The sequence below is a fragment of the Lathamus discolor genome, chromosome 20 (assembly GCF_037157495.1).
Source record: "Lathamus discolor isolate bLatDis1 chromosome 20, bLatDis1.hap1, whole genome shotgun sequence".
NCBI lineage: Eukaryota > Metazoa > Chordata > Aves > Psittaciformes > Psittacidae > Lathamus > Lathamus discolor.
The window spans coordinates 102,402-235,612 of record NC_088903.1 but is presented as its reverse complement, the minus strand read 5'-3'; the positions used below and the strand labels follow the sequence as shown (position 1 = coordinate 235,612).

At 55.3% G+C, this 133,211-nt stretch overlaps 15 protein-coding genes and 3 long non-coding RNA genes across 18 annotated transcripts; 7 read left to right on the top strand and 11 right to left on the bottom strand.

Annotated features, from left to right (window-relative positions):
• Positions 1 to 2,333: 2,333 nt before the first annotated feature.
• LOC136024256 (kinesin-like protein KIF18B) lies at positions 2,334 to 5,816 on the bottom strand. Its single transcript, XM_065699468.1, has 6 exons — positions 5,778 to 5,816; positions 5,509 to 5,609; positions 4,480 to 4,694; positions 3,501 to 4,029; positions 3,323 to 3,400; positions 2,334 to 2,707 (listed from the first exon to the last, which is right to left on the bottom strand). The coding sequence occupies exons 1-6, from the start codon at positions 5,814 to 5,816 to the stop codon at positions 2,371 to 2,373; spliced, it is 1,299 nt and encodes a 432-aa protein (XP_065555540.1). The 3' UTR covers positions 2,334 to 2,370.
• Positions 5,817 to 5,872: 56 nt separating this feature from the next.
• On the top strand, positions 5,873 to 8,300 carry LOC136024255 (acrosin-like). The gene is made up of 5 exons (XM_065699466.1): positions 5,873 to 6,051; positions 6,592 to 6,857; positions 7,249 to 7,397; positions 7,443 to 7,520; positions 7,941 to 8,300. The coding sequence occupies exons 1-5, from the start codon at positions 5,873 to 5,875 to the stop codon at positions 8,298 to 8,300; spliced, it is 1,032 nt and encodes a 343-aa protein (XP_065555538.1).
• A 4,883-nt stretch (positions 8,301 to 13,183) lies between these two features.
• Positions 13,184 to 15,661, bottom strand: LOC136024254 (kinesin-like protein KIF18B). Its single transcript, XM_065699465.1, has 5 exons — positions 15,627 to 15,661; positions 15,330 to 15,544; positions 14,351 to 14,879; positions 14,173 to 14,250; positions 13,184 to 13,557 (listed from the first exon to the last, which is right to left on the bottom strand). The coding sequence occupies exons 1-5, from the start codon at positions 15,659 to 15,661 to the stop codon at positions 13,221 to 13,223; spliced, it is 1,194 nt and encodes a 397-aa protein (XP_065555537.1). The 3' UTR covers positions 13,184 to 13,220.
• A 733-nt stretch (positions 15,662 to 16,394) lies between these two features.
• On the top strand, positions 16,395 to 19,150 carry LOC136024253 (acrosin-like). Its single transcript, XM_065699464.1, has 6 exons — positions 16,395 to 16,465; positions 16,701 to 16,901; positions 17,442 to 17,707; positions 18,099 to 18,247; positions 18,293 to 18,370; positions 18,791 to 19,150. The coding sequence occupies exons 1-6, from the start codon at positions 16,395 to 16,397 to the stop codon at positions 19,148 to 19,150; spliced, it is 1,125 nt and encodes a 374-aa protein (XP_065555536.1).
• A 4,883-nt stretch (positions 19,151 to 24,033) lies between these two features.
• On the bottom strand, positions 24,034 to 25,298 carry LOC136024022 (uncharacterized). The gene is made up of 3 exons (XR_010616731.1): positions 25,201 to 25,298; positions 25,023 to 25,100; positions 24,034 to 24,407 (listed from the first exon to the last, which is right to left on the bottom strand). It is a non-coding gene; the product is annotated as an uncharacterized LOC136024022 (long non-coding RNA).
• A 2,052-nt stretch (positions 25,299 to 27,350) lies between these two features.
• Positions 27,351 to 30,000, top strand: LOC136024252 (acrosin-like). Its single transcript, XM_065699463.1, has 4 exons — positions 27,351 to 27,751; positions 28,292 to 28,557; positions 28,949 to 29,097; positions 29,641 to 30,000. Exons 1-4 carry the CDS (start codon positions 27,450 to 27,452, stop codon positions 29,998 to 30,000), a joined length of 1,077 nt encoding a protein of 358 aa, XP_065555535.1. The 5' UTR covers positions 27,351 to 27,449.
• A 4,882-nt stretch (positions 30,001 to 34,882) lies between these two features.
• Positions 34,883 to 37,340, bottom strand: LOC136024155 (uncharacterized). The gene is made up of 4 exons (XM_065699301.1): positions 37,029 to 37,340; positions 36,050 to 36,578; positions 35,872 to 35,949; positions 34,883 to 35,256 (listed from the first exon to the last, which is right to left on the bottom strand). The coding sequence occupies exons 2-4, from the start codon at positions 36,484 to 36,486 to the stop codon at positions 34,920 to 34,922; spliced, it is 852 nt and encodes a 283-aa protein (XP_065555373.1). The 5' UTR covers positions 36,487 to 36,578; positions 37,029 to 37,340; the 3' UTR covers positions 34,883 to 34,919.
• A 754-nt stretch (positions 37,341 to 38,094) lies between these two features.
• LOC136024251 (acrosin-like) lies at positions 38,095 to 40,864 on the top strand. Its single transcript, XM_065699462.1, has 6 exons — positions 38,095 to 38,165; positions 38,401 to 38,601; positions 39,152 to 39,417; positions 39,813 to 39,961; positions 40,007 to 40,084; positions 40,505 to 40,864. The coding sequence occupies exons 1-6, from the start codon at positions 38,095 to 38,097 to the stop codon at positions 40,862 to 40,864; spliced, it is 1,125 nt and encodes a 374-aa protein (XP_065555534.1).
• Positions 40,865 to 45,743: 4,879 nt separating this feature from the next.
• Positions 45,744 to 48,976, bottom strand: LOC136024250 (kinesin-like protein KIF18B). The gene is made up of 5 exons (XM_065699461.1): positions 48,828 to 48,976; positions 47,889 to 48,103; positions 46,910 to 47,438; positions 46,732 to 46,809; positions 45,744 to 46,117 (listed from the first exon to the last, which is right to left on the bottom strand). The coding sequence occupies exons 1-5, from the start codon at positions 48,974 to 48,976 to the stop codon at positions 45,781 to 45,783; spliced, it is 1,308 nt and encodes a 435-aa protein (XP_065555533.1). The 3' UTR covers positions 45,744 to 45,780.
• An 86-nt stretch (positions 48,977 to 49,062) lies between these two features.
• Positions 49,063 to 51,719, top strand: LOC136024249 (acrosin-like). The gene is made up of 4 exons (XM_065699459.1): positions 49,063 to 49,460; positions 50,011 to 50,426; positions 50,668 to 50,816; positions 51,360 to 51,719. Exons 1-4 carry the CDS (start codon positions 49,159 to 49,161, stop codon positions 51,717 to 51,719), a joined length of 1,227 nt encoding a protein of 408 aa, XP_065555531.1. The 5' UTR covers positions 49,063 to 49,158.
• Positions 51,720 to 65,401: 13,682 nt separating this feature from the next.
• Positions 65,402 to 78,263, bottom strand: LOC136024248 (proline-rich protein 36-like). The gene is made up of 10 exons (XM_065699458.1): positions 78,225 to 78,263; positions 77,912 to 78,056; positions 76,927 to 77,223; positions 75,948 to 76,476; positions 75,770 to 75,847; positions 75,463 to 75,581; positions 67,548 to 67,889; positions 66,569 to 67,097; positions 66,391 to 66,468; positions 65,402 to 65,775 (listed from the first exon to the last, which is right to left on the bottom strand). Exons 1-10 carry the CDS (start codon positions 78,261 to 78,263, stop codon positions 65,439 to 65,441), a joined length of 2,493 nt encoding a protein of 830 aa, XP_065555530.1. The 3' UTR covers positions 65,402 to 65,438.
• A 56-nt stretch (positions 78,264 to 78,319) lies between these two features.
• Positions 78,320 to 80,748, top strand: LOC136024247 (acrosin-like). Its single transcript, XM_065699457.1, has 5 exons — positions 78,320 to 78,498; positions 79,039 to 79,304; positions 79,697 to 79,845; positions 79,891 to 79,968; positions 80,389 to 80,748. The coding sequence occupies exons 1-5, from the start codon at positions 78,320 to 78,322 to the stop codon at positions 80,746 to 80,748; spliced, it is 1,032 nt and encodes a 343-aa protein (XP_065555529.1).
• Positions 80,749 to 85,511: 4,763 nt separating this feature from the next.
• LOC136024186 (uncharacterized) lies at positions 85,512 to 93,051 on the bottom strand. Its single transcript, XR_010616781.1, has 2 exons — positions 92,789 to 93,051; positions 85,512 to 86,021 (listed from the first exon to the last, which is right to left on the bottom strand). It is a non-coding gene; the product is annotated as an uncharacterized LOC136024186 (long non-coding RNA).
• Positions 93,052 to 93,079: 28 nt separating this feature from the next.
• On the bottom strand, positions 93,080 to 96,599 carry LOC136024245 (kinesin-like protein KIF18B). Its single transcript, XM_065699455.1, has 7 exons — positions 96,561 to 96,599; positions 96,248 to 96,392; positions 95,263 to 95,559; positions 94,284 to 94,812; positions 94,106 to 94,183; positions 93,798 to 93,916; positions 93,080 to 93,090 (listed from the first exon to the last, which is right to left on the bottom strand). The coding sequence occupies exons 1-7, from the start codon at positions 96,597 to 96,599 to the stop codon at positions 93,080 to 93,082; spliced, it is 1,218 nt and encodes a 405-aa protein (XP_065555527.1).
• A 56-nt stretch (positions 96,600 to 96,655) lies between these two features.
• Positions 96,656 to 99,133, top strand: LOC136024242 (acrosin-like). The gene is made up of 5 exons (XM_065699450.1): positions 96,656 to 96,834; positions 97,053 to 97,119; positions 97,223 to 97,790; positions 98,033 to 98,181; positions 98,725 to 99,133. The coding sequence occupies exons 1-5, from the start codon at positions 96,656 to 96,658 to the stop codon at positions 99,082 to 99,084; spliced, it is 1,323 nt and encodes a 440-aa protein (XP_065555522.1). The 3' UTR covers positions 99,085 to 99,133.
• A 4,716-nt stretch (positions 99,134 to 103,849) lies between these two features.
• Positions 103,850 to 111,733, bottom strand: LOC136024185 (uncharacterized). Its single transcript, XR_010616780.1, has 2 exons — positions 111,127 to 111,733; positions 103,850 to 104,359 (listed from the first exon to the last, which is right to left on the bottom strand). It is a non-coding gene; the product is annotated as an uncharacterized LOC136024185 (long non-coding RNA).
• A 7,340-nt stretch (positions 111,734 to 119,073) lies between these two features.
• LOC136024182 (kinesin-like protein KIF18B) lies at positions 119,074 to 127,819 on the bottom strand. Its single transcript, XM_065699366.1, has 13 exons — positions 127,254 to 127,819; positions 125,800 to 125,957; positions 125,246 to 125,350; positions 124,867 to 124,977; positions 123,275 to 123,472; positions 122,912 to 123,088; positions 122,435 to 122,509; positions 122,203 to 122,315; positions 121,761 to 121,881; positions 121,366 to 121,493; positions 120,424 to 120,638; positions 119,445 to 119,973; positions 119,074 to 119,344 (listed from the first exon to the last, which is right to left on the bottom strand). The coding sequence occupies exons 1-13, from the start codon at positions 127,555 to 127,557 to the stop codon at positions 119,263 to 119,265; spliced, it is 2,316 nt and encodes a 771-aa protein (XP_065555438.1). The 5' UTR covers positions 127,558 to 127,819; the 3' UTR covers positions 119,074 to 119,262.
• Positions 127,820 to 129,340: 1,521 nt separating this feature from the next.
• Positions 129,341 to 129,799, bottom strand: LOC136024241 (glial fibrillary acidic protein-like). The gene has a single exon (XM_065699449.1). It carries the CDS (start codon positions 129,797 to 129,799, stop codon positions 129,341 to 129,343), a length of 459 nt encoding a protein of 152 aa, XP_065555521.1.
• Positions 129,800 to 133,211: the final 3,412 nt, after the last annotated feature.

The window sequence follows — 133,211 nt, the reverse complement described above, 5'->3', positions numbered from 1 at the left end:
CACCCTTCCATGGGTGCACCAGGCACAGGCACAGCCACCCTGCTCTGCAGACGCGGGCACCCATGGCCACAGCCCCCGGACAGCCCCAGCATGAGCATGGACAAAGTGGGGTCTGGAGGCACAGGGCTGTAAGGGACATGGGGGTCCACACGGATGCCACCACAAGAGGCAGCCAGGATGAAGCTGGGGGCAGGGGGTCACTGTAGGGATGCTGAGGACAGGGATGGGGACAGCTCGCACAGGCTGGCAGTGAGGTGGCATCTGATGGCTGGGAAAGGCTCCCTGAGTGCTGCAGCACAGGGACAGCAGCCAGGCCCTGCTGGACCACAGCCACCAGCACCGGGACACTGACAGCATCCGGACAGGGACGGTTGTGGCAACAGTCATGGATGCGACCTGTGGGCACCCAGAGGCATTGGTTGCAGTGGGGCACAGTGGTGGCACTGGGGCAGCGCTGAGTTTACACCCATTGCCCCTTGTCCTAGCACTGGATATCACTGAGAAAAGCCTAGCTCCATCACCCTGACACCCACCCTTTACATATTTGTAAACTCTGATGAGGTCACCCCTCAGTCTCCTCTTCTCCAAGCTAAAGAGACCCAGCTCCCTCAGCCTCTCCTCATAAGGGAGGTGTTCCACCCCCTTCATCATCTCTGTGGCTCTGCGCTGGGCTCTTTCAAGCAATTCCCTGTCCTTCTTGAACAGAGGGGCCCAGAACTGGACGCAATATTGCAGATGCGGCCTCACCAAGGCTGAGTGGAGGGGGAGGAGAACCTCTCTTGACCTACTATCCACACCCTTTCTAATGCACCCTAAGTTGCCATTTGCCTTCTTGGCCACAAGAGCACATTGCTGGCTCATGGACATCCTCCTGTCCACCAGGACCCCCAGGTCCCTTTCCCCTTCGCTGCTTTCCAGCAGGTCAGCCCCCAACCTGTGCTGGTCCATGGGGTTGTTCTTCCCCAGGTGCAAGACTCTACACTTGCCCTTGTTGAATTTCATCAAGTTTCTCCCCGCCCAACTCTCCAGCCTGTCCAGGCCTCGCTGAATGGCAGCACAGCCTTCGGGTGTGTCAGCCACTCCTCCGAGTTTTGTGTCCTCAGCGAACTTGCTGAGGGTGCACTCAGTTCCCTCATCCAGGTCCTGGATGAAAATATTAAACAGCACCGGTCCCAGCCCCGACCCCCGAGGGACTCCACTAGTCACAGACCTCCAGCTAGATTCTGCGCCATTGACCACAACTCTCTGCCTTCTTCCTTTCAACCAGTTCTTGATCCACCTCACTACTTGATCGTCAAGCCCACACTTCCTTTGCTTATCTATGAGGATGCTGTGAGAGACAGTATCAAATGCCTTACTGAAATCAAGAAAAACCACATCTACCGCTCTGCCTTCATCCCTCCACCTAGTCACTTCCTCATAGAAGGCTATAAGGTTGGTCAGACGTGACTTCCCCTCATAAAACCATGTTGGCTGTTCTTAATGACCCCCTCATCCTTGATATGGCTAGAGATGGAGTCAAGAATAAGTTGTTCCATCCCCTTTCCAGGGATGGAGGTAAGGCTGACCGGTCTATAACTACCCGGGTCCTCCTTCTTGCCCTTCTTATAGACTGGTGTGACATTTGCCATCCGCCAATCCTCAGGCACGTCTCCCAGCACAGCCCCCTCTTAATGAGGCAAAGGAACCAGGAGCAGGCTGGAAGGTTTAAGGGGAGGCTTCCCGGCTGGGAGCAGGCAAAGGCGAAGGCGCCGCTGCCAGGCAGGAAAGGGCAGGAGGAGCCGGTGCCCCCGGTCCCCACGGGACTGCAGCACACCCGGAGCCACGGCCCCTCCGTCCTGCTCCCACCACACTTGCCCATCTTGGAGGGTGGCTACGAGGAGCTGGTGCAGGCAGCCAGATGTGTGCCAGTGCCCACGTGTGCCAGAGCCCACATGTGCCTTGGCAAGGCAGCAAAGGGGGTCAGGGGGTGCAAGGGACAAGTGCGGTCCCAGGGTAGGGATGCTCAGAGCTCTCTGCCCCAGGCCTGGGGCTTTGCAAGCAGCCGGAGCAAGGGGGACACAGAGAGCAGGGCGGCAGCAGCAGGGTTTTAGCAAGGGGGGAAAAGCACCGAAGCACCCAAAGCAGCAGGGGCTGGGCCTGCACTCCAGGACACGGCCCAGGCTGGACGCCCCCAGCACAGCAAAGGGGCAGAAGGCACCCGCAGGAACCCCTGCATGAGCGGGGAAGCCACGATGGAGCTCAGCCCCAGGAGCAAGGGCCTTTGCCAGGCCCAAACCCAGCTCCCCCCAGGAGGGGGGCAAGAAGAAGCAGCCGATGTCTCTGCTCAGCCCTCTGCTTTGAACCAAACTATTTATGAACGACAATAAATCATCTGCTGCAAAACACATCCAGGGCTGGGCTGGGAATGGGGGACAGGGAAAGGGGGACAGGGAATGAGGACAAGGAATGGGGGACAGGGAATGGGGACAGGGCAGGGACTTGGGGGTGACTGTGAGGAGAAGAAACACTTAAGGGGAGCGCTGTGGGGCTGCAAGGAGGACGCAGAGGAAGGAAGAAATCTGGTAACTGGGTTAGGGACACGGGGAGGGATCCGGGAGCCGTCAGCGCAAGAGCTTCATTGGCTGGGGGCGGGCGCAAGGGGTTGGGGACAGTTCCTTGGGTCTCCTCCTGCTGCCCTTCCGGGTGCTGTTCCCCCAGCGAGGCTCTGAGGAAGACAAGAGCAGAGAAACAGATGAGGCAGCTCCTGGGCAACAGCAGCAAACCCAGAGCCCCTCCTGAGGAGGATCCAAGCCTCCTCCTTCCCACCCCTCTCCAAGGACCCTTCCCAAGGCTGTGGCTGCAGCCAGGAACAGCAAACCCCAAACGGCCTCTTCCAGCAGCACCAAACATCCCATTCCCAGGTGTTTGCTCCCCCAGACTAGAACGGGGCTGGCACAGCAGCAGCTCGCCGAGGCAGGGAGCACTCCCAGCGCCCATCACGCTGCAGGGAAAGGGCTTCCCTGGGTGCCTGCCTGGGTGCGGAGGAGCACAGGGCTCACCTGGGATGCGGGAGGGCTGCACACAGCTCTTGCTGCTGCGCTGCAGTTGGGCAGTGCAGCTCTGCAGCTCCCCCGGGCAGGGCAGGGAGCCGCTGGCAAAGAGAAAGGGACCATTTCAAACCCGCAGGGCTCAGGGCAGAGGCCCCCCCTCATCCCCAGCTGGCACAGGGGAGGTGGCACAGACACAGGCAAGGATGGGGGCTCGAGCCCCAGCGGGGAGCAGAGGCAGGAGCTGCCTGCACGGAGCACTGAGGGGCACAGGGGGCTGGTGCCTGTCTCACCTCTCCACTCGCCTCCGCTTCAGCGCAGGTGCTTTGGGGATGGAGGAGCTCTTCATGGCCAGCGCTGGGATGGGGGCTCTGTAGCCAAGGAAAAGAGGGTCAGCGCCAGGGGATTCCCCCAGGCTGCAGGGCCGCAGATCCCCAAACGCACACTGAGCCCATCCAGGGCAGCACTTACCTAGGCATGAAGGGGCCCTCCTGCTTTGCTTGCTGGCACTGACTCTTCTCCCTGTCCAAGCACTCTGAGTGGCGGACGGGAAGGGGCCCGATGGCGCTGGGGGATCTGCTGTCCGGGCAGACCTCAAAGGTCACATTGAGCTCATGGGCAGGCGGGGAGCACAGGTTCTGGGCAGCTGACACTGCCGGGGGCACACGGCTTTGGGGGACTGGTGCTGGGCAGGATTTGGGGGTGTAACCCAGTGGCACCGGGGAGCCAGGGGATGCTGGAGCTCCTGCTTCAAGCCAGGAAGTGCCAGGGCTCTCCGGACTGGGAATCTCCGCTGCCTTCCCACATCCCTGCTGCCGTTTCAATTGCCTCTTGACGCTGCGGCGAGGTCCTGATGGGGAGGCACCGCCCAGCCCAGACTTCCTGCTCTCAATCGGGCTGGAAGCCATGAGCACACGGCCGGAGAACGGAGCAGGCTGCTGCAGGCACTGCGGGGTGGGACTCAGCACCGGGGCACCGCACACGGTGACAGATGCCTCATCTAAAGCAGCAGGAAAGAAGCAGTCACCCCTCTGCCTGCAGCTCCCAGGAATGCCCGGAGCTCAGGGCATCCCCCTCTCCTCCAGCACCGCTCACTGGACTCTGCCCAACAAGCCCCACGGCAGTCATTTCCCAGCGGGGGTTTCCACCAAACCACATTAAACCCAGAGGAAAAGAGCCAGCACAAGGAATCCTGCCCCTGGCAGCCCAAAGGCACCAGCCTGCTCCCAGAGCAACTGCCTGTGGCAATGCCTGAGCTCTCCCAGGAACATGGGGTCTGCGCAGCCCACAGCTCGGCTGCTGGGTCCATGTGTTCGCAAGGAGGATGAGGAGGAAGAGCTCAGGCCTGGGCACACGTAGGCCGAGGACACAGCCAGGGTGACTTGGGCAAACGAACCACGGAGACAAAGGAGAGGGGCCAGCACCGACTGTCCCAGATCCAAATCCTCACCATCACAGCTCCACTTTGTCCTCTTGGCTGGGGGGGCCTCGCTGAGCTCTGCAGACCTGCTCAGAGGCCCGGCTTGCTCAGGGCTCCCACCAGTGTCCTGAGGGACCAGCTGGGCCAGTTCCTCAAGCACGAGGACCAAGTCAGGGGTGAGGAGGTTGGCAGCCTTCAGGACGGAACAGAGCTTCCGGATGCCACTCAGGCCAGAGGCCACAGGCCTGGGGACAGAGACAGGAACCAGTGAGCAGGAGACTTGAGCCAGTGTCACCAGGAACAGAGGCTCAGCACCACCAGCATCACCTCCGAGACACCAGCTCAGGTGGGGCAGGGCCCATTAGCAGAGCTCTGGGGGAAGAGAAGCCAATGGAAGCTGCGAGGTGCCCAAATGTCAATCTCTTGCTGGAGAAGAGCTGGCACAAGGGAGCTCCAAGGCATCCCACAAGCAGAGCATCCCAGAGGTACTCAGAGCATCTCATAGGGCTCCAGAGCATCCCACAGGGATTCAGAGCATCCCATAGGGCTCCAGAGCATCCCACAGGGATTCAGACCATCCAACAAGCAGAGCATCCTACAGGGACTCAGAGCATTCCACAAGCAGAGCAGCCCATACAGATTCAGAGCATCCCACAAACAGAGAATCCTATAGGGATTCATAGCATCCCACAAGCAGAGAATCAATCCCATAGGGATTCAAAGCATCCAATAGGGCTCCAGAGCATCCCACAGAGTTCCGGAGCATCCCAAAGGGATTCAGTGCATCCCACAAACAGAGCATCCCACAGGGCTCCAGAGCATCCCACAGAGCTCCAGAGCATCCCATAGGGATTCAAATCACCCCAAGCCCATCAGAACACCCCCGTCTCAGCATGCCCCCACACACCATGGAACCCCTCATGGTCACGCCCCATTCGCCCCCCACTGAACCCCCCCCATGGAACCTGCCTCTCTATGACATCAGCACCAGCTCCAAGGGACCTGCATCCAGCACCCGTGTCCCTGGGGCAGTTGTGCTTTGGGTGCAGTGGTGCTTGCAGCTCCTTGTTGTCACCCTTAGCGGTGCTGGCAGCGATGGCTTTGCTCCGTGCCGTCATCCTGCTGGCCTCGGCCTGGCTGGTGCGAGGCTCCTGGGACAGCTGTGGGTGAGTGGCCCCGGGGCTCCTGGTATTCCACAGGGAGATGCTGCTGCTCCCAGCCAGGGGCACACCAGTGGGATGGTGGGATTGGGGGAGCCCCACTTCCTTGCCATCACCCCATGTGGTAGCACAGCGCAGCTATGGGGCACCCCATAGGGTCCCTTGTACCTGCAGCACCAACGGGGTGGGACCATGCTCGCCCTTCATCGCTAACCATCAAGTGTTGGGCTTCTGCTTCCAGAGGCACTTGCGGTACCCGTCCCATGGCTGATTACTATGGGACATCACGCATCGTCGGAGGCGTGGATGCGCAGCAGGGCGCCTGGCCATGGATCGTCAGCATCCAGTTCCCCAGGGGCACCGGCTCCTCGCACATCTGCGGGGGGTCCCTCATCACCCCCCAGTGGGTCCTCACGGCTGCTCACTGCTTCGTCGGGCAAAAGTAAGGCAGAGGAGGGATTCCAGCCTTAGGGAATAGCCCAGGAGCAGCTCCCATCCTGTCCGATTCCCCATCCTGGATGCACTGGGAAGAGCGCTCAAGAGAAGGCTGCTTCCAGCTTGACAGCCCTTGAGCCTAAGGCACCCTGGGGCAGTGCTTTCCTTTGGGAAACACCAGGAGTGTGGCTCCTTCCCACCCCTCTTCTCCTTAGAATGGATTAGAATGGCATGGAATGAGATGGAATGGAATGGCACGGGATCAAATGGATCATGGAATCGGCTGGGTTGGGTTGGAAAGGAGCTTGGGATCACCCACTTCCAACCCCTTGCCATGGGCAGGGATGCCTTCCGTAAAGCAGCTTGCTCCAAGCCGGCCTTGAGCACTGCCAGGCATGGAGCATCCAAACCTTCTCCGTCCATGCCATCCCAGTGCCCCAGCACCCTCCCAGGGAATCCCTTCCTTATCTCCAACCTGCGAGTCCCTGTCGGAACCCATCAGCCCTTGTCCTACGGCTCCAACCCCTGCTCTTCCACTCCCTCCCAGCTTCACCACGGATTGGTTCGTGATGGTCGGAATCACGGACCTGGCTTGGGCCAATGCCGAGACCCAGAAGCGTCGGATACGGCAGGTCGTGGTCCATGAATATTACACCGGCATCTCCGGCGGCTTCGACATCGCCTTGGTGGAGCTGGACCAGCCGGTGCAGTGCGGGTACCACGTGCAGCTGGCCTGCGTGCCCGATGCGACGCTCAGGCTATCCCAGCTCTCCGAGTGCTTCATCAGCGGATGGGGCGCGAGGGAGGCCAGAAGTGAGTGCCCGACGGCCCCGTTGGCCTTGGAATGCTGGGTCATGGGTTCATGGAATGGGATGGAAGGGAGGGTAAAGCTCATCCAGGCCTATTGGAGGTTGCTCCAACTGGGGAAGGAGCAAACCAGCCTTCTCCATCCAACCCATCCCAGTGTCCCACCACTTCATTCTGTTCAACCTGAGCATTTCTGGTTGAGCTGGAAAACATCAGCCCTTGTCCCATCGCTGAAGGTCCCTTCACGTCCTCCTTATGTTGAGGATACTGAGCAGAGAGGATGCAGCCCAGGCCGTGGGGGGGGGGGTGTTGATGGATCCCATTGAGCTTCTCAGCCCCCAATACCCCAAAGCCATGCCTTGTACCCCCAGCCCTGACCCCCTTTGTGTCCCCACAGCGGGGGCATCGTCCCCATCAGCCCTGCAGGAGGCCAAGGTCCGCCTCATTGATGTCAAGCTCTGCAACAGCACCAATTGGTACCGAGGGGCCATCAAGAGACACAACCTCTGTGCTGGGTACCCGCAGGGAGGCATCGACACCTGCCAGGTAGGGATGTGCCATCGGGGCTCCCTTCTCCTCTCCCATCCGCAGGGCCTTGCTCTGCATCCCCCCTTATCCCAGCTGCGGAAGCGCATCCGCCTCCTGGGCCGTCATCCCTGCGCACAGACCGTAGAGGCTGGAGCTTTTAGAGCATCAAGATTCCACCACTAAACCGTGTCATGAGCACGGGTTCATGGAATGGGTTAGGTTGGGAAGGAGCTTAAAGCATCCAGGTGGAAGCAAGGGGCAGGGACGCCTTCCATTAGACCAGGTTGCTCCAAGCCCCATCCATCCTTCTCCATCCAACCCATGCCAGTGTCCCACCACCCTCATATGGAACAACTTCTCCTTATCTCAAGCCACACTCCCCTGTTCCAGTTGGAACCCATCACTCCTCATCCTACGGCTCCAATCCATGTGGAAGGTCCCTCTTCACGCCCAAATGATGAAGGAGAACCCTTCCATCCCCACAGGGGAGAGTGGCGGTCCCCTCTGGCGTTGCCATGGCCACCCATCCCCATCCTCATCCTCTCTCCTTCTCCTCCGTAGGGTGACAGCGGCGGTCCCCTCATGTGCCGGGACAAGCGCGCCAACTTCTTCTGGGTTGTGGGGCTGACGAGCTGGGGCCGCGGCTGCGCCAGGGCCAACCATCCGGGGGTCTACACCTCAACGCAGCACTTCCATGAGTGGATCCTCTACCAGCTGGGGATGTTCCGCTCCGCGGGAGCCTCCGCCACGCCCCCGACATGGAGCCACCAGCACGTCTCCCACACTCCCACCCAGGAGACGATGCCGGCGCCCACGGCCTCCAGCATCAGTGGCTTCTGCTCGTTCCCGGTTCGGGTGCTGGTGGAATTCGCCACTCGGGTGCGGGAGTTGCTGCAGGGTCTAGGGGGGAAGAAGACTTGAGGAGCGGCATCGCCTGCAGTTGGCTTGAACTGCAGTAAAGTTGCCTCGTTTTCCCGTAGAGGGGACGCTTTGCATGCCCACCTCTTCTTCTGGTGCATGGGGAGGGATGGGGATGAGGGATGGAGGGCACAGTGGGAAGCGGGAGCTGGGAATCAGGGAATCAGCCAGGTTGGGAAAGACCTTCAGGAGCATCAAGTCCAATCATTGCCCTACTATTAAGCCGTGACATGAAGAAGGAGGGGGGACAGCTTCCATTAGACCAGGTTGCTCCATGCCCCATCCCTCCTTCTCCATTCAACCCATCCCAGTGTCCCAGCACCCTCACTTCCTTATCTCCAACCTGAACTTCCGTGTTCCAGTTGGAACCCTTCACCCTCCTCTCTACACCCAAATGATGAAGAAGAACCCAGCCTTCCATGGTTCTGTTTCATCCCTGCATCCAGCTGGAGCATCCCGCTTCCAGACTTGGGATCTTCCCTTGGGACCTCACACGCTTCAATGCTGTATCCATCCCACCACAAGCACCCATCCCAGCTTGCAACACCCATCCCAGCGCACTTTGGACCTCTCCCAGATCCCAGCACTGGTGTCCCCAGTGCCAGGAAAAGGGACTGGGGTCAGCGCTCACCCTTGTCCATGTTCCTGGGTCCCCATTCACCCCTCATCCCACTAAGATCCCAGGAAGATCCTGTTAAGATCCCATTAAGATCCCATTAGGATCCCTTTAGGACCCCATTAACATCCCAGTAAGACCCCGTCAGGATCCCATTAGGACCCCACTAGGATACATTAAGAATCCATGAAGATCCTTTAAGATCTAAGGAGGATCCCTTTAGGACTCCATTAATACCCCATTAATATCCCTTTAGGATCCAATTAATATCCCATTAATATCCTATTAGGATGATATTAGGGCCCCTTTAGGACCCCATTAAGATCCATTTAGACCCCATTAAGATCCCATCAGGATGCCATTATGACCCCGTTAATATCCCATTAGGATCCCTCTAGGGCCCCATTAAGATCCCATTGGGACCCCATTAATATCTCACAAGACCACCCCCCCCCCCCATAGCGGCCCCCCCGAATAGGGACACTGTGACCGGGGGGGGGGGGTGGGGGGGCGCAGCCCCTGAGGTAGTCAGTGAGATGGAGGGGGGGTCAGTGGCAGGCTCAGTTTGGCACCGGGGGGGAGGGGATGGGGGGGTCCTGTCTCAGTGGGGCACCACAGAGCGGCTCCTGTCCCCCCCCCCACCATAGCAATGCTCAGTGGGGGGGACGACCCTCATCCATCACCCTGGTGGGGGGGGCCATTAATGTCATGGGGGCGTCAATAAGGGTTGGGGTTTAAGCTTCAAGCCCCAGGGTGATTTGTGGGGTGGCACCCTTAGGCCCATAGAGACCCCCCCCACAATGGGGTGGGTGGTCCTGGATGGGGGAGGGGGTGGTCCCAGTCTGGGGGGAGGCCATAGTTGGAAGCATCCATTGGGAAGGTGCTAAAGTCGGGGGGGTGGGGACGGTCATGGGGGGGCACCCATCTCCAGCAGTTTTGGGGGGGGGATGTCCACCTTTTGGGGGGGGCCCAATTACGGGGCGGACGGGGGTTTTGTAGTGGTCTTGATGGGTGTCCCTCCACTGGGACCAGTGGCTTTTTACAGCCACAAGAGGTTGAGTTGTTACCCCTGTCAAAGTGGATCTGGATCTGCAGTCTCATTCTAGAGCTCAAACCCAGCTGTCAGGGCAGAAAGCGAACTGTTCTTTACCTGTTTATCTGCTAGGGTAGGAGCACGAGGGAAGAACTTGCATTAAGAGTGTTTGTTTTGTTCGGTTCCATTGGCTCAGACAGTTTCTTATTGATGGAGCCCTTAAGCAGGGGCTGAGCGTGGAGATCCAGAAGAAAGAAGGGGGAGATGTGGGCAGTGGCGGCCATGAGACTGGCGTGGAAAATGAGCTCAGGAATGAGCCCTGAGGCCTTGGTGCTGTGACCAGCCCTGGCCCGAGGAGCTGGGGCCTTGGAGGGCAGAGGATGTGGGGGCTGTGCGAGGTCTGCAGCATGGAGATTGGACTGTTTACCTGGAGAGTTTCACAGGGGCCAGTGAGACGGAGCGTTGTATGGATGTGCAGGTTGGGAAAGCACCGGACAAGGGGATAGAGAGGGCTGGGTTGTAACAAAGGTGGATTTGAGTCTCCTCATCAGCTCGAGTCTGTGCCGTGCTGCGCCCCAGTGCGTGCTGCTGGGATGGATCCCTGCTCACACGGCTCCCACGCACGTATCCGCAGGCAGGCGTGCACATCCATGCGAGTGCACATCTCACACACACACGTGCACATCCATGCGTGTGCACATCTCACACACACACGTGCACATCCATGTGTACCCATGCGCCCAGGGAAGCTCACACGTGCGCTTCCATCCCTCCACAGCCATGTGCAGCACACATGTGCCTGCCCTCGCACGTGTGTGCCCTGGGCAGATGCACACCCGCGCTGCGGTCCCTGCCCATGGCCGCAGCCCTAGAGCTGCACACGCTCATCCACCCTTCCATGGGTGCACCAGGCACAGGCACAGCCACCCTGCTCTGCAGACGCGGGCACCCATGGCCAGGGCACCCATGGCCACAGCCCCCGGACAGCCCCAGCATGAGCATGGACAAAGTGGGGTCTGGAGGCACAGGGCTGTAAGGGACATGGGGGTCCACACGGATGCCACCACAAGAGGCAGCCAGGATGAAGCTGGGGGCAGGGGGTCACTGTAGGGATGCTGAGGACAGGGATGGGGACAGCTCGCACAGGCTGGCAGTGAGGTGGCATCTGATGGCTGGGAAAGGCTCCCTGAGTGCTGCAGCACAGGGACAGCAGCCAGGCCCTGCTGGACCACAGCCACCAGCACCGGGACACTGACAGCATCCGGACAGGGACGGTTGTGGCAACAGTCATGGATGCGACCTGTGGGCACCCAGAGGCATTGGTTGCAGTGGGGCACAGTGGTGGCACTGGGGCAGCGCTGAGTTTACACCCATTGCCCCTTGTCCTAGCACTGGATATCACTGAGAAAAGCCTAGCTCCATCACCCTGACACCCACCCTTTACATATTTGTAAACTCTGATGAGGTCACCCCTCAGTCTCCTCTTCTCCAAGCTAAAGAGACCCAGCTCCCTCAGCCTCTCCTCATAAGGGAGGTGTTCCACCCCCTTCATCATCTCTGTGGCTCTGCGCTGGGCTCTTTCAAGCAATTCCCTGTCCTTCTTGAACAGAGGGGCCCAGAACTGGACGCAATATTGCAGATGCGGCCTCACCAAGGCTGAGTGGAGGGGGAGGAGAACCTCTCTTGACCTACTATCCACACCCTTTCTAATGCACCCTAAGTTGCCATTTGCCTTCTTGGCCACAAGAGCACATTGCTGGCTCATGGACATCCTCCTGTCCACCAGGACCCCCAGGTCCCTTTCCCCTTCGCTGCTTTCCAGCAGGTCAGCCCCCAACCTGTGCTGGTCCATGGGGTTGTTCTTCCCCAGGTGCAAGACTCTACACTTGCCCTTGTTGAATTTCATCAAGTTTCTCCCCGCCCAACTCTCCAGCCTGTCCAGGTCTGGCTGAATGGCAGCACAGCCTTCGGGTGTGTCAGCCACTCCTCCCAGTTTTGTGTCCTCAGCGAACTTGCTGAGGGTGCACTCAGTTCCCTCATCCAGGTCCTGGATGAAAATATTAAACAGCACCGGTCCCAGCCCCGACCCCCGAGGGACTCCACTAGTCACAGACCTCCAGCTAGATTCTGCGCCATTGACCACAACTCTCTGCCTTCTTCCTTTCAACCAGTTCTTGATCCACCTCACTACTTGATCGTCAAGCCCACACTTCCTTTGCTTATCTATGAGGATGCTGTGAGAGACAGTATCAAATGCCTTACTGAAATCAAGAAAAACCACATCTACCGCTCTGCCTTCATCCCTCCACCTAGTCACTTCCTCATAGAAGGCTATAAGGTTGGTCAGACGTGACTTCCCCTCATAAAACCATGTTGGCTGTTCTTAATGACCCCCTCATCCTTGATATGGCTAGAGATGGAGTCAAGAATAAGTTGTTCCATCCCCTTTCCAGGGATGGAGGTAAGGCTGACCGGTCTATAACTACCCGGGTCCTCCTTCTTGCCCTTCTTATAGACTGGTGTGACATTTGCCATCCGCCAATCCTCAGGCACGTCTCCCAGCACAGCCCCCTCTTAATGAGGCAAAGGAACCAGGAGCAGGCTGGAAGGTTTAAGGGGAGGCTTCCCGGCTGGGAGCAGGCAAAGGCGAAGGCGCCGCTGCCAGGCAGGAAAGGGCAGGAGGAGCCGGTGCCCCCGGTCCCCACGGGACTGCAGCACACCCGGAGCCACGGCCCCTCCGTCCTGCTCCCACCACACTTGCCCATCTTGGAGGGTGGCTACGAGGAGCTGGTGCAGGCAGCCAGATGTGTGCCAGTGCCCACGTGTGCCAGAGCCCACATGTGCCTTGGCAAGGCAGCAAAGGGGGTCAGGGGGTGCAAGGGACAAGTGCGGTCCCAGGGTAGGGATGCTCAGAGCTCTCTGCCCCAGGCCTGGGGCTTTGCAAGCAGCCGGAGCAAGGGGGACACAGAGAGCAGGGCGGCAGCAGCAGGGTTTTAGCAAGGGGGGAAAAGCACCGAAGCACCCAAAGCAGCAGGGGCTGGGCCTGCACTCCAGGACACGGCCCAGGCTGGACGCCCCCAGCACAGCAAAGGGGCAGAAGGCACCCGCAGGAACCCCTGCATGAGCGGGGAAGCCACGATGGAGCTCAGCCCCAGGAGCAAGGGCCTTTGCCAGGCCCAAACCCAGCTCCCCCCAGGAGGGGGGCAAGAAGAAGCAGCCGATGTCTCTGCTCAGCCCTCTGCTTTGAACCAAACTATTTATGAACGACAATAAATCATCTGCTGCAAAACACATCCAGGGCTGGGCTGGGAATGGGGGACAGGGAAAGGGGGACAGGGAATGAGGACAAGGAATGGGGGACAGGGAATGGGGACAGGGCAGGGACTTGGGGGTGACTGTGAGGAGAAGAAACACTTAAGGGGAGCGCTGTGGGGCTGCAAGGAGGACGCAGAGGAAGGAAGAAATCTGGTAACTGGGTTAGGGACACGGGGAGGGATCCGGGAGCCGTCAGCGCAAGAGCTTCATTGGCTGGGGGCGGGCGCAAGGGGTTGGGGACAGTTCCTTGGGTCTCCTCCTGCTGCCCTTCCGGGTGCTGTTCCCCCAGCGAGGCTCTGAGGAAGACAAGAGCAGAGAAACAGATGAGGCAGCTCCTGGGCAACAGCAGCAAACCCAGAGCCCCTCCTGAGGAGGATCCAAGCCTCCTCCTTCCCACCCCTCTCCAAGGACCCTTCCCAAGGCTGTGGCTGCAGCCAGGAACAGCAAACCCCAAACGGCCTCTTCCAGCAGCACCAAACATCCCATTCCCAGGTGTTTGCTCCCCCAGACTAGAACGGGGCTGGCACAGCAGCAGCTCGCCGAGGCAGGGAGCACTCCCAGCGCCCATCACGCTGCAGGGAAAGGGCTTCCCTGGGTGCCTGCCTGGGTGCGGAGGAGCACAGGGCTCACCTGGGATGCGGGAGGGCTGCACACAGCTCTTGCTGCTGCGCTGCAGTTGGGCAGTGCAGCTCTGCAGCTCCCCCGGGCAGGGCAGGGAGCCGCTGGCAAAGAGAAAGGGACCATTTCAAACCCGCAGGGCTCAGGGCAGAGGCCCCCCCTCATCCCCAGCTGGCACAGGGGAGGTGGCACAGACACAGGCAAGGATGGGGGCTCGAGCCCCAGCGGGGAGCAGAGGCAGGAGCTGCCTGCACGGAGCACTGAGGGGCACAGGGGGCTGGTGCCTGTCTCACCTCTCCACTCGCCTCCGCTTCAGCGCAGGTGCTTTGGGGATGGAGGAGCTCTTCATGGCCAGCGCTGGGATGGGGGCTCTGTAGCCAAGGAAAAGAGGGTCAGCGCCAGGGGATTCCCCCAGGCTGCAGGGCCGCAGATCCCCAAACGCACACTGAGCCCATCCAGGGCAGCACTTACCTAGGCATGAAGGGGCCCTCCTGCTTTGCTTGCTGGCACTGACTCTTCTCCCTGTCCAAGCACTCTGAGTGGCGGACGGGAAGGGGCCCGATGGCGCTGGGGGATCTGCTGTCCGGGCAGACCTCAAAGGTCACATTGAGCTCATGGGCAGGCGGGGAGCACAGGTTCTGGGCAGCTGACACTGCCGGGGGCACACGGCTTTGGGGGACTGGTGCTGGGCAGGATTTGGGGGTGTAACCCAGTGGCACCGGGGAGCCAGGGGATGCTGGAGCTCCTGCTTCAAGCCAGGAAGTGCCAGGGCTCTCCGGACTGGGAATCTCCGCTGCCTTCCCACATCCCTGCTGCCGTTTCAATTGCCTCTTGACGCTGCGGCGAGGTCCTGATGGGGAGGCACCGCCCAGCCCAGACTTCCTGCTCTCAATCGGGCTGGAAGCCATGAGCACACGGCCGGAGAACGGAGCAGGCTGCTGCAGGCACTGCGGGGTGGGACTCAGCACCGGGGCACCGCACACGGTGACAGATGCCTCATCTAAAGCAGCAGGAAAGAAGCAGTCACCCCTCTGCCTGCAGCTCCCAGGAATGCCCGGAGCTCAGGGCATCCCCCTCTCCTCCAGCACCGCTCACTGGACTCTGCCCAACAAGCCCCACGGCAGTCATTTCCCAGCGGGGGTTTCCACCAAACCACATTAAACCCAGAGGAAAAGAGCCAGCACAAGGAATCCTGCCCCTGGCAGCCCAAAGGCACCAGCCTGCTCCCAGAGCAACTGCCTGTGGCAATGCCTGAGCTCTCCCAGGAACATGGGGTCTGCGCAGCCCACAGCTCGGCTGCTGGGTCCATGTGTTCGCAAGGAGGATGAGGAGGAAGAGCTCAGGCCTGGGCACACGTAGGCCGAGGACACAGCCAGGGTGACTTGGGCAAACGAACCACGGAGACAAAGGAGAGGGGCCAGCACCGACTGTCCCAGATCCAAATCCTCACCATCACAGCTCCACTTTGTCCTCTTGGCTGGGGGGGCCTCGCTGAGCTCTGCAGACCTGCTCAGAGGCCCGGCTTGCTCAGGGCTCCCACCAGTGTCCTGAGGGACCAGCTGGGCCAGTTCCTCAAGCACGAGGACCAAGTCAGGGGTGAGGAGGTTGGCAGCCTTCAGGACGGAACAGAGCTTCCGGATGCCACTCAGGCCAGAGGCCACAGGCCTGGGGACAGAGACAGGAACCAGTGAGCAGGAGACTTGAGCCAGTGTCACCAGGAACAGAGGCTCAGCACCACCAGCATCACCTCCGAGACACCAGCTCAGGTGGGGCAGGGCCCATTAGCAGAGCTCTGGGGGAAGAGAAGCCAATGGAAGCTGCGAGGTGCCCAAATGTCAATCTCTTGCTGGAGAAGAGCTGGCACAAGGGAGCTCCAAGGCATCCCACAAGCAGAGCATCCCAGAGGTACTCAGAGCATCTCATAGGGCTCCAGAGCATCCCACAGGGATTCAGAGCATCCCATAGGGCTCCAGAGCATCCCACAGGGATTCAGACCATCCAACAAGCAGAGCATCCTACAGGGACTCAGAGCATTCCACAAGCAGAGCAGCCCATACAGATTCAGAGCATCCCACAAACAGAGAATCCTATAGGGATTCATAGCATCCCACAAGCAGAGAATCAATCCCATAGGGATTCAAAGCATCCAATAGGGCTCCAGAGCATCCCACAGAGTTCCGGAGCATCCCAAAGGGATTCAGTGCATCCCACAAACAGAGCATCCCACAGGGCTCCAGAGCATCCCACAGAGCTCCAGAGCATCCCATAGGGATTCAAATCACCCCAAGCCCATCAGAACACCCCCGTCTCAGCATGCCCCCACACACCATGGAACCCCTCATGGTCACGCCCCATTCGCCCCCCACTGAACCCCCCCCATGGAACCTGCCTCTCTATGACATCAGCACCAGCTCCAAGGGACCTGCATCCAGCACCCGTGTCCCTGGGGCAGTTGTGCTTTGGGTGCAGTGGTGCTTGCAGCTCCTTGTTGTCACCCTTAGCGGTGCTGGCAGCGATGGCTTTGCTCCGTGCCGTCATCCTGCTGGCCTCGGCCTGGCTGGTGCGAGGCTCCTGGGACAGCTGTGGGTGAGTGGCCCCGGGGCTCCTGGTATTCCACAGGGAGATGCTGCTGCTCCCAGCCAGGGGCACACCAGTGGGATGGTGGGATTGGGGGAGCCCCACTTCCTTGCCATCACCCCATGTGGTAGCACAGCGCAGCTATGGGGCACCCCATAGGGTCCCTTGTACCTGCAGCACCAATGGGGTGGGACCATGCTCGCCCTTCATCGCTAACCATCAAGTGTTGGGCTTCTGCTTCCAGAGGCACTTGCGGTACCCGTCCCATGGCTGATTACTATGGGACATCACGCATCGTCGGAGGCGTGGATGCGCAGCAGGGCGCCTGGCCATGGATCGTCAGCATCCAGTTCCCCAGGGGCACCGGCTCCTCGCACATCTGCGGGGGGTCCCTCATCACCCCCCAGTGGGTCCTCACGGCTGCTCACTGCTTCGTCGGGCAAAAGTAAGGCAGAGGAGGGATTCCAGCCTTAGGGAATAGCCCAGGAGCAGCTCCCATCCTGTCCGATTCCCCATCCTGGATGCACTGGGAAGAGCGCTCAAGAGAAGGCTGCTTCCAGCTTGACAGCCCTTGAGCCTAAGGCACCCTGGGGCAGTGCTTTCCTTTGGGAAACACCAGGAGTGTGGCTCCTTCCCACCCCTCTTCTCCTTAGAATGGATTAGAATGGCATGGAATGAGATGGAATGGAATGGCACGGGATCAAATGGATCATGGAATCGGCTGGGTTGGGTTGGAAAGGAGCTTGGGATCACCCACTTCCAACCCCTTGCCATGGGCAGGGATGCCTTCCGTAAAGCAGCTTGCTCCAAGCCGGCCTTGAGCACTGCCAGGCATGGAGCATCCAAACCTTCTCCGTCCATGCCATCCCAGTGCCCCAGCACCCTCCCAGGGAATCCCTTCCTTATCTCCAACCTGCGAGTCCCTGTCGGAACCCATCAGCCCTTGTCCTACGGCTCCAACCCCTGCTCTTCCACTCCCTCCCAGCTTCACCACGGATTGGTTCGTGATGGTCGGAATCACGGACCTGGCTTGGGCCAATGCCGAGACCCAGAAGCGTCGGATACGGCAGGTCGTGGTCCATGAATATTACACCGGCATCTCCGGCGGCTTCGACATCGCCTTGGTGGAGCTGGACCAGCCGGTGCAGTGCGGGTACCACGTGCAGCTGGCCTGCGTGCCCGATGCGACGCTCAGGCTATCCCAGCTCTCCGAGTGCTTCATCAGCGGATGGGGCGCGAGGGAGGCCAGAAGTGAGTGCCCGACGGCCCCGTTGGCCTTGGAATGCTGGGTCATGGGTTCATGGAATGGGATGGAAGGGAGGGTAAAGCTCATCCAGGCCTATTGGAGGTTGCTCCAACTGGGGAAGGAGCAAACCAGCCTTCTCCATCCAACCCATCCCAGTGTCCCACCACTTCATTCTGTTCAACCTGAGCATTTCTGGTTGAGCTGGAAAACATCAGCCCTTGTCCCATCGCTGAAGGTCCCTTCACGTCCTCCTTATGTTGAGGATACTGAGCAGAGAGGATGCAGCCCAGGCCGTGGGGGGGGGGGTGTTGATGGATCCCATTGAGCTTCTCAGCCCCCAATACCCCAAAGCCATGCCTTGTACCCCCAGCCCTGACCCCCTTTGTGTCCCCACAGCGGGGGCATCGTCCCCATCAGCCCTGCAGGAGGCCAAGGTCCGCCTCATTGATGTCAAGCTCTGCAACAGCACCAATTGGTACCGAGGGGCCATCAAGAGACACAACCTCTGTGCTGGGTACCCGCAGGGAGGCATCGACACCTGCCAGGTAGGGATGTGCCATCGGGGCTCCCTTCTCCTCTCCCATCCGCAGGGCCTTGCTCTGCATCCCCCCTTATCCCAGCTGCGGAAGCGCATCCGCCTCCTGGGCCGTCATCCCTGCGCACAGACCGTAGAGGCTGGAGCTTTTAGAGCATCAAGATTCCACCACTAAACCGTGTCATGAGCACGGGTTCATGGAATGGGTTAGGTTGGGAAGGAGCTTAAAGCATCCAGGTGGAAGCAAGGGGCAGGGACGCCTTCCATTAGACCAGGTTGCTCCAAGCCCCATCCATCCTTCTCCATCCAACCCATGCCAGTGTCCCACCACCCTCATATGGAACAACTTCTCCTTATCTCAAGCCACACTCCCCTGTTCCAGTTGGAACCCATCACTCCTCATCCTACGGCTCCAATCCATGTGGAAGGTCCCTCTTCACGCCCAAATGATGAAGGAGAACCCTTCCATCCCCACAGGGGAGAGTGGCGGTCCCCTCTGGCGTTGCCATGGCCACCCATCCCCATCCTCATCCTCTCTCCTTCTCCTCCGTAGGGTGACAGCGGCGGTCCCCTCATGTGCCGGGACAAGCGCGCCAACTTCTTCTGGGTTGTGGGGCTGACGAGCTGGGGCCGCGGCTGCGCCAGGGCCAACCATCCGGGGGTCTACACCTCAACGCAGCACTTCCATGAGTGGATCCTCTACCAGCTGGGGATGTTCCGCTCCGCGGGAGCCTCCGCCACGCCCCCGACATGGAGCCACCAGCACGTCTCCCACACTCCCACCCAGGAGACGATGCCGGCGCCCACGGCCTCCAGCATCAGTGGCTTCTGCTCGTTCCCGGTTCGGGTGCTGGTGGAATTCGCCACTCGGGTGCGGGAGTTGCTGCAGGGTCTAGGGGGGAAGAAGACTTGAGGAGCGGCATCGCCTGCAGTTGGCTTGAACTGCAGTAAAGTTGCCTCGTTTTCCCGTAGAGGGGACGCTTTGCATGCCCACCTCTTCTTCTGGTGCATGGGGAGGGATGGGGATGAGGGATGGAGGGCACAGTGGGAAGCGGGAGCTGGGAATCAGGGAATCAGCCAGGTTGGGAAAGACCTTCAGGAGCATCAAGTCCAATCATTGCCCTACTATTAAGCCGTGACATGAAGAAGGAGGGGGGACAGCTTCCATTAGACCAGGTTGCTCCATGCCCCATCCCTCCTTCTCCATTCAACCCATCCCAGTGTCCCAGCACCCTCACTTCCTTATCTCCAACCTGAACTTCCCTGTTCCAGTTGGAACCCTTCACCCTCCTCTCTACACCCAAATGATGAAGAAGAACCCAGCCTTCCATGGTTCTGTTTCATCCCTGCATCCAGCTGGAGCATCCCGCTTCCAGACTTGGGATCTTCCCTTGGGACCTCACACGCTTCAATGCTGTATCCATCCCACCACAAGCACCCATCCCAGCTTGCAACACCCATCCCAGCGCACTTTGGACCTCTCCCAGATCCCAGCACTGGTGTCCCCAGTGCCAGGAAAAGGGACTGGGGTCAGCGCTCACCCTTGTCCATGTTCCTGGGTCCCCATTCACCCCTCATCCCACTAAGATCCCAGGAAGATCCTGTTAAGATCCCATTAAGATCCCATTAGGATCCCTTTAGGACCCCATTAACATCCCAGTAAGACCCCGTCAGGATCCCATTAGGACCCCACTAGGATACATTAAGAATCCATGAAGATCCTTTAAGATCTAAGGAGGATCCCTTTAGGACTCCATTAATACCCCATTAATATCCCTTTAGGATCCAATTAATATCCCATTAATATCCTATTAGGATGATATTAGGGCCCCTTTAGGACCCCATTAAGATCCATTTAGACCCCATTAAGATCCCATCAGGATGCCATTATGACCCCGTTAATATCCCATTAGGATCCCTCTAGGGCCCCATTAAGATCCCATTGGGACCCCATTAATATCTCACAAGACCACCCCCCCCCCCCATAGCGGCCCCCCCGAATAGGGACACTGTGACCGGGGGGGGGGGGTGGGGGGGCGCAGCCCCTGAGGTAGTCAGTGAGATGGAGGGGGGGTCAGTGGCAGGCTCAGTTTGGCACCGGGGGGGAGGGGATGGGGGGGTCCTGTCTCAGTGGGGCACCACAGAGCGGCTCCTGTCCCCCCCCCCACCATAGCAATGCTCAGTGGGGGGGACGACCCTCATCCATCACCCTGGTGGGGGGGGGCATTAATGTCATGGGGGCGTCAATAAGGGTTGGGGTTTAAGCTTCAAGCCCCAGGGTGATTTGTGGGGTGGCACCCTTAGGCCCATAGAGACCCCCCCCACAATGGGGTGGGTGGTCCTGGATGGGGGAGGGGGTGGTCCCAGTCTGGGGGGAGGCCATAGTTGGAAGCATCCATTGGGAAGGTGCTAAAGTCGGGGGGGTGGGGACGGTCATGGGGGGGCACCCATCTCCAGCAGTTTTGGGGGGGGGATGTCCACCTTTTGGGGGGGGCCCAATTACGGGGCGGACGGGGGTTTTGTAGTGGTCTTGATGGGTGTCCCTCCACTGGGACCAGTGGCTTTTTACAGCCACAAGAGGTTGAGTTGTTACCCCTGTCAAAGTGGATCTGGATCTGCAGTCTCATTCTAGAGCTCAAACCCAGCTGTCAGGGCAGAAAGCGAACTGTTCTTTACCTGTTTATCTGCTAGGGTAGGAGCACGAGGGAAGAACTTGCATTAAGAGTGTTTGTTTTGTTCGGTTCCATTGGCTCAGACAGTTTCTTATTGATGGAGCCCTTAAGCAGGGGCTGAGCGTGGAGATCCAGAAGAAAGAAGGGGGAGATGTGGGCAGTGGCGGCCATGAGACTGGCGTGGAAAATGAGCTCAGGAATGAGCCCTGAGGCCTTGGTGCTGTGACCAGCCCTGGCCCGAGGAGCTGGGGCCTTGGAGGGCAGAGGATGTGGGGGCTGTGCGAGGTCTGCAGCATGGAGATTGGACTGTTTACCTGGAGAGTTTCACAGGGGCCAGTGAGACGGAGCGTTGTATGGATGTGCAGGTTGGGAAAGCACCGGACAAGGGGATAGAGAGGGCTGGGTTGTAACAAAGGTGGATTTGAGTCTCCTCATCAGCTCGAGTCTGTGCCGTGCTGCGCCCCAGTGCGTGCTGCTGGGATGGATCCCTGCTCACACGGCTCCCACGCACGTATCCGCAGGCAGGCGTGCACATCCATGCGAGTGCACATCTCACACACACACGTGCACATCCATGCGTGTGCACATCTCACACACACACGTGCACATCCATGTGTACCCATGCGCCCAGGGAAGCTCACACGTGCGCTTCCATCCCTCCACAGCCATGTGCAGCACACATGTGCCTGCCCTCGCACGTGTGTGCCCTGGGCAGATGCACACCCGCGCTGCGGTCCCTGCCCATGGCCGCAGCCCTAGAGCTGCACACGCTCATCCACCCTTCCATGGGTGCACCAGGCACAGGCACAGCCACCCTGCTCTGCAGACGCGGGCACCCATGGCCAGGGCACCCATGGCCACAGCCCCCGGACAGCCCCAGCATGAGCATGGACAAAGTGGGGTCTGGAGGCACAGGGCTGTAAGGGACATGGGGGTCCACACGGATGCCACCACAAGAGGCAGCCAGGATGAAGCTGGGGGCAGGGGGTCACTGTAGGGATGCTGAGGACAGGGATGGGGACAGCTCGCACAGGCTGGCAGTGAGGTGGCATCTGATGGCTGGGAAAGGCTCCCTGAGTGCTGCAGCACAGGGACAGCAGCCAGGCCCTGCTGGACCACAGCCACCAGCACCGGGACACTGACAGCATCCGGACAGGGACGGTTGTGGCAACAGTCATGGATGCGACCTGTGGGCACCCAGAGGCATTGGTTGCAGTGGGGCACAGTGGTGGCACTGGGGCAGCGCTGAGTTTACACCCATTGCCCCTTGTCCTAGCACTGGATATCACTGAGAAAAGCCTAGCTCCATCACCCTGACACCCACCCTTTACATATTTGTAAACTCTGATGAGGTCACCCCTCAGTCTCCTCTTCTCCAAGCTAAAGAGACCCAGCTCCCTCAGCCTCTCCTCATAAGGGAGGTGTTCCACCCCCTTCATCATCTCTGTGGCTCTGCGCTGGGCTCTTTCAAGCAATTCCCTGTCCTTCTTGAACAGAGGGGCCCAGAACTGGACGCAATATTGCAGATGCGGCCTCACCAAGGCTGAGTGGAGGGGGAGGAGAACCTCTCTTGACCTACTATCCACACCCTTTCTAATGCACCCTAAGTTGCCATTTGCCTTCTTGGCCACAAGAGCACATTGCTGGCTCATGGACATCCTCCTGTCCACCAGGACCCCCAGGTCCCTTTCCCCTTCGCTGCTTTCCAGCAGGTCAGCCCCCAACCTGTGCTGGTCCATGGGGTTGTTCTTCCCCAGGTGCAAGACTCTACACTTGCCCTTGTTGAATTTCATCAAGTTTCTCCCCGCCCAACTCTCCAGCCTGTCCAGGTCTGGCTGAATGGCAGCACAGCCTTCGGGTGTGTCAGCCACTCCTCCCAGTTTTGTGTCCTCAGCGAACTTGCTGAGGGTGCACTCAGTTCCCTCATCCAGGTCCTGGATGAAAATATTAAACAGCACCGGTCCCAGCCCCGACCCCCGAGGGACTCCACTAGTCACAGACCTCCAGCTAGATTCTGCGCCATTGACCACAACTCTCTGCCTTCTTCCTTTCAACCAGTTCTTGATCCACCTCACTACTTGATCGTCAAGCCCACACTTCCTTTGCTTATCTATGAGGATGCTGTGAGAGACAGTATCAAATGCCTTACTGAAATCAAGAAAAACCACATCTACCGCTCTGCCTTCATCCCTCCACCTAGTCACTTCCTCATAGAAGGCTATAAGGTTGGTCAGACGTGACTTCCCCTCATAAAACCATGTTGGCTGTTCTTAATGACCCCCTCATCCTTGATATGGCTAGAGATGGAGTCAAGAATAAGTTGTTCCATCCCCTTTCCAGGGATGGAGGTAAGGCTGACCGGTCTATAACTACCCGGGTCCTCCTTCTTGCCCTTCTTATAGACTGGTGTGACATTTGCCATCCGCCAATCCTCAGGCACGTCTCCCAGCACAGCCCCCTCTTAATGAGGCAAAGGAACCAGGAGCAGGCTGGAAGGTTTAAGGGGAGGCTTCCCGGCTGGGAGCAGGCAAAGGCGAAGGCGCCGCTGCCAGGCAGGAAAGGGCAGGAGGAGCCGGTGCCCCCGGTCCCCATGGGACTGCAGCACACCCGGAGCCACGGCCCCTCCGTCCTGCTCCCACCACACTTGCCCATCTTGGAGGGTGGCTACGAGGAGCTGGTGCAGGCAGCCAGATGTGTGCCAGTGCCCACGTGTGCCAGAGCCCACATGTGCCTTGGCAAGGCAGCAAAGGGGGTCAGGGGGTGCAAGGGACAAGTGCGGTCCCAGGGTAGGGATGCTCAGAGCTCTCTGCCCCAGGCCTGGGGCTTTGCAAGCAGCCGGAGCAAGGGGGACACAGAGAGCAGGGCGGCAGCAGCAGGGTTTTAGCAAGGGGGGAACAGCACCGAAGCACCCAAAGCAGCAGGGGCTGGGCCTGCACTCCAGGACACGGCCCAGGCTGGACGCCCCCAGCACAGCAAAGGGGCAGAAGGCACCCGCAGGAACCCCTGCATGAGCGGGGAAGCCACGATGGAGCTCAGCCCCAGGAGCAAGGGCCTTTGCCAGGCCCAAACCCAGCTCCCCCCAGGAGGGGGGCAAGAAGAAGCAGCCGATGTCTCTGCTCAGCCCTCTGCTTTGAACCAAACTATTTATGAACGACAATAAATCATCTGCTGCAAAACACATCCAGGGCTGGGCTGGGAATGGGGGACAGGGAAAGGGGGACAGGGAATGAGGACAAGGAATGGGGGACAGGGAATGGGGACAGGGCAGGGACTTGGGGGTGACTGTGAGGAGAAGAAACACTTAAGGGGAGCGCTGTGGGGCTGCAAGGAGGACGCAGAGGAAGGAAGAAATCTGGTAACTGGGTTAGGGACACGGGGAGGGATCCGGGAGCCGTCAGCGCAAGAGCTTCATTGGCTGGGGGCGGGCGCAAGGGGTTGGGGACAGTTCCTTGGGTCTCCTCCTGCTGCCCTTCCGGGTGCTGTTCCCCCAGCGAGGCTCTGAGGAAGACAAGAGCAGAGAAACAGATGAGGCAGCTCCTGGGCAACAGCAGCAAACCCAGAGCCCCTCCTGAGGAGGATCCAAGCCTCCTCCTTCCCACCCCTCTCCAAGGACCCTTCCCAAGGCTGTGGCTGCAGCCAGGAACAGCAAACCCCAAACGGCCTCTTCCAGCAGCACCAAACATCCCATTCCCAGGTGTTTGCTCCCCCAGACTAGAACGGGGCTGGCACAGCAGCAGCTCGCCGAGGCAGGGAGCACTCCCAGCGCCCATCACGCTGCAGGGAAAGGGCTTCCCTGGGTGCCTGCCTGGGTGCGGAGGAGCACAGGGCTCACCTGGGATGCGGGAGGGCTGCACACAGCTCTTGCTGCTGCGCTGCAGTTGGGCAGTGCAGCTCTGCAGCCCCCCCGGGCAGGGCAGGGAGCCGCTGGCAAAGAGAAAGGGACCATTTCAAACCCGCAGGGCTCAGGGCAGAGGCCCCCCCTCATCCCCAGCTGGCACAGGGGAGGTGGCACAGACACAGGCAAGGATGGGGGCTCGAGCCCCAGCGGGGAGCAGAGGCAGGAGCTGCCTGCACGGAGCACTGAGGGGCACAGGGGGCTGGTGCCTGTCTCACCTCTCCACTCGCCTCCGCTTCAGCGCAGGTGCTTTGGGGATGGAGGAGCTCTTCATGGCCAGCGCTGGGATGGGGGCTCTGTAGCCAAGGAAAAGAGGGTCAGCGCCAGGGGATTCCCCCAGGCTGCAGGGCCGCAGATCCCCAAACGCACACTGAGCCCATCCAGGGCAGCACTTACCTAGGCATGAAGGGGCCCTCCTGCTTTGCTTGCTGGCACTGACTCTTCTCCCTGTCCAAGCACTCTGAGTGGCGGACGGGAAGGGGCCCGATGGCGCTGGGGGAATCTGCTGTCCGGGCAGACCTCAAAGGTCACATTGAGCTCATGGGCAGGCGGGGAGCACAGGTTCTGGGCAGCTGACACTGCCGGGGGCACACGGCTTTGGGGGACTGGTGCTGGGCAGGATTTGGGGGTGTAACCCAGTGGCACCGGGGAGCCAGGGGATGCTGGAGCTCCTGCTTCAAGCCAGGAAGTGCCAGGGCTCTCCGGACTGGGAATCTCCGCTGCCTTCCCACATCCCTGCTGCCGTTTCAATTGCCTCTTGACGCTGCGGCGAGGTCCTGATGGGGAGGCACCGCCCAGCCCAGACTTCCTGCTCTCAATCGGGCTGGAAGCCATGAGCACACGGCCGGAGAACGGAGCAGGCTGCTGCAGGCACTGCGGGGTGGGACTCAGCACCGGGGCACCGCACACGGTGACAGATGCCTCATCTAAAGCAGCAGGAAAGAAGCAGTCACCCCTCTGCCTGCAGCTCCCAGGAATGCCCGGAGCTCAGGGCATCCCCCTCTCCTCCAGCACCGCTCACTGGACTCTGCCCAACAAGCCCCACGGCAGTCATTTCCCAGCGGGGGTTTCCACCAAACCACATTAAACCCAGAGGAAAAGAGCCAGCACAAGGAATCCTGCCCCTGGCAGCCCAAAGGCACCAGCCTGCTCCCAGAGCAACTGCCTGTGGCAATGCCTGAGCTCTCCCAGGAACATGGGGTCTGCGCAGCCCACAGCTCGGCTGATGGGTCCATGTGTTCGCAAGGAGGATGAGGAGGAAGAGCTCAGGCCTGGGCACACGTAGGCCGAGGACACAGCCAGGGTGACTTGGGCAAACGAACCACGGAGACAAAGGAGAGGGGCCAGCACCGACTGTCCCAGATCCAAATCCTCACCATCACAGCTCCACTTCGTCCTCTTGGCTGGGGGGGCCTCGCTGAGCTCTGCAGACCTGCTCAGAGGCCCGGCTTGCTCAGGGCTCCCACCAGTGTCCTGAGGGACCAGCTGGGCCAGTTCCTCAAGCACGAGGACCAAGTCAGGGGTGAGGAGGTTGGCAGCCTTCAGGACGGAACAGAGCTTCCGGATGCCACTCAGGCCAGAGGCCACAGGCCTGGGGACAGAGACAGGAACCAGTGAGCAGGAGACTTGAGCCAGTGTCACCAGGAACAGAGGCTCAGCACCACCAGCATCACCTCCGAGACACCAGCTCAGGTGGGGCAGGGCCCATTAGCAGAGCTCTGGGGGAAGAGAAGCCAATGGAAGCTGCGAGGTGCCCAAATGTCAATCTCTTGCTGGAGAAGAGCTGGCACAAGGGAGCTCCAAGGCATCCCACAAGCAGAGCATCCCAGAGGTACTCAGAGCATCTCATAGGGCTCCAGAGCATCCCACAGGGATTCAGAGCATCCCATAGGGCTCCAGAGCATCCCACAGGGATTCAGACCATCCAACAAGCAGAGCATCCTACAGGGACTCAGAGCATTCCACAAGCAGAGCAGCCCATACAGATACAGAGCATCCCACAAGCAGAGAATCCTATAGGGATTCATAGCATCCCACAAGCAGAGAATCAATCCCATAGGGATTCAAAGCATCCAATAGGGCTCCAGAGCATCCCACAGAGTTCCGGAGCATCCCAAAGGGATTCAGTGCATCCCACAAACAGAGCATCCCACAGGGCTCCAGAGCATCCCACAGAGCTCCAGAGCATCCCATAGGGATTCAAATCACCCCAAGCCCATCAGAACACCCCCGTCTCAGCATGCCCCCACACACCATGGAACCCCTCATGGTCACGCCCCATTCCCCCCCCACTGAACCCCCCCATGGAACCTGCCTCTCTATGACATCAGCACCAGCTCCAAGGGACCTGCATCCAGCACCCGTGTCCCTGGGGCAGTTGTGCTTTGGGTGCAGTGGTGCTTGCAGCTCCTTGTTGTCACCCTTAGCGGTGCTGGCAGCGATGGCTTTGCTCCGTGCCGTCATCCTGCTGGCCTCGGCCTGGCTGGTGCGAGGCTCCTGGGACAGCTGTGGGTGAGTGGCCCCGGGGCTCCTGGTATTCCATAGGGAGATGCTGCTGCTCCCAGCCAGGGGCACACCAGTGGGATGGTGGGATTGGGGGAGCCCCACTTCCTTGCCATCACCCCATGTGGTAGCACAGCGCAGCTATGGGGCACCCCATAGGGTCCCTTGTACCTGCAGCACCAATGGGGTGGGACCATGCTCGCCCTTCATCGCTAACCATCAAGTGTTGGGCTTCTGCTTCCAGAGGCACTTGCGGTACCCGTCCCATGGCTGATTACTATGGGACATCACGCATCGTCGGAGGCGTGGATGCGCAGCAGGGCGCCTGGCCATGGATCGTCAGCATCCAGTTCCCCAGGGGCACCGGCTCCTCGCACATCTGCGGGGGGTCCCTCATCACCCCCCAGTGGGTCCTCACGGCTGCTCACTGCTTCGTCGGGCAAAAGTAAGGCAGAGGAGGGATTCCAGCCTTAGGGAATAGCCCAGGAGCAGCTCCCATCCTGTCCGATTCCCCATCCTGGATGCACTGGGAAGAGCGCTCAAGAGAAGGCTGCTTCCAGCTTGACAGCCCTTGAGCCTAAGGCACCCTGGGGCAGTGCTTTCCTTTGGGAAACACCAGGAGTGTGGCTCCTTCCCACCCCTCTTCTCCTTAGAATGGCACAGAATGGCATGGAATGAGATGGAATGGAATGGCACGTGATCAAATGGATCATGGAATCGGCTGGGTTGGGTTGGAAAGGAGCTTGGGATCACCCACTTCCAACCCCTTGCCATGGGCAGGGATGCCTTCCGTAAAGCAGCTTGCTCCAAGCCGGCCTTGAGCACTGCCAGGCATGGAGCATCCAAACCTTCTCTGTCCATGCCATCCCAGTGCCCCAGCACCCTCCCAGGGAATCCCTTCCTTATCTCCAACCTGCGAGTCCCTGTCGGAACCCATCAGCCCTTGTCCTACGGCTCCAACCCCTGCTCTTCCACTCCCTCCCAGCTTCACCACGGATTGGTTCGTGATGGTCGGAATCACGGACCTGGCTTGGGCCAATGCCGAGACCCAGAAGCGTCGGATACGGCAGGTCGTGGTCCATGAATATTACACCGGCATCTCCGGCGGCTTCGACATCGCCTTGGTGGAGCTGGACCAGCCGGTGCAGTGCGGGTACCACGTGCAGCTGGCCTGCGTGCCTGATGCGACGCTCAGGCTATCCCAGCTCTCCGAGTGCTTCATCAGCGGATGGGGCGCGAGGGAGGCCAGAAGTGAGTGCCCGACGGCCCCGTTGGCCTTGGAATGCTGGGTCATGGGTTCATGGAATGGGATGGAAGGGAGGGTAAAGCTCATCCAGGCCTATTGGAGGTTGCTCCAACTGGGGAAGGAGCAAACCAGCCTTCTCCATCCAACCCATCCCAGTGTCCCACCACTTCATTCTGTTCAACCTGAGCATTTCTAGTTGAGCTGGAAAACATCAGCCCTTGTCCCATCGCTGAAGGTCCCTTCACGTCCTCCTTATGTTGAGGATACTGAGCAGAGAGGATGCAGCCCAGGCCGTGGGGGGGGGGGTGTTGATGGATCCCATTGAGCTTCTCAGCCCCCAATACCCCAAAGCCATGCCTTGTACCCCCAGCCCTGACCCCCTTTGTGTCCCCACAGCGGGGGCATCGTCCCCATCAGCCCTGCAGGAGGCCAAGGTCCGCCTCATTGATGTCAAGCTCTGCAACAGCACCAATTGGTACCGAGGGGCCATCAAGAGACACAACCTCTGTGCTGGGTACCCGCAGGGAGGCATCGACACCTGCCAGGTAGGGATGTGCCATCGGGGCTCCCTTCTCCTCTCCCATCCGCAGGGCCTTGCTCTGCATCCCCCCTTATCCCAGCTGCGGAAGCGCATCCGCCTCCTGGGCCGTCATCCCTGCGCACAGACCGTAGAGGCTGGAGCTTTAAGAGCATCAAGATTCCACCACTAAACCGTGTCATGAGCACGGGTTCATGGAATGGGTTAGGTTGGGAAGGAGCTTAAAGCATCCAGGTGGAAGCAAGGGCCAGGGACGCCTTCCATTAGACCAGGTTGCTCCAAGCCCCATCCATCCTTCTCCATCCAACCCATGCCAGTGTCCCACCACCCTCATATGGAACAACTTCTCCTTATCTCAAGCCACACTCCCCTGTTCCAGTTGGAACCCATCACTCCTCATCCTACGGCTCCAATCCATGTGGAAGGTCCCTCTTCACGCCCAAATGATGAAGGAGATCCCTTCCATCCCCACAGGGGAGAGTGGCGGTCCCCTCCGGCGTTGCCATGGCCACCCATCCCCATCCTCATCCTCTCTCCTTCTCCTCCATAGGGTGACAGCGGCGGTCCCCTCATGTGCCGGGACAAGCGCGCCAACTTCTTCTGGGTTGTGGGGCTGACGAGCTGGGGCCGCGGCTGCGCCAGGGCCAACCATCCGGGGGTCTACACCTCAACGCAGCACTTCCATGAGTGGATCCTCTACCAGCTGGGGATGTTCCGCTCCGCGGGAGCCTCCGCCACGCCCCCGACATGGAGCCACCAGCACGTCTCCCACACTCCCACCCAGGAGACAATGCCGGCGCCCACGGCCTCCAGCATCAGTGGCTTCTGCTCGTTCCCGGTTCGGGTGCTGGTGGAATTCGCCACTCGGGTGCGGGTGTTGCTGCAGGGTCTAGGGGGGAAGAAGACTTGAGGAGCGGCATCGCCTGCAGTTGGCTTGAACTGCAGTAAAGTTGCCTCGTTTTCCCGTAGAGGGGACGCTTTGCACGCCCACCTCTTCTTCTGGTGCATGGGGAGGGATGGGGATGAGGGATGGAGGGCACAGTGGGAAGCGGGAGCTGGGAATCAGGGAATCAGCCAGGTTGGGAAAGACCTTCAGGAGCATCAAGTCCAATCATTGCCCTACTATTAAGCCGTGACATGAAGAAGGAGGGGGGACAGCTTCCATTAGACCAGGTTGCTCCATGCCCCATCCCTCCTTCTCCATTCAACCCATCCCAGTGTCCCAGCACCCTCACTTCCTTATCTCCAACCTGAACTTCCCTGTTCCAGTTGGAACCCTTCACCCTCCTCTCTACACCCAAATGATGAAGAAGAACCCAGCCTTCCATGGTTCTGTTTCATCCCTGCATCCAGCTGGAGCATCCCGCTTCCAGACTTGGGATCTTCCCTTGGGACCTCACACGCTTCAATGCTGTATCCATCCCACCACAAGCACCCATCCCAGCTTGCAACACCCATCCCAGCGCACTTTGGACCTCTCCCAGATCCCAGCACTGGTGTCCCCAGTGCCAGGAAAAGGGACTGGGGTCAGCGCTCACCCTTGTCCATGTTCCTGGGTCCCCATTCACCCCTCATCCCACTAAGATCCCAGGAAGATCCTGTTAAGATCCCATTAAGATCCCATTAGGATCCCTTTAGGACCCCATTAACATCCCAGTAAGACCCCGTCAGGATCCCATTAGGACCCCACTAGGATACATTAAGAATCCATGAAGATCCTTTAAGATCTAAGGAGGATCCCTTTAGGACTCCATTAATACCCCATTAATATCCCTTTAGGATCCAATTAATATCCCATTAATATCCTATTAGGATGATATTAGGGCCCCTTTAGGACCCCATTAAGATCCATTTAGACCCCATTAAGATCCCATCAGGATGCCATTATGACCCCGTTAATATCCCATTAGGATCCCTCTAGGGCCCCATTAAGATCCCATTGGGACCCCATTAATATCTCACAAGACCACCCCCCCCCCCCATAGCGGCCCCCCCGAATAGGGACACTGTGACCGGGGGGGGGGGGTGGGGGGGCGCAGCCCCTGAGGTAGTCAGTGAGATGGAGGGGGGGTCAGTGGCAGGCTCAGTTTGGCACCGGGGGGGAGGGGATGGGGGGGTCCTGTCTCAGTGGGGCACCACAGAGCGGCTCCTGTCCCCCCCCCACCATAGCAATGCTCAGTGGGGGGGACGACCCTCATCCATCACCCTGGTGGGGGGGGGCATTAATGTCATGGGGGCGTCAATAAGGGTTGGGGTTTAAGCTTCAAGCCCCAGGGTGATTTGTGGGGTGGCACCCTTAGGCCCATAGAGACCCCCCCCACAATGGGGTGGGTGGTCCTGGATGGGGGAGGGGGTGGTCCCAGTCTGGGGGGAGGCCATAGTTGGAAGCATCCATTGGGAAGGTGCTAAAGTCGGGGGGGTGGGGACGGTCATGGGGGGGCACCCATCTCCAGCAGTTTTGGGGGGGGGATGTCCACCTTTTGGGGGGGGCCCAATTACGGGGCGGACGGGGGTTTTGTAGTGGTCTTGATGGGTGTCCCTCCACTGGGACCAGTGGCTTTTTACAGCCACAAGAGGTTGAGTTGTTACCCCTGTCAAAGTGGATCTGGATCTGCAGTCTCATTCTAGAGCTCAAACCCAGCTGTCAGGGCAGAAAGCGAACTGTTCTTTACCTGTTTATCTGCTAGGGTAGGAGCACGAGGGAAGAACTTGCATTAAGAGTGTTTGTTTTGTTCGGTTCCATTGGCTCAGACAGTTTCTTATTGATGGAGCCCTTAAGCAGGGGCTGAGCGTGGAGATCCAGAAGAAAGAAGGGGGAGATGTGGGCAGTGGCGGCCATGAGACTGGCGTGGAAAATGAGCTCAGGAATGAGCCCTGAGGCCTTGGTGCTGTGACCAGCCCTGGCCCGAGGAGCTGGGGCCTTGGAGGGCAGAGGATGTGGGGGCTGTGCGAGGTCTGCAGCATGGAGATTGGACTGTTTACCTGGAGAGTTTCACAGGGGCCAGTGAGACGGAGCGTTGTATGGATGTGCAGGTTGGGAAAGCACCGGACAAGGGGATAGAGAGGGCTGGGTTGTAACAAAGGTGGATTTGAGTCTCCTCATCAGCTCGAGTCTGTGCCGTGCTGCGCCCCAGTGCGTGCTGCTGGGATGGATCCCTGCTCACACGGCTCCCACGCACGTATCCGCAGGCAGGCGTGCACATCCATGCGAGTGCACATCTCACACACACACGTGCACATCCATGCGTGTGCACATCTCACACACACACGTGCACATCCATGTGTACCCATGCGCCCAGGGAAGCTCACACGTGCGCTTCCATCCCTCCACAGCCATGTGCAGCACACATGTGCCTGCCCTCGCACGTGTGTGCCCTGGGCAGATGCACACCCGCGCTGCGGTCCCTGCCCATGGCCGCAGCCCTAGAGCTGCACACGCTCATCCACCCTTCCATGGGTGCACCAGGCACAGGCACAGCCACCCTGCTCTGCAGACGCGGGCACCCATGGCCAGGGCACCCATGGCCACAGCCCCCGGACAGCCCCAGCATGAGCATGGACAAAGTGGGGTCTGGAGGCACAGGGCTGTAAGGGACATGGGGGTCCACACGGATGCCACCACAAGAGACAGCCAGGATGAAGCTGGTGGCAGGGGGTCACTGTAGGGATGCTGAGGACAGGGATGGGGACAGCTCGCACAGGCTGGCAGTGAGGTGGCATCTGATGGCTGGGAAAGGCTCCCTGAGTGCTGCAGCACAGGGACAGCAGCCAGGCCCTGCTGGACCACAGCCACCAGCACCGGGACACTGACAGCATCCGGACAGGGACGGTTGTGGCAACAGTCATGGATGCGACCTGTGGGCACCCAGAGGCATTGGTTGCAGTGGGGCACAGTGGTGGCACTGGGGCAGCGCTGAGTTTACACCCATTGCCCCTTGTCCTAGCACTGGATATCACTGAGAAAAGCCTAGCTCCATCACCCTGACACCCACCCTTTACATATTTGTAAACTCTGATGAGGTCACCCCTCAGTCTCCTCTTCTCCAAGCTAAAGAGACCCAGCTCCCTCAGCCTCTCCTCATAAGGGAGGTGTTCCACCCCCTTCATCATCTCTGTGGCTCTGCGCTGGGCTCTTTCAAGCAATTCCCTGTCCTTCTTGAACAGAGGGGCCCAGAACTGGACGCAATATTGCAGATGCGGCCTCACCAAGGCTGAGTGGAGGGGGAGGAGAACCTCTCTTGACCTACTATCCACACCCTTTCTAATGCACCCTAAGTTGCCATTTGCCTTCTTGGCCACAAGAGCACATTGCTGGCTCATGGACATCCTCCTGTCCACCAGGACCCCCAGGTCCCTTTCCCCTTCGCTGCTTTCCAGCAGGTCAGCCCCCAACCTGTGCTGGTCCATGGGGTTGTTCTTCCCCAGGTGCAAGACTCTACACTTGCCCTTGTTGAATTTCATCAAGTTTCTCCCCGCCCAACTCTCCAGCCTGTCCAGGCCTCGCTGAATGGCAGCACAGCCTTCGGGTGTGTCAGCCACTCCTCCGAGTTTTGTGTCCTCAGCGAACTTGCTGAGGGTGCACTCAGTTCCCTCATCCAGGTCCTGGATGAAAATATTAAACAGCACCGGTCCCAGCCCCGACCCCCGAGGGACTCCACTAGTCACAGACCTCCAGCTAGATTCTGCGCCATTGACCACAACTCTCTGCCTTCTTCCTTTCAACCAGTTCTTGATCCACCTCACTACTTGATCGTCAAGCCCACACTTCCTTTGCTTATCTATGAGGATGCTGTGAGAGACAGTATCAAATGCCTTACTGAAATCAAGAAAAACCACATCTACCGCTCTGCCTTCATCCCTCCACCTAGTCACTTCCTCATAGAAGGCTATAAGGTTGGTCAGACGTGACTTCCCCTCATAAAACCATGTTGGCTGTTCTTAATGACCCCCTCATCCTTGATATGGCTAGAGATGGAGTCAAGAATAAGTTGTTCCATCCCCTTTCCAGGGATGGAGGTAAGGCTGACCGGTCTATAACTACCCGGGTCCTCCTTCTTGCCCTTCTTATAGACTGGTGTGACATTTGCCATCCGCCAATCCTCAGGCACGTCTCCCAGCACAGCCCCCTCTTAATGAGGCAAAGGAACCAGGAGCAGGCTGGAAGGTTTAAGGGGAGGCTTCCCGGCTGGGAGCAGGCAAAGGCGAAGGCGCCGCTGCCAGGCAGGAAAGGGCAGGAGGAGCCGGTGCCCCCGGTCCCCACGGGACTGCAGCACACCCGGAGCCACGGCCCCTCCGTCCTGCTCCCACCACACTTGCCCATCTTGGAGGGTGGCTACGAGGAGCTGGTGCAGGCAGCCAGATGTGTGCCAGTGCCCACGTGTGCCAGAGCCCACATGTGCCTTGGCAAGGCAGCAAAGGGGGTCAGGGGGTGCAAGGGACAAGTGCGGTCCCAGGGTAGGGATGCTCAGAGCTCTCTGCCCCAGGCCTGGGGCTTTGCAAGCAGCCGGAGCAAGGGGGACACAGAGAGCAGGGCGGCAGCAGCAGGGTTTTAGCAAGGGGGGAACAGCACCGAAGCACCCAAAGCAGCAGGGGCTGGGCCTGCACTCCAGGACACGGCCCAGGCTGGACGCCCCCAGCACAGCAAAGGGGCAGAAGGCACCCGCAGGAACCCCTGCATGAGCGGGGAAGCCACGATATAGCTCAGCCCCAGGAGCAAGGGCCTTTGCCAGGCCCAAACCCAGCTCCCCCCAGGAGGGGGGCAAGAAGAAGCAGCCGATGTCTCTGCTCAGCCCTCTGCTTTGAACCAAACTATTTATGAACGACAATAAATCATCTGCTGCAAAACACATCCAGGGCTGGGCTGGGAATGGGGGACAGGGAAAGGGGGACAGGGAATGAGGACAAGGAATGGGGGACAGGGAATGGGGACAGGGCAGGGACTTGGGGGTGACTGTGAGGAGAAGAAACACTTAAGGGGAGCGCTGTGGGGCTGCAAGGAGGACGCAGAGGAAGGAAGAAATCTGGTAACTGGGTTAGGGACACGGGGAGGGATCCGGGAGCCGTCAGCGCAAGAGCTTCATTGGCTGGGGGCGGGCGCAAGGGGTTGGGGACAGTTCCTTGGGTCTCCTCCTGCTGCCCTTCCGGGTGCTGTTCCCCCAGCGAGGCTCTGAGGAAGACAAGAGCAGAGAAACAGATGAGGCAGCTCCTGGGCAACAGCAGCAAACCCAGAGCCCCTCCTGAGGAGGATCCAAGCCTCCTCCTTCCCACCCCTCTCCAAGGACCCTTCCCAAGGCTGTGGCTGCAGCCAGGAACAGCAAACCCCAAACGGCCTCTTCCAGCAGCACCAAACATCCCATTCCCAGGTGTTTGCTCCCCCAGACTAGAACGGGGCTGGCACAGCAGCAGCTCGCCGAGGCAGGGAGCACTCCCAGCGCCCATCACGCTGCAGGGAAAGGGCTTCCCTGGGTGCCTGCCTGGGTGCGGAGGAGCACAGGGCTCACCTGGGATGCGGGAGGGCTGCACACAGCTCTTGCTGCTGCGCTGCAGTTGGGCAGTGCAGCTCTGCAGCCCCCCCGGGCAGGGCAGGGAGCCGCTGGCAAAGAGAAAGGGACCATTTCAAACCCGCAGGGCTCAGGGCAGAGGCCCCCCCTCATCCCCAGCTGGCACAGGGGAGGTGGCACAGACACAGGCAAGGATGGGGGCTCGAGCCCCAGCGGGGAGCAGAGGCAGGAGCTGCCTGCACGGAGCACTGAGGGGCACAGGGGGCTGGTGCCTGTCTCACCTCTCCACTCGCCTCCGCTTCAGCGCAGGTGCTTTGGGGATGGAGGAGCTCTTCATGGCCAGCGCTGGGATGGGGGCTCTGTAGCCAAGGAAAAGAGGGTCAGCGCCAGGGGATTCCCCCAGGCTGCAGGGCCGCAGATCCCCAAACGCACACTGAGCCCATCCAGGGCAGCACTTACCTAGGCATGAAGGGGCCCTCCTGCTTTGCTTGCTGGCACTGACTCTTCTCCCTGTCCAAGCACTCTGAGTGGCGGACGGGAAGGGGCCCGATGGCGCTGGGGGATCTGCTGTCCGGGCAGACCTCAAAGGTCACATTGAGCTCATGGGCAGGCGGGGAGCACAGGTTCTGGGCAGCTGACACTGCCGGGGGCACACGGCTTTGGGGGACTGGTGCTGGGCAGGATTTGGGGGTGTAACCCAGTGGCACCGGGGAGCCAGGGGATGCTGGAGCTCCTGCTTCAAGCCAGGAAGTGCCAGGGCTCTCCGGACTGGGAATCTCCGCTGCCTTCCCACATCCCTGCTGCCGTTTCAATTGCCTCTTGACGCTGCGGCGAGGTCCTGATGGGGAGGCACCGCCCAGCCCAGACTTCCTGCTCTCAATCGGGCTGGAAGCCATGAGCACACGGCCGGAGAACGGAGCAGGCTGCTGCAGGCACTGCGGGGTGGGACTCAGCACCGGGGCACCGCACACGGTGACAGATGCCTCATCTAAAGCAGCAGGAAAGAAGCAGTCACCCCTCTGCCTGCAGCTCCCAGGAATGCCCGGAGCTCAGGGCATCCCCCTCTCCTCCAGCACCGCTCACTGGACTCTGCCCAACAAGCCCCACGGCAGTCATTTCCCAGCGGGGGTTTCCACCAAACCACATTAAACCCAGAGGAAAAGAGCCAGCACAAGGAATCCTGCCCCTGGCAGCCCAAAGGCACCAGCCTGCTCCCAGAGCAACTGCCTGTGGCAATGCCTGAGCTCTCCCAGGAACATGGGGTCTGCGCAGCCCACAGCTCGGCTGCTGGGTCCATGTGTTCGCAAGGAGGATGAGGAGGAAGAGCTCAGGCCTGGGCACACGTAGGCCGAGGACACAGCCAGGGTGACTTGGGCAAACGAACCACGGAGACAAAGGAGAGGGGCCAGCACCGACTGTCCCAGATCCAAATCCTCACCATCACAGCTCCACTTCGTCCTCTTGGCTGGGGGGGCCTCGCTGAGCTCTGCAGACCTGCTCAGAGGCCCGGCTTGCTCAGGGCTCCCACCAGTGTCCTGAGGGACCAGCTGGGCCAGTTCCTCAAGCACGAGGACCAAGTCAGGGGTGAGGAGGTTGGCAGCCTTCAGGACGGAACAGAGCTTCCGGATGCCACTCAGGCCAGAGGCCACAGGCCTGGGGACAGAGACAGGAACCAGTGAGCAGGAGACTTGAGCCAGTGTCACCAGGAACAGAGGCTCAGCACCACCAGCATCACCTCCGAGACACCAGCTCAGGTGGGGCAGGGCCCATTAGCAGAGCTCTGGGGGAAGAGAAGCCAATGGAAGCTGCGAGGTGCCCAAATGTCAATCTCTTGCTGGAGAAGAGCTGGCACAAGGGAGCTCCAAGGCATCCCACAAGCAGAGCATCCCAGAGGTACTCAGAGCATCTCATAGGGCTCCAGAGCATCCCACAGGGATTCAGAGCATCCCATAGGGCTCCAGAGCATCCCACAGGGATTCAGACCATCCAACAAGCAGAGCATCCTACAGGGACTCAGAGCATTCCACAAGCAGAGCAGCCCATACAGATTCAGAGCATCCCACAAACAGAGAATCCTATAGGGATTCATAGCATCCCACAAGCAGAGAATCAATCCCATAGGGATTCAAAGCATCCAATAGGGCTCCAGAGCATCCCACAGAGTTCCGGAGCATCCCAAAGGGATTCAGTGCATCCCACAAACAGAGCATCCCACAGGGCTCCAGAGCATCCCACAGAGCTCCAGAGCATCCCATAGGGATTCAAATCACCCCAAGCCCATCAGAACACCCCCGTCTCAGCATGCCCCCACACACCATGGAACCCCTCATGGTCACGCCCCATTCCCCCCCCACTGAACCCCCCCCATGGAACCTGCCTCTCTATGACATCAGCACCAGGCTCCAAGGGACCTGCATCCAGCACCCGTGTCCCTGGGGCAGTTGTGCTTTGGGTGCAGTGGTGCTTGCAGCTCCTTGTTGTCACCCTTAGCGGTGCTGGCAGCGATGGCTTTGCTCCGTGCCGTCATCCTGCTGGCCTCGGCCTGGCTGGTGCGAGGCTCCTGGGACAGCTGTGGGTGAGTGGCCCCGGGGCTCCTGGTATTCCACAGGGAGATGCTGCTGCTCCCAGCCAGGGGCACACCAGTGGGATGGTGGGATTGGGGGAGCCCCACTTCCTTGCCATCACCCCATGTGGTAGCACAGCGCAGCTATGGGGCACCCCATAGGGTCCCTTGTACCTGCAGCACCAATGGGGTGGGACCATGCTCGCCCTTCATCGCTAACCATCAAGTGTTGGGCTTCTGCTTCCAGAGGCACTTGCGGTACCCGTCCCATGGCTGATTACTATGGGACATCACGCATCGTCGGAGGCGTGGATGCGCAGCAGGGCGCCTGGCCATGGATCGTCAGCATCCAGTTCCCCAGGGGCACCGGCTCCTCGCACATCTGCGGGGGGTCCCTCATCACCCCCCAGTGGGTCCTCACGGCTGCTCACTGCTTCGTCGGGCAAAAGTAAGGCAGAGGAGGGATTCCAGCCTTAGGGAATAGCCCAGGAGCAGCTCCCATCCTGTCCGATTCCCCATCCTGGATGCACTGGGAAGAGCGCTCAAGAGAAGGCTGCTTCCAGCTTGACAGCCCTTGAGCCTAAGGCACCCTGGGGCAGTGCTTTCCTTTGGGAAACACCAGGAGTGTGGCTCCTTCCCACCCCTCTTCTCCATAGAATGGATTAGAATGGCACAGAATGGCATGGAATGAGATGGAATGGAATGGCACGGGATCAAATGGATCATGGAATCGGCTGGGTTGGGTTGGAAAGGAGCTTGGGATCACCCACTTCCAACCCCTTGCCATGGGCAGGGATGCCTTCCGTAAAGCAGCTTGCTCCAAGCCGGCCTTGAGCACTGCCAGGCATGGAGCATCCAAACCTTCTCCGTCCATGCCATCCCAGTGCCCCAGCACCCTCCCAGGGAATCCCTTCCTTATCTCCAACCTGCAAGTCCCTGTCGGAACCCATCAGCCCTTGTCCTACGGCTCCAACCCCTGCTCTTCCACTCCCTCCCAGCTTCACCACGGATTGGTTCGTGATGGTCGGAATCACGGACCTGGCTTGGGCCAATGCCGAGACCCAGAAGCGTCGGATACGGCAGGTCGTGGTCCATGAATATTACACCGGCATCTCCGGCGGCTTCGACATCGCCTTGGTGGAGCTGGACCAGCCGGTGCAGTGCGGGTACCACGTGCAGCTGGCCTGCGTGCCCGATGCGACGCTCAGGCTATCCCAGCTCTCCGAGTGCTTCATCAGCGGATGGGGCGCGAGGGAGGCCAGAAGTGAGTGCCCGACGGCCCCGTTGGCCTTGGAATGCTGGGTCATGGGTTCATGGAATGGGATGGAAGGGAGGGTAAAGCTCATCCAGGCCTATTGGAGGTTGCTCCAACTGGGGAAGGAGCAAACCAGCCTTCTCCATCCAACCCATCCCAGTGTCCCACCACTTCATTCTGTTCAACCTGAGCATTTCTGGTTGAGCTGGAAAACATCAGCCCTTGTCCCATCGCTGAAGGTCCCTTCACGTCCTCCTTATGTTGAGGATACTGAGCAGAGAGGATGCAGCCCAGGCCGTGGGGGGGGGGGGGGGTGTTGATGGATCCCATTGAGCTTCTCAGCCCCCAATACCCCAAAGCCATCCCTTGTACCCCCAGCCCTGACCCCCTTTGTGTCCCCACAGCGGGGGCATCGTCCCCATCAGCCCTGCAGGAGGCCAAGGTCCGCCTCATTGATGTCAAGCTCTGCAACAGCACCAATTGGTACCGAGGGGCCATCAAGAGACACAACCTCTGTGCTGGGTACCCGCAGGGAGGCATCGACACCTGCCAGGTAGGGATGTGCCATCGGGGCTCCCTTCTCCTCTCCCATCCGCAGGGCCTTGCTCTGCATCCCCCCTTATCCCAGCTGCGGAAGCGCATCCGCCTCCTGGGCCGTCATCCCTGCGCACAGACCGTAGAGGCTGGAGCTTTAAGAGCATCAAGATTCCACCACTAAACCGTGTCATGAGCACGGGTTCATGGAATGGGTTAGGTTGGGAAGGAGCTTAAAGCATCCAGGTGGAAGCAAGGGCCAGGGACGCCTTCCATTAGACCAGGTTGCTCCAAGCCCCATCCATCCTTCTCCATCCAACCCATGCCAGTGTCCCACCACCCTCATATGGAACAACTTCTCCTTATCTCAAGCCACACTCCCCTGTTCCAGTTGGAACCCATCACTCCTCATCCTACGGCTCCAATCCATGTGGAAGGTCCCTCTTCACGCCCAAATGATGAAGGAGAACCCTTCCATCCCCACAGGGGAGAGTGGCGGTCCCCTCCGGCGTTGCCATGGCCACCCATCCCCATCCTCATCCTCTCTCCTTCTCCTCCGTAGGGTGACAGCGGCGGTCCCCTCATGTGCCGGGACAAGCGCGCCAACTTCTTCTGGGTTGTGGGGCTGACGAGCTGGGGCCGCGGCTGCGCCAGGGCCAACCATCCGGGGGTCTACACCTCAACGCAGCACTTCCATGAGTGGATCCTCTACCAGCTGGGGATGTTCCGCTCCGCGGGAGCCTCCGCCACGCCCCCGACATGGAGCCACCAGCACGTCTCCCACACTCCCACCCAGGAGACGATGCCGGCGCCCACGGCCTCCAGCATCAGTGGCTTCTGCTCGTTCCCGGTTCGGGTGCTGGTGGAATTCGCCACTCGGGTGCGGGTGTTGCTGCAGGGTCTAGGGGGGAAGAAGACTTGAGGAGCGGCATCGCCTGCAGTTGGCTTGAATTGCAGTAAAGTTGCCTCGTTTTCCCGTAGAGGGGACGCTTTGCACGCCCACCTCTTCTTCTGGTGCATGGGGAGGGATGGGGATGAGGGATGGAGGGCACAGTGGGAAGCGGGAGCTGGGAATCAGGGAATCAGCCAGGTTGGGAAAGACCTTCAGGAGCATCAAGTCCAATCATTGCCCTACTATTAAGCCGTGACATGAAGAAGGAGGGGGGACAGCTTCCATTAGACCAGGTTGCTCCATGCCCCATCCCTCCTTCTCCATTCAACCCATCCCAGTGTCCCAGCACCCTCACTTCCTTATCTCCAACCTGAACTTCCCTGTTCCAGTTGGAACCCTTCACCCTCCTCTCTACACTCAAATGATGAAGAAGAACCCAGCCTTCCATGGTTCTGTTTCATCCCTGCATCCAGCTGGAGCATCCCGCTTCCAGACTTGGGATCTTCCCTTGGGACCTCACACGCTTCAATGCTGTATCCATCCCACCACAAGCACCCATCCCAGCTTGCAACACCCATCCCAGCGCACTTTGGACCTCTCCCAGATCCCAGCACTGGTGTCCCCAGTGCCAGGAAAAGGGACTGTGGTCAGCGCTCACCCTTGTCCATGTTCCTGGGTCCCCATTCACCCCTCATCCCACTAAGATCCCAGGAAGATCCTGTTAAGATCCCATTAAGATCCCATTAGGATCCCTTTAGGACCCCATTAACATCCCAGTAAGACCCCGTCAGGATCCCATTAGGACCCCACTAGGATACATTAAGAATCCATGAAGATCCTTTAAGATCTAAGGAGGATCCCTTTAGGACTCCATTAATGCCCCATTAATATCCCTTTAGGATCCAATTAATATCCCATTAATATCCTATTAGGATGATATTAGGGCCCCTTTAGGACCCCATTAAGATCCATTTAGACCCCATTAAGATCCCATCAGGATGCCATTATGACCCCGTTAATATCCCATTAGGATCCTTCTAGGGCCCCATTAAGATCCCATTGGGACCCCATTAATATCTCACAAGACCACCCCCCCCCCCCATAGCGGCCCCCCCGAATAGGGACACTGTGACCGGGGGGGGGGGGTGGGGGGGCGCAGCCCCTGAGGTAGTCAGTGAGATGGAGGGGGGGTCAGTGGCAGGCTCAGTTTGGCACCGGGGGGGAGGGGATGGGGGGGTCCTGTCTCAGTGGGGCACCACAGAGCGGCTCCTGTCCCCCCCCCACCATAGCAATGCTCAGTGGGGGGGACGACCCTCATCCATCACCCTGGTGGGGGGGGGCATTAATGTCATGGGGGCGTCAATAAGGGTTGGGGTTTAAGCTTCAAGCCCCAGGGTGATTTGTGGGGTGGCACCCTTAGGCCCATAGAGACCCCCCCCACAATGGGGTGGGTGGTCCTGGATGGGGGAGGGGGTGGTCCCAGTCTGGGGGGAGGCCATAGTTGGAAGCATCCATTGGGAAGGTGCTAAAGTCGGGGGGGTGGGGACGGTCATGGGGGGGCACCCATCTCCAGCAGTTTTGGGGGGGGGATGTCCACCTTTTGGGGGGGGCCCAATTACGGGGCGGACGGGGGTTTTGTAGTGGTCTTGATGGGTGTCCCTCCACTGGGACCAGTGGCTTTTTACAGCCACAAGAGGTTGAGCTGTTACCCCTGTCAAAGTGGATCTGGATCTGCAGTCTCATTCTAGAGCTCAAACCCAGCTGTCAGGGCAGAAAGCGAACTGTTCTTTACCTGTTTATCTGCTAGGGTAGGAGCACGAGGGAAGAACTTGCATTAAGAGTGTTTGTTTTGTTCGGTTCCATTGGCTCAGACAGTTTCTTATTGATGGAGCCCTTAAGCAGGGGCTGAGCGTGGAGATCCAGAAGAAAGAAGGGGGAGATGTGGGCAGTGGCGGCCATGAGACTGGCGTGGAAAATGAGCTCAGGAATGAGCCCTGAGGCCTTGGTGCTGTGACCAGCCCTGGCCCGAGGAGCTGGGGCCTTGGAGGGCAGAGGATGTGGGGGCTGTGCGAGGTCTGCAGCATGGAGATTGGACTGTTTACCTGGAGAGTTTCACAGGGGCCAGTGAGACGGAGCGTTGTATGGATGTGCAGGTTGGGAAAGCACCGGACAAGGGGATAGAGAGGGCTGGGTTGTAACAAAGGTGGATTTGAGTCTCCTCATCAGCTCGAGTCTGTGCCGTGCTGCGCCCCAGTGCGTGCTGCTGGGATGGATCCCTGCTCACACGGCTCCCACGCACGTATCCGCAGGCAGGCGTGCACATCCATGCGAGTGCACATCTCACACACACACGTGCACATCCATGCGTGTGCACATCTCACACACACACGTGCACATCCATGTGTACCCATGCGCCCAGGGAAGCTCACACGTGCGCTTCCATCCCTCCACAGCCATGTGCAGCACACATGTGCCTGCCCTCGCACGTGTGTGCCCTGGGCAGATGCACACCCGCGCTGCGGTCCCTGCCCATGGCCGCAGCCCTAGAGCTGCACACGCTCATCCACCCTTCCATGGGTGCACCAGGCACAGGCACAGCCACCCTGCTCTGCAGACGCGGGCACCCATGGCCAGGGCACCCATGGCCACAGCCCCCGGACAGCCCCAGCATGAGCATGGACAAAGTGGGGTCTGGAGGCACAGGGCTGTAAGGGACATGGGGGTCCACACGGATGCCACCACAAGAGGCAGCCAGGATGAAGCTGGGGGCAGGGGGTCACTGTAGGGATGCTGAGGACAGGGATGGGGACAGCTCGCATAGGCTGGCAGTGAGGTGGCATCTGATGGCTGGGAAAGGCTCCCTGAGTGCTGCAGCACAGGGACAGCAGCCAGGCCCTGCTGGACCACAGCCACCAGCACCGGGACACTGACAGCATCCGGACAGGGACGGTTGTGGCAACAGTCATGGATGCGACCTGTGGGCACCCAGAGGCATTGGTTGCAGTGGGGCACAGTGGTGGCACTGGGGCAGCGCTGAGTTTACACCCATTGCCCCTTGTCCTAGCACTGGATATCACTGAGAAAAGCCTAGCTCCATCACCCTGACACCCACCCTTTACATATTTGTAAACTCTGATGAGGTCACCCCTCAGTCTCCTCTTCTCCAAGCTAAAGAGACCCAGCTCCCTCAGCCTCTCCTCATAAGGGAGGTGTTCCACCCCCTTCATCATCTCTGTGGCTCTGCGCTGGGCTCTTTCAAGCAATTCCCTGTCCTTGAACAGAGGGGCCCAGAACTGGACGCAATATTGCAGATGCGGCCTCACCAAGGCTGAGTGGAGGGGGAGGAGAACCTCTCTTGACCTACTATCCACACCCTTTCTAATGCACCCTAAGTTGCCATTTGCCTTCTTGGCCACAAGAGCACATTGCTGGCTCATGGTCATCCTCCTGTCCACCAGGACCCCCAGGTCCCTTTCCCCTTCGCTGCTTTCCAGCAGGTCAGCCCCCAACCTGTGCTGGTCCATGGGGTTGTTCTTCCCCAGGTGCAAGACTCTACACTTGCCCTTGTTGAATTTCATCAAGTTTCTCCCCGCCCAACTCTCCAGCCTGTCCAGGCCTCGCTGAATGGCAGCACAGCCTTCGGGTGTGTCAGCCACTCCTCCGAGTTTTGTGTCCTCAGCGAACTTGCTGAGGGTGCACTCAGTTCCCTCATCCAGGTCCTGGATGAAAATATTAAACAGCACCGGTCCCAGCCCCGACCCCCGAGGGACTCCACTAGTCACAGACCTCCAGCTAGATTCTGCGCCATTGACCACAACTCTCTGCCTTCTTCCTTTCAACCAGTTCTTGATCCACCTCACTACTTGATCGTCAAGCCCACACTTCCTTTGCTTATCTATGAGGATGCTGTGAGAGACAGTATCAAATGCCTTACTGAAATCAAGAAAAACCACATCTACCGCTCTGCCTTCATCCCTCCACCTAGTCACTTCCTCATAGAAGGCTATAAGGTTGGTCAGACGTGACTTCCCCTCATAAAACCATGTTGGCTGTTCTTAATGACCCCCTCATCCTTGATATGGCTAGAGATGGAGTCAAGAATAAGTTGTTCCATCCCCTTTCCAGGGATGGAGGTAAGGCTGACCGGTCTATAACTACCCGGGTCCTCCTTCTTGCCCTTCTTATAGACTGGTGTGACATTTGCCATCCGCCAATCCTCAGGCACGTCTCCCAGCACAGCCCCCTCTTAATGAGGCAAAGGAACCAGGAGCAGGCTGGAAGGTTTAAGGGGAGGCTTCTAGGCTGGGAGCAGGCAAAGGCGAAGGCGCCGCTGCCAGGCAGGAAAGGGCAGGAGGAGCCGGTGCCCCCAGTCCCCACGGAACTGCAGCACACCCGGAGCCACGGCCCCTCCGTCCTGCTCCCACCACACTTGCCCATCTTGGAGGGTGGCTACGAGGAGCTGGTGCAGGCAGCCAGATGTGTGCCAGTGCCCACGTGTGCCAGAGCCCACATGTGCCTTGGCAAGGCAGCAAAGGGGGTCAGGGGGTGCAAGGGACAAGTGCGGTCCCAGGGTAGGGATGCTCAGAGCTCTCTGCCCCAGGCCTGGGGCTTTGCAAGCAGCCGGAGCAAGGGGGACAGAGAGAGCAGGGCGGCAGCAGCAGGGTTTTAGCAAGGGGGGAACAGCACCGAAGCACCCAAAGCAGCAGGGGCTGGGCCTGCACTCCAGGACACGGCCCAGGCTGGACGCCCCCAGCACAGCAAAGGGGCAGAAGGCACCCGCAGGAACCCCTGCATGAGCGGGGAAGCCACGATGGAGCTCAGCCCCAGGAGCAAGGGCCTTTGCCAGGCCCAAACCCAGCTCCCCCCAGGAGGGGGGCAAGAAGAAGCAGCCGATGTCTCTGCTCAGCCCTCTGCTTTGAACCAAACTATTTATGAACGACAATAAATCATCTGCTGCAAAACACATCCAGGGCTGGGCTGGGAATGGGGGACAGGGAAAGGGGGACAGGGAATGAGGACAAGGAATGGGGGACAGGGAATGGGGACAGGGCAGGGACTTGGGGGTGACTGTGAGGAGAAGAAACACTTAAGGGGAGCGCTGTGGGGCTGCAAGGAGGACGCAGAGGAAGGAAGAAATCTGGTAACTGGGTTAGGGACACGGGGAGGGATCCGGGAGCCGTCAGCGCAAGAGCTTCATTGGCTGGGGGCGGGCGCAAGGGGTTGGGGACAGTTCCTTGGGTCTCCTCCTGCTGCCCTTCCGGGTGCTGTTCCCCCAGCGAGGCTCTGAGGAGGACAAGAGCAGAGAAACAGATGAGGCAGCTCCTGGGCAACAGCAGCAAACCCAGAGCCCCTCCTGAGGAGGATCCAAGCCTCCTCCTTCCCACCCCTCTCCAAGGACCCTTCCCAAGGCTGTGGCTGCAGCCAGGAACAGCAAACCCCAAACGGCCTCTTCCAGCAGCACCAAACATCCCATTCCCAGGTGTTTGCTCCCCCAGACTAGAACGGGGCTGGCACAGCAGCAGCTCGCCGAGGCAGGGAGCACTCCCAGCGCCCATCACGCTGCAGGGAAAGGGCTTCCCTGGGTGCCTGCCTGGGTGCGGAGGAGCACAGGGCTCACCTGGGATGCGGGAGGGCTGCACACAGCTCTTGCTGCTGCGCTGCAGTTGGGCAGTGCAGCTCTGCAGCCCCCCCGGGCAGGGCAGGGAGCCGCTGGCAAAGAGAAAGGGACCATTTCAAACCCGCAGGGCTCAGGGCAGAGGCCCCCCTCATCCCCAGCTGGCACAGGGGAGGTGGCACAGACACAGGCAAGGATGGGGGCTCGAGCCCCAGCGGGGAGCAGAGGCAGGAGCTGCCTGCACGGAGCACTGAGGGGCACAGGGGGCTGGTGCCTGTCTCACCTCTCCACTCGCCTCCGCTTCAGCGCAGGTGCTTTGGGGATGGAGGAGCTCTTCATGGCCAGCGCTGGGATGGGGGCTCTGTAGCCAAGGAAAAGAGGGTCAGCGCCAGGGGATTCCCCCAGGCTGCAGGGCCACAGATCCCCAAACGCACACTGAGCCCATCCAGGGCAGCACTTACCTAGGCATGAAGGGGCCCTCCTGCTTTGCTTGCTGGCACTGACTCTTCTCCCTGTCCAAGCACTCTGAGTGGCGGACGGGAAGGGGCCCGATGGCGCTGGGGGATCTGCTGTCCGGGCAGACCTCAAAGGTCACATTGAGCTCATGGGCAGGCGGGGAGCACAGGTTCTGGGCAGCTGACACTGCCGGGGGCACACGGCTTTGGGGGACTGGTGCTGGGCAGGATTTGGGGGTGTAACCCAGTGGCACCGGGGAGCCAGGGGATGCTGGAGCTCCTGCTTCAAGCCAGGAAGTGCCAGGGCTCTCCGGACTGGGAATCTCCGCTGCCTTCCCACATCCCTGCTGCCGTTTCAATTGCCTCTTGACGCTGCGGCGAGGTCCTGATGGGGAGGCACCGCCCAGCCCAGACTTCCTGCTCTCAATCGGGCTGGAAGCCATGAGCACACGGCCGGAGAACGGAGCAGGCTGCTGCAGGCACTGCGGGGTGGGACTCAGCACCGGGGCACCGCACACGGTGACAGATGCCTCATCTAAAGCAGCAGGAAAGAAGCAGTCACCCCTCTGCCTGCAGCTCCCAGGAATGCCCGGAGCTCAGGGCATCCCCCTCTCCTCCAGCACCGCTCACTGGACTCTGCCCAACAAGCCCCACGGCAGTCATTTCCCAGCGGGGGTTTCCACCAAACCACATTAAACCCAGAGGAAAAGAGCCAGCACAAGGAATCCTGCCCCTGGCAGCCCAAAGGCACCAGCCTGCTCCCAGAGCAACTGCCTGTGGCAATGCCTGAGCTCTCCCAGGAACATGGGGTCTGCGCAGCCCACAGCTCGGCTGCTGGGTCCATGTGTTCGCAAGGAGGATGAGGAGGAAGAGCTCAGGCCTGGGCACACGTAGGCCGAGGACACAGCCAGGGTGACTTGGGCAAACGAACCACGGAGACAAAGGAGAGGGGCCAGCACCGACTGTCCCAGATCCAAATCCTCACCATCACAGCTCCACTTTGTCCTCTTGGCTGGGGGGGCCTCGCTGAGCTCTGCAGACCTGCTCAGAGGCCCGGCTTGCTCAGGGCTCCCACCAGTGTCCTGAGGGACCAGCTGGGCCAGTTCCTCAAGCACGAGGACCAAGTCAGGGGTGAGGAGGTTGGCAGCCTTCAGGACGGAACAGAGCTTCCGGATGCCACTCAGGCCAGAGGCCACAGGCCTGGGGACAGAGACAGGAACCAGTGAGCAGGAGACTTGAGCCAGTGTCACCAGGAACAGAGGCTCAGCACCACCAGCATCACCTCCGAGACACCAGCTCAGGTGGGGCAGGGCCCATTAGCAGAGCTCTGGGGGAAGAGAAGCCAATGGAAGCTGCGAGGTGCCCAAATGTCAATCTCTTGCTGGAGAAGAGCTGGCACAAGGGAGCTCCAAGGCATCCCACAAGCAGAGCATCCCAGAGGTACTCAGAGCATCTCATAGGGCTCCAGAGCATCCCACAGGGATTCAGAGCATCCCATAGGGCTCCAGAGCATCCCACAGGGATTCAGACCATCCAACAAGCAGAGCATCCTACAGGGACTCAGAGCATTCCACAAGCAGAGCAGCCCATACAGATTCAGAGCATCCCACAAACAGAGAATCCTATAGGGATTCATAGCATCCCACAAGCAGAGAATCAATCCCATAGGGATTCAAAGCATCCAATAGGGCTCCAGAGCATCCCACAGAGTTCCGGAGCATCCCAAAGGGATTCAGTGCATCCCACAAACAGAGCATCCCACAGGGCTCCAGAGCATCCCACAGAGCTCCAGAGCATCCCATAGGGATTCAAATCACCCCAAGCCCATCAGAACACCCCCGTCTCAGCATGCCCCCACACACCATGGAACCCCTCATGGTCACGCCCCATTCCCCCCCCACTGAACCCCCCCCATGGAACCTGCCTCTCTATGACATCAGCACCAGCTCCAAGGGACCTGCATCCAGCACCCGTGTCCCTGGGGCAGTTGTGCTTTGGGTGCAGTGGTGCTTGCAGCTCCTTGTTGTCACCCTTAGCGGTGCTGGCAGCGATGGCTTTGCTCCGTGCCGTCATCCTGCTGGCCTCGGCCTGGCTGGTGCGAGGCTCCTGGGACAGCTGTGGGTGAGTGGCCCCGGGGCTCCTGGTATTCCACAGGGAGATGCTGCTGCTCCCAGCCAGGGGCACACCAGTGGGATGGTGGGATTGGGGGAGCCCCACTTCCTTGCCATCACCCCATGTGGTAGCACAGCGCAGCTATGGGGCACCCCATAGGGTCCCTTGTACCTGCAGCACCAATGGGGTGGGACCATGCTCGCCCTTCATCGCTAACCATCAAGTGTTGGGCTTCTGCTTCCAGAGGCACTTGCGGTACCCGTCCCATGGCTGATTACTATGGGACATCACGCATCGTCGGAGGCGTGGATGCGCAGCAGGGCGCCTGGCCATGGATCGTCAGCATCCAGTTCCCCAGGGGCACCGGCTCCTCGCACATCTGCGGGGGGTCCCTCATCACCCCCCAGTGGGTCCTCACGGCTGCTCACTGCTTCGTCGGGCAAAAGTAAGGCAGAGGAGGGATTCCAGCCTTAGGGAATAGCCCAGGAGCAGCTCCCATCCTGTCCGATTCCCCATCCTGGATGCACTGGGAAGAGCGCTCAAGAGAAAGCTGCTTCCAGCTTGACAGCCCTTGAGCCTAAGGCACCCTGGGGCAGTGCTTTCCTTTGGGAAACACCAGGAGTGTGGCTCCTTCCCACCCCTCTTCTCCATAGAATGGATTAGAATGGCACAGAATGGCATGGAATGAGATGGAATGGAATGGCACGTGATCAAATGGATCATGGAATCGGCTGGGTTGGGTTGGAAAGGAGCTTGGGATCACCCACTTCCAACCCCTTGCCATGGGCAGGGATGCCTTCCGTAAAGCAGCTTGCTCCAAGCCGGCCTTGAGCACTGCCAGGCATGGAGCATCCAAACCTTCTCCGTCCATGCCATCCCAGTGCCCCAGCACCCTCCCAGGGAATCCCTTCCTTATCTCCAACCTGCGAGTCCCTGTCGGAACCCATCAGCCCTTGTCCTACGGCTCCAACCCCTGCTCTTCCACTTCCTCCCAGCTTCACCACGGATTGGTTCGTGATGGTCGGAATCACGGACCTGGCTTGGGCCAATGCCGAGACCCAGAAGCGTCGGATACGGCAGGTCGTGGTCCATGAATATTACACCGGCATCTCCGGCGGCTTCGACATCGCCTTGGTGGAGCTGGACCAGCCGGTGCAGTGCGGGTACCACGTGCAGCTGGCCTGCGTGCCCGATGCGACGCTCAGGCTATCCCAGCTCTCCGAGTGCTTCATCAGCGGATGGGGCGCGAGGGAGGCCAGAAGTGAGTGCCCGACGGCCCCGTTGGCCTTGGAATGCTGGGTCATGGGTTCATGGAATGGGATGGAAGGGAGGGTAAAGCTCATCCAGGCCTATTGGAGGTTGCTCCAACTGGGGAAGGAGCAAACCAGCCTTCTCCATCCAACCCATCCCAGTGTCCCACCACTTCATTCTGTTCAACCTGAGCATTTCTGGTTGAGCTGGAAAACATCAGCCCTTGTCCCATCGCTGAAGGTCCCTTCACGTCCTCCTTATGTTGAGGATACTGAGCAGAGAGGATGCAGCCCAGGCCGTGGGGGGGAGGGTGTTGATGGATCCCATTGAGCTTCTCAGCCCCCAATACCCCAAAGCCATGCCTTGTACCCCCAGCCCTGACCCCCTTTGTGTCCCCACAGCGGGGGCATCGTCCCCATCAGCCCTGCAGGAGGCCAAGGTCCGCCTCATTGATGTCAAGCTCTGCAACAGCACCAATTGGTACCGAGGGGCCATCAAGAGACACAACCTCTGTGCTGGGTACCCGCAGGGAGGCATCGACACCTGCCAGGTAGGGATGTGCCATCGGGGCTCCCTTCTCCTCTCCCATCCGCAGGGCCTTGCTCTGCATCCCCCCTTATCCCAGCTGCGGAAGCGCATCCGCCTCCTGGGCCGTCATCCCTGCGCACAGACCGTAGAGGCTGGAGCTTTAAGAGCATCAAGATTCCACCACTAAACCGTGTCATGAGCACGGGTTCATGGAATGGGTTAGGTTGGGAAGGAGCTTAAAGCATCCAGGTGGAAGCAAGGGGCAGGGACGCCTTCCATTAGACCAGGTTGCTCCAAGCCCCATCCATCCTTCTCCATCCAACCCATGCCAGTGTCCCACCACCCTCATATGGAACAACTTCTCCTTATCTCAAGCCACACTCCCCTGTTCCAGTTGGAACCCATCACTCCTCATCCTACGGCTCCAATCCATGTGGAAGGTCCCTCTTCACGCCCAAATGATGAAGGAGAACCCTTCCATCCCCACAGGGGAGAGTGGCGGTCCCCTCTGGCGTTGCCATGGCCACCCATCCCCATCCTCATCCTCTCTCCTTCTCCTCCGTAGGGTGACAGCGGCGGTCCCCTCATGTGCCGGGACAAGCGCGCCAACTTCTTCTGGGTTGTGGGGCTGACGAGCTGGGGCCGCGGCTGCGCCAGGGCCAACCATCCGGGGGTCTACACCTCAACGCAGCACTTCCATGAGTGGATCCTCTACCAGCTGGGGATGTTCCGCTCCGCGGGAGCCTCCGCCACGCCCCCGACATGGAGCCACCAGCACGTCTCCCACACTCCCACCCAGGAGACAATGCCGGCGCCCACGGCCTCCAGCATCAGTGGCTTCTGCTCGTTCCCGGTTCGGGTGCTGGTGGAATTCGCCACTCGGGTGCGGGTGTTGCTGCAGGGTCTAGGGGGGAAGAAGACTTGAGGAGCGGCATCGCCTGCAGTTGGCTTGAACTGCAGTAAAGTTGCCTCGTTTTCCCGTAGAGGGGATGCTTTGCACGCCCACCTCTTCTTCTGGTGCATGGGGAGGGATGGGGATGAGGGATGGAGGGCACAGTGGGAAGCGGGAGCTGGGAATCAGGGAATCAGCCAGGTTGGGAAAGACCTTCAGGAGCATCAAGTCCAATCATTGCCCTACTATTAAGCCGTGACATGAAGAAGGAGGGGGGACAGCTTCCATTAGACCAGGTTGCTCCATGCCCCATCCCTCCTTCTCCATTCAACCCATCCCAGTGTCCCAGCACCCTCACTTCCTTATCTCCAACCTGAACTTCCCTGTTCCAGTTGGAACCCTTCACCCTCCTCTCTACACCCAAATGATGAAGAAGAACCCAGCCTTCCATGGTTCTGTTTCATCCCTGCATCCAGCTGGAGCATCCCGCTTCCAGACTTGGGATCTTCCCTTGGGACCTCACACGCTTCAATGCTGTATCCATCCCACCACAAGCACCCATCCCAGCTTGCAACACCCATCCCAGCGCACTTTGGACCTCTCCCAGATCCCAGCACTGGTGTCCCCAGTGCCAGGAAAAGGGACTGGGGTCAGCGCTCACCCTTGTCCATGTTCCTGGGTCCCCATTCACCCCTCATCCCACTAAGATCCCAGGAAGATCCTGTTAAGATCCCATTAAGATCCCATTAGGATCCCTTTAGGACCCCATTAACATCCCAGTAAGACCCCGTCAGGATCCCATTAGGACCCCACTAGGATACATTAAGAATCCATGAAGATCCTTTAAGATCTAAGGAGGATCCCTTTAGGACTCCATTAATATCCCTTTAGGATCCAATTAATATTCCATTAATATGCCTTTAGTATCCCATTAATATCCTATTAGGATGATATTAGGGCCCCTTTAGGACCCCATTAAGATCCATTTAGACCCCATTAAGATCCCATCAGGATGCCATTATGACCCCGTTAATATCCCATTAGGATCCCTCTAGGGCCCCATTAAGATCCCATTGGGACCCCATTAATATCTCACAAGACCACCCCCCCCCCCCATAGCGGCCCCCCCGAATAGGGACACTGTGACCGGGGGGGGGGGGGGGGGGCGCAGCCCCTGAGGTAGTCAGTGAGATGGAGGGGGTGTCAGTGGCAGGCTCAGTTTGGCACCGGGGGGGAGGGGATGGGGGGGGTCCTGTCTCAGTGGGGCACCACAGAGCGGCTCCTGTCCCCCCCCCACCATAGCAATGCTCAGTGGGGGGGACGACCCTCATCCATCACCCTGGGGGGGGGGCATTAATGTCATGGGGGCGTCAATAAGGGTTGGGGTTTAAGCTTCAAGCCCCTGGGTGATTTGTGGGGTGGCACCCTTAGGCCCATAGAAACCCCCCCCCACAATGGGGTGGGTGGTCCTGGATGGGGGAGGGGGTGGTCCCAGTCTGGGGGGAGGCCATGGTTGGAAGCATCCATTGGGAAGGTGCTAAAGTCGGGGGGGTGGGGACGGTCATGGGGGGGCACCCATCTCCAGCAGTTTTGGGGGGGGGATGTCCACCTTTTGGGGGGGGCCCAATTACGGGGCGGACGGGGGTTTTGTAGTGGTCTTGATGGGTGTCCCTCCACTGGGACCAGTGGCTTTTTACAGCCACAAGAGGTTGAGCTGTTACCCCTGTCAAAGTGGATCTGGATCTGCAGTCTCATTCTAGAGCTCAAACCCAGCTGTCAGGGCAGAAAGCGAACTGTTCTTTACCTGTTTATCTGCTAGGGTAGGAGCACGAGGGAAGAACTTGCATTAAGAGTGTTTGTTTTGTTCGGTTCCATTGGCTCAGACAGTTTCTTATTGATGGAGCCCTTAAGCAGGGGCTGAGCGTGGAGATCCAGAAGAAAGAAGGGGGAGATGTGGGCAGTGGCGGCCATGAGACTGGCGTGAAAAAGAGCTCAGGAATGAGCCCTGAGGCCTTGGTGCTGTGACCAGCCCTGGCCCGAGGAGCTGGGGCCTTGGAGGGCAGAGGATGTGGGGGCTGTGCGAGGTCTGCAGCATGGAGATTGGTCTGTTTACCTGGAGAGTTTCACAGGGGCCAGTGAGACGGAGCGTTGTATGGATGTGCAGGTTGGGAAAGCACCGGACAAGGGGATAGAGAGGGCTGGGTTGTAACAAAGGTGGATTTGAGTCTCCTCATCAGCTCGAGTCCGTGCCGTGCTGCGCCCCAGTGCGTGCTGCCGGGATGGATCACTGCTGACACGGCTCCCACGCACATATCCGCAGGCAGGCGTGCACATCCATGCGAGTGCACATCTCACACACACACGTGCACATCCATGCGAGTGCACATCTCACACACACACGTGCACATCCATGTGTACCCATGCGCCCATGGAAGCTCACACGTGCGCTTCCATCCCTCCACAGCCATGTGCAGCAGACATGTGCATGCCCTCGCACATGTGTGCCCTGGGCAGATGCACACCCGCGCTGTGGTCCCTGCCCATGGCCGCAGCCCTAGAGCTGCACACGCTCATCCACCCTTCCATGGGCGCACCAGGCACAGGCACAGCCACCCTGCTCTGCAGACGCGGGCACCCATGGCCAGGGCACCCATGGCCACAGCCCCCGGACAGCCCCAGCATGAGCATGGACAAAGTGGGGTCTGGAGGCACAGGGCTGTAAGGGACATGGGGGTCCACACGGATGCCACCACAAGAGGCAGCCAGGATGAAGCTGGGGGCAGGGGGTCACTGTAGGGATGCTGAGGACAGGGATGGGGACAGCTCGCACAGGCTGGCAGTGAGGTGGCATCTGATGGCTGGGAAAGGCTCCTGAGTGCTGCAGCACAGGGACAGCAGCCAGGCCCTGCTGGACCACAGCCACCAGCACCGGGACACCGACAGCATCCAGACAGGGACGGTTGTGGCAACAGTCATGGGTGCGACCTGTGGGCACCCAGAGGCACTGGTTGCAGTGGGGCACAGTGGTGGCACTGGGGCAGCGCTGAGTTTACACCCATTGCCCCTTGTCCTAGCACTGGATATCACTGAGAAAAGCCTAGCTCCATCACCCTGACACCCACCCTTTACATATTTGTAAACTCTGATGAGGTCACCCCTCAGTCTCCTCTTCTCCAAGCTAAAGAGACCCAGCTCCCTCAGCCTCTCCTCATAAGGGAGGTGTTCCACCCCCTTCATCATCTCTGTGGCTCTGCGCTGGGCTCTTTCAAGCAATTCCCTGTCCTTCTTGAACAGAGGGGCCCAGAACTGGACGCAATATTGCAGATGCGGCCTCACCAAGGCTGAGTGGAGGGGGAGGAGAACCTCTCTTGACCTACTATCCACACCCTTTCTAATGCACCCTAAGTTGCCATTTGCCTTCTTGGCCACAAGAGCACATTGCTGGCTCATGGTCATCCTCCTGTCCACCAGGACCCCCAGGTCCCTTTCCCCTTCGCTGCTTTCCAGCAGGTCAACCCCCAACCTGTGCTGGTCCATGGGGTTGTTCTTCCCCAGGTGCAAGACTCTACACTTGCCCTTGTTGAATTTCATCAAGTTTCTCCCCGCCCAACTCTCCAGCCTGTCCAGGTCTGGCTGAATGGCAGCACAGCCTTCGGGTGTGTCAGCCACTCCTCCCAGTTTTGTGTCCTCAGCGAACTTGCTGAGGGTGCACTCAGTTCCCTCATCCAGGTCCTGGATGAAAATATTAAACAGCACCGGTCCCAGCCCCGACCCCCGAGGGACTCCACTAGTCACAGACCTCCAGCTAGATTCTGCGCCATTGACCACAACTCTCTGCCTTCTTCCTTTCAACCAGTTCTTGATCCACCTCACTACTTGATCGTCAAGCCCACACTTCCTTTGCTTATCTATGAGGATGCTGTGAGAGACAGTATCAAATGCCTTACTGAAATCAAGAAAAACCACATCTACCGCTCTGCCTTCATCCCTCCACCTAGTCACTTCCTCATAGAAGGCTATAAGGTTGGTCAGACGTGACTTCCCCTCATAAAACCATGTTGGCTGTTCTTAATGACCCCCTCATCCTTGATATGGCTAGAGATGGAGTCAAGAATAAGTTGTTCCATCCCCTTTCCAGGGATGGAGGTAAGGCTGACCGGTCTATAACTACCCGGGTCCTCCTTCTTGCCCTTCTTATAGACTGGTGTGACATTTGCCATCCGCCAATCCTCAGGCACGTCTCCCAGCACAGCCCCCTCTTAATGAGGCAAAGGAACCAGGAGCAGGCTGGAAGGTTTAAGGGGAGGCTTCCCGGCTGGGAGCAGGCAAAGGCGAAGGCGCCGCTGCCAGGCAGGAAAGGGCAGGAGGAGCCGGTGCCCCCGGTCCCCACGGGACTGCAGCACACCCGGAGCCACGGCCCCTCCGTCCTGCTCCCACCACACTTGCCCATCTTGGAGGGTGGCTACGAGGAGCTGGTGCAGGCAGCCAGATGTGTGCCAGTGCCCACGTGTGCCAGAGCCCACATGTGCCTTGGCAAGGCAGCAAAGGGGGTCAGGGGGTGCAAGGGACAAGTGCGGTCCCAGGGTAGGGATGCTCAGAGCTCTCTGCCCCAGGCCTGGGGCTTTGCAAGCAGCCGGAGCAAGGGGGACACAGAGAGCAGGGCGGCAGCAGCAGGGTTTTAGCAAGGGGGGAACAGCACCGAAGCACCCAAAGCAGCAGGGGCTGGGCCTGCACTCCAGGACACGGCCCAGGCTGGACGCCCCCAGCACAGCAAAGGGGCAGAAGGCACCCGCAGGAACCCCTGCATGAGCGGGGAAGCCACGATGGAGCTCAGCCCCAGGAGCAAGGGCCTTTGCCAGGCCCAAACCCAGCTCCCCCCAGGAGGGGGGCAAGAAGAAGCAGCCGATGTCTCTGCTCAGCCCTCTGCTTTGAACCAAACTATTTATGAACGACAATAAATCATCTGCAGCAAAACACATCCAGGGCTGGGCTGGGAATGGGGGACAGGGAAAGGGGGACAGGGAATGAGGACAAGGAATGGGGGACAGGGAATGGGGACAGGGCAGGGACTTGGGGGTGACTGTGAGGAGAAGAAACACTTAAGGGGAGCGCTGTGGGGCTGCAAGGAGGACGCAGAGGAAGGAAGAAATCTGGTAACTGGGTTAGGGACACGGGGAGGGATCCGGGAGCCGTCAGCGCAAGAGCTTCATTGGCTGGGGGCGGGCGCAAGGGGTTGGGGACAGTTCCTTGGGTCTCCTCCTGCTGCCCTTCCGGGTGCTGTTCCCCCAGCGAGGCTCTGAGGAGGACAAGAGCAGAGAAACAGATGAGGCAGCTCCTGGGCAACAGCAGCAAACCCAGAGCCCCTCCTGAGGAGGATCCAAGCCTCCTCCTGATTGGGAGAAAACTCCAGGAACAAACTTGCCAGCAAAGATTTCAAGCTGACAAGCAGGTATTCTTTATTGCCGCGCCGGGAGACACGGGGGAGAGCTCCTCCTAACGTGTGTCTCTCTGTTGCTCCACAGGCTGTCCTTATCTAGTCCCTGGGCACACATACATTACGTCATTTTCCAGAAAGTTCCCCGCATGCGTACAGAATTGTGGTGGTGGTCTCTGAGGGTCGTTTACTTCTTCCAACAATCTTCATCACTTCTGGCAGCCTTTGGAGCATGCGCAGTAGATGCTCATACCAGTTTAATTGGTTCGTTAGCACAGGAGACATAATAATCCTCCTACTTATCAGTTAGTTTAACAGTATCCCATCCTGGACACCTGCCATTCCCAGATACTCCTTATCCCTGTGTCCTGTTCTTCTAGCCTGTTTTTCTTAAAACTCTGTCAACTATAACAATTTATCTTGCACAAGAATGCTCAGTGTGTTCTCTAGCTGCACTCTATTTTTTTTCTATGTACCATGCACTTCAGTAATTTTCCATTGCTACTGTTACAAAGCCATCAAACTTAGCATTACTTAAAACTGATTCTAAAGGTTTTTATATTCCATTTTGTGATTTTCTGTCCCCCTTGTTTCAATTCCCCCCTTTTTCTGTCCTTTTGCAAATTCTTCTGCAACATTTTATATATTACCATTACCATCAAAAGTCTTTTGAAATAATTTCCCGTTTCTACTTGGCGCTTAATTTCACTCCTTTTCCAGTCTTCATAATTTATCATAGCATTTACAACACCAGAGAGAACCTTGTATCATACCACAAGTAATCAATATTAAAATAATTAACACCAATATACCTGCAACCAGTTGCTTCAACCAGGAGAGATCAGGTAATCATGAAGTTAACCCTTTCCATATTTTTTTTTCAAAATCCCAGGAGGTGTCATCCATGGCCATTTCATGAAATATCTTAGTTTGTTTCCAAATTTCCTCCAGATCTGTTTCAATTCTGCCACTTTGGTCTATATAGGAGCAACAACTTTCACTGATTATGGAACAAACCCCTCCTTGTGATGTCAATAACATGTCTAGAGCCATTCGGTTTTGTAATACCACCTTAGATAGGCTAGTTATCTCTCGTTCTGCCTGGATTATATCAATGTTTTTACTTTCCATTTCCTCTATGGTTGCTGAGATATTTATAATTCACTTATTCCCAAAGATAGAATTAGCCCTCTTACAAAACTATGAAATGCAGTGTGCTGTTCAATAATAGGGTTAAACCCTTGCTTAATCTGTTTAGCAAAATTGGGTATTACAGCACCTAAGGTGCATGCCCCCTTCTAGTTGAGGGCTAGAGTCTTATAAGCATTTTCTCCACATAACCAATACCATCCTTTCCCTTTAGGAATGGGCCACCACTGAATTACGATACCATCTATATTAATAGCGTGATTGCAATTTGAATGGTGACCTACATCTGTGGCATTTAAACAAGCATGATCTCCTACCCTGGTTCCCAGTGTAATACATCTTTGTGCACAGGTGTAATATTTATTACCTGCATTAAGATTAACTATTCCAAATTTTAACTTTTCCTTCGAATACAGATTGCTAGTGTTCACCCACAAATTTGTCCATGAGACAGTGTTAGGAATTGGAACTCCAATTAATGGGAGATCCAGGCTTTCTCCTGATTTAGGCAACTGTGCACACACCCAACAGTCAGTACGATTGAAAACCTTAGTGATATTCTGCACTAATTTCAGGTATAAGTTCTGGTCCCAAGCTTGTGCTCCGGTTATCATATGAGTCCTAATTGTGACCGACGCAATTTCACACGCAAGGGTCCTGAAGGTTTGACCTGCCATGTCTTCTCTGGCTCTGGTGCTTTCTTTATTCTTGAGTAATGCATTCAAGCAGGTTGTTCCTTTATCTTCACTGCTGTAAAGGTGGTCAGTAATCTCTGGTACGGTCTGCTCCACTTCTCCTGTAGAGGATCTCCAGAAAAATTCTTAACATAAACCCAGTCTCCAGATCTGAAAGGGTGGATCGGATAATCCAAACCTCTTGCTCTTGTCCCTACTATTCTCTTATTTATCTCTTCCAATTGTTTTCCTAAATTAATCAAAAACTGTCGTAGACAGCCTTCTCTCACTTCCTGAAGACTTTCCCCTGTAAACTGGGACTGATATGGTCTTCCATACAAAATCTCAAATGGGCTAACCTCTTCTTTCGACCGAGGTTTAGTTTGAATTCTTAATAGAGCCAGTGGTAACGCCTGGTACCAATATAAATTTGTTTCCTGACATATTTTACTAATCTGTTTAATCAGATGGTTCATCTTTTCTACTTACCCACTGGCCTGAGGCCTGTATGGAACACGTAGTTGCCAATCAATTTCAAATTTTTTTGCTAATTTCTTGTGACAATTTTGCACTAAAGTGTTAACCTCAGTCTGAAGAAATTGCCTCTGGTACTCCAAAATGAGGTATGATCTCGTTAAATAATATTTTAATCGCTTGTCTTGCATTATTTATCCTACAAGGGAATGCTTCTGGCCAGCCTGAAAAAGTATCCTTTAACACCAACAAATATTGATAACCTCCTTTTCTTGATAATTCAGAAAAATCTGTTTGCCACTGCTGTCCCAGATAACTTCCTCTCACAATTGTCCTAATTTGATTTCTATTTTCACTTTTAGGATTATTCTTAAGACATAGCTAACATTGTTTTGTCACTTACTGAACTATAGTATATAGATTTCTTCCTACAATTTGTTTGTTTAAGTGTTTATACAAAGAGTTACTATCACAATGAGTTTTATTATGTTCCTCCTGAACTAACTTCCAGAGTTGGTTATAGGGGGTTACAATTCTCCCATCAGGTATCTGAACCCCACCCTCTTTATTTTCCTGTCCTTTTAGATCTTGAATCAATTTTCTATCCTCTTTTGAATATCTAGGTTTAGATTTCTCAATTGTTAGTTTGCCATCAGGGATTAAGGACATGATTTTAGATTGTTCAGCTGCTCGTTTGGCTTCAAAATCGGCCAAATTATTTCCAATTTCCTGATCAGAGTCACCTTGATGTCCTTTACAGTACATAATAGCTACTTGTTCAGGTAGCTGAACAGCTTCTAGTAATTGTAGAATTTCTGTAGCATGTTTAATCTGTTTCCCTTGTGTATTCAAAAGTCCTTGCTCTTTCCAGATAGCACCACGTGCATGGACCACACCAAATGCGTATTTAGAATCAGTCCAAATATTTATCCTTTTATCTTCAGGCAGTTCCAGGGCTCTCGTTAATGTTATTATTTCTGCCTTCTGGGCAGAGGTGTTTGCTGGTAAAGGTTTAGCTTCTATTACCTGTGAAGTGGTGGTAACGGCATATCCTGCCTTTCGTTCACCTGCTTTCGTTCATGAAGCTACTACCTCAGTAAACCAAGAATCAGACTTGAGGAGCGGCATCGCCTGCAGTTGGCTTGAATTGCAGTAAAGCTGCCTCGTTTTCCCGTAGAGGGGACGCTTTGCACGCCCACCTCTTCTTCTGGTGCATGGGGAGGGATGGGGATGAGGGATGGAGGGCACAGTGGGAAGCGGGAGCTGGGAATCAGGGAATCAGCCAGGTTGGGAAAGACCTTCAGGAGCATCAAGTCCAATCATTGCCCTACTATTAAGCCGTGACATGAAGAAGGATGGGGGACAGCTTCCATTAGACCAGGTTGCTCCATGCCCCATCCCTCCTTCTCCATTCAACCCATCCCAGTGTCCCAGCACCCTCACTTCCTTATCTCCAACCTGAACTTCCCTGTTCCAGTTGGAACCCTTCACCCTCCTCTCTACACTCAAATGATGAAGAAGAACCCAGCCTTCCATGGTTCTGTTTCATCCCTGCATCCAGCTGGAGCATCCCGCTTCCAGACTTGGGATCTTCCCTTGGGACCTCACACGCTTCAATGCTGTATCCATCCCACCACAAGCACCCATCCCAGCTTGCAACACCCATCCCAGCGCACTTTGGACCTCTCCCAGATCCCAGCACTGGTGTCCCCAGTGCCAGGAAAAGGGACTGGGGTCAGCGCTCACCCTTGTCCATGTTCCTGGGTCCCCATTCACCCCTCATCCCACTAAGATCCCAGGAAGATCCTGTTAAGATCCCATTAAGATCCCATTAGGATCCCTTTAGGACCCCATTAACATCCCAGTAAGACCCCGTCAGGATCCCATTAGGACCCCACTAGGATACATTAAGAATCCATGAAGATCCTTTAAGATCTAAGGAGGATCCCTTTAGGACTCCATTAATACCCCATTAATATCCCTTTAGGATCCAATTAATATCCCATTAATATCCTATTAGGATGATATTAGGGCCCCTTTAGGACCCCATTAAGATCCATTTAGACCCCATTAAGATCCCATCAGGATGCCATTATGACCCCGTTAATATCCCATTAGGATCCCTCTAGGGCCCCATTAAGATCCCATTGGGACCCCATTAATATCTCACAAGACCACCCCCCCCCCCCATAGCGGCCCCCCCGAATAGGGACACTGTGACCGGGGGGGGGGGTGGGGGGGCGCAGCCCCTGAGGTAGTCAGTGAGATGGAGGGGGGGTCAGTGGCAGGCTCAGTTTGGCACCGGGGGGGAGGGGATGGGGGGGTCCTGTCTCAGTGGGGCACCACAGAGCGGCTCCTGTCCCCCCCCCACCATAGCAATGCTCAGTGGGGGGGACGACCCTCATCCATCACCCTGGTGGGGGGGGGCATTAATGTCATGGGGGCGTCAATAAGGGTTGGGGTTTAAGCTTCAAGCCCCAGGGTGATTTGTGGGGTGGCACCCTTAGGCCCATAGAGACCCCCCCCACAATGGGGTGGGTGGTCCTGGATGGGGGAGGGGGTGGTCCCAGTCTGGGGGGAGGCCATGGTTGGAAGCATCCATTGGGAAGGTGCTAAAGTCGGGGGGGTGGGGACGGTCATGGGGGGGCACCCATCTCCAGCAGTTTTGGGGGGGGGATGTCCACCTTTTGGGGGGGGCCCAATTACGGGGCGGACGGGGGTTTTGTAGTGGTCTTGATGGGTGTCCCTCCACTGGGACCAGTGGCTTTTTACAGCCACAAGAGGTTGAGCTGTTACCCCTGTCAAAGTGGATCTGGATCTGCAGTCTCATTCTAGAGCTCAAACCCAGCTGTCAGGGCAGAAAGCGAACTGTTCTTTACCTGTTTATCTGCTAGGGTAGGAGCACGAGGGAAGAACTTGCATTAAGAGTGTTTGTTTTGTTCGGTTCCATTGGCTCAGACAGTTTCTTATTGATGGAGCCCTTAAGCAGGGGCTGAGCGTGGAGATCCAGAAGAAAGAAGGGGGAGATGTGGGCAGTGGCGGCCATGAGACTGGCGTGGAAAATGAGCTCAGGAATGAGCCCTGAGGCCTTGGTGCTGTGACCAGCCCTGGCCCGAGGAGCTGGGGCCTTGGAGGGCAGAGGATGTGGGGGCTGTGCGAGGTCTGCAGCATGGAGATTGGACTGTTTACCTGGAGAGTTTCACAGGGGCCAGTGAGACGGAGCGTTGTATGGATGTGCAGGTTGGGAAAGCACCGGACAAGGGGATAGAGAGGGCTGGGTTGTAACAAAGGTGGATTTGAGTCTCCTCATCAGCTCGAGTCTGTGCCGTGCTGCGCCCCAGTGCTTGCTGCTGGGATGGATCCCTGCTCACACGGCTCCCACGCACGTATCCGCAGGCAGGCGTGCACATCCATGCGAGTGCACATCTCACACACACACGTGCACATCCATGCGTGTGCACATCTCACACACACACGTGCACATCCATGTGTACCCATGCGCCCAGGGAAGCTCACACGTGCGCTTCCATCCCTCCACAGCCATGTGCAGCACACATGTGCCTGCCCTCGCACGTGTGTGCCCTGGGCAGATGCACACCCGCGCTGCGGTCCCTGCCCATGGCCGCAGCCCTAGAGCTGCACACGCTCATCCACCCTTCCATGGGTGCACCAGGCACAGGCACAGCCACCCTGCTCTGCAGACGCGGGCACCCATGGCCACAGCCCCCGGACAGCCCCAGCATGAGCATGGACAAAGTGGGGTCTGGAGGCACAGGGCTGTAAGGGACATGGGGGTCCACACGGATGCCACCACAAGAGGCAGCCAGGATGAAGCTGGGGGCAGGGGGTCACTGTAGGGATGCTGAGGACAGGGATGGGGACAGCTCGCATAGGCTGGCAGTGAGGTGGCATCTGATGGCTGGGAAAGGCTCCCTGAGTGCTGCAGCACAGGGACAGCAGCCAGGCCCTGCTGGACCACAGCCACCAGCACCGGGACACCGACAGCATCCGGACAGGGACGGTTGTGGCAACAGTCATGGATGCGACCTGTGGGCACCCAGAGGCATTGGTTGCAGTGGGGCACAGTGGTGGCACTGGGGCAGCGCTGAGTTTACACCCATTGCCCCTTGTCCTAGCACTGGATATCACTGAGAAAAGCCTAGCTCCATCACCCTGACACCCACCCTTTACATATTTGTTAACTCTGATGAGGTCACCCCTCAGTCTCCTCTTCTCCAAGCTAAAGAGACCCAGCTCCCTCAGCCTCTCCTCATAAGGGAGGTGTTCCACCCCCTTCATCATCTCTGTGGCTCTGCGCTGGGCTCTTTCAAGCAATTCCCTGTCCTTCTTGAACAGAGGGGCCCAGAACTGGACGCAATATTGCAGATGCGGCCTCACCAAGGCTGAGTGGAGGGGGAGGAGAACCTCTCTTGACCTACTATCCACACCCTTTCTAATGCACCCTAAGTTGCCATTTGCCTTCTTGGCCACAAGAGCACATTGCTGGCTCATGGTCATCCTCCTGTCCATCAGGACCCCCAGGTCCCTTTCCCCTTCGCTGCTTTCCAGCAGGTCAGCCCCCAACCTGTGCTGGTCCATGGGGTTGTTCTTCCCCAGGTGCAAGACTCTACACTTGCCCTTGTTGAATTTCATCAAGTTTCTCCCCGCCCAACTCTCCAGCCTGTCCAGGTCTGGCTGAATGGCAGCACAGCCTTCGGGTGTGTCAGCCACTCCTCCGAGTTTTGTGTCCTCAGCGAACTTGCTGAGGGTGCACTCAGTTCCCTCATCCAGGTCCTGGATGAAAATATTAAACAGCACCGGTCCCAGCCCCGACCCCCGAGGGACTCCACTAGTCACAGACCTCCAGCTAGATTCTGCGCCATTGACCACAACTCTCTGCCTTCTTCCTTTCAACCAGTTCTTGATCCACCTCACTACTTGATCGTCAAGCCCACACTTCCTTTGCTTATCTATGAGGATGCTGTGAGAGACAGTATCAAATGCCTTACTGAAATCAAGAAAAACCACATCTACCGCTCTGCCTTCATCCCTCCACCTAGTCACTTCCTCATAGAAGGCTATAAGGTTGGTCAGACGTGACTTCCCCTCATAAAACCATGTTGGCTGTTCTTAATGACCCCCTTATCCTTGATATGGCTAGAGATGGAGTCAAGAATAAGTTGTTCCATCCCCTTTCCAGGGATGGAGGTAAGGCTGACCGGTCTATAACTACCCGGGTCCTCCTTCTTGCCCTTCTTATAGACTGGTGTGACATTTGCCATCCGCCAATCCTCAGGCACGTCTCCCAGCACAGCCCCCTCTTAATGAGGCAAAGGAACCAGGAGCAGGCTGGAAGGTTTAAGGGGAGGCTTCTAGGCTGGGAGCAGGCAAAGGCGAAGGCGCCGCTGCCAGGCAGGAAAGGGCAGGAGGAGCCGGTGCCCCCGGTCCCCACGGGACTGCAGCACACCCGGAGCCACGGCCCCTCCGTCCTGCTCCCACCACACTTGCCCATCTTGGAGGGTGGCTACGAGGAGCTGGTGCAGGCAGCCAGATGTGTGCCAGTGCCCACGTGTGCCAGAGCCCACATGTGCCTTGGCAAGGCAGCAAAGGGGGTCAGGGGGTGCAAGGGACAAGTGCGGTCCCAGGGTAGGGATGCTCAGAGCTCTCTGCCCCAGGCCTGGGGCTTTGCAAGCAGCCGGAGCAAGGGGGACACAGAGAGCAGGGCGGCAGCAGCAGGGTTTTAGCAAGGGGGGAACAGCACCGAAGCACCCAAAGCAGCAGGGGCTGGGCCTGCACTCCAGGACACGGCCCAGGCTGGACGCCCCCAGCACAGCAAAGGGGCAGAAGGCACCCGCAGGAACCCCTGCATGAGCGGGGAAGCCACGATGGAGCTCAGCCCCAGGAGCAAGGGCCTTTGCCAGGCCCAAACCCAGCTCCCCCCAGGAGGGGGGCAAGAAGAAGCAGCCGATGTCTCTGCTCAGCCCTCTGCTTTGAACCAAACTATTTATGAACGACAATAAATCATCTGCTGCAAAACACATCCAGGGCTGGGCTGGGAATGGGGGACAGGGAAAGGGGGACAGGGAATGAGGACAAGGAATGGGGGACAGGGAATGGGGACAGGGCAGGGACTTGGGGGTGACTGTGAGGAGAAGAAACACTTAAGGGGAGCGCTGTGGGGCTGCAAGGAGGACGCAGAGGAAGGAAGAAATCTGGTAACTGGGTTAGGGACACGGGGAGGGATCCGGGAGCCGTCAGCGCAAGAGCTTCATTGGCTGGGGGCGGGCGCAAGGGGTTGGGGACAGTTCCTTGGGTCTCCTCCTGCTGCCCTTCCGGGTGCTGTTCCCCCAGCGAGGCTCTGAGGAAGACAAGAGCAGAGAAACAGATGAGGCAGCTCCTGGGCAACAGCAGCAAACCCAGAGCCCCTCCTGAGGAGGATCCAAGCCTCCTCCTTCCCACCCCTCTCCAAGGACCCTTCCCAAGGCTGTGGCTGCAGCCAGGAACAGCAAACCCCAAACGGCCTCTTCCAGCAGCACCAAACATCCCATTCCCAGGTGTTTGCTCCCCCAGACTAGAACGGGGCTGGCACAGCAGCAGTTCGCCGAGGCAGGGAGCACTCCCAGCGCCCATCACGCTGCAGGGAAAGGGCTTCCCTGGGTGCCTGCCTGGGTGCGGAGGAGCACAGGGCTCACCTGGGATGCGGGAGGGATGCACACAGCTCTTGCTGCTGCGCTGCAGTTGGGCAGTGCAGCTCTGCAGCCCCCCCGGGCAGGGCAGGGAGCCGCTGGCAAAGAGAAAGGGACCATTTCAAACCCGCAGGGCTCAGGGCAGAGGCCCCCCCTCATCCCCAGCTGGCACAGGGGAGGTGGCACAGACACAGGCAAGGATGGGGGCTCGAGCCCCAGCGGGGAGCAGAGGCAGGAGCTGCCTGCACGGAGCACTGAGGGGCACAGGGGGCTGGTGCCTGTCTCACCTCTCCACTCGCCTCCGCTTCAGCGCAGGTGCTTTGGGGATGGAGGAGCTCTTCATGGCCAGCGCTGGGATGGGGGCTCTGTAGCCAAGGAAAAGAGGGTCAGCGCCAGGGGATTCCCCCAGGCTGCAGGGCCGCAGATCCCCAAACGCACACTGAGCCCATCCAGGGCAGCACTTACCTAGGCATGAAGGGGCCCTCCTGCTTTGCTTGCTGGCACTGACTCTTCTCCCTGTCCAAGCACTCTGAGTGGCGGACGGGAAGGGGCCCGATGGCGCTGGGGGATCTGCTGTCCGGGCAGACCTCAAAGGTCACATTGAGCTCATGGGCAGGCGGGGAGCACAGGTTCTGGGCAGCTGACACTGCCGGGGGCACACGGCTTTGGGGGACTGGTGCTGGGCAGGATTTGGGGGTGTAACCCAGTGGCACCGGGGAGCCAGGGGATGCTGGAGCTCCTGCTTCAAGCCAGGAAGTGCCAGGGCTCTCCGGACTGGGAATCTCCGCTGCCTTCCCACATCCCTGCTGCCGTTTCAATTGCCTCTTGACGCTGCGGCGAGGTCCTGATGGGGAGGCACCGCCCAGCCCAGACTTCCTGCTCTCAATCGGGCTGGAAGCCATGAGCACACGGCCGGAGAACGGAGCAGGCTGCTGCAGGCACTGCGGGGTGGGACTCAGCACCGGGGCACCGCACACGGTGACAGATGCCTCATCTAAAGCAGCAGGAAAGAAGCAGTCACCCCTCTGCCTGCAGCTCCCAGGAATGCCCGGAGCTCAGGGCATCCCCCTCTCCTCCAGCACCGCTCACTGGACTCTGCCCAACAAGCCCCACGGCAGTCATTTCCCAGCGGGGGTTTCCACCAAACCACATTAAACCCAGAGGAAAAGAGCCAGCACAAGGAATCCTGCCCCTGGCAGCCCAAAGGCACCAGCCTGCTCCCAGAGCAACTGCCTGTGGCAATGCCTGAGCTCTCCCAGGAACATGGGGTCTGCGCAGCCCACAGCTCGGCTGCTGGGTCCATGTGTTCGCAAGGAGGATGAGGAGGAAGAGCTCAGGCCTGGGCACACGTAGGCCGAGGACACAGCCAGGGTGACTTGGGCAAACGAACCACGGAGACAAAGGAGAGGGGCCAGCACCGACTGTCCCAGATCCAAATCCTCACCATCACAGCTCCACTTCGTCCTCTTGGCTGGGGGGGCCTCGCTGAGCTCTGCAGACCTGCTCAGAGGCCCGGCTTGCTCAGGGCTCCCACCAGTGTCCTGAGGGACCAGCTGGGCCAGTTCCTCAAGCACGAGGACCAAGTCAGGGGTGAGGAGGTTGGCAGCCTTCAGGACGGAACAGAGCTTCCGGATGCCACTCAGGCCAGAGGCCACAGGCCTGGGGACAGAGACAGGAACCAGTGAGCAGGAGACTTGAGCCAGTGTCACCAGGAACAGAGGCTCAGCACCACCAGCATCACCTCCGAGACACCAGCTCAGGTGGGGCAGGGCCCATTTGCAGAGCTCTGCGGGAAGAGAAGCCAATGGAAGCTGCGAGGTGCCCAAATGTCAATCTCTTGCTGGAGAAAAGCTGGCACAAGGGAGCTCCAAGGCATCCCACAAGCAGAGCATCCCAGAGGTACTCAGAGCATCTCATAGGGCTCCAGAGCATCCCACAGGGATTCAGAGCATCCCATAGGGCTCCAGAGCATCCCACAGGGATTCAGACCATCCAACAAGCAGAGCATCCTACAGGGACTCAGAGCATTCCACAAGCAGAGCAGCCCATACAGATTCAGAGCATCCCACAAACAGAGAATCCTATAGGGATTCATAGCATCCCACAAGCAGAGAATCAATCCCATAGGGATTCAAAGCATCCAATAGGGCTCCAGAGCATCCCACAGAGTTCCGGAGCATCCCAAAGGGATTCAGTGCATCCCACAAACAGAGCATCCCACAGGGCTCCAGAGCATCCCACAGAGCTCCAGAGCATCCCATAGGGATTCAAATCACCCCAAGCCCATCAGAACACCCCCGTCTCAGCATGCCCCCACACACCATGGAACCCCTCATGGTCACGCCCCATTCCCCCCCCACTGAACCCCCCCCATGGAACCTGCCTCTCTATGACATCAGCACCAGCTCCAAGGGACCTGCATCCAGCACCCGTGTCCCTGGGGCAGTTGTGCTTTGGGTGCAGTGGTGCTTGCAGCTCCTTGTTGTCACCCTTAGCGGTGCTGGCAGCGATGGCTTTGCTCCGTGCCGTCATCCTGCTGGCCTCGGCCTGGCTGGTGCGAGGCTCCTGGGACAGCTGTGGGTGAGTGGCCCCGGGGCTCCTGGTATTCCACAGGGAGATGCTGCTGCTCCCAGCCAGGGGCACACCAGTGGGATGGTGGGATTGGGGGAGCCCCACTTCCTTGCCATCACCCCATGTGATATATAGGAGCAACAACTTTCACTGATTATGGAACAAACCCCTCCTTGTGATGTCAATAACATGTCTAGAGCCATTCGGTTTTGTAATACCACCTTAGATAGGCTAGTTATCTCTCGTTCTGCCTGGATTATATCAATGTTTTTACTTTCCATTTCCTCTATGGTTGCTGAGATATTTATAATTCACTTATTCCCAAAGATAGAATTAGCCCTCTTACAAAACTATGAAATGCAGTGTGCTGTTCAATAATAGGGTTAAACCCTTGCTTAATCTGTTTAGCAAAATTGGGTATTACAGCACCTAAGGTGCATGCCCCCTTCTAGTTGAGGGCTAGAGTCTTATAAGCATTTTCTCCACATAACCAATACCATCCTTTCCCTTTAGGAATGGGCCACCACTGAATTACGATACCATCTATATTAATAGCGTGATTGCAATTTGAATGGTGACCTACATCTGTGGCATTTAAACAAGCATGATCTCCTACCCTGGTTCCCAGTGTAATACATCTTTGTGCACAGGTGTAATATTTATTACCTGCATTAAGATTAACTATTCCAAATTTTAACTTTTCCTTCGAATACAGATTGCTAGTGTTCACCCACAAATTTGTCCATGAGACAGTGTTAGGAATTGGAACTCCAATTAATGGGAGATCCAGGCTTTCTCCTGATTTAGGCAACTGTGCACACACCCAACAGTCAGTACGATTGAAAACCTTAGTGATATTCTGCACTAATTTCAGGTATAAGTTCTGGTCCCAAGCTTGTGCTCCGGTTATCATATGAGTCCTAATTGTGACCGGCGCAATTTCATACGCAAGGGTCCTGAAGGTTTGACCTACCATGTCTTCTCTGGCTCTGGTGCTTTCTTTATTCTTGAGTAATGCATTCAAGCAGGTTGTTCCTTTATCTTCACTGCTGTAAAGGTGGTCAGTAATCTCTGGTACGGTCTGCTCCACTTCTCCTGTAGAGGATCTCCAGAAAAATTCTTAACATAAACCCAGTCTCCAGATCTGAAAGGGTGGATCGGATAATCCAAACCTCTTGCTCTTGTCCCTGCTATTCTCTTATTTATCTCTTCCAATTGTTTTCCTAAATTAATCAAAAACTGTCGTAGACAGCCTTCTCTCACTTCCTGAAGACTTTCCCCTGTAAACTGGGACTGATATGGTCTTCCATACAAAATCTCAAATGGGCTAACCTCTTCTTTCGACCGAGGTTTAGTTTGAATTCTTAATAGAGCCAGTGGTAACGCCTGGTACCAATATAAATTTGTTTCCTGACATATTTTACTAATCTGTTTAATCAGATGGTTCATCTTTTCTACTTACCCACTGGCCTGAGGCCTGTATGGAACACGTAGTTGCCAATCAATTTCAAATTTTTTTGCTAATTTCTTGTGACAATTTTGCACTAAAGTGTTAACCTCAGTCTGAAGAAATTGCCTCTGGTACTCCAAAATGAGGTATGATCTCGTTAAATAATATTTTAATCGCTTGTCTTGCATTATTTATCCTACAAGGGAATGCTTCTGGCCAGCCTGAAAAAGTATCCTTTAACACCAACAAATATTGATAACCTCCTTTTCTTGATAATTCAGAAAAATCTGTTTGCCACTGCTGTCCCAGATAACTTCCTCTCACAATTGTCCTAATTTGATTTCTATTTTCACTTTTAGGATTATTCTTAAGACATAGCTAACATTGTTTTGTCACTTACTGAACTATAGTATATAGATTTCTTCCTACAATTTGTTTGTTTAAGTGTTTATACAAAGAGTTACTATCACAATGAGTTTTATTATGTTCCTCCTGAACTAACTTCCAGAGTTGGTTATAGGGGGTTACAATTCTCCCATCAGGTATCTGAACCCCACCCTCTTTATTTTCCTGTCCTTTTAGATCTTGAATCAATTTTCTATCCTCTTTTGAATATCTAGGTTTAGATTTCTCAATTGTTAGTTTGCCATCAGGGATTAAGGACATGATTTTAGATTGTTCAGCTGCTCGTTTGGCTTCAAAATCGGCCAAATTATTTCCAATTTCCTGATCAGAGTCACCTTGATGTCCTTTACAGTACATAATAGCTACTTGTTCAGGTAGCTGAACAGCTTCTAGTAATTGTAGAATTTCTGTAGCATGTTTAATCTGTTTCCCTTGTGTATTCAAAAGTCCTTGCTCTTTCCAGATAGCACCACGTGCATGGACCACACCAAATGCGTATTTAGAATCAGTCCAAATATTTATCCTTTTATCTTCAGGCAGTTCCAGGGCTCTCGTTAATGTTATTATTTCTGCCTTCTGGGCAGAGGTGTTTGCTGGTAAAGGTTTAGCTTCTATTACCTGTGAAGTGGTGGTAACGGCATATCCTGCCTTTCGTTCACCTGCTTTCGTTCATGAAGCTACTACCTCAGTAAACCAAGAATCAGCGCCTTCCAGAGGTTTTTCTTTCAAGTCTGGTCGGCTCAAATACACAGTCTCTATGGTGGCCAAGCAATTGTGTGTTAGTAGTTCGGTCAGTTGTTCCTGCAAAAAGGATGCTGGATTCACCACATCGGTGACCACAATTTCTATATCATCCTGTTCCACAAGTGTGGCCTGGTATTTTAAGAAACGTGAAGGAGATAACCAGTGGGCTCCTTTCTGCTCCAGGACTGCTGATACTGCATGGGACACTAGCACAGTAATCTTCTGTCCCAAGGTGAATTTGCGAGCCTCTTCAATATTTATGATGACTGCGGCCACAGCCCTCAGGCATCCGGGCCATCCTTTGCTCGCTTCATCCAGTTGTTTTGAAAAATATGCCACTGCCCTTCTGTATGGTCCTAGTTTCTGAGCAAGGACCCCCAAGGCTATTCCTTGTTTTTTATAGGAATATAGCCTAAAGGATTTAGTCACATCTGGAAGTCACAGAGTTGCAGCTCTCACTGGCTCTGTTTTTAAATTTTTAAAAGCCCCTCTGCTGTATCAGTCCGTTTTAAAGAGGGAGGGTTTCCTTTCAACAGTTCATACAGTGGTCTTACCAGAACACCATAATCATGGATCCAAAGTCTGCACCCATCCGGTCATTCCCAGGAATGCCTGGAGCTCCTTGGTGGTTGACGGTCATGGAGTCTGACAAAGGGCTTCTTTTCTAGCAGCTCCAAGTTCTGTCTGTCCTCCTGCTATTTCATATCCTAGGTAGGAAACTCAGGTTTGGATTAGTTGGGCCTTTCATTTGGATACCCAATAACCATTCAGTCCCAGAAAATTGAATAATTCCACTGTCCACTGGATACATTCTGCCTTTGTTTCTGTAGCAATTAATAGGTCATCCACATATTGTAACAGAGTCCCGTCTGAGTAGGTGGCTTCCGTGATTCTAGTTCTCATGCTAGCTGATTTCCAAAAATTGCTGGACTGTTTTAAACTCTTTAGGTAATACTGCCCAAGTTAATTGAGTTTCCCTTCCTGTGTCAGGATTTTCCCATTCAAAAGCAAATAACTTTGGCTTTCTTTGGCCAATGGTAAGCAAAAGAAAATGTCCTTTAAATCCAGGATGGCAAACCATTTCTGATTATTATTCTGTTTAGCCAATAAGTCATACAAATTAGCTACTACTGGACGAATATACTCTGCTGTTTTGTTGATTGCCCTGAGATCTTGAACCAATCTGCACCTTTTGCCATCATATTCCTTTAGTGTCCAGATAGGAGTGCCATATTCCAAGTCACATTCAATTAATAATCTATATTTTAAAATTTATCAGTGATTGTTGATTCCCTTTGATCTTCTAATTTTAAGGGATATTGTTTTATTCTAATTGAGCAAGGCTCCCCCTCCTTTTTATTTACACTTTAAGAGGCAAAGCATTTTTCGCCTTACCTGGAACTTCAGGTGCCCATACTCCCAGATATACCTGATTAAGTTTTTCTTCTATTTCAGGGAGGTCCTCCTGTTTGCTTTTCTGCTGAATTAAAGATAAACTCAAAACTGCAATTAATTGATTATTTTTAACTCTAAATTCCATTTTGCCTTCTTTAAATGTTGCTTCTTGCCCTAATAAACATTTTAGAGAATTTGGCATGCATAAAAATTTATGCATTCCTATTTTTTTCCCAATTTGTACTTTAAAGGTTTCAGAAAGAATGCTTCACTTTTTTTTTTCCTGGTGGCCAGTAGCTCCCACATCTGTAGCGAATTCTTTTCTCTCTGATTTAATACCAAATAACTTGGTCCTGTAATTGCTAAAATTCCACTTTATTTCCTCTAGTCTCTAGTTTTAATTTAACCAGTGGATCTGGTAAGGTAGATTCCCCAGGTCCCTGTCAGTCTAGTTGCAATTCAGTCACCGGATCCACCCCATGCCACTGCCCCCCCACCCAGGGCAGTCTCACTTCCAACGTCCAAACTCCCCACAGCACGCACACCGATCCGCTTCCACAGAAGAGCCCACTCCCCCACCTCTGCCCGACATCCCTCCTCCCAGGCTCAAACACAGGAGCTGCTCGAGCTCCCCTCCTTTCCCCCTTGGTTTTCCCTTTTGTTTTTTTTTTTTTATCTCACAGTTGCTCACCCTGCTCTGCAGAGGCTGCAGGTGCCTGCCTCTGCAACAGCACTTCTGCTTTAACCCTTTCCTAACTCTGAATGTGAATCTGCCGCTTTTTGCCAGTGGCAGCAATCTCTTCCTCCTTATCAATATCAGATAGGACAGGTGCAGAGGGTGCTCCTCTCAGAGGTACCTGTGACACATACTTTTCCAACCTACCTTCCTGATTACTGTTTTTTAACTTTAAACATCTTTCCCCAATATCACAGGCTGAACAGCATCTCTCCATCTTAACTTTCAGTTTTTCCCTGTCCTTTTCCAAAGCGAAAATTAAGGGATCTGGCAGAGCTATATTAATTCTGCATTCAGTCCCTCACTCCACGTGGTTTCTTAAAGTGAAAAACACATCTGCATACATTACTTCATCCCATTTTCCTTGCCACCTCAAAACAACATTAATTGTAACAATATATTATAGTTCAGAGTTCCATTTTCAGGCCATTTTCCCTGATTTTCCAAAATATACAAAGGCCACCATCGGTTACAATATTTTACCAATGTTTTCTTATTTACCGAGCCCCCAGGAGACCCTCCAAGTTACTTCCAGTGTGCCAAAATGCACCCTAAAAGACTCTTTTTCAAGATCTCTTCACTCTGCTGACTTTCCACTATCAGTCTCACATTCACACACACACACGGGATCCCACAGACACACTGCACACAGTTACAACACTGGAGACAGAGACTAAAATTCTATCAAACAAACAACAGTTAATAACACAGTTATAGCATCCTGTCACCAATACCAAAGCACACGACCAAAATCCTTAACGTAACAAGCCACAAAATAAATCAAATACCAACAAGATCCAAAACCATTTCCACAAGACACCCCCTGTGTCTTGTAGGACCCAAACCACAAGAAGCCCCCTGCTTCTTGTGGGTGTATACCAGACGGACGCTAGCAGCCGGGTATTCGCCTTTACCCACGAGATTTCCTATCTCGATTTACGGAAGGCTTCCAAACCTTGCGTATGCTTACCAAACCAACCCAATTACCAATGCAGTCTTTATGCAAGATGCCCGCTGCACCTTACAGACCATACAAAAGAAAAGAATACCTTTGATGAAGATGGTCCTTGTCTGCTCCTGCAGTGATCCGAATGAGTCGAGGGGTCCCTCCGGGAAAAATTCCCGAGGGCCCTAGGGAGCCCTGTCCTCAGTGGGTCCTGCAGCCGAGCAGAGAGGGTCCCATCTGGGTCGCCAGATTGATTGGGAGAAAACTCCAGGAACAAACTTGCCAGCAAAGTTTTCAAGCTGACAAGCAGGTATTCTTTATTGCGGCGCCAGGAGACACGGGGGAGAGCTCCTCCTAACGTGTGTCTCCCCCCCTTTTGCTCCACAGGCTGTCCTTATCTAGTCCCTGGGCACACATACATTACGTCATTTTCCAGAAAGTTCCCCGCATGCGTACAGAATTGTGGCAGTGGTCTCTGAGGGTCGTTTACTTCTTCCAACAATCTTCATCACTTCTGGCAGCCTTTGGAGCATGCGCAGTAGATGCTCATACCAGTTTAATTGGTTCGTTAGCACAGGAGACATAATAATCCTCCTACTTATCAGTTAGTTTAACAGTATCCCATCCTGGACACCTGCCATTCCCAGATACTCCTTATCCCTGTGCCCTGTTCTTTCTAGCCTGTTTTTCTTAAAACTCTGTCAACTATAACAATTTATCTTGCACAAGAATGCTCAGTGTGTTCTCTAGCTGCACTCTATTTTTTTTCTATGTACCATGCACTTCAGTAATTTTCCATTGCTACTGTTACAAAGCCATCAAACTTAGCATTACTTAAAACAGATTCTAAAGGTTTTTATATTCCATTTTGTGATTTTCTGTCCCCCTTGTTTAACTCCTTCCCACCCCTCTCCAAGGGCCCTTCCCAAGGCTGTGGCTGCAGCCAGGAACAGCAAACCCCAAACGGCCTCTTCCAGCAGCACCAAACATCCCATTCCCACGTGTTTGCCCCCCCAGACTAGAACGGGGCTGGCACAGCAGCAGCTCGCCGAGGCAGGGAGCACTCCCAGCGCCCATCACGCTGCAGGGAAAGGGCTTCCCTGGGTGCCTGCCTGGGTGCGGAGGAGCACAGGGCTCACCTGGGATGCGGGAGGGATGCACACAGCTCTTGCTGCTGCGCTGCAGTTGGGCAGTGCAGCTCTGGAGCCCCCCCGGGCAGGGCAGGGCGACGCTGGCAAAGAGGAAGGGACCATTTCAAACCCACAGGGCTCAGGGCAGAGCCCCCCCTCATCCCCAGCTGGCACAGGGGAGGTGGCACAGACACAGGCAAGGATGGGGGCTTGAGCCCCAGCAGGGAGCAGAGGCAGGAGCTGCCTGCACGGAGCACTGAGGGGCACAGGGGGCTGGTGCCTGTCTCACCTCTCCACTCGCCTCCGCTTCAGCGCAGGTGCTTTGGGGATGGAGGAGCTCTTCATGGCCAGCGCTGGGATGGGGGCTCTGTAGCCAAGGAAAAGAGGGTCAGCGCCAGGGGATTCCCCCAGGCTGCAGGGCCGCAGATCCCCAAACGCACACTGAGCCCATCCAGGGCAGCACTTACCTAGGCATGAAGGGGCCCTCCTGCTTTGCTTGCTGGCACTGACTCTTCTCCCTGTCCAAGCACTCTGAGTGGCGGACGGGAAGGGGCCCGATGGCGCTGGGGGATCTGCTGTCCGGGCAGACCTCAAAGGTCACATTGAGCTCATGGGCAGGCGGGGAGCACAGGTTCTGGGCAGCTGACACTGCCGGGGGCACACGGCTTTGGGGGACTGGTGCTGGGCAGGATTTGGGGGTGTAACCCAGTGGCACCGGGGAGCCAGGGGATGCTGGAGCTCCTGCTTCAAGCCAGGAAGTGCCAGGGCTCTCCGGACTGGGAATCTCCGCTGCCTTCCCACATCCCTGCTGCCGTTTCAATTGCCTCTTGACGCTGCGGCGAGGTCCTGATGGGGAGGCACCGCCCAGCCCAGACTTCCTGCTCTCAATCGGGCTGGAAGCCATGAGCACACGGCCGGAGAACGGAGCAGGCTGCTGCAGGCACTGCGGGGTGGGACTCAGCACCGGGGCACCGCACACGGTGACAGATGCCTCATCTAAAGCAGCAGGAAAGAAGCAGTCACCCCTCTGCCTGCAGCTCCCAGGAATGCCCGGAGCTCAGGGCATCCCCCTCTCCTCCAGCACCGCTCACTGGACTCTGCCCAACAAGCCCCACGGCAGTCATTTCCCAGCGGGGGTTTCCACCAAACCACATTAAACCCAGAGGAAAAGAGCCAGCACAAGGAATCCTGCCCCTGGCAGCCCAAAGGCACCAGCCTGCTCCCAGAGCAACTGCCTGTGGCAGTGCCTGAGCTCTCCCAGGAACATGGGGTCTGCGCAGCCCACAGCTCGGCTGCTGGGTCCATGTGTTCGCAAGGAGGATGAGGAGGAAGAGCTCAGGCCTGGGCACACGTAGGCCGAGGACACAGCCAGGGTGACTTGGGCAAACGAACCACGGAGACAAAGGAGAGGGGCCAGCACCGACTGTCCCAGATCCAAATCCTCACCATCACAGCTCCACTTCGTCCTCTTGGCTGGGGGGGCCTCGCTGAGCTCTGCAGACCTGCTCAGAGGCCCGGCTTGCTCAGGGCTCCCACCAGTGTCCTGAGGGACCAGCTGGGCCAGTTCCTCAAGCACGAGGACCAAGTCAGGGGTGAGGAGGTTGGCAGCCTTCAGGACGGAACAGAGCTTCCGGATGCCACTCAGGCCAGAGGCCACAGGCCTGGGGACAGAGACAGGAACCAGTGAGCAGGAGACTTGAGCCAGTGTCACCAGGAACAGAGGCTCAGCACCACCAGCATCACCTCCGAGACACCAGCTCAGGTGGGGCAGGGCCCATTAGCAGAGCTCTGGGGGAAGAGAAGCCAATGGAAGCTGCGAGGTGCCCAAATGTCAATCTCTTGCTGGAGAAGAGCTGGCACAAGGGAGCTCCAAGGCATCCCACAAGCAGAGCATCCCAGAGGTACTCAGAGCATCTCATAGGGCTCCAGAGCATCCCACAGGGATTCAGAGCATCCCATAGGGCTCCAGAGCATCCCACAGGGATTCAGACCATCCAACAAGCAGAGCATCCTACAGGGACTCAGAGCATTCCACAAGCAGAGCAGCCCATACAGATTCAGAGCATCCCACAAACAGAGAATCCTATAGGGATTCATAGCATCCCACAAGCAGAGAATCAATCCCATAGGGATTCAAAGCATCCAATAGGGCTCCAGAGCATCCCACAGAGTTCCGGAGCATCCCAAAGGGATTCAGTGCATCCCACAAACAGAGCATCCCACAGGGCTCCAGAGCATCCCACAGAGCTCCAGAGCATCCCATAGGGATTCAAATCACCCCAAGCCCATCAGAACACCCCCGTCTCAGCATGCCCCCACACACCATGGAACCCCTCATGGTCACGCCCCATTCCCCCCCCACTGAACCCCCCCCATGGAACCTGCCTCTCTATGACATCAGCACCAGCTCCAAGGGACCTGCATCCAGCACCCGTGTCCCTGGGGCAGTTGTGCTTTGGGTGCAGTGGTGCTTGCAGCTCCTTGTTGTCACCCTTAGCGGTGCTGGCAGCGATGGCTTTGCTCCGTGCCGTCATCCTGCTGGCCTCGGCCTGGCTGGTGCGAGGCTCCTGGGACAGCTGTGGGTGAGTGGCCCCGGGGCTCCTGGTATTCCACAGGGAGATGCTGCTGCTCCCAGCCAGGGGCACACCAGTGGGATGGTGGGATTGGGGGAGCCCCACTTCCTTGCCATCACCCCATGTGGTAGCACAGCGCAGCTATGGGGCACCCCATAGGGTCCCTTGTACCTGCAGCACCAATGGGGTGGGACCATGCTCGCCCTTCATCGCTAACCATCAAGTGTTGGGCTTCTGCTTCCAGAGGCACTTGCGGTACCCGTCCCATGGCTGATTACTATGGGACATCACGCATCGTCGGAGGCGTGGATGCGCAGCAGGGCGCCTGGCCATGGATCGTCAGCATCCAGTTCCCCAGGGGCACCGGCTCCTCGCACATCTGCGGGGGGTCCCTCATCACCCCCCAGTGGGTCCTCACGGCTGCTCACTGCTTCGTCGGGCAAAAGTAAGGCAGAGGAGGGATTCCAGCCTTAGGGAATAGCCCAGGAGCAGCTCCCATCCTGTCCGATTCCCCATCCTGGATGCACTGGGAAGAGCGCTCAAGAGAAGGCTGCTTCCAGCTTGACAGCCCTTGAGCCTAAGGCACCCTGGGGCAGTGCTTTCCTTTGGGAAACACCAGGAGTGTGGCTCCTTCCCACCCCTCTTCTCCTTAGAATGGATTAGAATGGCATGGAATGAGATGGAATGGAATGGCACGGGATCAAATGGATCATGGAATCGGCTGGGTTGGGTTGGAAAGGAGCTTGGGATCACCCACTTCCAACCCCTTGCCATGGGCAGGGATGCCTTCCGTAAAGCAGCTTGCTCCAAGCCGGCCTTGAGCACTGCCAGGCATGGAGCATCCAAACCTTCTCCGTCCATGCCATCCCAGTGCCCCAGCACCCTCCCAGGGAATCCCTTCCTTATCTCCAACCTGCGAGTCCCTGTCGGAACCCATCAGCCCTTGTCCTACGGCTCCAACCCCTGCTCTTCCACTCCCTCCCAGCTTCACCACGGATTGGTTCGTGATGGTCGGAATCACGGACCTGGCTTGGGCCAATGCCGAGACCCAGAAGCGTCGGATACGGCAGGTCGTGGTCCATGAATATTACACCGGCATCTCCGGCGGCTTCGACATCGCCTTGGTGGAGCTGGACCAGCCGGTGCAGTGCGGGTACCACGTGCAGCTGGCCTGCGTGCCCGATGCGACGCTCAGGCTATCCCAGCTCTCCGAGTGCTTCATCAGCGGATGGGGCGCGAGGGAGGCCAGAAGTGAGTGCCCGACGGCCCCGTTGGCCTTGGAATGCTGGGTCATGGGTTCATGGAATGGGATGGAAGGGAGGGTAAAGCTCATCCAGGCCTATTGGAGGTTGCTCCAACTGGGGAAGGAGCAAACCAGCCTTCTCCATCCAACCCATCCCAGTGTCCCACCACTTCATTCTGTTCAACCTGAGCATTTCTGGTTGAGCTGGAAAACATCAGCCCTTGTCCCATCGCTGAAGGTCCCTTCACGTCCTCCTTATGTTGAGGATACTGAGCAGAGAGGATGCAGCCCAGGCCGTGGGGGGGGGGGGTGTTGATGGATCCCATTGAGCTTCTCAGCCCCCAATACCCCAAAGCCATGCCTTGTACCCCCAGCCCTGACCCCCTTTGTGTCCCCACAGCGGGGGCATCGTCCCCATCAGCCCTGCAGGAGGCCAAGGTCCGCCTCATTGATGTCAAGCTCTGCAACAGCACCAATTGGTACCGAGGGGCCATCAAGAGACACAACCTCTGTGCTGGGTACCCGCAGGGAGGCATCGACACCTGCCAGGTAGGGATGTGCCATCGGGGCTCCCTTCTCCTCTCCCATCCGCAGGGCCTTGCTCTGCATCCCCCCTTATCCCAGCTGCGGAAGCGCATCCGCCTCCTGGGCCGTCATCCCTGCGCACAGACCGTAGAGGCTGGAGCTTTAAGAGCATCAAGATTCCACCACTAAACCGTGTCATGAGCACGGGTTCATGGAATGGGTTAGGTTGGGAAGGAGCTTAAAGCATCCAGGTGGAAGCAAGGGGCAGGGACGCCTTCCATTAGACCAGGTTGCTCCAAGCCCCATCCATCCTTCTCCATCCAACCCATGCCAGTGTCCCACCACCCTCATATGGAACAACTTCTCCTTATCTCAAGCCACACTCCCCTGTTCCAGTTGGAACCCATCACTCCTCATCCTACGGCTCCAATCCATGTGGAAGGTCCCTCTTCACGCCCAAATGATGAAGGAGATCCCTTCCATCCCCACAGGGGAGAGTGGCGGTCCCCTCCGGCGTTGCCATGGCCACCCATCCCCATCCTCATCCTCTCTCCTTCTCCTCCATAGGGTGACAGCGGCGGTCCCCTCATGTGCCGGGACAAGCGCGCCAACTTCTTCTGGGTTGTGGGGCTGACGAGCTGGGGCCGCGGCTGCGCCAGGGCCAACCATCCGGGGGTCTACACCTCAACGCAGCACTTCCATGAGTGGATCCTCTACCAGCTGGGGATGTTCCGCTCCGCGGGAGCCTCCGCCACGCCCCCGACATGGAGCCACCAGCACGTCTCCCACACTCCCACCCAGGAGACGATGCCGGCGCCCACGGCCTCCAGCATCAGTGGCTTCTGCTCGTTCCCGGTTCGGGTGCTGGTGGAATTCGCCACTCGGGTGCGGGAGTTGCTGCAGGGTCTAGGGGGGAAGAAGACTTGAGGAGCGGCATCGCCTGCAGTTGGCTTGAACTGCAGTAAAGTTGCCTCGTTTTCCCGTAGAGGGGACGCTTTGCACGCCCACCTCTTCTTGTGGTGCATGGGGAGGGATGGGGATGAGGGATGGAGGGCACAGTGGGAAGCGGGAGCTGGGAATCAGGGAATCAGCCAGGTTGGGAAAGACCTTCAGGAGCATCAAGTCCAATCATTGCCCTACTATTAAGCCGTGACATGAAGAAGGAGGGGGGACAGCTTCCATTAGACCAGGTTGCTCCATGCCCCATCCCTCCTTCTCCATTCAACCCATCCCAGTGTCCCAGCACCCTCACTTCCTTATCTCCAACCTGAACTTCCCTGTTCCAGTTGGAACCCTTCACCCTCCTCTCTACACCCAAATGATGAAGAAGAACCCAGCCTTCCATGGTTCTGTTTCATCCCTGCATCCAGCTGGAGCATCCCGCTTCCAGACTTGGGATCTTCCCTTGGGACCTCACACGCTTCAATGCTGTATCCATCCCACCACAAGCACCCATCCCAGCTTGCAACACCCATCCCAGCGCACTTTGGACCTCTCCCAGATCCCAGCACTGGTGTCCCCAGTGCCAGGAAAAGGGACTGGGGTCAGCGCTCACCCTTGTCCATGTTCCTGGGTCCCCATTCACCCCTCATCCCACTAAGATCCCAGGAAGATCCTGTTAAGATCCCATTAAGATCCCATTAGGATCCCTTTAGGACCCCATTAACATCCCAGTAAGACCCCGTCAGGATCCCATTAGGACCCCACTAGGATACATTAAGAATCCATGAAGATCCTTTAAGATCTAAGGAGGATCCCTTTAGGACTCCATTAATACCCCATTAATATCCCTTTAGGATCCAATTAATATCCCATTAATATGCCTTTAGTATCCCATTAATATCCTATTAGGATGATATTAGGACCCCTTTAGGACCCCATTAAGATCCATTTAGACCCCATTAAGATCCCATCAGGATGCCATTATGACCCCGTTAATATCCCATTAGGATCCCTCTAGGGCCCCATTAAGATCCCATTGGGACCCCATTAATATCTCACAAGACCACCCCCCCCCCCATAGCGGCCCCCCCGAATAGGGACACTGTGACCGGGGGGGGGGTGGGGGGGCGCAGCCCCTGAGGTAGTCAGTGAGATGGAGGGGGGGTCAGTGGCAGGCTCAGTTTGGCACCGGGGGGGAGGGGATGGGGGGGTCCTGTCTCAGTGGGGCACCACAGAGCGGCTCCTGTCCCCCCCCCACCATAGCAATGCTCAGTGGGGGGGACGACCCTCATCCATCACCCTGGGGGGGGGGGCATTAATGTCATGGGGGCGTCAATAAGGGTTGGGGTTTAAGCTTCAAGCCCCTGGGTGATTTGTGGGGTGGCACCCTTAGGCCCATAGAAACCCCCCCCCACAATGGGGTGGGTGGTCCTGGATGGGGGAGGGGGTGGTCCCAGTCTGGGGGGAGGCCATGGTTGGAAGCATCCATTGGGAAGGTGCTAAAGTCGGGGGGGTGGGGACGGTCATGGGGGGGCACCCATCTCCAGCAGTTTTGGGGGGGGGATGTCCACCTTTTGGGGGGGGCCCAATTACGGGGCGGACGGGGGTTTTGTAGTGGTCTTGATGGGTGTCCCTCCACTGGGACCAGTGGCTTTTTACAGCCACAAGAGGTTGAGCTGTTACCCCTGTCAAAGTGGATCTGGATCTGCAGTCTCATTCTAGAGCTCAAACCCAGCTGTCAGGGCAGAAAGCGAACTGTTCTTTACCTGTTTATCTGCTAGGGTAGGAGCACGAGGGAAGAACTTGCATTAAGAGTGTTTGTTTTGTTCGGTTCCATTGGCTCAGACAGTTTCTTATTGATGGAGCCCTTAAGCAGGGGCTGAGCGTGGAGATCCAGAAGAAAGAAGGGGGAGATGTGGGCAGTGGCGGCCATGAGACTGGCGTGAAAAAGAGCTCAGGAATGAGCCCTGAGGCCTTGGTGCTGTGACCAGCCCTGGCCCGAGGAGCTGGGGCCTTGGAGGGCAGAGGATGTGGGGGCTGTGCGAGGTCTGCAGCATGGAGATTGGACTGTTTACCTGGAGAGTTTCACAGGGGCCAGTGAGACGGAGCGTTGTATGGATGTGCAGGTTGGGAAAGCACCGGACAAGGGGATAGAGAGGGCTGGGTTGTAACAAAGGTGGATTTGAGTCTCCTCATCAGCTCGAGTCCGTGCCGTGCTGCGCCCCAGTGCGTGCTGCCGGGATGGATCACTGCTGACACGGCTCCCACGCACATATCCGCAGGCAGGCGTGCACATCCATGCGAGTGCACATCTCACACACACACGTGCACATCCATGCGAGTGCACATCTCACACACACACGTGCACATCCATGTGTACCCATGCGCCCATGGAAGCTCACACGTGCGCTTCCATCCCTCCACAGCCATGTGCAGCAGACATGTGCATGCCCTCGCACATGTGTGCCCTGGGCAGATGCACACCCGCGCTGCGGTCCCTGCCCATGGCCGCAGCCCTAGAGCTGCACACGCTCATCCACCCTTCCATGGGTGCACCAGGCACAGGCACAGCCATCCTGCTCTGCAGACGCGGGCACCCATGGCCAGGGCACCCATGGCCACAGCCCCCAGACAGCCCCAGCATGAGCATGGACAAAGTGGGGTCTGGAGGCACAGGGCTGTAAGGGACATGGGGGTCCACACGGATGCCACCACAAGAGGCAGCCAGGATGAAGCTGGGGGCAGGGGGTCACTGTAGGGATGCTGAGGACAGGGATGGGGACAGCTCGCACAGGCTGGCAGTGAGGTGGCATCTGATGGCTGGGAAAGGCTCCTGAGTGCTGCAGCACAGGGACAGCAGCCAGGCCCTGCTGGACCACAGCCACCAGCACCGGGACACCGACAGCATCCAGACAGGGACGGTTGTGGCAACAGTCATGGGTGCGACCTGTGGGCACCCAGAGGCACTGGTTGCAGTGGGGCACAGTGGTGGCACTGGGGCAGCGCTGAGTTTACACCCATTGCCCCTTGTCCTAGCACTGGATATCACTGAGAAAAGCCTAGCTCCATCACCCTGACACCCACCCTTTACATATTTGTAAACTCTGATGAGGTCACCCCTCAGTCTCCTCTTCTCCAAGCTAAAGAGACCCAGCTCCCTCAGCCTCTCCTCATAAGGGAGGTGTTCCACCCCCTTCATCATCTCTGTGGCTCTGCGCTGGGCTCTTTCAAGCAATTCCCTGTCCTTCTTGAACAGAGGGGCCCAGAACTGGACGCAATATTGCAGATGCGGCCTCACCAAGGCTGAGTGGAGGGGGAGGAGAACCTCTCTTGACCTACTATCCACACCCTTTCTAATGCACCCTAAGTTGCCATTTGCCTTCTTGGCCACAAGAGCACATTGCTGGCTCATGGTCATCCTCCTGTCCACCAGGACCCCCAGGTCCCTTTCCCCTTCGCTGCTTTCCAGCAGGTCAACCCCCAACCTGTGCTGGTCCATGGGGTTGTTCTTCCCCAGGTGCAAGACTCTACACTTGCCCTTGTTGAATTTCATCAAGTTTCTCCCCGCCCAACTCTCCAGCCTGTCCAGGTCTGGCTGAATGGCAGCACAGCCTTCGGGTGTGTCAGCCACTCCTCCCAGTTTTGTGTCCTCAGCGAACTTGCTGAGGGTGCACTCAGTTCCCTCATCCAGGTCCTGGATGAAAATATTAAACAGCACTGGTCCCAGCCGCGACCCCCGAGGGACTCCACTAGTCACAGACCTCCAGCTAGATTCTGCGCCATTGACCACAACTCTCTGCCTTCTTCCTTTCAACCAGTTCTTGATCCACCTCACTACTTGATCGTCAAGCCCACACTTCCTTTGCTTATCTATGAGGATGCTGTGAGAGACAGTATCAAATGCCTTACTGAAATCAAGAAAAACCACATCTACCGCTCTGCCTTCATCCCTCCACCTAGTCACTTCCTCATAGAAGGCTATAAGGTTGGTCAGACGTGACTTCCCCTCATAAAACCATGTTGGCTGTTCTTAATGACCCCCTCATCCTTGATATGGCTAGAGATGGAGTCAAGAATAAGTTGTTCCATCCCCTTTCCAGGGATGGAGGTAAGGCTGACCGGTCTATAACTACCCGGGTCCTCCTTCTTGCCCTTCTTATAGACTGGTGTGACATTTGCCATCCGCCAATCCTCAGGCACGTCTCCCAGCACAGCCCCCTCTTAATGAGGCAAAGGAACCAGGAGCAGGCTGGAAGGTTTAAGGGGAGGCTTCCCGGCTGGGAGCAGGCAAAGGCGAAGGCGCCGCTGCCAGGCAGGAAAGGGCAGGAGGAGCCGGTGCCCCCGGTCCCCACGGGACTGCAGCACACCCGGAGCCACGGCCCCTCCGTCCTGCTCCCACCACACTTGCCCATCTTGGAGGGTGGCTACGAGGAGCTGGTGCAGGCAGCCAGATGTGTGCCAGTGCCCACGTGTGCCAGAGCCCACATGTGCCTTGGCAAGGCAGCAAAGGGGGTCAGGGGGTGCAAGGGACAAGTGCGGTCCCAGGGTAGGGATGCTCAGAGCTCTCTGCCCCAGGCCTGGGGCTTTGCAAGCAGCCGGAGCAAGGGGGACACAGAGAGCAGGGCGGCAGCAGCAGGGTTTTAGCAAGGGGGGAACAGCACCGAAGCACCCAAAGCAGCAGGGGCTGGGCCTGCACTCCAGGACACGGCCCAGGCTGGACGCCCCCAGCACAGCAAAGGGGCAGAAGGCACCCGCAGGAACCCCTGCATGAGCGGGGAAGCCACGATGGAGCTCAGCCCCAGGAGCAAGGGCCTTTGCCAGGCCCAAACCCAGCTCCCCCCAGGAGGGGGGCAAGAAGAAGCAGCCGATGTCTCTGCTCAGCCCTCTGCTTTGAACCAAACTATTTATGAACGACAATAAATCATCTGCAGCAAAACACATCCAGGGCTGGGCTGGGAATGGGGGACAGGGAAAGGGGGACAGGGAATGAGGACAAGGAATGGGGGACAGGGAATGGGGACAGGGCAGGGACTTGGGGGTGACTGTGAGGAGAAGAAACACTTAAGGGGAGCGCTGTGGGGCTGCAAGGAGGACGCAGAGGAAGGAAGAAATCTGGTAACTGGGTTAGGGACACGGGGAGGGATCCGGGAGCCGTCAGCGCAAGAGCTTCATTGGCTGGGGGCGGGCGCAAGGGGTTGGGGACAGTTCCTTGGGTCTCCTCCTGCTGCCCTTCCGGGTGCTGTTCCCCCAGCGAGGCTCTGAGGAGGACAAGAGCAGAGAAACAGATGAGGCAGCTCCTGGGCAACAGCAGCAAACCCAGAGCCCCTCCTGAGGAGGATCCAAGCCTCCTCCTGATTGGGAGAAAACTCCAGGAACAAACTTGCCAGCAAAGATTTCAAGCTGACAAGCAGGTATTCTTTATTGCCGCGCCGGGAGACACGGGGGAGAGCTCCTCCTAACGTGTGTCTCTCTGTTGCTCCACAGGCTGTCCTTATCTAGTCCCTGGGCACACATACATTACGTCATTTTCCAGAAAGTTCCCCGCATGCGTACAGAATTGTGGTGGTGGTCTCTGAGGGTCGTTTACTTCTTCCAACAATCTTCATCACTTCTGGCAGCCTTTGGAGCATGCGCAGTAGATGCTCATACCAGTTTAATTGGTTCGTTAGCACAGGAGACATAATAATCCTCCTACTTATCAGTTAGTTTAACAGTATCCCATCCTGGACACCTGCCATTCCCAGATACTCCTTATCCCTGTGTCCTGTTCTTCTAGCCTGTTTTTCTTAAAACTCTGTCAACTATAACAATTTATCTTGCACAAGAATGCTCAGTGTGTTCTCTAGCTGCACTCTATTTTTTTTCTATGTACCATGCACTTCAGTAATTTTCCATTGCTACTGTTACAAAGCCATCAAACTTAGCATTACTTAAAACTGATTCTAAAGGTTTTTATATTCCATTTTGTGATTTTCTGTCCCCCTTGTTTCAATTCCCCCCTTTTTCTGTCCTTTTGCAAATTCTTTTGCAACATTTTATATATTACCATTACCATCAAAAGTCTTTTGAAATAATTTCCCGTTTCTACTTGGCGCTTAATTTCACTCCTTTTCCAGTCTTCATAATTTATCATAGCATTTACAACACCAGAGAGAACCTTGTATCATACCACAAGTAATCAATATTAAAATAATTAACACCAATATACCTGCAACCAGTTGCTTCAACCAGGAGAGATCAGGTAATCATGAAGTTAACCCTTTCCATATTTTTTTTTCAAAATCCCAGGAGGTGTCATCCATGGCCATTTCATGAAATATCTTAGTTTGTTTCCAAATTTCCTCCAGATCTGTTTCAATTCTGCCACTTTGGTCTATATAGGAGCAACAACTTTCACTGATTATGGAACAAACCCCTCCTTGTGATGTCAATAACATGTCTAGAGCCATTCGGTTTTGTAATACCACCTTAGATAGGCTAGTTATCTCTCGTTCTGCCTGGATTATATCAATGTTTTTACTTTCCATTTCCTCTATGGTTGCTGAGATATTTATAATTCACTTATTCCCAAAGATAGAATTAGCCCTCTTACAAAACTATGAAATGCAGTGTGCTGTTCAATAATAGGGTTAAACCCTTGCTTAATCTGTTTAGCAAAATTGGGTATTACAGCACCTAAGGTGCATGCCCCCTTCTAGTTGAGGGCTAGAGTCTTATAAGCATTTTCTCCACATAACCAATACCATCCTTTCCCTTTAGGAATGGGCCACCACTGAATTGCGATACCATCTATATTAATAGCGTGATTGCAATTTGAATGGTGACCTACATCTGTGGCATTTAAACAAGCATGATCTCCTACCCTGGTTCCCAGTGTAATACATCTTTGTGCACAGGTGTAATATTTATTACCTGCATTAAGATTAACTATTCCAAATTTTAACTTTTCCTTCGAATACAGATTGCTAGTGTTCACCCACAAATTTGTCCATGAGACAGTGTTAGGAATTGGAACTCCAGTTAATGGGAGATCCAGGCTTTCTCCTGATTTAGGCAACTGTGCACACACCCAACAGTCAGTACGATTGAAAACCTTAGTGATATTCTGCACTAATTTCAGGTATAAGTTCTGGTCCCAAGCTTGTGCTCCGGTTATCATATGAGTCCTAATTGTGACCGGCGCAATTTCATACGCAAGGGTCCTGAAGGTTTGACCTGCCATGTCTTCTCTGGCTCTGGTGCTTTCTTTATTCTTGAGTAATGCATTCAAGCAGGTTGTTCCTTTATCTTCACTGCTGTAAAGGTGGTCAGTAATCTCTGGTACGGTCTGCTCCACTTCTCCTGTAGAGGATCTCCAGAAAAATTCTTAACATAAACCCAGTCTCCAGATCTGAAAGGGTGGATCGGATAATCCAAACCTCTTGCTCTTGTCCCTACTATTCTCTTATTTATCTCTTCCAATTGTTTTCCTAAATTAATCAAAAACTGTCGTAGACAGCCTTCTCTCACTTCCTGAAGACTTTCCCCTGTAAACTGGGACTGATATGGTCTTCCATACAAAATCTCAAATGGGCTAACCTCTTCTTTCGACCGAGGTTTAGTTTGAATTCTTAATAGAGCCAGTGGTAACGCCTGGTACCAATATAAATTTGTTTCCTGACATATTTTACTAATCTGTTTAATCAGATGGTTCATCTTTTCTACTTACCCACTGGCCTGAGGCCTGTATGGAACACGTAGTTGCCAATCAATTTCAAATTTTTTCGCTAATTTCTTGTGACAATTTTGCACTAAAGTGTTAACCTCAGTCTGAAGAAATTGCCTCTGGTACTCCAAAATGAGGTATGATCTCGTTAAATAATATTTTAATCGCTTGTCTTGCATTATTTATCCTACAAGGGAATGCTTCTGGCCAGCCTGAAAAAGTATCCTTTAACACCAACAAATATTGATAACCTCCTTTTCTTGATAATTCAGAAAAATCTGTTTGCCACTGCTGTCCCAGATAACTTCCTCTCACAATTGTCCTAATTTGATTTCTATTTTCACTTTTAGGATTATTCTTAAGACATAGCTAACATTGTTTTGTCACTTACTGAACTATAGTATATAGATTTCTTCCTACAATTTGTTTGTTTAAGTGTTTATACAAAGAGTTACTATCACAATGAGTTTTATTATGTTCCTCCTGAACTAACTTCCAGAGTTGGTTATAGGGGGTTACAATTCTCCCATCAGGTATCTGAACCCCACCCTCTTTATTTTCCTGTCCTTTTAGATCTTGAATCAATTTTCTATCCTCTTTTGAATATCTAGGTTTAGATTTCTCAATTGTTAGTTTGCCATCAGGGATTAAGGACATGATTTTAGATTGTTCAGCTGCTCGTTTGGCTTCAAAATCGGCCAAATTATTTCCAATTTCCTGATCAGAGTCACCTTGATGTCCTTTACAGTACATAATAGCTACTTGTTCAGGTAGCTGAACAGCTTCTAGTAATTGTAGAATTTCTGTAGCATGTTTAATCTGTTTCCCTTGTGTATTCAAAAGTCCTTGCTCTTTCCAGATAGCACCACGTGCATGGACCACACCAAATGCGTATTTAGAATCAGTCCAAATATTTATCCTTTTATCTTCAGGCAGTTCCAGGGCTCTCGTTAATGTTATTATTTCTGCCTTCTGGGCAGAGGTGTTTGCTGGTAAAGGTTTAGCTTCTATTACCTGTGAAGTGGTGGTAACGGCATATCCTGCCTTTCGTTCACCTGCTTTCGTTCATGAAGCTACTACCTCAGTAAACCAAGAATCAGCGCCTTCCAGAGGTTTTTCTTTCAAGTCTGGTCGGCTCAAATACACAGTCTCTATGGTGGCCAAGCAATTGTGTGTTAGTAGTTCTGTCAGTTGTTCCTGCAAAAAGGATGCTGGATTCACCACATCGGTGACCACAATTTCTATATCATCCTGTTCCACAAGTGTGGCCTGGTATTTTAAAAAACGTGAAGGAGATAACCAGTGGGCTCCTTTCTGCTCCAGGACTGCTGATACTGCATGGGACACTAGCACAGTAATCTTCTGTCCCAAGGTGAATTTGCGAGCCTCTTCAATATTTATGATGACTGCGGCCACAGCCCTCAGGCATCCGGGCCATCCTTTGCTCGCTTCATCCAGTTGTTTTGAAAAATATGCCACTGCCCTTCTGTATGGTCCTAGTTTCTGAGCAAGGACCCCCAAGGCTATTCCTTGTTTTTTATAGGAATATAGCCTAAAGGATTTAGTCACATCTGGAAGTCACAGAGTTGCAGCTCTCACTGGCTCTGTTTTTAAATTTTTAAAAGCCCCTCTGCTGTATCAGTCCGTTTTAAAGAGGGAGGGTTTCCTTTCAACAGTTCATACAGTGGTCTTACCAGAACACCATAATCATGGATCCAAAGTCTGCACCCATCCGGTCATTCCCAGGAATGCCTGGAGCTCCTTGGTGGTTGACGGTCATGGAGTCTGACAAAGGGCTTCTTTTCTAGCAGCTCCAAGTTCTGTCTGTCCTCCTGCTATTTCATATCCTAGGTAGGAAACTCAGGTTTGGATTAGTTGGGCCTTTCATTTGGATACCCAATAACCATTCAGTCCCAGAAAATTGAATAATTCCACTGTCCACTGGATACATTCTGCCTTTGTTTCTGTAGCAATAAATAGGTCATCCACATATTGTAACAGAGTCCCGTCTGAGTAGGTGGCTTCCGTGATTCTAGTTCTCATGCTAGCTGATTTCCAAAAATTGCTGGACTGTTTTAAACTCTTTAGGTAATACTGCCCAAGTTAATTGAGTTTCCCTTCCTGTGTCAGGATTTTCCCATTCAAAAGCAAATAACTTTGGCTTTCTTTGGCCAATGGTAAGCAAAAGAAAATGTCCTTTAAATCCAGGATGGCAAACCATTTCTGATTATTATTCTGTTTAGCCAATAAGTCATACAAATTAGCTACTACTGGACGAATATACTCTGCTGTTTTGTTGATTGCCCTGAGATCTTGAACCAATCTGCACCTTTTGCCATCATATTCCTTTAGTGTCCAGATAGGAGTGCCATATTCCAAGTCACATTCAATTAATAATCTATATTTTAAAATTTATCAGTGATTGTTGATTCCCTTTGATCTTCTAATTTTAAGGGATATTGTTTTATTCTAATTGAGCAAGGCTCCCCCTCCTTTTTATTTACACTTTAAGAGGCAAAGCATTTTTCGCCTTACCTGGAACTTCAGGTGCCCATACTCCCAGATATACCTGATTAAGTTTTTCTTCTATTTCAGGGAGGTCCTCCTGTTTGCTTTTCTGCTGAATTAAAGATAAACTCAAAACTGCAATTAATTGATTATTTTTAACTCTAAATTCCATTTTGCCTTCTTTAAATGTTGCTTCTTGCCCTAATAAACATTTTAGAGAATTTGGCATGCATAAAAATTTATGCATTCCTATTTTTTTCCCAATTTGTACTTTAAAGGTTTCAGAAAGAATGCTTCACTTTTTTTTTTCCTGGTGGCCAGTAGCTCCCACATCTGTAGCGAATTCTTTTCTCTCTGATTTAATACCAAATAACTTGGTCCTGTAATTGCTAAAATTCCACTTTATTTCCTCTAGTCTCTAGTTTTAATTTAACCAGTGGATCTGGTAAGGTAGATTCCCCAGGTCCCTGTCAGTCTAGTTGCAATTCAGTCACCGGATCCACCCCATGCCACTGCCCCCCCACCCAGGGCAGTCTCACTTCCAACGTCCAAACTCCCCACAGCCCGCACACCGATCCGCTTCCACAGAAGAGCCCACTCCCCCACCTCTGCCCGACATCCCTCCTCCCAGGCTCAAACACAGGAGCTGCTCGAGCTCCCCTCCTTTCCCCCTTGGTTTTCCCTTTTGTTTTTTTTTTTTTATCTCACAGTTGCTCACCCTGCTCTGCAGAGGCTGCAGGTGCCTGCCTCTGCAACAGCACTTCTGCTTTAACCCTTTCCTAACTCTGAATGTGAATCTGCCGCTTTTTGCCAGTGGCAGCAATCTCTTCCTCCTTATCAATATCAGATAGGACAGGTGCAGAGGGTGCTCCTCTCAGAGGTACCTGTGACACATACTTTTCCAACCTACCTTCCTGATTACTGTTTTTTAACTTTAAACATCTTTCCCCAATATCACAGGCTGAACAGCATCTCTCCATCTTAACTTTCAGTTTTTCCCTGTCCTTTTCCAAAGCGAAAATTAAGGGATCTGGCAGAGCTATATTAATTCTGCATTCAGTCCCTCACTCCACGTGGTTTCTTAAAGTGAAAAACACATCTGCATACATTACTTCATCCCATTTTCCTTGCCACCTCAAAACAACATTAATTGTAACAATATATTATAGTTCAGAGTTCCATTTTCAGGCCATTTTCCCTGATTTTCCAAAATATACAAAGGCCACCATCGGTTACAATATTTTACCAATGTTTTCTTATTTACCGAGCCCCCAGGAGACCCTCCAAGTTACTTCCAGTGTGCCAAAATGCACCCTAAAAGACTCTTTTTCAAGATCTCTTCACTCTGCTGACTTTCCACTATCAGTCTCACATTCACACACACACACGGGATCCCACAGACACACTGCACACAGTTACAACACTGGAGACAGAGACTAAAATTCTATCAAACAAACAACAGTTAATAACACAGTTATAGCATCCTGTCACCAATACCAAAGCACACGACCAAAATCCTTAACGTAACAAGCCACAAAATAAATCAAATACCAACAAGATCCAAAACCATTTCCACAAGACACCCCCTGTGTCTTGTAGGACCCAAACCACAAGAAGCCCCCTGCTTCTTGTGGGTGTATACCAGACGGACGCTAGCAGCCGGGTATTCGCCTTTACCCACGAGATTTCCTATCTCGATTTACGGAAGGCTTCCAAACCTTGCGTATGCTTACCAAACCAACCCAATTACCAATGCAGTCTTTATGCAAGATGCCCGCTGCACCTTACAGACCATACAAAAGAAAAGAATACCTTTGATGAAGATGGTCCTTGTCTGCTCCTGCAGTGATCCGAATGAGTCGAGGGGTCCCTCCGGGAAAAATTCCCGAGGGCCCTAGGGAGCCCTGTCCTCAGTGGGTCCTGCAGCCGAGCAGAGAGGGTCCCATCTGGGTCGCCAGATTGATTGGGAGAAAACTCCAGGAACAAACTTGCCAGCAAAGTTTTCAAGCTGACAAGCAGGTATTCTTTATTGCGGCGCCAGGAGACACGGGGGAGAGCTCCTCCTAACGTGTGTCTCCCCCCCTTTTGCTCCACAGGCTGTCCTTATCTAGTCCCTGGGCACACATACATTACGTCATTTTCCAGAAAGTTCCCCGCATGCGTACAGAATTGTGGCAGTGGTCTCTGAGGGTCGTTTACTTCTTCCAACAATCTTCATCACTTCTGGCAGCCTTTGGAGCATGCGCAGTAGATGCTCATACCAGTTTAATTGGTTCGTTAGCACAGGAGACATAATAATCCTCCTACTTATCAGTTAGTTTAACAGTATCCCATCCTGGACACCTGCCATTCCCAGATACTCCTTATCCCTGTGCCCTGTTCTTTCTAGCCTGTTTTTCTTAAAACTCTGTCAACTATAACAATTTATCTTGCACAAGAATGCTCAGTGTGTTCTCTAGCTGCACTCTATTTTTTTTCTATGTACCATGCACTTCAGTAATTTTCCATTGCTACTGTTACAAAGCCATCAAACTTAGCATTACTTAAAACAGATTCTAAAGGTTTTTATATTCCATTTTGTGATTTTCTGTCCCCCTTGTTTAACTCCTTCCCACCCCTCTCCAAGGGCCCTTCCCAAGGCTGTGGCTGCAGCCAGGAACAGCAAACCCCAAACGGCCTCTTCCAGCAGCACCAAACATCCCATTCCCACGTGTTTGCCCCCCCAGACTAGAACGGGGCTGGCACAGCAGCAGCTCGCCGAGGCAGGGAGCACTCCCAGCGCCCATCACGCTGCAGGGAAAGGGCTTCCCTGGGTGCCTGCCTGGGTGCGGAGGAGCACAGGGCTCACCTGGGATGCGGGAGGGATGCACACAGCTCTTGCTGCTGCGCTGCAGTTGGGCAGTGCAGCTCTGGAGCCCCCCCGGGCAGGGCAGGGCGACGCTGGCAAAGAGGAAGGGACCATTTCAAACCCGCAGGGCTCAGGGCAGAGGCCCCCCCTCATCCCCAGCTGGCACAGGGGAGGTGGCACAGACACAGGCAAGGATGGGGGCTCGAGCCCCAGCAGGGAGCAGAGGCAGGAGCTGCCTGCACGGAGCACTGAGGGGCACAGGGGGCTGGTGCCTGTCTCACCTCTCCACTCGCCTCCGCTTCAGCGCAGGTGCTTTGGGGATGGAGGAGCTCTTCATGGCCAGCGCTGGGATGGGGGCTCTGTAGCCAAGGAAAAGAGGGTCAGCGCCAGGGGATTCCCCCAGGCTGCAGGGCCGCAGATCCCCAAACGCACACTGAGCCCATCCAGGGCAGCACTTACCTAGGCATGAAGGGGCCCTCCTGCTTTGCTTGCTGGCACTGACTCTTCTCCCTGTCCAAGCACTCTGAGTGGCGGACGGGAAGGGGCCCGATGGCGCTGGGGGATCTGCTGTCCGGGCAGACCTCAAAGGTCACATTGAGCTCATGGGCAGGCGGGGAGCACAGGTTCTGGGCAGCTGACACTGCCGGGGGCACACGGCTTTGGGGGACTGGTGCTGGGCAGGATTTGGGGGTGTAACCCAGTGGCACCGGGGAGCCAGGGGATGCTGGAGCTCCTGCTTCAAGCCAGGAAGTGCCAGGGCTCTCCGGACTGGGAATCTCCGCTGCCTTCCCACATCCCTGCTGCCGTTTCAATTGCCTCTTGACGCTGCGGCGAGGTCCTGATGGGGAGGCACCGCCCAGCCCAGACTTCCTGCTCTCAATCGGGCTGGAAGCCATGAGCACACGGCCGGAGAACGGAGCAGGCTGCTGCAGGCACTGCGGGGTGGGACTCAGCACCGGGGCACCGCACACGGTGACAGATGCCTCATCTAAAGCAGCAGGAAAGAAGCAGTCACCCCTCTGCCTGCAGCTCCCAGGAATGCCCGGAGCTCAGGGCATCCCCCTCTCCTCCAGCACCGCTCACTGGACTCTGCCCAACAAGCCCCACGGCAGTCATTTCCCAGCGGGGGTTTCCACCAAACCACATTAAACCCAGAGGAAAAGAGCCAGCACAAGGAATCCTGCCCCTGGCAGCCCAAAGGCACCAGCCTGCTCCCAGAGCAACTGCCTGTGGCAATGCCTGAGCTCTCCCAGGAACATGGGGTCTGCGCAGCCCACAGCTCGGCTGCTGGGTCCATGTGTTCGCAAGGAGGATGAGGAGGAAGAGCTCAGGCCTGGGCACACGTAGGCCGAGGACACAGCCAGGGTGACTTGGGCAAACGAACCACGGAGACAAAGGAGAGGGGCCAGCACCGACTGTCCCAGATCCAAATCCTCACCATCACAGCTCCACTTCGTCCTCTTGGCTGGGGGGGCCTCGCTGAGCTCTGCAGACCTGCTCAGAGGCCCGGCTTGCTCAGGGCTCCCACCAGTGTCCTGAGGGACCAGCTGGGCCAGTTCCTCAAGCACGAGGACCAAGTCAGGGGTGAGGAGGTTGGCAGCCTTCAGGACGGAACAGAGCTTCCGGATGCCACTCAGGCCAGAGGCCACAGGCCTGGGGACAGAGACAGGAACCAGTGAGCAGGAGACTTGAGCCAGTGTCACCAGGAACAGAGGCTCAGCACCACCAGCATCACCTCCGAGACACCAGCTCAGGTGGGGCAGGGCCCATTAGCAGAGCTCTGGGGGAAGAGAAGCCAATGGAAGCTGCGAGGTGCCCAAATGTCAATCTCTTGCTGGAGAAGAGCTGGCACAAGGGAGCTCCAAGGCATCCCACAAGCAGAGCATCCCAGAGGTACTCAGAGCATCTCATAGGGCTCCAGAGCATCCCACAGGGATTCAGAGCATCCCATAGGGCTCCAGAGCATCCCACAGGGATTCAGACCATCCAACAAGCAGAGCATCCTACAGGGACTCAGAGCATTCCACAAGCAGAGCAGCCCATACAGATTCAGAGCATCCCACAAACAGAGAATCCTATAGGGATTCATAGCATCCCACAAGCAGAGAATCAATCCCATAGGGATTCAAAGCATCCAATAGGGCTCCAGAGCATCCCACAGAGTTCCGGAGCATCCCAAAGGGATTCAGTGCATCCCACAAACAGAGCATCCCACAGGGCTCCAGAGCATCCCACAGAGCTCCAGAGCATCCCATAGGGATTCAAATCACCCCAAGCCCATCAGAACACCCCCGTCTCAGCATGCCCCCACACACCATGGAACCCCTCATGGTCACGCCCCATTCCCCCCCCACTGAACCCCCCCCATGGAACCTGCCTCTCTATGACATCAGCACCAGCTCCAAGGGACCTGCACCCAGCACCCGTGTCCCTGGGGCAGTTGTGCTTTGGGTGCAGTGGTGCTTGCAGCTCCTTGTTGTCACCCTTAGCGGTGCTGGCAGCGATGGCTTTGCTCCGTGCCGTCATCCTGCTGGCCTCGGCCTGGCTGGTGCGAGGCTCCTGGGACAGCTGTGGGTGAGTGGCCCCGGGGCTCCTGGTATTCCACAGGGAGATGCTGCTGCTCCCAGCCAGGGGCACACCAGTGGGATGGTGGGATTGGGGGAGCCCCACTTCCTTGCCATCACCCCATGTGGTAGCACAGCGCAGCTATGGGGCACCCCATAGGGTCCCTTGTACCTGCAGCACCAATGGGGTGGGACCATGCTCGCCCTTCATCGCTAACCATCAAGTGTTGGGCTTCTGCTTCCAGAGGCACTTGCGGTACCCGTCCCATGGCTGATTACTATGGGACATCACGCATCGTCGGAGGCGTGGATGCGCAGCAGGGCGCCTGGCCATGGATCGTCAGCATCCAGTTCCCCAGGGGCACCGGCTCCTCGCACATCTGCGGGGGGTCCCTCATCACCCCCCAGTGGGTCCTCACGGCTGCTCACTGCTTCGTCGGGCAAAAGTAAGGCAGAGGAGGGATTCCAGCCTTAGGGAATAGCCCAGGAGCAGCTCCCATCCTGTCCGATTCCCCATCCTGGATGCACTGGGAAGAGCGCTCAAGAGAAGGCTGCTTCCAGCTTGACAGCCCTTGAGCCTAAGGCACCCTGGGGCAGTGCTTTCCTTTGGGAAACACCAGGAGTGTGGCTCCTTCCCACCCCTCTTCTCCTTAGAATGGATTAGAATGGCATGGAATGAGATGGAATGGAATGGCACGGGATCAAATGGATCATGGAATCGGCTGGGTTGGGTTGGAAAGGAGCTTGGGATCACCCACTTCCAACCCCTTGCCATGGGCAGGGATGCCTTCCGTAAAGCAGCTTGCTCCAAGCCGGCCTTGAGCACTGCCAGGCATGGAGCATCCAAACCTTCTCCGTCCATGCCATCCCAGTGCCCCAGCACCCTCCCAGGGAATCCCTTCCTTATCTCCAACCTGCGAGTCCCTGTCGGAACCCATCAGCCCTTGTCCTACGGCTCCAACCCCTGCTCTTCCACTCCCTCCCAGCTTCACCACGGATTGGTTCGTGATGGTCGGAATCACGGACCTGGCTTGGGCCAATGCCGAGACCCAGAAGCGTCGGATACGGCAGGTCGTGGTCCATGAATATTACACCGGCATCTCCGGCGGCTTCGACATCGCCTTGGTGGAGCTGGACCAGCCGGTGCAGTGCGGGTACCACGTGCAGCTGGCCTGCGTGCCCGATGCGACGCTCAGGCTATCCCAGCTCTCCGAGTGCTTCATCAGCGGATGGGGCGCGAGGGAGGCCAGAAGTGAGTGCCCGACGGCCCCGTTGGCCTTGGAATGCTGGGTCATGGGTTCATGGAATGGGATGGAAGGGAGGGTAAAGCTCATCCAGGCCTATTGGAGGTTGCTCCAACTGGGGAAGGAGCAAACCAGCCTTCTCCATCCAACCCATCCCAGTGTCCCACCACTTCATTCTGTTCAACCTGAGCATTTCTGGTTGAGCTGGAAAACATCAGCCCTTGTCCCATCGCTGAAGGTCCCTTCACGTCCTCCTTATGTTGAGGATACTGAGCAGAGAGGATGCAGCCCAGGCTGTGGGGGGGGGGGGTGTTGATGGATCCCATTGAGCTTCTCAGCCCCCAATACCCCAAAGCCATGCCTTGTACCCCCAGCCCTGACCCCCTTTGTGTCCCCACAGCGGGGGCATCGTCCCCATCAGCCCTGCAGGAGGCCAAGGTCCGCCTCATTGATGTCAAGCTCTGCAACAGCACCAATTGGTACCGAGGGGCCATCAAGAGACACAACCTCTGTGCTGGGTACCCGCAGGGAGGCATCGACACCTGCCAGGTAGGGATGTGCCATCGGGGCTCCCTTCTCCTCTCCCATCCGCAGGGCCTTGCTCTGCATCCCCCCTTATCCCAGCTGCGGAAGCGCATCCGCCTCCTGGGCCGTCATCCCTGCGCACAGACCGTAGAGGCTGGAGCTTTAAGAGCATCAAGATTCCACCACTAAACCGTGTCATGAGCACGGGTTCATGGAATGGGTTAGGTTGGGAAGGAGCTTAAAGCATCCAGGTGGAAGCAAGGGGCAGGGACGCCTTCCATTAGACCAGGTTGCTCCAAGCCCCATCCATCCTTCTCCATCCAACCCATGCCAGTGTCCCACCACCCTCATATGGAACAACTTCTCCTTATCTCAAGCCACACTCCCCTGTTCCAGTTGGAACCCATCACTCCTCATCCTACGGCTCCAATCCATGTGGAAGGTCCCTCTTCACGCCCAAATGATGAAGGAGATCCCTTCCATCCCCACAGGGGAGAGTGGCGGTCCCCTCCGGCGTTGCCATGGCCACCCATCCCCATCCTCATCCTCTCTCCTTCTCCTCCATAGGGTGACAGCGGCGGTCCCCTCATGTGCCGGGACAAGCGCGCCAACTTCTTCTGGGTTGTGGGGCTGACGAGCTGGGGCCGCGGCTGCGCCAGGGCCAACCATCCGGGGGTCTACACCTCAACGCAGCACTTCCATGAGTGGATCCTCTACCAGCTGGGGATGTTCCGCTCCGCGGGAGCCTCCGCCACGCCCCCGACATGGAGCCACCAGCACGTCTCCCACACTCCCACCCAGGAGACGATGCCGGCGCCCACGGCCTCCAGCATCAGTGGCTTCTGCTCGTTCCCGGTTCGGGTGCTGGTGGAATTCGCCACTCGGGTGCGGGAGTTGCTGCAGGGTCTAGGGGGGAAGAAGACTTGAGGAGCGGCATCGCCTGCAGTTGGCTTGAACTGCAGTAAAGTTGCCTCGTTTTCCCGTAGAGGGGACGCTTTGCACGCCCACCTCTTCTTGTGGTGCATGGGGAGGGATGGGGATGAGGGATGGAGGGCACAGTGGGAAGCGGGAGCTGGGAATCAGGGAATCAGCCAGGTTGGGAAAGACCTTCAGGAGCATCAAGTCCAATCATTGCCCTACTATTAAGCCGTGACATGAAGAAGGAGGGGGGACAGCTTCCATTAGACCAGGTTGCTCCATGCCCCATCCCTCCTTCTCCATTCAACCCATCCCAGTGTCCCAGCACCCTCACTTCCTTATCTCCAACCTGAACTTCCCTGTTCCAGTTGGAACCCTTCACCCTCCTCTCTACACCCAAATGATGAAGAAGAACCCAGCCTTCCATGGTTCTGTTTCATCCCTGCATCCAGCTGGAGCATCCCGCTTCCAGACTTGGGATCTTCCCTTGGGACCTCACACGCTTCAATGCTGTATCCATCCCACCACAAGCACCCATCCCAGCTTGCAACACCCATCCCAGCGCACTTTGGACCTCTCCCAGATCCCAGCACTGGTGTCCCCAGTGCCAGGAAAAGGGACTGGGGTCAGCGCTCACCCTTGTCCATGTTCCTGGGTCCCCATTCACCCCTCATCCCACTAAGATCCCAGGAAGATCCTGTTAAGATCCCATTAAGATCCCATTAGGATCCCTTTAGGACCCCATTAACATCCCAGTAAGACCCCGTCAGGATCCCATTAGGACCCCACTAGGATACATTAAGAATCCATGAAGATCCTTTAAGATCTAAGGAGGATCCCTTTAGGACTCCATTAATACCCCATTAATATCCCTTTAGGATCCAATTAATATCCCATTAATATGCCTTTAGTATCCCATTAATATCCTATTAGGATGATATTAGGACCCCTTTAGGACCCCATTAAGATCCATTTAGACCCCATTAAGATCCCATCAGGATGCCATTATGACCCCGTTAATATCCCATTAGGATCCCTCTAGGGCCCCATTAAGATCCCATTGGGACCCCATTAATATCTCACAAGACCACCCCCCCCCCCCATAGCGGCCCCCCCGAATAGGGACACTGTGACCGGGGGGGGGGGTGGGGGGGCGCAGCCCCTGAGGTAGTCAGTGAGATGGAGGGGGGGTCAGTGGCAGGCTCAGTTTGGCACCGGGGGGGAGGGGATGGGGGGGTCCTGTCTCAGTGGGGCACCACAGAGCGGCTCCTGTCCCCCCCCCACCATAGCAATGCTCAGTGGGGGGGACGACCCTCATCCATCACCCTGGTGGGGGGGGCATTAATGTCATGGGGGCGTCAATAAGGGTTGGGGTTTAAGCTTCAAGCCCCTGGGTGATTTGTGGGGTGGCACCCTTAGGCCCATAGAAACCCCCCCCCACAATGGGGTGGGTGGTCCTGGATGGGGGAGGGGGTGGTCCCAGTCTGGGGGGAGGCCATGGTTGGAAGCATCCATTGGGAAGGTGCTAAAGTCGGGGGGGTGGGGACGGTCATGGGGGGGCACCCATCTCCAGCAGTTTTGGGGGGGGGATGTCCACCTTTTGGGGGGGGCCCAATTACGGGGCGGACGGGGGTTTTGTAGTGGTCTTGATGGGTGTCCCTCCACTGGGACCAGTGGCTTTTTACAGCCACAAGAGGTTGAGCTGTTACCCCTGTCAAAGTGGATCTGGATCTGCAGTCTCATTCTAGAGCTCAAACCCAGCTGTCAGGGCAGAAAGCGAACTGTTCTTTACCTGTTTATCTGCTAGGGTAGGAGCACGAGGGAAGAACTTGCATTAAGAGTGTTTGTTTTGTTCGGTTCCATTGGCTCAGACAGTTTCTTATTGATGGAGCCCTTAAGCAGGGGCTGAGCGTGGAGATCCAGAAGAAAGAAGGGGGAGATGTGGGCAGTGGCGGCCATGAGACTGGCGTGAAAAAGAGCTCAGGAATGAGCCCTGAGGCCTTGGTGCTGTGACCAGCCCTGGCCCGAGGAGCTGGGGCCTTGGAGGGCAGAGGATGTGGGGGCTGTGCGAGGTCTGCAGCATGGAGATTGGACTGTTTACCTGGAGAGTTTCACAGGGGCCAGTGAGACGGAGCGTTGTATGGATGTGCAGGTTGGGAAAGCACCGGACAAGGGGATAGAGAGGGCTGGGTTGTAACAAAGGTGGATTTGAGTCTCCTCATCAGCTCGAGTCCGTGCCGTGCTGCGCCCCAGTGCGTGCTGCCGGGATGGATCACTGCTGACACGGCTCCCACGCACATATCCACAGGCAGGCGTGCACATCCATGCGAGTGCACATCTCACACACACACGTGCACATCCATGCGAGTGCACATCTCACACACACACGTGCACATCCATGTGTACCCATGCGCCCAGGGAAGCTCACACGTGCGCTTCCATCCCTCCACAGCCATGTGCAGCACACATGTGCATGCCCTCGCACATGTGTGCCCTGGGCAGATGCACACCCGCGCTGTGGTCCCTGCCCATGGCCGCAGCCCTAGAGCTGCACACGCTCATCCACCCTTCCATGGGTGCACCAGGCACAGGCACAGCCACCCTGCTCTGCAGACGCGGGCACCCATGGCCAGGGCACCCATGGCCACAGCCCCCGGACAGCCCCAGCATGAGCATGGACAAAGTGGGGTCTGGAGGCACAGGGCTGTAAGGGATATGGGGGTCCACACGGATGCCACCACAAGAGGCAGCCAGGATGAAGCTGGGGGCAGGGGGTCACTGTAGGGATGCTGAGGACAGGGATGGGGACAGCTCGCACAGGCTGGCAGTGAGGTGGCATCTGATGGCTGGGAAAGGCTCCTGAGTGCTGCAGCACAGGGACAGCAGCCAGGCCCTGCTGGACCACAGCCACCAGCACCGGGACACCGACAGCATCCGGACAGGGACGGTTGTGGCAACAGTCATGGGTGCGACCTGTGGGCACCCAGAGGCACTGGTTGCAGTGGGGCACAGTGGTGGCACTGGGGCAGCGCTGAGTTTACACCCATTGCCCCTTGTCCTAGCACTGGATATCACTGAGAAAAGCCTAGCTCCATCACCCTGACACCCACCCTTTACATATTTGTAAACTCTGATGAGGTCACCCCTCAGTCTCCTCTTCTCCAAGCTAAAGAGACCCAGCTCCCTCAGCCTCTCCTCATAAGGGAGGTGTTCCACCCCCTTCATCATCTCTGTGGCTCTGCGCTGGGCTCTTTCAAGCAATTCCCTGTCCTTCTTGAACAGAGGGGCCCAGAACTGGACGCAATATTGCAGATGCGGCCTCACCAAGGCTGAGTGGAGGGGGAGGAGAACCTCTCTTGACCTACTATCCACACCCTTTCTAATGCACCCTAAGTTGCCATTTGCCTTCTTGGCCACAAGAGCACATTGCTGGCTCATGGTCATCCTCCTGTCCACCAGGACCCCCAGGTCCCTTTCCCCTTCGCTGCTTTCCAGCAGGTCAACCCCCAACCTGTGCTGGTCCATGGGGTTGTTCTTCCCCAGGTGCAAGACTCTACACTTGCCCTTGTTGAATTTCATCAAGTTTCTCCCCGCCCAACTCTCCAGCCTGTCCAGGTCTGGCTGAATGGCAGCACAGCCTTCGGGTGTGTCAGCCACTCCTCCCAGTTTTGTGTCCTCAGCGAACTTGCTGAGGGTGCACTCAGTTCCCTCATCCAGGTCCTGGATGAAAATATTAAACAGCACTGGTCCCAGCCGCGACCCCCGAGGGACTCCACTAGTCACAGACCTCCAGCTAGATTCTGCGCCATTGACCACAACTCTCTGCCTTCTTCCTTTCAACCAGTTCTTGATCCACCTCACTACTTGATCGTCAAGCCCACACTTCCTTTGCTTATCTATGAGGATGCTGTGAGAGACAGTATCAAATGCCTTACTGAAATCAAGAAAAACCACATCTACCGCTCTGCCTTCATCCCTCCACCTAGTCACTTCCTCATAGAAGGCTATAAGGTTGGTCAGACGTGACTTCCCCTCATAAAACCATGTTGGCTGTTCTTAATAACCCCCTCATCCTTGATATGGCTAGAGATGGAGTCAAGAATAAGTTGTTCCATCCCCTTTCCAGGGATGGAGGTAAGGCTGACCGGTCTATAACTACCCGGTTCCTCCTTCTTGCCCTTCTTATAGACTGGTGTGACATTTGCCATCCGCCAATCCTCAGGCACGTCTCCCAGCACAGCCCCCTCTTAATGAGGCAAAGGAACCAGGAGCAGGCTGGAAGGTTTAAGGGGAGGCTTCCCGGCTGGGAGCAGGCAAAGGCGAAGGCGCCGCTGCCAGGCAGGAAAGGGCAGGAGGAGCCGGTGCCCCCGGTCCCCACGGGACTGCAGCACACCCGGAGCCACGGCCCCTCCGTCCTGCTCCCACCACACTTGCCCATCTTGGAGGGTGGCTACGAGGAGCTGGTGCAGGCAGCCAGATGTGTGCCAGTGCCCACGTGTGCCAGAGCCCACATGTGCCTTGGCAAGGCAGCAAAGGGGGTCAGGGGGTGCAAGGGACAAGTGCGGTCCCAGGGTAGGGATGCTCAGAGCTCTCTGCCCCAGGCCTGGGGCTTTGCAAGCAGCCGGAGCAAGGGGGACACAGAGAGCAGGGCGGCAGCAGCAGGGTTTTAGCAAGGGGGGAACAGCACCGAAGCACCCAAAGCAGCAGGGGCTGGGCCTGCACTCCAGGACACGGCCCAGGCTGGACGCCCCCAGCACAGCAAAGGGGCAGAAGGCACCCGCAGGAACCCCTGCATGAGCGGGGAAGCCACGATGGAGCTCAGCCCCAGGAGCAAGGGCCTTTGCCAGGCCCAAACCCAGCTCCCCCCAGGAGGGGGGCAAGAAGAAGCAGCCGATGTCTCTGCTCAGCCCTCTGCTTTGAACCAAACTATTTATGAACGACAATAAATCATCTGCAGCAAAACACATCCAGGGCTGGGCTGGGAATGGGGGACAGGGAAAGGGGGACAGGGAATGAGGACAAGGAATGGGGGACAGGGAATGGGGACAGGGCAGGGACTTGGGGGTGACTGTGAGGAGAAGAAACACTTAAGGGGAGCGCTGTGGGGCTGCAAGGAGGACGCAGAGGAAGGAAGAAATCTGGTAACTGGGTTAGGGACACGGGGAGGGATCCGGGAGCCGTCAGCGCAAGAGCTTCATTGGCTGGGGGCGGGCGCAAGGGGTTGGGGACAGTTCCTTGGGTCTCCTCCTGCTGCCCTTCCGGGTGCTGTTCCCCCAGCGAGGCTCTGAGGAGGACAAGAGCAGAGAAACAGATGAGGCAGCTCCTGGGCAACAGCAGCAAACCCAGAGCCCCTCCTGAGGAGGATCCAAGCCTCCTCCTGATTGGGAGAAAACTCCAGGAACAAACTTGCCAGCAAAGATTTCAAGCTGACAAGCAGGTATTCTTTATTGCCGCGCCGGGAGACACGGGGGAGAGCTCCTCCTAACGTGTGTCTCTCTGTTGCTCCACAGGCTGTCCTTATCTAGTCCCTGGGCACACATACATTACGTCATTTTCCAGAAAGTTCCCCGCATGCGTACAGAATTGTGGCGGTGGTCTCTGAGGGTCGTTTACTTCTTCCAACAATCTTCATCACTTCTGGCAGCCTTTGGAGCATGCGCAGTAGATGCTCATACCAGTTTAATTGGTTCGTTAGCACAGGAGACATAATAATCCTCCTACTTATCAGTTAGTTTAACAGTATCCCATCCTGGACACCTGCCATTCCCAGATACTCCTTATCCCTGTGTCCTGTTCTTCTAGCCTGTTTTTCTTAAAACTCTGTCAACTATAACAATTTATCTTGCACAAGAATGCTCAGTGTGTTCTCCAGCTGCACTCTATTTTTTTTCTATGTACCATGCACTTCAGTAATTTTCCATTGCTACTGTTACAAAGCCATCAAACTTAGCATTACTTAAAACTGATTCTAAAGGTTTTTATATTCCATTTTGTGATTTTCTGTCCCCCTTGTTTCAATTCCCCCCTTTTTCTGTCCTTTTGCAAATTCTTTTGCAACATTTTATATATTACCATTACCATCAAAAGTCTTTTGAAATAATTTCCCGTTTCTACTTGGCGCTTAATTTCACTCCTTTTCCAGTCTTCATAATTTATCATAGCATTTACAACACCAGAGAGAACCTTGTATCATACCGCAAGTAATCAATATTAAAATAATTAACACCAATATACCTGCAACCAGTTGCTTCAACCAGGAGAGATCAGGTAATCATGAAGTTAACCCTTTCCATATTTTTTTTTCAAAATCCCAGGAGGTGTCATCCATGGCCATTTCATGAAATATCTTAGTTTGTTTCCAAATTTCCTCCAGATCTGTTTCAATTCTGCCACTTTGGTCTATATAGGAGCAACAACTTTCACTGATTATGGAACAAACCCCTCCTTGTGATGTCAATAACATGTCTAGAGCCATTCGGTTTTGTAATACCACCTTAGATAGGCTAGTTATCTCTCGTTCTGCCTGGATTATATCAATGTTTTTACTTTCCATTTCCTCTATGGTTGCTGAGATATTTATAATTCACTTATTCCCAAAGATAGACTTAGCCCTCTTACAAAACTATGAAATGCAGTGTGCTGTTCAATAATAGGGTTAAACCCTTGCTTAATCTGTTTAGCAAAATTGGGTATTACAGCACCTAAGGTGCATGCCCCCTTCTAGTTGAGGGCTAGAGTCTTATAAGCATTTTCTCCACATAACCAATACCATCCTTTCCCTTTAGGAATGGGCCACCACTGAATTACGATACCATCTATATTAATAGCGTGATTGCAATTTGAATGGTGACCTACATCTGTGGCATTTAAACAAGCATGATCTCCTACCCTGGTTCCCAGTGTAATACATCTTTGTGCACAGGTGTAATATTTATTACCTGCATTAAGATTAACTATTCCAAATTTTAACTTTTCCTTCGAATACAGATTGCTAGTGTTCACCCACAAATTTGTCCATGAGACAGTGTTAGGAATTGGAACTCCAGTTAATGGGAGATCCAGGCTTTCTCCTGATTTAGGCAACTGTGCACACACCCAACAGTCAGTACGATTGAAAACCTTAGTGATATTCTGCACTAATTTCAGGTATAAGTTCTGGTCCCAAGCTTGTGCTCCGGTTATCATATGAGTCCTAATTGTGACCGGCGCAATTTCACACGCAAGGGTCCTGAAGGTTTGACCTGCCATGTCTTCTCTGGCTCTGGTGCTTTCTTTATTCTTGAGTAATGCATTCAAGCAGGTTGTTCCTTTATCTTCACTGCTGTAAAGGTGGTCAGTAATCTCTGGTACGGTCTGCTCCACTTCTCCTGTAGAGGATCTCCAGAAAAATTCTTAACATAAACCCAGTCTCCAGATCTGAAAGGGTGGATCGGATAATCCAAACCTCTTGCTCTTGTCCCTGCTATTCTCTTATTTATCTCTTCCAATTGTTTTCCTAAATTAATCAAAAACTGTCGTAGACAGCCTTCTCTCACTTCCTGAAGACTTTCCCCTGTAAACTGGGACTGATATGGTCTTCCATACAAAATCTCAAATGGGCTAACCTCTTCTTTCGACCGAGGTTTAGTTTGAATTCTTAATAGAGCCAGTGGTAACGCCTGGTACCAATATAAATTTGTTTCCTGACATATTTTACTAATCTGTTTAATCAGATGGTTCATCTTTTCTACTTACCCACTGGCCTGAGGCCTGTATGGAACACGTAGTTGCCAATCAGTTTCAAATTTTTTCGCTAATTTCTTGTGACAATTTTGCACTAAAGTGTTAACCTCAGTCTGAAGAAATTGCCTCTGGTACTCCAAAACGAGGTATGATCTCGTTAAATAATATTTTAATCGCTTGTCTTGCATTATTTATCCTACAAGGGAATGCTTCTGGCCAGCCTGAAAAAGTATCCTTTAACACCAACAAATATTGATAACCTCCTTTTCTTGATAATTCAGAAAAATCTGTTTGCCACTGCTGTCCCAGATAACTTCCTCTCACAATTGTCCTAATTTGATTTCTATTTTCACTTTTAGGATTATTCTTAAGACATAGCTAACATTGTTTTGTCACTTACTGAACTATAGTATATAGATTTCTTCCTACAATTTGTTTGTTTAAGTGTTTATACAAAGAGTTACTATCACAATGAGTTTTATTATGTTCCTCCTGAACTAACTTCCAGAGTTGGTTATAGGGGGTTACAATTCTCCCATCAGGTATCTGAACCCCACCCTCTTTATTTTCCTGTCCTTTTAGATCTTGAATCAATTTTCTATCCTCTTTTGAATATCTAGGTTTAGATTTCTCAATTGTTAGTTTGCCATCAGGGATTAAGGACATGATTTTAGATTGTTCAGCTGCTCGTTTGGCTTCAAAATCGGCCAAATTATTTCCAATTTCCTGATCAGAGTCACCTTGATGTCCTTTACAGTACATAATAGCTACTTGTTCAGGTAGCTGAACAGCTTCTAGTAATTGTAGAATTTCTGTAGCATGTTTAATCTGTTTCCCTTGTGTATTCAAAAGTCCTTGCTCTTTCCAGATAGCACCACGTGCATGGACCACACCAAATGCGTATTTAGAATCAGTCCAAATATTTATCCTTTTATCTTCAGGCAGTTCCAGGGCTCTCGTTAATGTTATTATTTCTGCCTTCTGGGCAGAGGTGTTTGCTGGTAAAGGTTTAGCTTCTATTACCTGTGAAGTGGTGGTAACGGCATATCCTGCCTTTCGTTCACCTGCTTTCGTTCATGAAGCTACTACCTCAGTAAACCAAGAATCAGCGCCTTCCAGAGGTTTTTCTTTCAAGTCTGGTCGGCTCAAATACACAGTCTCTATGGTGGCCAAGCAATTGTGTGTTAGTAGTTCTGTCAGTTGTTCCTGCAAAAAGGATGCTGGATTCACCACATCGGTGACCACAATTTCTATATCATCCTGTTCCACAAGTGTGGCCTGGTATTTTAAAAAACGTGAAGGAGATAACCAGTGGGCTCCTTTCTGCTCCAGGACTGCTGATACTGCATGGGACACTAGCACAGTAATCTTCTGTCCCAAGGTGAATTTGCGAGCCTCTTCAATATTTATGATGACTGCGGCCACAGCCCTCAGGCATCCGGGCCATCCTTTGCTCGCTTCATCCAGTTGTTTTGAAAAATATGCCACTGCCCTTCTGTATGGTCCTAGTTTCTGAGCAAGGACCCCCAAGGCTATTCCTTGTTTTTTATAGGAATATAGCCTAAAGGATTTAGTCACATCTGGAAGTCACAGAGTTGCAGCTCTCACTGGCTCTGTTTTTAAATTTTTAAAAGCCCCTCTGCTGTATCAGTCCGTTTTAAAGAGGGAGGGTTTCCTTTCAACAGTTCATACAGTGGTCTTACCAGAACACCATAATCATGGATCCAAAGTCTGCACCCATCCGGTCATTCCCAGGAATGCCTGGAGCTCCTTGGTGGTTGACGGTCATGGAGTCTGACAAAGGGCTTCTTTTCTAGCAGCTCCAAGTTCTGTCTGTCCTCCTGCTATTTCATATCCTAGGTAGGAAACTCAGGTTTGGATTAGTTGGGCCTTTCATTTGGATACCCAATAACCATTCAGTCCCAGAAAATTGAATAATTCCACTGTCCACTGGATACATTCTGCCTTTGTTTCTGTAGCAATTAATAGGTCATCCACATATTGTAACAGAGTCCCGTCTGAGTAGGTGGCTTCCGTGATTCTAGTTCTCATGCTAGCTGATTTCCAAAAATTGCTGGACTGTTTTAAACTTTTTAGGTAATACTGCCCAAGTTAATTGAGTTTCCCTTCCTGTGTCAGGATTTTCCCATTCAAAAGCAAATAACTTTGGCTTTCTTTGGCCAATGGTAAGCAAAAGAAAATGTCCTTTAAATCCAGGATGGCAAACCATTTCTGATTATTATTCAGTTTAGCCAATAAGTCATACAAATTAGCTACTACTGGACGAATATACTCTGCTGTTTTGTTGATTGCCCTGAGATCTTGAACCAATCTGCACCTTTTGCCATCATATTCCTTTAGTGTCCAGATAGGAGTGCCATATTCCAAGTCACATTCAATTAATAATCTATATTTTAAAATTTATCAGTGATTGTTGATTCCCTTTGATCTTCTAATTTTAAGGGATATTGTTTTATTCTAATTGAGCAAGGCTCCCCCTCCTTTTTATTTACACTTTAAGAGGCAAAGCATTTTTCGCCTTACCTGGAACTTCAGGTGCCCATACTCCCAGATATACCTGATTAAGTTTTTCTTCTATTTCAGGGAGGTCCTCCTGTTTGCTTTTCTGCTGAATTAAAGATAAACTCAAAACTGCAATTAATTGATTATTTTTAACTCTAAATTCCATTTTGCCTTCTTTAAATGTTGCTTCTTGCCCTAATAAACATTTTAGAGAATTTGGCATGCATAAAAATTTATGCATTCCTATTTTTTTCCCAATTTGTACTTTAAAGGTTTCAGAAAGAATGCTTCACTTTTTTTTTTCCTGGTGGCCAGTAGCTCCCACATCTGTAGCGAATTCTTTTCTCTCTGATTTAATACCAAATAACTTGGTCCTGTAATTGCTAAAATTCCACTTTATTTCCTCTAGTCTCTAGTTTTAATTTAACCAGTGGATCTGGTAAGGTAGATTCCCCAGGTCCCTGTCAGTCTAGTTGCAATTCAGTCACCGGATCCACCCCATGCCACTGCCCCCCCACCCAGGGCAGTCTCACTTCCAACGTCCAAACTCCCCACAGCCCGCACACCGATCCGCTTCCACAGAAGAGCCCACTCCCCCACCTCTGCCCGACATCCCTCCTCCCAGGCTCAAACACAGGAGCTGCTCGAGCTCCCCTCCTTTCCCCCTTGGTTTTCCCTTTTGTTTTTTTTTTTTTATCTCACAGTTGCTCACCCTGCTCTGCAGAGGCTGCAGGTGCCTGCCTCTGCAACAGCACTTCTGCTTTAACCCTTTCCTAACTCTGAATGTGAATCTGCCGCTTTTTGCCAGTGGCAGCAATCTCTTCCTCCTTATCAATATCAGATAGGACAGGTGCAGAGGGTGCTCCTCTCAGAGGTACCTGTGACACATACTTTTCCAACCTACCTTCCTGATTACTGTTTTTTAACTTTAAACATCTTTCCCCAATATCACAGGCTGAACAGCATCTCTCCATCTTAACTTTCAGTTTTTCCCTGTCCTTTTCCAAAGCGAAAATTAAGGGATCTGGCAGAGCTATATTAATTCTGCATTCAGTCCCTCACTCCACGTGGTTTCTTAAAGTGAAAAACACATCTGCATACATTACTTCATCCCATTTTCCTTGCCACCTCAAAACAACATTAATTGTAACAATATATTATAGTTCAGAGTTCCATTTTCAGGCCATTTTCCCTGATTTTCCAAAATATACAAAGGCCACCATCGGTTACAATATTTTACCAATGTTTTCTTATTTACCGAGCCCCCAGGAGACCCTCCAAGTTACTTCCAGTGTGCCAAAATGCACCCTAAAAGACTCTTTTTCAAGATCTCTTCACTCTGCTGACTTTCCATTATCAGTCTCACATTCACACACACACACGGGATCCCACAGACACACTGCACACAGTTACAACACTGGAGACAGAGACTAAAATTCTATCAAACAAACAACAGTTAATAACACAGTTATAGCATCCTGTCACCAATACCAAAGCACACGACCAAAATCCTTAACGTAACAAGCCACAAAATAAATCAAATACCAACAAGATCCAAAACCATTTCCACAAGACACCCCCTGTGTCTTGTAGGACCCAAACCACAAGAAGCCCCCTGCTTCTTGTGGGTGTATACCAGACGGACGCTAGCAGCCGGGTATTCGCCTTTACCCACGAGATTTCCTATCTCGATTTACGGAAGGCTTCCAAACCTTGCGTATGCTTACCAAACCAACCCAATTACCAATGCAGTCTTTATGCAAGATGCCCGCTGCACCTTACAGACCATACAAAAGAAAAGAATACCTTTGATGAAGATGGTCCTTGTCTGCTCCTGCAGTGATCCGAATGAGTCGAGGGGTCCCTCCGGGAAAAATTCCCGAGGGCCCTAGGGAGCCCTGTCCTCAGTGGGTCCTGCAGCCGAGCAGAGAGGGTCCCATCTGGGTCGCCAGATTGATTGGGAGAAAACTCCAGGAACAAACTTGCCAGCAAAGTTTTCAAGCTGACAAGCAGGTATTCTTTATTGCGGCGCCAGGAGACAAGGGGGAGAGCTCCTCCTAACGTGTGTCTCCCCCTGTTGCTCCACAGGCTGTCCTTATCTAGTCCCTGGGCACACATACATTACGTCATTTTCCAGAAAGTTCCCCGCATGCGTACAGAATTGTGGCAGTGGTCTCTGAGGGTCGTTTACTTCTTCCAACAATCTTCATCACTTCTGGCAGCCTTTGGAGCATGCGCAGTAGATGCTCATACCAGTTTAATTGGTTCGTTAGCACAGGAGACATAATAATCCTCCTACTTATCAGTTAGTTTAACAGTATCCCATCCTGGACACCTGCCATTCCCAGATACTCCTTATCCCTGTGTCCTGTTCTTCTAGCCTGTTTTTCTTAAAACTCTGTCAACTATAACAATTTATCTTGCACAAGAATGCTCAGTGTGTTCTCCAGCTGCACTCTATTTTTTTTCTATGTACCATGCACTTCAGTAATTTTCCATTGCTACTGTTACAAAGCCATCAAACTTAGCATTACTTAAAACTGATTCTAAAGGTTTTTATATTCCATTTTGTGATTTTCTGTCCCCCTTGTTTCAATTCCCCCCTTTTTCTGTCCTTTTGCAAATTCTTTTGCAACATTTTATATATTACCATTACCATCAAAAGTCTTTTGAAATAATTTCCCGTTTCTACTTGGCGCTTAATTTCACTCCTTTTCCAGTCTTCATAATTTATCATAGCATTTACAACACCAGAGAGAACCTTGTATCATACCGCAAGTAATCAATATTAAAATAATTAACACCAATATACCTGCAACCAGTTGCTTCAACCAGGAGAGATCAGGTAATCATGAAGTTAACCCTTTCCATATTTTTTTTTCAAAATCCCAGGAGGTGTCATCCATGGCCATTTCATGAAATATCTTAGTTTGTTTCCAAATTTCCTCCAGATCTGTTTCAATTCTGCCACTTTGGTCTATATAGGAGCAACAACTTTCACTGATTATGGAACAAACCCCTCCTTGTGATGTCAATAACATGTCTAGAGCCATTCGGTTTTGTAATACCACCTTAGATAGGCTAGTTATCTCTCGTTCTGCCTGGATTATATCAATGTTTTTACTTTCCATTTCCTCTATGGTTGCTGAGATATTTATAATTCACTTATTCCCAAAGATAGACTTAGCCCTCTTACAAAACTATGAAATGCAGTGTGCTGTTCAATAATAGGGTTAAACCCTTGCTTAATCTGTTTAGCAAAATTGGGTATTACAGCACCTAAGGTGCATGCCCCCTTCTAGTTGAGGGCTAGAGTCTTATAAGCATTTTCTCCACATAACCAATACCATCCTTTCCCTTTAGGAATGGGCCACCACTGAATTACGATACCATCTATATTAATAGCGTGATTGCAATTTGAATGGTGACCTACATCTGTGGCATTTAAACAAGCATGATCTCCTACCCTGGTTCCCAGTGTAATACATCTTTGTGCACAGGTGTAATATTTATTACCTGCATTAAGATTAACTATTCCAAATTTTAACTTTTCCTTCGAATACAGATTGCTAGTGTTCACCCACAAATTTGTCCATGAGACAGTGTTAGGAATTGGAACTCCAGTTAATGGGAGATCCAGGCTTTCTCCTGATTTAGGCAACTGTGCACACACCCAACAGTCAGTACGATTGAAAACCTTAGTGATATTCTGCACTAATTTCAGGTATAAGTTCTGGTCCCAAGCTTGTGCTCCGGTTATCATATGAGTCCTAATTGTGACCGGCGCAATTTCACACGCAAGGGTCCTGAAGGTTTGACCTGCCATGTCTTCTCTGGCTCTGGTGCTTTCTTTATTCTTGAGTAATGCATTCAAGCAGGTTGTTCCTTTATCTTCACTGCTGTAAAGGTGGTCAGTAATCTCTGGTACGGTCTGCTCCACTTCTCCTGTAGAGGATCTCCAGAAAAATTCTTAACATAAACCCAGTCTCCAGATCTGAAAGGGTGGATCGGATAATCCAAACCTCTTGCTCTTGTCCCTGCTATTCTCTTATTTATCTCTTCCAATTGTTTTCCTAAATTAATCAAAAACTGTCGTAGACAGCCTTCTCTCACTTCCTGAAGACTTTCCCCTGTAAACTGGGACTGATATGGTCTTCCATACAAAATCTCAAATGGGCTAACCTCTTCTTTCGACCGAGGTTTAGTTTGAATTCTTAATAGAGCCAGTGGTAACGCCTGGTACCAATATAAATTTGTTTCCTGACATATTTTACTAATCTGTTTAATCAGATGGTTCATCTTTTCTACTTACCCACTGGCCTGAGGCCTGTATGGAACACGTAGTTGCCAATCAGTTTCAAATTTTTTCGCTAATTTCTTGTGACAATTTTGCACTAAAGTGTTAACCTCAGTCTGAAGAAATTGCCTCTGGTACTCCAAAACGAGGTATGATCTCGTTAAATAATATTTTAATCGCTTGTCTTGCATTATTTATCCTACAAGGGAATGCTTCTGGCCAGCCTGAAAAAGTATCCTTTAACACCAACAAATATTGATAACCTCCTTTTCTTGATAATTCAGAAAAATCTGTTTGCCACTGCTGTCCCAGATAACTTCCTCTCACAATTGTCCTAATTTGATTTCTATTTTCACTTTTAGGATTATTCTTAAGACATAGCTAACATTGTTTTGTCACTTACTGAACTATAGTATATAGATTTCTTCCTACAATTTGTTTGTTTAAGTGTTTATACAAAGAGTTACTATCACAATGAGTTTTATTATGTTCCTCCTGAACTAACTTCCAGAGTTGGTTATAGGGGGTTACAATTCTCCCATCAGGTATCTGAACCCCACCCTCTTTATTTTCCTGTCCTTTTAGATCTTGAATCAATTTTCTATCCTCTTTTGAATATCTAGGTTTAGATTTCTCAATTGTTAGTTTGCCATCAGGGATTAAGGACATGATTTTAGATTGTTCAGCTGCTCGTTTGGCTTCAAAATCGGCCAAATTATTTCCAATTTCCTGATCAGAGTCACCTTGATGTCCTTTACAGTACATAATAGCTACTTGTTCAGGTAGCTGAACAGCTTCTAGTAATTGTAGAATTTCTGTAGCATGTTTAATCTGTTTCCCTTGTGTATTCAAAAGTCCTTGCTCTTTCCAGATAGCACCACGTGCATGGACCACACCAAATGCGTATTTAGAATCAGTCCAAATATTTATCCTTTTATCTTCAGGCAGTTCCAGGGCTCTCGTTAATGTTATTATTTCTGCCTTCTGGGCAGAGGTGTTTGCTGGTAAAGGTTTAGCTTCTATTACCTGTGAAGTGGTGGTAACGGCATATCCTGCCTTTCGTTCACCTGCTTTCGTTCATGAAGCTACTACCTCAGTAAACCAAGAATCAGCGCCTTCCAGAGGTTTTTCTTTCAAGTCTGGTCGGCTCAAATACACAGTCTCTATGGTGGCCAAGCAATTGTGTGTTAGTAGTTCTGTCAGTTGTTCCTGCAAAAAGGATGCTGGATTCACCACATCGGTGACCACAATTTCTATATCATCCTGTTCCACAAGTGTGGCCTGGTATTTTAAAAAACGTGAAGGAGATAACCAGTGGGCTCCTTTCTGCTCCAGGACTGCTGATACTGCATGGGACACTAGCACAGTAATCTTCTGTCCCAAGGTGAATTTGCGAGCCTCTTCAATATTTATGATGACTGCGGCCACAGCCCTCAGGCATCCGGGCCATCCTTTGCTCGCTTCATCCAGTTGTTTTGAAAAATATGCCACTGCCCTTCTGTATGGTCCTAGTTTCTGAGCAAGGACCCCCAAGGCTATTCCTTGTTTTTTATAGGAATATAGCCTAAAGGATTTAGTCACATCTGGAAGTCACAGAGTTGCAGCTCTCACTGGCTCTGTTTTTAAATTTTTAAAAGCCCCTCTGCTGTATCAGTCCGTTTTAAAGAGGGAGGGTTTCCTTTCAACAGTTCATACAGTGGTCTTACCAGAACACCATAATCATGGATCCAAAGTCTGCACCCATCCGGTCATTCCCAGGAATGCCTGGAGCTCCTTGGTGGTTGACGGTCATGGAGTCTGACAAAGGGCTTCTTTTCTAGCAGCTCCAAGTTCTGTCTGTCCTCCTGCTATTTCATATCCTAGGTAGGAAACTCAGGTTTGGATTAGTTGGGCCTTTCATTTGGATACCCAATAACCATTCAGTCCCAGAAAATTGAATAATTCCACTGTCCACTGGATACATTCTGCCTTTGTTTCTGTAGCAATTAATAGGTCATCCACATATTGTAACAGAGTCCCGTCTGAGTAGGTGGCTTCCGTGATTCTAGTTCTCATGCTAGCTGATTTCCAAAAATTGCTGGACTGTTTTAAACTCTTTAGGTAATACTGCCCAAGTTAATTGAGTTTCCCTTCCTGTGTCAGGATTTTCCCATTCAAAAGCAAATAACTTTGGCTTTCTTTGGCCAATGGTAAGCAAAAGAAAATGTCCTTTAAATCCAGGATGGCAAACCATTTCTGATTATTATTCAGTTTAGCCAATAAGTCATACAAATTAGCTACTACTGGACGAATATACTCTGCTGTTTTGTTGATTGCCCTGAGATCTTGAACCAATCTGCACCTTTTGCCATCATATTCCTTTAGTGTCCAGATAGGAGTGCCATATTCCAAGTCACATTCAATTAATAATCTATATTTTAAAATTTATCAGTGATTGTTGATTCCCTTTGATCTTCTAATTTTAAGGGATATTGTTTTATTCTAATTGAGCAAGGCTCCCCCTCCTTTTTATTTACACTTTAAGAGGCAAAGCATTTTTCGCCTTACCTGGAACTTCAGGTGCCCATACTCCCAGATATACCTGATTAAGTTTTTCTTCTATTTCAGGGAGGTCCTCCTGTTTGCTTTTCTGCTGAATTAAAGATAAACTCAAAACTGCAATTAATTGATTATTTTTAACTCTAAATTCCATTTTGCCTTCTTTAAATGTTGCTTCTTGCCCTAATAAACATTTTAGAGAATTTGGCATGCATAAAAATTTATGCATTCCTATTTTTTTCCCAATTTGTACTTTAAAGGTTTCAGAAAGAATGCTTCACTTTTTTTTTTCCTGGTGGCCAGTAGCTCCCACATCTGTAGCGAATTCTTTTCTCTCTGATTTAATACCAAATAACTTGGTCCTGTAATTGCTAAAATTCCACTTTATTTCCTCTAGTCTCTAGTTTTAATTTAACCAGTGGATCTGGTAAGGTAGATTCCCCAGGTCCCTGTCAGTCTAGTTGCAATTCAGTCACCGGATCCACCCCATGCCACTGCCCCCCCACCCAGGGCAGTCTCACTTCCAACGTCCAAACTCCCCACAGCCCGCACACCGATCCGCTTCCACAGAAGAGCCCACTCCCCCACCTCTGCCCGACATCCCTCCTCCCAGGCTCAAACACAGGAGCTGCTCGAGCTCCCCTCCTTTCCCCCTTGGTTTTCCCTTTTGTTTTTTTTTTTTTATCTCACAGTTGCTCACCCTGCTCTGCAGAGGCTGCAGGTGCCTGCCTCTGCAACAGCACTTCTGCTTTAACCCTTTCCTAACTCTGAATGTGAATCTGCCGCTTTTTGCCAGTGGCAGCAATCTCTTCCTCCTTATCAATATCAGATAGGACAGGTGCAGAGGGTGCTCCTCTCAGAGGTACCTGTGACACATACTTTTCCAACCTACCTTCCTGATTACTGTTTTTTAACTTTAAACATCTTTCCCCAATATCACAGGCTGAACAGCATCTCTCCATCTTAACTTTCAGTTTTTCCCTGTCCTTTTCCAAAGCGAAAATTAAGGGATCTGGCAGAGCTATATTAATTCTGCATTCAGTCCCTCACTCCACGTGGTTTCTTAAAGTGAAAAACACATCTGCATACATTACTTCATCCCATTTTCCTTGCCACCTCAAAACAACATTAATTGTAACAATATATTATAGTTCAGAGTTCCATTTTCAGGCCATTTTCCCTGATTTTCCAAAATATACAAAGGCCACCATCGGTTACAATATTTTACCAATGTTTTCTTATTTACCGAGCCCCCAGGAGACCCTCCAAGTTACTTCCAGTGTGCCAAAATGCACCCTAAAAGACTCTTTTTCAAGATCTCTTCACTCTGCTGACTTTCCATTATCAGTCTCACATTCACACACACACACGGGATCCCACAGACACACTGCACACAGTTACAACACTGGAGACAGAGACTAAAATTCTATCAAACAAACAACAGTTAATAACACAGTTATAGCATCCTGTCACCAATACCAAAGCACACGACCAAAATCCTTAACGTAACAAGCCACAAAATAAATCAAATACCAACAAGATCCAAAACCATTTCCACAAGACACCCCCTGTGTCTTGTAGGACCCAAACCACAAGAAGCCCCCTGCTTCTTGTGGGTGTATACCAGACGGACGCTAGCAGCCGGGTATTCGCCTTTACCCACGAGATTTCCTATCTCGATTTACGGAAGGCTTCCAAACCTTGCGTATGCTTACCAAACCAACCCAATTACCAATGCAGTCTTTATGCAAGATGCCCGCTGCACCTTACAGACCATACAAAAGAAAAGAATACCTTTGATGAAGATGGTCCTTGTCTGCTCCTGCAGTGATCCGAATGAGTCGAGGGGTCCCTCCGGGAAAAATTCCCGAGGGCCCTAGGGAGCCCTGTCCTCAGTGGGTCCTGCAGCCGAGCAGAGAGGGTCCCATCTGGGTCGCCAGATTGATTGGGAGAAAACTCCAGGAACAAACTTGCCAGCAAAGTTTTCAAGCTGACAAGCAGGTATTCTTTATTGCGGCGCCAGGAGACACGGGGGAGAGCTCCTCCTAACGTGTGTCTCCCCCCCTTTTGCTCCACAGGCTGTCCTTATCTAGTCCCTGGGCACACATACATTACGTCATTTTCCAGAAAGTTCCCCGCATGCGTACAGAATTGTGGCAGTGGTCTCTGAGGGTCGTTTACTTCTTCCAACAATCTTCATCACTTCTGGCAGCCTTTGGAGCATGCGCAGTAGATGCTCATACCAGTTTAATTGGTTCGTTAGCACAGGAGACATAATAATCCTCCTACTTATCAGTTAGTTTAACAGTATCCCATCCTGGACACCTGCCATTCCCAGATACTCCTTATCCCTGTGCCCTGTTCTTTCTAGCCTGTTTTTCTTAAAACTCTGTCAACTATAACAATTTATCTTGCACAAGAATGCTCAGTGTGTTCTCTAGCTGCACTCTATTTTTTTTCTATGTACCATGCACTTCAGTAATTTTCCATTGCTACTGTTACAAAGCCATCAAACTTAGCATTACTTAAAACAGATTCTAAAGGTTTTTATATTCCATTTTGTGATTTTCTGTCCCCCTTGTTTAACTCCTTCCCACCCCTCTCCAAGGGCCCTTCCCAAGGCTGTGGCTGCAGCCAGGAACAGCAAACCCCAAACGGCCTCTTCCAGCAGCACCAAACATCCCATTCCCACGTGTTTGCCCCCCCAGACTAGAACGGGGCTGGCACAGCAGCAGCTCGCCGAGGCAGGGAGCACTCCCAGCGCCCATCACGCTGCAGGGAAAGGGCTTCCCTGGGTGCCTGCCTGGGTGCGGAGGAGCACAGGGCTCACCTGGGATGCGGGAGGGATGCACACAGCTCTTGCTGCTGCGCTGCAGTTGGGCAGTGCAGCTCTGCAGCCCCCCCGGGCAGGGCAGGGAGCCGCTGGCAAAGAGAAAGGGACCATTTCAAACCCGCAGGGCTCAGGGCAGAGGCCCCCCCTCATCCCCAGCTGGCACAGGGGAGGTGGCACAGACACAGGCAAGGATGGGGGCTCGAGCCCCAGCGGGGAGCAGAGGCAGGAGCTGCCTGCACGGAGCACTGAGGGGCACAGGGGGCTGGTGCCTGTCTCACCTCTCCACTCGCCTCCGCTTCAGCGCAGGTGCTTTGGGGATGGAGGAGCTCTTCATGGCCAGCGCTGGGATGGGGGCTCTGTAGCCAAGGAAAAGAGGGTCAGCGCCAGGGGATTCCCCCAGGCTGCAGGGCCGCAGATCCCCAAACGCACACTGAGCCCATCCAGGGCAGCACTTACCTAGGCATGAAGGGGCCCTCCTGCTTTGCTTGCTGGCACTGACTCTTCTCCCTGTCCAAGCACTCTGAGTGGCGGACGGGAAGGGGCCCGATGGCGCTGGGGGATCTGCTGTCCGGGCAGACCTCAAAGGTCACATTGAGCTCATGGGCAGGCGGGGAGCACAGGTTCTGGGCAGCTGACACTGCCGGGGGCACACGGCTTTGGGGGACTGGTGCTGGGCAGGATTTGGGGGTGTAACCCAGTGGCACCGGGGAGCCAGGGGATGCTGGAGCTCCTGCTTCAAGCCAGGAAGTGCCAGGGCTCTCCGGACTGGGAATCTCCGCTGCCTTCCCACATCCCTGCTGCCGTTTCAATTGCCTCTTGACGCTGCGGCGAGGTCCTGATGGGGAGGCACCGCCCAGCCCAGACTTCCTGCTCTCAATCGGGCTGGAAGCCATGAGCACACGGCCGGAGAACGGAGCAGGCTGCTGCAGGCACTGCGGGGTGGGACTCAGCACCGGGGCACCGCACACGGTGACAGATGCCTCATCTAAAGCAGCAGGAAAGAAGCAGTCACCCCTCTGCCTGCAGCTCCCAGGAATGCCCGGAGCTCAGGGCATCCCCCTCTCCTCCAGCACCGCTCACTGGACTCTGCCCAACAAGCCCCACGGCAGTCATTTCCCAGCGGGGGTTTCCACCAAACCACATTAAACCCAGAGGAAAAGAGCCAGCACAAGGAATCCTGCCCCTGGCAGCCCAAAGGCACCAGCCTGCTCCCAGAGCAACTGCCTGTGGCAATGCCTGAGCTCTCCCAGGAACATGGGGTCTGCGCAGCCCACAGCTCGGCTGCTGGGTCCATGTGTTCGCAAGGAGGATGAGGAGGAAGAGCTCAGGCCTGGGCACACGTAGGCCGAGGACACAGCCAGGGTGACTTGGGCAAACGAACCACGGAGACAAAGGAGAGGGGCCAGCACCGACTGTCCCAGATCCAAATCCTCACCATCACAGCTCCACTTCATCCTCTTGGCTGGGGGGGCCTCGCTGAGCTCTGCAGACCTGCTCAGAGGCCCGGCTTGCTCAGGGCTCCCACCAGTGTCCTGAGGGACCAGCTGGGCCAGTTCCTCAAGCACGAGGACCAAGTCAGGGGTGAGGAGGTTGGCAGCCTTCAGGACGGAACAGAGCTTCCGGATGCCGCTCAGGCCAGAGGCCACAGGCCTGGGGACAGAGACAGGAACCAGTGAGCAGGAGACTTGAGCCAGTGTCACCAGGAACAGAGGCTCAGCACCACCAGCATCACCTCCGAGACACCAGCTCAGGTGGGGCAGGGCCCATTAGCAGAGCTCTGGGGGAAGAGAAGCCAATGGAAGCTGCGAGGTTCCCAAATGTCAATCTCTTGCTAGAGAAGAGCGAGCTGTGCGCTCAGCGCCTGCTTACAAGGGACCAGCCGGCACCTACAGACTTTTTGCTGCCCTTCAGGCACTCGATAGCTCGGCTGGAGACAGATCCAGGCCCACACCAAGGCCGGCTTCCCCCAGGAGACCTTTCTAAAGAGGTTCATTCTGCCAAGATGCTCGGGCAGAGCCATGAGCAGATGGTGCTGGGGGAGCCCTGCCAGGGCAGGACCCGGGGGAGCCAAGGCTGCAGCAAAGACTTCAGAGGCAGTTTCAGAACCAACAACACACACTTAAGGCTCCAGCAGTTGCTGTGCCTGGAAACCTTCGCAGCTGGCATTTCCAGCAGAGATTATTCCATGGGATTAGATCCCAGGAGCCAAATCCCTTCTTGTACAGGGCAGGCAGTCATCTGAAAGCAAAGATGTGGGCCCGCCTTCATCTAGACCATGCCCAGGCTGGTTACATGCAACAGCAGGGTGGACAGTCCACCTTCCCCAGGCAACCAAGAGGACACAGGGAGGGCAGGAGGACACTCACTTCTCTCTCACTTCTCTGTGCAGTGGCCGGACAGCCCCTGCAGTTTACTGCTTCCACCAAGCCTTGGCTGCTTCAGTCCCAGCCGCAGATCTGCCCGAAGGGATGCTCTGGGTCTGCTGGCAGGCATTGCCTCTGGAGCCTGGAGCAATAACCCAACATTCCTTACCCATCCAGCCCATGGTAGCCCACATTTGAGCTGAGTTTGGTCCCCAAGATGCTTGTTCCCTGGGAAGTTAAGGGGTTTCACTAGCAAACCACAGCCCAGCACGTGCTGAGCCAGGACACATGGACCCGCCGAGCTCCTGCCACTGGCCAGCAGGCCCAGTGCATCCCGTGAGAGCTCCAGCTTCTTCTGGGCCCTGCTCATCACGCCAAGCCCTCCTGTGCTGCCCATCCCTCCTCTCACCTCGCCCTCCAATTCCAGCTGCATCTGAACAGGCAAACCAGCCTGCAGCTCCTGCTGCTCTCCATCATTCTCCCCCTCATCATCGAGGGCCAAGCATATCTTTGGGACAGCTTCCTCCAACCTACAGAAGCCAGAGAAGCCGGCACTGAGCCAGAGAAGATCCTCTGGTGAAGCACCATTTTGCATGACAAGTTTTGGGATGGATCAAACACAAGACTGGGCCTTTGCAACCCAGCATCCCTTGGTGCTTGCGTGCTCTGCTCCAGCAGGTTCAGAACCAAACCCGACCACAGTCGAGATGATGCTGCACACCAGCAGCTCCTCTGCTTTCTGACAGGCACTAGGCTCTTACCAGCACTAAAACCCTGCAGGCTCCTTGACACAGGGGACACCAGGAGGTCACACACAAAAGCTCTCTTGCTTCTTTTCCCCCCAGCCTCACCTGGGCAGCTCCACTGGGCTCACGCTGGAGGGAGCCTGGGGCCCTGCTGCCTGCTTCTCTGCCTCTCGGGCAGCATCCTCATAAGCACGAAGCTTTGCCCGCAGCTCTGTCACCTGCAAGGAAGGATCCTCTGTTTGCTCAGATGGTTTTATGACCCCTGGAGCTCAGAGGTTTGCATCCCAAACAGACCATAGCTGAAGGCAGAGCCCTGCCCTCCCGACCAGCATCTCACCTCCCCTTTCAGCTGCTCACACATCTCCACATACCCACAGACGTGGGAGGCAGAGCTGCGCGTGCTGCTCTTCAGCTGCAGAGACAGGGACGAGACAGAGGTTAAAGAAGCACTGGGGCAGCACATACCCTCTCCTGACACCGGAGCAGGGCAGCTCCTCAGCCTCCTCCAGGATGCAGGGTCCCCATGGAGCCCCGGGCTGCCTGCAGCAGACACAGCCCGTACTCAGGGACCTACTGCCACAGTCACAAGCCTTTCTAGGCTCTGGGCCGGGGAGCTTTAGCAGAAGCCTAGGCACACACTGTCTGCAACTCCATCAGCTGCTTTCTGCCCAGAGCAGCACCCCCAGGGCTGGAAAACTCATGCTGGGTAAGGGAGGCTCCCACTGATCTCCCCCAGCACGCAGCAGACTCCCTCCCATCCATCAGCAGCTCCCAAACACACAACGCATCACCACCACCACCACCAGCTCCTCACCGACAGCTTGATCTCCTTGGCCCTGCTGGCATACTTGAGTGTGTTGTAGGTGTCCTCATAGACCAGCACAGAGGGGTTCACCGCCGCCACCATGATGCTGCGGCAGTTGCCACCCAGGCAGTCCTTCAGCAGGCGCGTCAGCTTGCTGTCCCGGTACGGGATGTGGCTTTGCTTGCTCTGTAGCAAGAGATCCAGGACCTGCTCAGCTCTTGGCCCTTGGGCACTCAGCTCCTAACCCTGAGGCACAAGGGGATGGCTGCGCTCACCCCCAGCACCAGCAGCACTGACACTTGAGGACACGGCTCACATTCAGCCAGCCCAGGGAGCCAGAGCCCAGCAGGGCCACGTGGGGAACAGCGTTACCTTCGCATCAGCCAAGGCGTTGATGACGTTGATGAGGGTCAGCAGCGAGCGGTTGATGTTGGCCCCCTCCCGCAGCCGCTCTCCCCCGGTGTTGGCGACCGACACCCGCTCTGAGCCTGCCAGGTCGATCAGGCTCATCTTGGCCACCTTCAGACCCCGACTGAGGCTGCCAGTGCAGTCGTGCTGCTTCACATGGATCTGTGAGGACAGACATGGGTGAGGCCGCAGCTCCACAAGGCTCATGGGGGCCGTGGCTGGAGGCGGCTCAACAGCAGGGCAAGAGGCTGATGTTTAGAACAGGATGGCCAAGTGGATCGTGTGGGCTGTGGGGCAGAGAGGAGCCTGACACGCCAAGAAGAGAAGCCAAAACCTCAGTGAGGGGACAAACAGCAAAACCATGGAAGGGATCCTGCAGGAAGTGACAGAGCTGTGGAAAATAATCAGCATCTCCTATGCGTGGTGCACAAGCAGGGCAGAGCTGGCTGGGTCCCCAAAGGGCAAAACACCACCCAGAGCCCCAGCACCAGTGGATTTTGTCAGACTCAAAGCACCAATGGGGGGGCTACAAGCCCTCAAAAGAAGGGGCTCTCTGTGCCCCCTTGCAGGCATCAGCCAGGGCTTTCAGTGCTGAGCCCAGATCCCAGCTGGTAAGGGCGAGGAGGGACACAGCCACCAAGACTCATCTGGCAGCATCCTTCCTCTTCTGCATCCCGGAAGGTCTCCCTGGAGAATGCAAATACTTTCCCCACAGCCTTCAAACACACTCAGCCCCCAAGGAACAACGCCTGCACAGACTGGAGATGCCATGGAAGTGCTGGAGCCCACTAACAGGTCCTGCATCCTCACCCGACTGTGGCTCACCTGCCAGGAGGCAAAGCTGGAAGCGGGAAGGGCACATTTCCAGCACAGCGAATGGATTCACAGCAGGCAGCAATCCAGCACCCCCCAATAAACTCAGCTGGGATGCCAGCTGGAAAAGCATCCAGACACCTGGACTTCCCCCTGGAAGCAGCCACGGGTGAGACACCAGGTTTAGACTGAAACTGCAGTCAGAGCCCTCCGTCTGCGCACACAGCCGTGACCGCCCTGCTCATTCAGGAGAGGGCCCGGCTGCAACTGAAACCAACTGGCAGGTTTGCACAAGAAAGCACCAAGAAACTGGGGAGCCAATTCACAGAGCCCCTGCGAGAGGGCAATTCCCAGCTCAGTGCCAAGGAAGACACCATGGAGGAGACAGCCTGCTCCAGGCACCCTTTGCTATGGCTCAGGTTTCAGGGACAGCTCCCACACCTTGAGTCAACAAGAGTGAAAAGCACACAGTGAAGTTTCAGCCCCAAGAGACAGAACACCAAGCTGAGAGCATGGAGCTGCCTGGGAGGCGTGGCCACCAGCATGACCAGTACCTCCCGTTCTGCAGCAGCATGGCCAGGGCCCTGCTCAGACACATACCTCTGTTTGCAGGGCTACAACCACTCTGCTTTACCCCATGGCACATGAGGAGCAGGGGCAGGAACCCCAGGCCTGGCATGGCCTTGCTTCCTCGTCTCTTTTTAAGCACAAACCCCTGTGACACTGCAGCCACCAGCCCTCACCTGGAAGATGGCATGCGAGCAGGAGGAGACAGCGCTGGCGTCAGTGGGATGCTGCGTCCGGTTTCTGTTGCCATTGGCCAACATCTCCAGAAGCTGCTCTGCTGAGGCAGGCTGGGAGAGAACAGGGAGAGGGATGATACCAGTGTGCCCCATCTGCAGGCACAGACACAACCCGACCCAGAGCACCCACAACTCCGGCATCCTGCAGCACCGTGGGCCTCGTTTCAGCTCAGGCTCATGTTTGCTGCCAGCCAGGAGCTGTGCAGGTGGCACCCCCCTATCTTCAGACACCCCCATCTCCAGCACACGTCTGCTTTCAGAGCTGGTGGGGTGCAGCACTGCCCGTTTTTATACCTGGTGTGCCCATTTTAATACCTGCCTGGTGGAAGGAGAGGCCCTGAACCACAGCTCCTCGCTCAGGATCCTCCCGGATGGCTAGCGGTCCCTTGGGCTCCAGCAGGTCATAGATCTGTTCGTTGTACACCTGAAGCAGGGAACTCACTGTAAGGCTGAAGTATGGCTCCTCAGTGGTGAGCAGGGAGAGGAGCTCTGTAGCCCAGGGTCACACATGACCTCGTGTCCCACTCCCAACACCCCCTCCAGGACGTCACTGCACCCAGAGCCGCTGATGGTGCCCTAGGGGACAGCTCAGGAGGGCTTTCAGAGCAACGCACTTGGCCACAGCTCCTCTAAAGCCTTTCCAGCCAGGAACCCCTCATTGCTACGTGCACCGTGGCAAGGAGGAGAAAATGCCCCGATTCCAGACAGGAGAAACCAGTAACGCCAGTTCATTGAACTGGCAGGCTGAGCATGCTTCCAGCTGGGCTCTAGGGCTGCCCTGGGGACACTGGGTACCCTGAATGTGGCACTACAGGGTCTGCATCAACCCCGAATCTTAGTGACAGTGACCCAGTTGCGGCAGCCACAATGCACCTCCTGGTAGGAGACTAGGACCTCACAGCTCTTCTCCTGCTTTCTGGCCTCCATCCTCCTGTACAGCTCCACCATGGTGAAGTACATGATGCCAGGGCTGTGCTCCGAGCCCAGCATGGTGTGGGTTTTCCCTGCTCCGGTCGCGCCATAGGCAAACACTGAGAGGAGAAAGGGCGGATGGGTGAAAGCCTGACTGGGAGCAGCAGAATGTCCGCTCCTTGCTGCAGAGGAGATGTGGAGATCTTCCCGCAGCAACCCCTGCAGCAGGGCTCGCTCACAGGCTCCCAGAGATGAGGCAAAGCCCATTACCCTCTGCACTACCGGCAGGAGCCTTCAGTGCAGGTCATTTCCTCAGTTCAGCCTCTCCCATTTAGCAGAAGCAGAATGGGTCCCCAAACCATCACCACTTGGATGCTGCAGTCGCCTCCAAACTCTTCCCTTTAATAAACCAAGCAGCCCTATTCCCCCATCTCTCACCAGAATGGGTTTCTCCATCCAGCCCTCGTAATTCATCTCATTTTTCCACCCCAGCCTTTCAACACCCTCTTTAAAGCATCACCATCAGAGCAGGACACACTGATCTAGAGAGCCTCAGCCTTTCTCCCTGTTAGCAGCACTCGGTGCCTTGCAACTCTCTCTTTGAGGATCCTGGAGCTCTTTTATGCAGATAGAGACACGAGACATGCCTGCCAGGTGGGCACGGTGACAGAGGCAGGCTTCAGCGCCTCGCCGAGCACACGGGGAGCCAGGAATAGCATCCTGCAGCGCCAGGGCCCCGCTCGGCACACGAGGAGACGGGAGTGCGGTGTCTCCCGCTCGGTGCCTGCCTTGCACAAGTGATGGGCTCATTAAGGCACCGTCGGCTGACGGCCTGCAAACGGCACAAGGCCTGCAGCACCATGAGAGGAGCTTTCAGGCCCAGCTTCATGGAGCTGCCAGCCTGGGAGATGCTCAGGAGGGGCACAGCAACCCCCAGAGCTCCCCAAGAAGTGGCTGCTTCACCCCAGATCCCCCTCCGAAACTCAGCATCCCCTGTGGATGCAGCCCCACATCCAACCTACCTTCACTCCTGCCACAGTGCTCTGCTCACTCCCCTTCAGGTCAGTGCCCACCACAACCCACAGGTCCCTCCCAGTCACACAGATCCCAGCCTGCACCCAGCTCCTGGGTTATCCCATTACAAGCGCAAGGCTTCCCACTCCTCTGTGTTAAGCTACACACCATTCTGGTTCGCCTTTCCCAGCCCAGCCAGGGCTCTCCCACAAACCACATCACATCCTGACCACACTTGCCATCACTAAGGGATGTCACCGACCAGTTGAAGGCTGCAGGTTTTGCACTGCTCTTGTGCCTCCCCCCACCACCTGCCTGTGGGCCCCCAAACTAAACCCACAGCTCTCCCAACAGACGGGGCAGGAGCTCCCAAAGGATCCAAGCCATTCGGCAGCTCTCACCAGAGCAGTTGTAGCCCTCGAGGACGCTGTCCAGCAGCTCGGAGGTGGTGTGCTGGAACACCTCCTCCTGCGTGGCCTCTTCCCCAAAGACCCGGTCGAAGACAAAGTCCAGGCCCTTGCCCTTGGGCCCAAGCGTGGGCAGCGCGCTGCCGGGGGGAGCCCCGGGCCCCGCGGGGGTGAGGACGATGCCGCGCTGGTTAACGACGTGCACGACCAGGGGCAGGGCCTGCTCACTGCGGGCCAGGGGCCACACACGCACCACCACAGCCACGGTGCCCTCCTCGGGCGGGGGGCACGGCCCCATGGGGGCAGCAGGGGCAGGCACCAGGCAGGCAGCAGGGGCAGGCACCAGGCTGGCAGCAGGGGCAGGCACCAGGCTGGCAGCAGGGGCAGGCACCAGGCAGGCAGCAGGGGCAGGCACCAGGCTGGCAGCAGGGGCAGGCACCAGGCTGGCAGCAGGGGCAGGCACCAGGCAGGCAGCAGGGGCAGGCACCAGGCTGGCAGCAGGGGCAGGCACCAGGCTGGCAGCAGGGGCAGGCCCCCGGCTGCTGGCACGGCTCAGCTCCGAGCTCCGACGTCTCACAACAGACCTCGCACACCCTGGGGGAGGGCAACGGCTCAGCGCGGGGGAAGCGTTTAAAGCGGGGGGGTCTTGAAGCTGGGCAGGGCCCTGCGCACCCCCCCTGCCCCAACCCCAGAGCCACCGCTGTAACCCCCAACTGCCTCCCCCACGGCCCCACATCCCCCCCACCCCGGCACCGACCCCCGACCCCCCTCCGGGCCCCCACAGCCACTCACCCCCTCCAGGGCCCTGCCCCACCGCCCTCCCTGACGCCTCGGACCCCTCACACCTGCTCCCTTCCGGCCCCACATCGCCCCACATCGCCCCCTAAGCCCCACTCGCTCGCCCCCGCCACAGCCCCCACCTCCTCTCTCCACAGCGGCCGCCGCTCCGGAGTCAAACGGAAGCTCAATACCCGCCCTCTCTCCTGATTGGTCTCCTTGCCACGCCTCCCCTCCCATTGGCTCCTAGCGGGACCCTCCCCTCGAGGTGCCCCATGGGAGTTGTAGTCCCGCCGTGCCCTGGCCGGCCGCCATCTTCGCTCCGTGCCCATCCCTCCCGCGGCCTCGGTGCCGGGGCGGGCCCTGAGGCGGCAGAGCCGGCGGTGCCAGCGGGCAGAGAGCAGACCGGGCCCGCGGGGGGCTCGGGGGCTGGGGTCTGCCTCTGGAGGCCCCGGCACTCAGGAGCCTCCCGGGCAGTGAGTGCTGAGGGGCGAGCCCCCACCGCGGGGCCCCCTGCACGGCCCCAGCGGCTCCGTCCTCGAACCGCCCCCAGGAGGAGGCCGCTGGCCCCGGGCCCCCGCTGGCAGCTCCTGCCCGTGGTTCAGCACCATTACCCGTTCAGCACCATTACCCGTTCAGCACCGTTACCCATTCAGCACCGTTACCCATTCAGCACCGTTACCCGTTCAGCACCGTTACCCGTTCAGCACCGTTACGCATTCAGCACCGTTACCCGGTCAGCACCGTTACCTGCTCAGCACCGTCACCCATTCAGCACCGTTACCCATTCAGCACCGTTACGCTCAGCCCCTTGGACAGCCCCCCCCCCGGGTCAACACAGCGCCATGACACCAGCCCCTACACCCTGGGTTAGGTGCACGTGCCCATACCACACCCTCCACCACTGTCCCCAGGGGCCACCCATGTCCCCATCACCACCCTGGTACCCAGCAATACCTGGTCCCCAGGGCTACCCTGGTCCTGGTGACCACCCTGGTCCCTGGGGACACCCCGATTCCCACATTAGTCCTAGGTGTCACCCTGGTCCTTGTTCCTACCATGATCCCCATCACCGCAATGGTCCCCAGAACAAGCCTGATCACCATCCCCGTATCCACCCTGGTCCTGGCGATGCTCCTCACACCCATCCCCAGTGGCCACTCTCAATCCTGTCCCAGCGGCCACCTTGGTCCCTGGGGGCATCCTGGTGGTCCCCCTGCTCCCCATCACCACTCTGCTCCTGATCATCCTCCTGGTCACAGCAGCCACCTTGAGCCCACGCCTACCCCAAGCCAGGCAGCTCCTTACTTGTGCTGGAGGCTGCCGAGGTCCTGGCTGAGGTTGTCCCTCTGCGTCTCCAGATGGGCCTTGGCAGTGGCCAAGTGCTCCACGCGGCCCCGCAGCTCACGCAGCTCCTCCCGGTAGACGTCGGCCACATGCGAGGGCTCCTGGTCCCGCGCCTGGTTCAGCTCCAGCGCCAGCCCCCGGTTCTGCTGCTCCGGCAGCCGGACCTTCTCGACGGAGCTGGCGAAGCGGTCGTTGAGCTCCATCAGCTCCACCTTCTCCTTGCTGCGCGTCTCCCTGAACTCCGAGTTGAGCGTAGTGGCCAGCGAGAAATCCATCCTGCCCGTGCCCATGCGGGGACCCAGCTGGGTGCTGCAGGGCGCCCAGAGCCGCGCCGGGGAGCTGGCAGGGAGCACCCGGTGCAGCGGGGCGGCGGTGCCGGAGTGGCGGCTGTAGGAGGACAGGCGCTGGCTCTCCATGCCGATGGGATGAGGGGTTGCGATGCGCCGGGATGAGGGGTTTTATGGAGCCCCGGAGCCCCCGTCCCGCCGGCACTGGCCACTGGCCACAGAGCTGGAGGAATGGCACAAAACCCAGCCTCTGCGGCGCTTGCAGGGGTGAATGTGCCCTGGCACCCGGCCTGGGCACCGGGAACCGCCTGCCCCATCCACAGGCTCTGCTGGGATCCGGGGAGGGCCCGCGACAGCCGACATAGGGAGCACAGAGCACGGCCATCCCTACCCATCCCTTCTCCATCCCCATCCCGGCTCCATCCCTACCCACGGGGCAGCCGGTGGGGTTCGCTGGGCGCAGTGCCCTGGGGACACGGGGTGCTGGGTCCGAGGTGTCACAGGGTGCCCGCTGCAGTGCCAGGGGTGTGCCTGCACCCTGGGGATCCATCCAGCAGCGTCTTGAGGTGCTCAGGGTAGGGAGAGCCCCTGGGCAGGCTCAGGGGTGGGTGTGCACCCCCCCGCCATGCACACACACGTGGCTCTCCTGTGGTTCTGCCTCCTGATGATGCTGATGCTGACCTGGATGCTCCTTTGGAGCCGGGGCCTCTGGATCCGGGCAAGGAGCCTGGTTCACATCCCCCACATCCTTATGACAAACGGGCAGCTGTAAAGGGAGAAGGGAGAGGGGCAGGGATGCGGATGGACAGAGAGCTTTCCCGGTGACGTGTGTGCCGGAGCAGGACCCGCCGTGGGAAGGTCTCTGCTATGCTCTTATGAACGATACCAGGCGAATGGTGACGGACCATGGACCCGGGGCCCCATAGAGACCTCATTTGACAGGGTCTCTCTGGGATACTCACATACCAGGGGCTGGCACATACAAATAGATCCATGTTGCCATCGACCCCTGGAGATTTTTCCAGCCTGATCGTCCATCCTCACAGGGTCCTGGCGCCACGTTCTGTGCAGGGGGCTGTGGAGTGGCGTAATGATGGTCTGGGTTTTGTGTTTCAAACACTGTAATTGTGGGGAGTGTGCTTGTGCGATCCCATGCGTGTGTCTGTGTCTGTGTGCGTGTGTGTTGGTGGCAGGCAGTGTTCTGTGTACTTTCTGTTGTCGGGTTCCCGTATTAGTTTTTAAGGGGTTGGAAGAAGCAGTGCGGCCACCTCAGTTGCATCACCGTGTGCAAAAGAAGCTGCCCCCCGATCCGCTTCCCAGCGCTCCAGCGGTGGCACGGCCGGGATGGACACCGGAGCCGTGCAGTGAAGGAAAACAAACCCAAACCCTTTCCATCTATGGGAGCACTGGGGCAGTTTGTAGAGACCCCACAGACAAGGCCTAAAGAGCGCCTGCAACACGCAGGGCACACGGGAGGAGCCCTGCTCAGTGTGTTTAAAGTGACCTGGGGGTGAATCGAGGGCTGGGAGGAACGGATGGATCGGGTGACACCAGAGCTGCTGGCTGGAACAGCGAGAGGGGCAGCGCAGCCCCAGCTCCATCAGCCCCGGCACCTCCATCAGCCCCTCACCTCCATCAGCTCCATCAGCCCCATCACCTCCATCAGCTCCATCAGCTCCATCACCTTCATCAGCTTTATCACCTCCATCACCTCCATCAGCTCCATCCCCTCCATCAGCCGCCAGCCAAGCAGCATTGGGGGGCAGGAGAAGAAGAAAACAAACCGAGACAAGGCAGCCCTGGAACAGGAAGGAGCCAGCGCAGCTCCTGTGTTTCTGACCTGCCTGGCCCTCTAACCGCGGGGAATGGCCCAGCCGACTCCTGCAGCGTTAACACTGGGCCACTTGCTCCTGCGGCTGCTGCACGCTCCTTGTGCATCAGGACGCCTCTGCCCTAAGGAAACCCTTCAACCTGCTGATAACCTGCGGGGTATTTGTATCCTCCTGCCTACAGGTCCATGGCGGCTGCCTGCAGCGCTTGTCAAGCCTTGCCATGGGCTGGGCAGGGGAGTGGAGGAACCGGATGCCTCGGCTGCAGGAGCTGCCCGTGAATACCCCGAGCAGAAGGAGTCAGGAAGAGAGAAACGAATGATTGCAAAGCATCACTTGGGGGCAGCTGAAAGGTCACAGCTTCAATGTGTGTGCTTGTAACGTAGCTGTGAGCAGAGGCGGTGGTTTTGTGTGTACAGCACCTGTATTCACTGGCCAGGAGCTGATGAGAAACTGCACCTTGCATGGATTTGTCCTTTGTAAAAGAGGTGCTGGAGCGTGCACATTTGCAGCAGCTGCTAGAAACTGCTAAGGCAAAAGCCAGAGAGATTCCAGCAGGATGGCAGTGTTCTAAAGCAGGCATCGAGAGCAGATCCATGGAACAAAACAGGGGCAGCTCAGGGATAACCCCCGAGAATGCACAGTGAAAGTGGGGGATGTTTGGGATGTTTGGGATGCTGGATGGAGGACGGAGCTCCTGTACTTCGCCAGGCCAGGGTTCTAAGGGGCTTGAGCAGGGGAAAGCTCATCCTGAAAGCCCTGAATGGGAAGGCCCCTTCCCTTCACTAACCTGGGTCGAGGCCGTTCTTGTGTTCCCACAGGTAAAGGACCTCGTTGGGGCCCTGCAGGATGGGCTCGTCAGGCCTCGTTTTCTGCCTCTTCCTCACAACCGGACTGCCCTTGCCGTGGCTTCCACCCAGCCACAAGAGAGCATCTGCAGGCAATGGACAGGACCAGACACCCTGTGCCTGCTGGGTGCCACAGCCATGAGTGCTTTCAGGCTGCTGTGGGGCGGCTGGATGGGGGCTGGCATTCCCTCCACAGCTGCAGCAACGGCAGCCTCGGGTCCTGCGCACACGTGGGGTGCTGGGGGTCCAGCAACCAGAGGCTTTTTACAGCCACAAGAGGTTGAGTTGTTACCCCTGTAAAAGTGGATCTGGATCTGCAGTCTCACTCACGCGTGCACATCCATGTGTACCCATGCGCCTAGGGAAGCTCTCACGCGCGCTTCCATCCGTCCACACCCATGTGGAGCACACATGTGCCTGCCCTCGCACGTGTGTGCCCTGGGCAGATGCACACCCGCGCTGCGGTCCCTGACCATGGCCGCACCCCTAGAGCTGCACACGCTCATCCACCCTTCCATGGGTGCACCAGGAACAGGCACAGCCACCCTGCTCTGCACATGCGGGCACCCATGGCCCATGAACGCGCACAAGTCCTTGGGACCTGATGGAATCCATCCACGGGTCCTGAAGGAGCTGGCGAATGAAGTTGCTAAGCCACTGGCCGTCGTATTTGAAAAATCATGGCAGTCAGGTGAAGTTCCCGACGACTGGAAAATGGGAAAATGAAAGACCCAGGGAATTACAGACCAGTCAGTGTCACCTCTGTGCCTGGTAAAATCTTGGAGCACATTCTCCTGGACAACATGCTAAGGCACATGAAGAACAAGGTGCTTGGTGACAGCCAGCATGGCTTCACTAGGGGGA

Excerpts from the sequence above, each read along its gene's own strand:
- LOC136024256 (XM_065699468.1), bottom strand. The coding sequence starts at position 5,816 with ATGAAGGGCGAGCATGGTCCCACCCCGTTGGTGCTGCAG. Across the intron at positions 4,695-5,508 it reads AAGGGTGACAACAAGGAGCT|GCCTGTGGCCTCTGGCCTGA; the intron begins GCAAGCACCACT and ends CTCTGTCCCCAG. Across the intron at positions 4,030-4,479 it reads GACAAAGTGGAGCTGTGATG|ATGAGGCATCTGTCACCGTG; the intron begins GTGAGGATTTGG and ends CTGCTGCTTTAG.
- LOC136024255 (XM_065699466.1), top strand. The coding sequence starts at position 5,873 with ATGGCTGATTACTATGGGACATCACGCATCGTCGGAGGCGTGGATGCG. Across the intron at positions 6,052-6,591 it reads CACTGCTTCGTCGGGCAAAA|CTTCACCACGGATTGGTTCG; the intron begins GTAAGGCAGAGG and ends ACTCCCTCCCAG. Across the intron at positions 6,858-7,248 it reads GGGCGCGAGGGAGGCCAGAA|CGGGGGCATCGTCCCCATCA; the intron begins GTGAGTGCCCGA and ends GTGTCCCCACAG.
- LOC136024254 (XM_065699465.1), bottom strand. The coding sequence starts at position 15,661 with ATGGGCCCTGCCCCACCTGAGCTGGTGTCTCGGAG. Across the intron at positions 14,880-15,329 it reads GACAAAGTGGAGCTGTGATG|ATGAGGCATCTGTCACCGTG; the intron begins GTGAGGATTTGG and ends CTGCTGCTTTAG. Across the intron at positions 13,558-14,172 it reads AAGCGGAGGCGAGTGGAGAG|AGCCTCGCTGGGGGAACAGC; the intron begins GTGAGACAGGCA and ends TGTCTTCCTCAG.
- LOC136024253 (XM_065699464.1), top strand. The coding sequence starts at position 16,395 with ATGGCTTTGCTCCGTGCCGTCATCCTGCTGGCCTCGGCCTGGCTGGTG. Across the intron at positions 17,708-18,098 it reads GGGCGCGAGGGAGGCCAGAA|CGGGGGCATCGTCCCCATCA; the intron begins GTGAGTGCCCGA and ends GTGTCCCCACAG. Across the intron at positions 18,248-18,292 it reads GAGGCATCGACACCTGCCAG|GGCCTTGCTCTGCATCCCCC; the intron begins GTAGGGATGTGC and ends TCCCATCCGCAG.
- LOC136024252 (XM_065699463.1), top strand. The coding sequence starts at position 27,450 with ATGGGGCACCCCATAGGGTCCCTTGTACCTGCAGCACCAATGGGGTGG. Across the intron at positions 28,558-28,948 it reads GGGCGCGAGGGAGGCCAGAA|CGGGGGCATCGTCCCCATCA; the intron begins GTGAGTGCCCGA and ends GTGTCCCCACAG. Across the intron at positions 29,098-29,640 it reads GAGGCATCGACACCTGCCAG|GGTGACAGCGGCGGTCCCCT; the intron begins GTAGGGATGTGC and ends TCTCCTCCATAG.
- LOC136024155 (XM_065699301.1), bottom strand. The coding sequence starts at position 36,486 with ATGGCTTCCAGCCCGATTGAGAGCAGGAAGTCTGGGCTGGGCGGTGCC. Across the intron at positions 35,950-36,049 it reads GAGGGCCCCTTCATGCCTAG|AGCCCCCATCCCAGCGCTGG; the intron begins GTAAGTGCTGCC and ends CCTTGGCTACAG. Across the intron at positions 35,257-35,871 it reads AAGCGGAGGCGAGTGGAGAG|AGCCTCGCTGGGGGAACAGC; the intron begins GTGAGACAGGCA and ends TGTCTTCCTCAG.
- LOC136024251 (XM_065699462.1), top strand. The coding sequence starts at position 38,095 with ATGGCTTTGCTCCGTGCCGTCATCCTGCTGGCCTCGGCCTGGCTGGTG. Across the intron at positions 39,962-40,006 it reads GAGGCATCGACACCTGCCAG|GGCCTTGCTCTGCATCCCCC; the intron begins GTAGGGATGTGC and ends TCCCATCCGCAG. Across the intron at positions 40,085-40,504 it reads GTCATCCCTGCGCACAGACC|GGTGACAGCGGCGGTCCCCT; the intron begins GTAGAGGCTGGA and ends TCTCCTCCGTAG.
- LOC136024250 (XM_065699461.1), bottom strand. The coding sequence starts at position 48,976 with ATGACGGCACGGAGCAAAGCCATCGCTGCCAGCACCGCTAAGGGTGAC. Across the intron at positions 47,439-47,888 it reads GACAAAGTGGAGCTGTGATG|ATGAGGCATCTGTCACCGTG; the intron begins GTGAGGATTTGG and ends CTGCTGCTTTAG. Across the intron at positions 46,118-46,731 it reads AAGCGGAGGCGAGTGGAGAG|AGCCTCGCTGGGGGAACAGC; the intron begins GTGAGACAGGCA and ends TGTCCTCCTCAG.
- LOC136024249 (XM_065699459.1), top strand. The coding sequence starts at position 49,159 with ATGGGGCACCCCATAGGGTCCCTTGTACCTGCAGCACCAATGGGGTGG. Across the intron at positions 49,461-50,010 it reads CACTGCTTCGTCGGGCAAAA|CTTCACCACGGATTGGTTCG; the intron begins GTAAGGCAGAGG and ends ACTTCCTCCCAG. Across the intron at positions 50,817-51,359 it reads GAGGCATCGACACCTGCCAG|GGTGACAGCGGCGGTCCCCT; the intron begins GTAGGGATGTGC and ends TCTCCTCCGTAG.
- LOC136024248 (XM_065699458.1), bottom strand. The coding sequence starts at position 78,263 with ATGAAGGGCGAGCATGGTCCCACCCCATTGGTGCTGCAG. Across the intron at positions 77,224-77,911 it reads CAACTGCCCCAGGGACACGG|GTGATGCTGGTGGTGCTGAG; the intron begins GTGCTGGATGCA and ends GGTGTCTCGGAG. Across the intron at positions 67,890-75,462 it reads CTGTGCTCCTCCGCACCCAG|AGCTCTGCAAATGGGCCCTG; the intron begins GCAGGCACCCAG and ends CTCTTCCCGCAG.
- LOC136024247 (XM_065699457.1), top strand. The coding sequence starts at position 78,320 with ATGGCTGATTACTATGGGACATCACGCATCGTCGGAGGCGTGGATGCG. Across the intron at positions 79,305-79,696 it reads GGGCGCGAGGGAGGCCAGAA|CGGGGGCATCGTCCCCATCA; the intron begins GTGAGTGCCCGA and ends GTGTCCCCACAG. Across the intron at positions 79,969-80,388 it reads GTCATCCCTGCGCACAGACC|GGTGACAGCGGCGGTCCCCT; the intron begins GTAGAGGCTGGA and ends TCTCCTCCATAG.
- LOC136024245 (XM_065699455.1), bottom strand. The coding sequence starts at position 96,599 with ATGAAGGGCGAGCATGGTCCCACCCCATTGGTGCTGCAG. Across the intron at positions 96,393-96,560 it reads CCACCCCATTGGTGCTGCAG|CTGTCCCAGGAGCCTCGCAC; the intron begins GTACAAGGGACC and ends ACTCACCCACAG. Across the intron at positions 93,917-94,105 it reads AAGCGGAGGCGAGTGGAGAG|CGTCGCCCTGCCCTGCCCGG; the intron begins GTGAGACAGGCA and ends CCTCTTTGCCAG.
- LOC136024242 (XM_065699450.1), top strand. The coding sequence starts at position 96,656 with ATGGCTGATTACTATGGGACATCACGCATCGTCGGAGGCGTGGATGCG. Across the intron at positions 96,835-97,052 it reads CACTGCTTCGTCGGGCAAAA|AATGGCATGGAATGAGATGG; the intron begins GTAAGGCAGAGG and ends AGAATGGATTAG. Across the intron at positions 97,120-97,222 it reads CATGGAATCGGCTGGGTTGG|ATGGAGCATCCAAACCTTCT; the intron begins GTTGGAAAGGAG and ends GCACTGCCAGGC.
- LOC136024182 (XM_065699366.1), bottom strand. The coding sequence starts at position 127,557 with ATGGGGCCGTGCCCCCCGCCCGAGGAGGGCACCGTGGCTGTGGTGGTG. Across the intron at positions 119,974-120,423 it reads GATGAAGTGGAGCTGTGATG|ATGAGGCATCTGTCACCGTG; the intron begins GTGAGGATTTGG and ends CTGCTGCTTTAG. Across the intron at positions 119,345-119,444 it reads GAGGGCCCCTTCATGCCTAG|AGCCCCCATCCCAGCGCTGG; the intron begins GTAAGTGCTGCC and ends CCTTGGCTACAG.
- LOC136024241 (XM_065699449.1), bottom strand. The coding sequence starts at position 129,799 with ATGGAGAGCCAGCGCCTGTCCTCCTACAGCCGCCACTCCGGCACCGCC.